The sequence below is a fragment of the Saccoglossus kowalevskii genome, chromosome 1, assembly GCF_978046115.1.
Source record: "Saccoglossus kowalevskii chromosome 1, keSacKowa6.1, whole genome shotgun sequence".
Taxonomy (NCBI): Eukaryota; Metazoa; Hemichordata; class Enteropneusta; family Harrimaniidae; genus Saccoglossus; species Saccoglossus kowalevskii.
In genome coordinates, this window is record NC_140641.1 from 30,782,474 (window position 1) to 30,895,782 (window position 113,309).

At 33.5% G+C, this 113,309-nt stretch overlaps 1 protein-coding gene across 4 annotated transcripts; it reads right to left on the minus strand.

The window, feature by feature from the left end:
* Positions 1 to 10,117: 10,117 nt before the first annotated feature.
* Positions 10,118 to 110,255, minus strand: LOC102803895 (uncharacterized). 4 transcript variants are annotated; one of them, XM_085500754.1, is made up of 23 exons: positions 110,050 to 110,255; positions 103,048 to 103,125; positions 92,555 to 92,705; positions 90,065 to 90,139; positions 85,226 to 85,447; positions 61,276 to 61,459; positions 50,061 to 50,618; positions 45,856 to 46,013; positions 45,090 to 45,518; positions 43,915 to 44,052; positions 41,613 to 42,003; positions 40,362 to 40,385; positions 24,265 to 24,536; positions 23,927 to 24,020; positions 23,243 to 23,346; positions 22,972 to 23,083; positions 22,027 to 22,163; positions 21,022 to 21,162; positions 15,986 to 16,270; positions 14,784 to 14,906; positions 13,052 to 13,210; positions 12,651 to 12,788; positions 10,118 to 11,679 (listed from the first exon to the last, which is right to left on the minus strand). In XM_085500754.1, the coding sequence occupies exons 1-23, from the start codon at positions 110,145 to 110,147 to the stop codon at positions 11,536 to 11,538; spliced, it is 4,215 nt and encodes a 1,404-aa protein (XP_085356880.1). In that variant the 5' UTR covers positions 110,148 to 110,255; the 3' UTR covers positions 10,118 to 11,535. The 4 variants fall into 4 exon arrangements, with proteins under 4 accessions (XP_085356880.1, XP_085356884.1, XP_085356882.1 ...); XM_085500758.1 differs by lacking the exon at positions 43,915 to 44,052; XM_085500756.1 differs by lacking the exon at positions 40,362 to 40,385.
* Between the last annotated feature and the right edge of the window lie 3,054 nt (positions 110,256 to 113,309).

Below are 113,309 nucleotides of genomic sequence, written 5' to 3' on the forward strand. Positions count from 1 at the left end.
TATTTTAAGTATGAATATTTTTAATTCAAACAAAAATGCATTTTGCCTCCTTAATATAATTTTTTACTTTCAAAAGTTCTACCACACCAGTATATGATTGATGATTGAGGGCACCTGCAGTGCAGCGGTTTGAAAAGACAAATTAATTTGTACACACACCGGTTATCATCAGGATGCGCCCTCATCGGCAATATGATAAAGGTGAGTCGCTGGGACCCCCATCTCTTCCCCTTCCCCGTATCCATTGCGAAATGTATACTTGTTATTTCTAAGCATTAATGCATCTCCCACAGAGAACTGTGAGGGCTTCCGATTCATAAAGGTCTGTTTGGCGGCACATTTCCATACACCTAGTCTCCATGGTGCGCTTACCTACACATATGAGCTAACACCACCGCGGGATTGAATCCTCCCCTTTTAATTTTCACGAGGTGTCTAGAAATGTTGTACATAGATGCCTATATACATTTTATATTTGTGTAATTTAAGTGTCTATTATAAATGATATACACCCTTCGTTGGAATAGAATGGCTCAGGTAACAGATCGTCTTGTCAGGGAAATTTGAATACCGAGTATGTGCACCTGGACATTGATACCTGTATTGATCACATGCTCGGGGCTATTCCATCTGACGTAACCACGTTGGACGTCATTGTCTGCTGCTCGTACAGAACTAATGCAGAGAAATTGCACGTCTCAACTGACCTCACGTCGACCTGACTTTACCCATTGCTGGCTGTCAAGATCACAGGCGCTCGGAACGTTTCTTGGCTAATAAAAGATGACCTAAAGTGGGATCGGCATAGTTAGTCAGTCGCCGGTAAATTCCCCCACTACTCATATAATAACACAAGGTAGGAAAGCGTTGACACCATGACATCGAAACTTCCCGAAAATAACACGATTTTCCAAATTATATTTCGATCCGCTTCACACAACTCAAGCATGATATCGGTAGAAACTATCGATCGACTTACATTTCCTTTATTCGAACTAAAACGGGTTAAATCCTGTGAAAATCGAAATATAATTTGGAAAATCGTGTTATTTTCGGGAAGTTTCGATGTCATGGTGTCAACGCTTTCCTACCTTGTGTTATTATATGAGTAGTAGGGGAATGTACCGGCGACTGACTAACTATGCCGATCCCACTTTAGGTTAATTTTTATTAGCCAAGAAACGTTCCGAGCGCCTGTGGTCAAGATTGGTTCAACACATCTACGGAAATGAATGTCTGTGTATCTCAGAGTAAGCCAGTGTGTCATCCTTATCTAGAAAACGTCAATACATGCGGTTGGAACAGCCGTAGGACTTCGTCGGACACGTTTATTAATTCTTCACGTTTGACTGCAAGTTCTGCTTTCAACATATTGACATTCATCGTACGATACTGGTCAGTAACTCCACGTTAGGATTGCACACTTTATGCATATATTCTAAGCCTTTTATTGTGTATATTGTGGAGAGCTCTTAACTTATTTAATTAAAGGGCGGTAGTCGTCGCGCCGCGCATTTGCGACATTTGTGTTGATAAAGAATTTTTTTTCGATAAGCCAACGCGCTCGAGTTTTTCCCTGGGCGCCACTTGCACTAGTTACTGACGGCGACTCATTCTATACCTTCTAAACACCAACAAAAAACGCCCAATTAAAGCTTGCGGTTAGTGTGCGCAACAGTCAAAGTCGCCATCTTGAGACCCAAATCTCGCACAATCGCGGCTCGACGACTACGCCCTTTGATCAAATTATTTTACAACTGCTTAGAGAATAGTTGTAGTTGCGTCTGATATACGTATTATATCTTGGTATAAATAATTGTCTTTGGGGTTGTGTAATTTGTATGAATCATCATGTGTAGTATTGTAACACTAGGCTGTATACCGGAAATAGGTAGGCGATTATCACCAATCGGGAATAAACAATTATTTGTAATTGACTATCATTGCGTCAAGTCTATATTGTTTATGTCGATAGGTAACTGTGCTCGCAATAATTCTTAAATAGACATAAAGAATCTTAATTTTGACATGGTTGATTTGAAATACATGGAAGAATTGACATCATAGTGCAGGTAGAAACCCGGAATAGAGAAATCAAGAGGACAAGTTTACCACACAGTAACAATAACTCAACTGTTTATTTACTTCACTCGATTACAAGCAAGTTACAATTAAACAACAAACAAACTACTAACAGTAACACCGGGATATGATTGGTTGAAAGAATTGTGGGTGTGGCAACAACAGTGGGTGTCTAATTAGGTCAGACTAACAGTCTCCAAACACTCAAGTTGAAAAATAATTCAGTTGACAACATCTCGCTGATCACTTTTGGATCAGATAGACCTACTATAATCCAGTCGCAAAGTATAACTTTAGAGATATTATTGAAACATAGCAACTTTCTTACTGTAACTGTCAATGTGGTACCTAAGATAACTGGAACTCTTCAAAGAATGTCCATTGCTGATGAAATCACTCATGAATGGGAATTCCAAAGGAAGCGAAAACCATTACTATTGAGCTACCTATTGGTAGTGACTACTACTTGGATTTACTTTTACCACAGAAGATATAAATTAATGCATGCCTTTACCTCTTTGGGTCCAGATTAGGTTGGATTATGACTGGTAAATTCAGGACCAACTACTGACCCAAGCATGTTACACTACACTAGGTAACCAACTGAAACCTAATTCTCTACTACTCACTAAACCTGATCCATCCCTCTAGAGCAATACTGGAAACTAGAGACAGGGCATGATGATCGGGCATTTCAAGACTTCAAAAAAACAGAAGAAGAAAGATACCAAGTTAAATGGCCATGGAAAGAGGAAAATCTAGAACTGCCATACAATTACTACTTAACATATGGACGTTTCAGGTCAGCTATCCAGAAACTTTCAAAGAATCCAGAACTATGATTCAATTATTGGTGAGCGACAGAAACAGGGCAATACTTGAACCAGTACAAAAGTAAGATGGTGTATGATGCATCAGCTAGGACCAGAAAGAGTAACAAAATCTTAAATGACTGCCTATAGGCCTGTAATTTTAGAAAATCTGTGGTCTTCTACTATGATTCCACCTTCATAAAGTTACCCTGGTACCAGACATTCAGAAAGCATTTCTTCTATTAGGACCAGATAGAGATGCAACTCTTTTTTTGGCTATAGAACTACAACAAATTTGAAGGGAATGTCCAGGTATATTTTTTCCATTTGGCACAATATCCAGCCCTTTCCAACTGACTGCTCGTATAAAACATCTTATTGCAATTGGAACTCCTACAGCAATGAAATTAGTAAATATGTATATGTATATATATATATATATATATGGATAACGTCATCACTGTATGCCAATCACTCAAAGAAGCCCTCAACCTTTTCATTGATTTAATAGCCATGTTTATTACAGCACCTATGAATCTCCATGACTGGCAAACTTGCAAAAATTCTTGGACCACATTCCTCAACATGATCTTGCGGATAGAAAGGTAATCAAGGTTCTAGGCATATCCTGGGATACTATTAAAGACTCCTTAAGGATTAATGGACTTAACTTGGACAAATATTCTGGTGTTTCAATCAAGAGAGAAGTACTGCAAGCAATAACTTCAATATCTGATCCTCTTGGTCACATTTCTTCAGCAACATTGGAGGCTAAAATTTTCATACAAGACTTGTGAAATGATAAGCTTGAATGGGATGATAAACTATCTCATGTAGCCCAAATAAATTGTATAGAATCTTGACAGAACTAAAAGAAATTCCATTCTGTGAATTGCCAAGATTGTAAAGCAATTAGTTAGCTGCTTATTGTCTTCTGTGATGCATCTGAGAGAGTGTATGCAGTAACAGTTTACACAGTGTTACGGAAGACTCGTGTAACTTAAGGTGAACTTGGTGTTCTCAAAATATTGTCTTGGCACCCCAGAAGGGAATATCTTCACCTAGACTTGAACTACTAGCAGTACTGATTGGAGTAAGAAGCCTAAACTTCAAGAAAACCCAACTTTGACTACCAGTCACAAAGCAGATTATATGGATAGACTTTCAATGTGTCCTTCAAATTTCAATACCTTCAAATCTGTCTGCATACTCCTCAAACTATCACTGGTACATTGTAGAAAGTGAATTTACTATGTGTAGTAGACCAAGCTGTGTTGCTGTGTAATAACCATGTAAATTTCCTGCCGATTCTTTTACAACCTGTAAGCCGACTGTTGGGTTATAGGAGACTTTACATTCACCTTAACTTCACCAAGTATTGGAAGTGGATTCTTAGATCCATATGCATACACATTCTTTGAACATTGTGTAGTTTCTGCAATGTTTTTTCACATTGGTCCCTGCACCAGAATCAATGATACATTTAACTGTTTGACCATCTACGTCAATTTTAGTATCAGGCTGATATGGAGGACACTGTGATGTGATATGCAGATAACTGAACTGATAACTCAACATTGACAGTTAACCAGCAACTATTTGTTATAGTTATAACATATATTTTCAGTAAATCAACAAACTGCATAGCTGTGCTTGCTCTTTTACATCCCATCATTCTACCCTATGGCTGGACATGAAGTATATGCTCTCAGCAATTTGTGACATTGTGCACAACAAGCCATGCATGGCACAGTCCCTGTTAGTTATCGAATTTAAGATATATAGTTTTATTTATAGTAATATAGCTCGAACATAAACATGTCAGGAATATGATTATGATGATTGTTTAACACTAAAATGATTGACATTTGTATCTGATCGTCAAACGAGTATTGAGAGATATTGTTCTGGAACAGCATTAATTAAAACAAAATCAGCCATTTTGAATACATGTATAAGGAATATATAAAGTTTTAACATAATCAGTCAAAGCATGTCAGAGATGACTCTAGAAGCCCATTCATTAAAACAAAATGGCCACCAGTCAGCCATTTTGAATCCGATCTGAAAAATAAAATGAAGTGCATCAGGAACCCGTTATGTTTAATGTATGTTATAAGTTTGAACGAAATCCATAAATGCCAGAAATGCTTGATATTTGGTGATTTTTGTAGCACAAAAATGTAGCACAAAAATGGCCATCATTCGGCCATTCGTCAAACCAATATAACTGTATATCTATGACATGATTTATATTGAATATTTAAAAATTTGAACATAATCAGTCTAAGCAAGTCAGAGATATGGCACTAGAGCCACATTCACTAAAACAAAATGGCTGCCAGTCGACCATTTTGAATCTTGCATGTATCTGAAAAACAAAATGATGTGCATCAAGGTCCAATAATGTTCAACGTATATACAAGGTTTGAACAAAATCCATTTGTAAACAGCCGGGAAATGCTTGATTTTGATGGTTTTTTAGCACAAAAACGGCTGCCATTCGGCCATCTTGAATCAGATCGTGAAACAAATTGACGTGCATATGTATGATGTATGTGTGAAGTTTGATTGTGATTGGTCCAGGCATTTCTAAGATACAGGTCCAGACGCACGCACGCACTCGCGCACGGAAACAGGGACGCACGGAGATCAAAACATAAGTCCTCGTTTTCGGACTGCGTTCGAACGGGGACTAATTAGAAAACTGAAGATAACATCACAAAAAGACAAATTTGACTGAAGTCCACACAAGTTGTCTACATATAAAATATGGAGGCATTGGGATAGGCATTTTCAAGAAGAAATTTCACAAATAAATACAAAAATATTCACTAATAATAAAAACATTGAAGAGATCATAAAATGAACAAATCTGATAGAGAACCACCCAAGGTACTTTAGTGGTGAAATTGCTCAGAGAAATAGTCCTCACAGACGTAGCTGTTTATCTGCAGTCGAATACCAAGAAATGTTTTATTGCGTTTTTACTGTAACAAATTTTACTGTAACTATTCTGTCTAAATGAAAATATCATCTTTTAAAATCTTTACTCACACTAATGATGCGTAAATTTAATCACCTAAATGACCTATCAAACGTATGTTTTTATGAGCCTCTGATTTTTCAGTTATAGCCACAAACTCACAAACACATGAAATGTTTGACAGACTATATCTCCTGAACATGTACAAATTTCAAGATCTGATTTTAAAAAATATTTTTTGAAAAGTAACTGTGAAAAAAATCTAAAACATAGAATGAATAAATAGTGAGAATTGACCAATCTTGTGGAAAAAAATATTTTTAGAGGTTAATGAGAACTTCATGTAACCTAATCTTCTAAAGCAAATATTCACACAAAAAATTACACAATCATATTCTCTTGTATTTCAGCTTGCTTAAAATATATATACTGTCATAGTTCCATGTTTAGTAAATTGTAGAGAATGCCCTAATCACAATTAAACTATTACTTGTTTTCCCCTATTACCACACCTTAAAGACCGACATGGTATAAAAACAAGCATGGACGGAGTCTGTTATTCAAATGAAGTCGCCCTCGCCCAAAGCAACAACGGTGACTAAAAGCTCAACAAAAACACAAGAAACAGTGATTCATTGTATTATATTTTCTATTTGTCAAACGTGAATAATGCCATGAATGGTCAAATTGACAGCTAGACCATTTACTTTTGCCAGGAAAATGGGTTTCAAAACTGTTGAGTTTTGAATTTGCAGGTGATATAAGCTCCAAAGAAAACACAGACAAGCTTCTTTGCAACATGGGGGCATGAGGTTGTCAAAACCAGGGTCTGTCTGAAAACATATGGTTGAAATCAACGATATACGGCATTCATACGCTAATGCCAACAATTTTGCCTGTAGTTATGATATGCGCAGTCGATGTACCTTTTATTCGACAACCTTCGCCCACTGCTGTCATCAAGAGAAGTCTACACGCTGGTGTGTGGTTGATCGGCATTCTCATTCCAATGTATAATCGCTTGAAATGAAATGCGTTGCGCTTGTCATGAAAAACATTCAACGAATTGTATAAGCTTTCCACATGAGGGCTTGGATGTAGTATTCAGCATTTTCCTAAATAACAGAATTCTGAATAAAGGAGTGAAAGAGATTAGCTGCAGCTGTGCTAGTTGGTAAAATGTTTTGTTTCTAGCTCGTAGGGAGTGGAATTCTATCGAAATGCATGTCCCGGTTGCAACAGATTTTCCTAAGTTGCGCCATGGCCTAAGTAAACTGGGTTGTCCGGCAGAAGAGGAACGTTGCAGTTGTCACTGTCAAATTTCGCTACATAAACAAGGAAAGACTATTTCTGTGTCCCCAATTTTTATGAATGAAATAAAAAAAGGACACCGACGCATGATTGTCAATGTTATGACTTAGTAGTTTTGGGTCAAATATTTAATTTCTGGCTTGAAAACACCAATTGGTATATATCTGATAAAAATGCACATTTACACATTCTTTTGTTTGACTAGACCGGCATAGTTTGGAATGCTTTTAAGTTTTGTCAAAAGAAAACGATAACCTATAGCCACAAAAGAAATCTTCAGCAGTTTCACAATTCTCATTTTCTCTGCTACGATGTCTGTGAACAACCCCAATCCAAGTTCAAAGTTGCGGGCAAACGCAAACTCATTGTCACATTGATACATTATATCAAATCCCACTATTAATGTAAACAATGTCAGTGCCAGTATTCTTTCGTTGTTGCGCAGTCTAGTTAAATAAGAAGAAAACAAACATGACCACTGGCAATGGTAGCAATTAACATGTGAATATGTGACGCAAAACTAACAATTTCCTGTACAATAAACAAGTCATTGAAAATGACACAGTCCCCGAAAGTGGCGTATACAACAGATTGTTTATTCACATCAAATTCGAACACTTGTTGCGTGACAACCCCTCCGGTTTAAGACATAGCAAAGAAAAACATAAGTGAAAGCAGGTCCAAGTTATCACATTTTAAACAAACAAGATGGCCGCCAGTTGGCCATTTTTGATCAAATTGCAAATTGAATATCCATTTATGACATGCTAAATATTAATGAAAATGATACATGGGTGACAGAATTATAGTAATATGGCCCAAAATATAGACGTTATTCAGCCATCTTTGATCTGATTATGAAACAAACTGACATGTATGATGTATGTGCCAAATACGAATGAAAATGGTACATAAATCTTGGAAATATAGTAGTAAGGCCAAAAAGTCAGATGGCTGTCGATCGACCATCCTTGATGCGATTTTGAAACAAATTGTCCTGGACATGTATTCTAACATGTATAAATTATGTGCCAAATTTGAATGAAAACTGACAAAGCATGTCCAAGATACCACATATAAAAAACAAAACAAGATGCCTGCCAGTTGGCCATCTTTGATCTAATTGTGAAAGAAATTGTCATGGACATGTATCCAAACATGTATAATCTATGTACCAAGTTTGAATGAAAACTGTCAAAGCATGTTCAAAATACGACATTTTCAAAAAACAAGATGGCTGCCAGTCGGCCATTTTGAATCGAATCGCTAAACCACTGCATGTGCATATGTCCCACATAAAGTACTAGGCACATGCAAAGAATGAATGAATGGAATCGGTCCAAAGGATTCTGAAATATGACGCTGGACGGACGGACGGATGGAGACCGAATTATAAGTCCCTGTTTTCGGACTTCATCCCAACAGGGACTAATAAAAAAAAATAATTACAGAATTTACTTTAAAACTTCTTTATTTCCAAAATCCCCAAATTTTCCCAAAAGCAGTTACACTTGTTATGTACACTAACAATTCCACTGACATTTTTCTCAAAAATAATCAGCAGATTGTTTCGTTTCTAATTTGCATACAATTGATTACATGAAGGCTTTGCATAAACATTAAATTCCACAATTAGAAGTAAAATTCCATCATAAAAAAAACTTAATATCAAGATAAAATCACCCTCTCCCTTAAAGTTTTACCCAAACAATGCTATCAACACAAATGCTAAAGTCCTGCATGAAATTAATAAAAGTATTAACACATACCCAAATAAGTCTCCATAAAACAAAGTGATAAACAATACAAATAATAAACCAAAGTACAAAAGTCTTCGTGTAGTTGAATGTTTTAAAATAAAGGTTGAACCCCCACCACCACCAAAATATAAAGAAATTCTATTATTTTAAATTTTCCAAATAAGAGAAATTGGTTAATAAATTTCGCAAAATAAAAAAAATTTGTTGAAGTTAAGTTTTCATGATTATTTGTGATGTTGTACTAACAAGATTTCAAGTTTTCCTCCATAGTAATGTGTTCAAAAACAGCAATCCACTCTAGTTTACAAAGAGGAATAAGAACAGATCATCATTGAACATCACAGTTGTTGGTAGTCATGGCAACAAAGATTACTAAATACAGGATGACATTCTGTGTCAACTGTTACAATGAGTTACTGCGGCAAGCAATTCATGGGAACAAATAAAATCTAGAATGTCATTTGAAAAAAGATGCAGTATTTTTATGAGATCTTTGTTCATGAAAGGCACAACCCCCAAAACGATTTTATTTTGAGTTTGAATTTCTTTTTTTTTAATAGTTCAATGTTTAAATACTGATTTTTCAATGTTGGTCATCAAATGTGTTTAGCACTTGTGAAGTTTGGAAAATGGTCTATTACTTTGACAAAAACAGCATTTGCACTCTGTGGCTGTCAAACTTGTATTGATACTACAAAAGAACCATGTACATCAGGAAATTTTAATAACTTCATACTAGTAGGACTAGTGCTCAATCATTTTATGCTTGATTTATCAATATATTTGAAAAGAACACTGGTTATAGTAAAATGCTGTTACCAAATAAAACAGCTTGAAAATACAAGTTTGTTGATTTAATTTATTTACACACATTTACAATTAAAAACATTTTTGTTTTATTTCAATTTACTGAATCAATAACAGATAAAAATGACCTGCAAATTTTAAAGCGAAGTATTGTCACTATCATAGTCCTTATTAACAAACACAATTTCATTAGAATTCAAGGATGAAACTAGCATCCAGAGATTTCGTTTCAATGCATGAAACCTTCCAACCATAAACAAGTGTTTTCTTCTTTCATTTCACTGTGAACCTTCATCACAAAATGTTAATATTGATGAAAAACTTTTATACACATGATTGGGAAAAAAATCTTGAAATGATCATTTCAAGTAAAAATATTTGTAATATACAGAATATAATTTGCAACCAATCATAGGAATACATGTATTTTCTAACAAAGTACTGCATAGACCCCCCCCCCCCCCCCATCCCGGTATTAGCTTAAGCGTACAACGTATAACAGTTAAATGTAAATTACATATAATTGGAGTTCATAATTAAAACTAGTTTGGGTAGCCAAAGTTTTTTTGTTGGAGTTGACACAACCAATCACAAAGCATAATTTCAGAAAATCCATGTTCCAAAAAAAAGTGTGCTAGCTGCTACCATCTTAAAGGTTTCAAGAAAGACAAACTTTGTAGATATAACATTTTTCTAATTGAAGAAACTACATTTAAACTCAGTATTTGTGATGAAAAAAGATGAAATTTTTGTTTTCACCTTGGTCATTTATCTGCGGTGCAATGTCTATTTCAGTATGAAAATAATCATTTTCACAATACAAGTACTTTTGGTTCATTAGACATAAGTAAAATTGGTAAGCAGTCATTCTGACAATGACTGTGAAAACTGATATAGTGAGATTTTCAGAAATTCCAAAACAATACAAAGTATTAAAATTTATTGTTTGTATACATTGATAGCTGTAGTGAGGAATACAATTATTACTCAGGTATGATATTCATTATAAACATGTACTGTACCGGTACTATTTATATCCAGTCGATTTATTTTAAGAAATAAGTCTCATGCTAAAAGGTTTTACATAACAGTCTCTGAACAAAAAAAAAAAAAAGAGTATTTTAGTTGAGAAACATCTATAAGGCAAAATATATGGATATTTTTGTAAATTTTGTTTAAAATTTGTTCATAGACTGAACATAGAGTCAATGTTTGTTATTCGTTAACTCCACACACATTTGATTTGGTTCTGCCCAATGGTTATACTGTCTATCAAGTACGACTGAATATTTGTGACTTGATATGGGTTAATATAACTATAAGAACTAGCTGGATTATGCAGTCAAGCTTCCATAATTACAATAATTATTATTTGGTAGTGAAGAATTTAGTTATGAACATTATTTTCGTTCCTCGCATGTTCTTGTTGCTATGCAATAACATGCCGTAACACATGGCATTATAGGCCAAACTTAATGTATATTCATCGAGCCCACTACGATGAACTATCTTCAGGCCAATAAAGTACCCCAATCGATAGATTTTGGCTGTGTGCACATACACCTGATAAAATCAAGTGCATTCTGGTTAACCCAATCTTGATCATGCTGCCTAATTTGCATACACACATTTGGCAAGATTATTTACAGTTAAAAGTTGGAAGAGTTCCTTTTCAACAATTTACAGGAAGATGATTTCTTCTTTGTGCATAGAACATATAAACAAAACTAATCTACATTCAATTGATGCATGAAATGTTCATTTGGCACTCCGGAATTCACATCGTTTGTGGACTATATAACGGATTGATGTCATTAGATTTGTAGAGTGGATTTAAATCTCCAGATTTTTCTTTCATCAACTTCTGATACGCAACTTCAAAACATTGCCCGAGAGTTAAAATCACCTCAGCACCAAGCTCCTGAAGAATAGAAGTGCAGAAATGGTTCAGAGTTTCAGAAAAGTAATATATAAATTAACAACTCATTGAAAATGACACAGTCCCCGCTAAATTTTTGAAAGTTCTCTTTGTGCCGTCATATTAAAGCTAACTCAAGTTTGTCCTTGAAACTTGAGTTCCAAGTTGCGTATACAACAGATTGTTTATTTACATCAAAACACGTGTTCCGTGTAGTAGTAATATGGCCAAAAATAAAAACAGCCGTTATTTGGCCATCTTTGATCTGATTATGAAACACACTGATATGTATGATGTATGTGCCAAATACAAATGAAAATGGTACATAAATTGTGGAAATATAGTAGTAAGGCCAAAAAGTCAGATTGCTGTCAATCGGCCATCCTTGACCAGATTTTGAAACAAATTGTCACTGACATGCATCCTAACATGTATAAAGTAAATGTATGTGCCAAATCTGAATGAAAACTGACAGAGCACTTCCAAGATACCGCATAAAAAAAAAACAAGATGCCTGCCAGTTGACCATCTTTGATCCAATTGCGCAATAAATTGTACTGGACATGTAAAATCTATGTACCAAGTTTGAATGACAACTGACAGAGCACTTCCAAGATACCGCATAAAAAAACAAAAACAAGATGCCTGCCAGTCGACCATCTTTGATCCAATTGCGCAATAAATTGTACTGGACATGTAACCTAACATGTATAATCTATGTACCAAGTTTGAATGACAACTGACAAAGCATGTCCAAAATACAACATTTTCAAAAAACAAGATGGCTGCCAGTTGGCCATTTTGAATCGAATCGCTAAACCACTGCATGTGCAAAGAATGAACGGAATCGGTCCAAGGGATTCTGAGCACGGACGGAGACCGAATTATAAGTCCCCGTTTTCGAACTTCATTCGAACTGGGACTAAAAACAAACTAAACTTGTGAACTTGTCACTAGAGGGCAGCATTACTTACATTACTCTTGACACTGAAGACGTGGCAATATTCCTTCTTTACTCTGTCATCTCTGGTGATGTAAGCAAACACTTTCAAGTCATCAGGATCTTGAGCTGCACAGGATATATTGCGTATAGCATGCTCAGTGATCACCACCTACAAGGCGAGGAGTGAAAAAAACAATTAAAAAAAAAGGAAAAAAAAACAAGAACAGTAGTTGGTAGAGATAAAGCAGCATCTCAAGTGACTGAACTGAAATACCATTTCATTGATATCTGATGTAAACTACCAGGTAAACACATGTGCACAGACAGCATGCTTGAAGGCTCTTATTGTGTACTTGTATATCTTTCTATTTACCCCAAAAATGTGAATTTATGTGATCACTTCCATAATGCACAATAAAATAGTATACATACATTTGTTTGGGCATCAATAAACTTGACACCTTTGTAGTTAATGGAGAGTGTAATAGACGGAATTTTTTCAATATTTCTAGTGGATTTCCTCAGTTTGGCACAGGCTTCTCTGGTTGATTCTGTTCCCTTCAGTTCTTTAATAAGTTGAGAACCAAGATACTACAATATAAAACAAGTCATTGTCAATGACACGTCCCCGTTCCGTTCATATTTGAGTGACATATACATTCAAAGCAGATCATGACCGAAATGCACCTGCATATGTACAACACATTGTGCTAAATCTGAACAAAATCCATCCATGCATGACTGAGATCCGGTTCTGGAATTGTGAAAATACGTGATTTTGATGCATTTTCGGCCTTAAAATGGCCATAATTCTGCTATTGTTAAGCAGATCATGAAACAAAGGCACATATCTATTTGTGACATGATGTACCATGTGTGTGTGAAGTTTGAACTTGATCAATCCAGACATGTCTTGGATACGGATCCAGAACTGAATTCTTTAACAAAATGGCCGCCAGTCGGCCATTTCGAACTTGATCCGAAAAAAAAAAAGACGTGCATCAAGGTCCTATTATGTTTAATGTATGTACCTAATTTGAACAAAATCCATCCATGCATAACTGAGATACGGGTCCGGAATGGTGAAAATGTGCGATTTCAATGCATTTTCGGCCTTAAAGCGGCCCCCATTTGGCTATCGTTAATGAGATCATGAAACAAATGAACATACATATTTGTGACATGATGTACCTTGTGTGTGTGAAGTTTGAACTTGATCAATCAAGACATGTCTCGGATACGGATCTAGAACTGAATTCTTTAAAACAAAATGGCCGCCAGTCGGCTATTTCGAACTTGATCCGAAAAAAAAAAAGACGTGCATCAAGGTCCTATTATGTTTAATGTATGTACCAAATTTGAATGAAATCCGTCCATGCATAACTGAGATCCGGGTCCGGAATGGTGAAAATGTGTGATTTCAATGCATTTTCGGCATTAAAGCGGCCGCCATTTGGCTATCGTTAATGAGATCATGAAACAAATGCACATACATATTTGTGACATGATGTACCTTGTGTGTGTGAAGTTTGAACTCGATCAATCCAAGCATGTCTCAGATGCGGATCCAGAACTGAATTCTTTAAAACAAAATGGCCGCCAGTCGGCCATTTCAAACCCGATTCCAAAACAAAAAATGACGTGCATCAAGGTCCTATTATGTTTAATGTATGTACCAAATTTGAACAAAATCCGTCCATTCATAACTGAGATCCGGGTCCGGAATGGTGAAAATGTGCGATTTTGATGCATTTTCGGCCTTAAAATGGCCGCTATGCATGTGCATATGTCCCATATAATGTGTGATGTATGAGTGAAGTTTGAACTTAATCGGTCCATGCATGTTCGAGATACAGGTGATCACGGACGGACGCACGGACGGACGGACGGACGGACGGACGGACGGACGGACGCACACAGGGCAAAACATAAGTCCCCGTTTTCGGACTGCGTCCGAACGGGGACTAAAAAGGGAAAGACACTGAATTTAACGCCACAATGTTTCAGTAAAACAATAATAAATTTTTTTTTGTTAATTTTGGAGCAAAAGAAGATAATTTCTCATTGGGTATGGATAAAATGTTATCAGAACATGTCACTCAATTAAGGACCATTTAATAATAGTCACCATTTCACTATTCTATAAAATATGAAACAGACTTACCGATGCTTTATAGTCGATACTATTATTAATTAACTTGTTTGAGGAATGTCGCCATGAAGTTTTGCGATCAGAATTAGCTAGCTTGGGGTCACGCATCGGTAGACCATCTTCTGACCAACGTCCCTGTTTAATAAAAAAAAAATACTGATGTCAATAATCCAAGTTGAGGAATACTATTTTGTAGACAATGGCAATGAATGTTATTTTCAAAATTAAAATGTGACACAAGATTCTTGATGGTGACCAGGGTTTTTTCTAGAAAAAAAATGCAAGAGGGAGTACTGCAAATTCAGCAGCGCCACCAAGTGGGGAGTTATTGATAATTCTAAGTTGAAGTGGAGCATTCTATGGCTTCCTTGGGCCAAAATTACTATTAGACAGGTCACAGTTGAAGAATTTTATGGTTGCCACTAGGATCTACTCCCCAGGGTAAGCGCATGGCCATGGCATGAGGGCACTGCACCCGTTCCCTTGTTTAAAAAAATCCCTGGTGACTTTGAAACACAAATGACTAATTTACTTCACTGTGGGCTATCTTTGTATATTCAAATCTTAATATATATACACAGAAATTTTACAGTGTCTAGGAAATGATGTAGGTTGAAATGAACATGATTTTAATGAGGGTCACCTCACGTTACATGTATACCCACAGAACATGCATCAATAGCAGTCAAGTCTATGTGGTCTTTTAGAGTATCACAATCTAACCTGTATATAGTGACCACCCAAGGTAAGAGAAATTGACCTTTGTAGACAGGTGGTCTTTATATGGAGGTTGATTAATTAATCTACGTATGAAAATGATTTCTCAGTTTAATGGTCAATTTGTCAATAGATAAAATGAAAGGCAGATAGAAATACAATTCATTGTTTTGATTAAATTGAATGAGTCAGTGTTGTTATTGTCCACCAATTTGGTTCTTTGGTTTATTTGACCAAACCAGTGTCAGGAGATCTTATACAGGTCACTGCACACTGTAAATTGGGGCAGGTAGTCTTTTTATAGAGAGATGCTCGCTAACGTATGTTTGCCTGTATCACTACTGTATTTTTAGAATCTTAACACCTGAAATTATTTACACGCTACATGTATGTACAATGATATAAAAAGATGTTTTCAAAATCTCCCTTAATACAGAAGCTGCACCCAAGTAGTACACGACAAACCTTCAGAAATACTGTACAATAATTATACTCACAGGGTCCAGCGTAAAAGGTGCATTGGCCAACGGATCCAATTGGACGTTCTCATACGCACTGGGTTTACTTTGCCTGGAAGAATATCTGGAAGGCACTGGTGGTCCTTTGCTAGGACCTTGTGGAGAACTAGACTTGGTTGATAAGTGTTGTGTGTTTGATGGTTTAACCTTGGAATAATCTTTAAATAGATTGATGTTTTCAAGCGAAGAGGATTCCTGGGAACTTTTATCTTCACTGTCATTCCCTGCAGCATTATTTTCTGCCAGCGGACTGAGGTCCCAATCCTGGAAAGAGATTTTGGTCAAAAATTTATTATATATGAAAAACTAAAAAAAGTTTATCTTATCAATAAAGTAGATACAATTTTCAAACAAGCAGCCTGTCGGCTGAGAGAGCACTGCTGTTAACAATGCACATCGCAATTAAAGAACCGAAGATATCATTAGAAAATGAACAATATGTATAGTATCAAAGCAATTGGACTTGCTGTTTTCAACAAGGATTCGATAATATCACTTTTTATCAAAAATTGCAAAAATAGAGAATTTGAGATTTTGACATAAAATTAAAAAATCTGAGAAAGAACCATCCAAGGTACTTGCATATCAAATTTGAAAACATTCTGACTTGCGGTTTCGAAGACGACGACGTAAAATCAGTAATATGAACAGCTCTGCTGTGTCAACCAGCATAGGTTTTATCATACATTTTAAAAACAATTTTGATCAAGATACTTATCCAATTTGCTCCATCAGAAGCATATCTCAATAAAAAAAATTTCTTATTTTTACCATAGAAACATCGTGGTAATTTACATAAGCGCATGTGCTAATAATAGAGCAAACACGGTGTATTTAGATAAATAAACTCACAGAAAACATTGCAATAAAGTTACAGTGTTTACAATGTTAAAATCAACAAGACATGACATGTCATGTCATAGCCCCCGCTCAGAAAAAAAATAAAAAAACTTATATTGAACTTAGTTAGTTGAGCTGTATTAAAATTCCGTTATTAAATGTTCAGAATTGATGTGTTACAATTTTAGGGGCTGGAGTAAAAATTTATTCATTTGGCTTTTCTGAGACAATTTATAACTTGTTAAACATATAATGCAATGTGCACTTGTAAACAATTATTACCTGTCCCTGTACCAACTTTGAACAAAACTGGATGACACATATCTGAGAAAAAGCTGTTAACAGCTAGAAAAGGCTTGTTTTTTTAGATTTTTGAGGGAAAAAATGACCTCTAAGTCGTAAAACTTTATCCAATCAAACAGGTCATGAATGACACTGAAAGTTGCAACATATAATTTGTCCAGTTTTTGGCATGGATGTAAATTGGCAAACATGATTTCTATGGCATTTTCAAGTTTATAGCACTCTCCATCCCAGGGGGGGGATTGGCACGAGAGGGCGCCATCCGATCTGAATGGAACGTTTCGACGTCAGTCGTCCGTAGCCCATCGTCAAAGCAACAACGTCTCGTTTACGAACAGATGAAATAATTTCAGCAATTTCTTTACAGAATAATCCTCAACAAAACTTAGAAACATTTCATAGACAAATACAGGCTCCAAAATTATTGTCTATTGAAAAACAATTCAACCGACAACCAGTTTGACGCCACAATTTCTTGCTGGAGCCCGAGTTCTACGCGTGATTTTATTGCGTTCAAAACTGTTCCATTTCAAACTGCGCATGCACACACACTGGTTTCTCGAAATGCATACTAATTAGGTAACTTGTCACTGATAAAAGTCACCGAAAACATTTTGAGCAATTTTGAGCAAGAGTACTAAAGTGAAATTTAAACGTGCCTCTGCATTCTCCATGAATTTCGTAACTTGCTATGATCATGGTAAAGAGAAAACCTATGCTTATTTTCAACAGCTACCTGGAGTCTGATCGAAAACGTGTCTCAAAAAATACCTTTACATCATTTTTCCGTTTATTTTTTCAGCTCGTAACGATAGAATCAGTCAATTTAGAACTAACATGTATGTTATCGGAAAGCATTTTGGCACAATGTTACTGAAAAAACGAGTTTTTCATTGCTCATGAATATTAATTTATGCAAATGAGGCGATTATTTTAACCAATCGTGTCATGCAACTCCCCCCCTGCTCCATCCTGGTCTCAGCAAGAACACCAGAGAGCAACAAACAAGTACAACAGGTAAAATCACATGCAAGTATGCAAATCAGATCTGCAAAAATGTTGAAGAGTCAGTGTTGTGTCTGTTTGGATAAACTTCCTTGTACAACTGTATTCCTAATACAAGAACACTGTCAATCACAGAACTGTTCCAGCGAAAAACTTATGATATTTCAAATAGTAACAGGGCAAAGATACCGCTTGTCATACAAGTACTAGCACCAGATGAGGAACTAAGAAACTGCAATGATCCTTGGTGTACATTACCTACCGGTATGTCAACAACTTTACTTCCCATTTACTTCATGTACAGATCTACATGTAGTTTGTGGCCCTGAATTAGTTTCAATATCTCTAAATAAGGACAAGAGTACTTCTCATATGACAATAATACAAATAAAGTGCAAGAATCCAGAAAAATAGTATCAAGTTTTTATTATCATACACTAATATTAACAAATCGAACTTTTATGTACAGAGAACCACATATTTATGCTTTGGTTGACAGCACTTCTCAAAAAAAAAAAGACGACCTGCAAAACTTTATACAATTGTCAGACATGCAGCGAATAGTATGCTTTTGTAATATATGCAGTTTCAGTGGCTTTGCTTTCCGAGAAAAAACATTCTGGCTCTGCACCTGAAAAAAACAAAAAAACATTTAGTCAAAAGTAAGCAGAGGTTGTAGCATATATGCTCCCATTAGCTGTTAAATTTAATTAAAAAAGATATTTGTGTACCGTCTTTTCAGTATGAAAACATATTACTTAATATATTTATACCAGCCAGAAAGAAATTGCAAGTTTCACTGAGCAATTAGGAATATACATGGACAACAATTGATGCATGTCTAGCAATATACTGTTTGAAAGGCTGCAAGATGTAATGAAGTAGCAAACCAATCACTACTCGAGTCGGACTGGCTGGGAAACTGCACAATACATACAAAAATGTATGCAGATGATACATGAGCAGCTCCACCAAATATAAAAATATTCTTTCTATAGTTATGACTCTAATGTGAATGTGATTTTCCACTCCTTAGCAATAGTAGTTAGAGTATTGTATTGTACTGTATCGTACAAGTTTATTGTGATTCTTTATGTGTTTGTAATATTATTTAGCTTTATTTAGCATTCTGTTTAGTTGGTTAACTTTACTGTATCCTAATGTAGTTTATTTTATTTTTATACGACCATAGAACAACTCACTGTAGTTTGTTTTAATGTTGAATAAAAATTAAAATCAGTCACTGTATAGTGGTGACGTATTGCGCGAAATTGTTGCAAGGACATTACTTTTCTCGATTTGCGTGTTGTCGTGCATCGATAAAAATGCATGGAATGGTCGGCAGTATCGATCAAGTTCGTCTAGTGTGACATTCGTGGCTGGCGACAAGATGCCGTATAATCGTTTAAATAGGCGTTAAGGAGTGAAAGGCCCTAATTTGGTTCTACAATAGGCGTCATGAAATGTTGGAAAATTACAGTCAATCAAAAAAACTGTTCACATGACAACAAAAAATATTCACTATATTTATTATGCATTATTTTTGTGTTGGTAGCAAATGATCACGGTACGGTAGCTTACTTGTTTTCGAAGTGTTGTAATTGTTGATTAGTACTCAGTAGTGATTATATTTACGTACAAAAAATAAATTCGTTGAATTGTTATGAAATGCAAGTAAAATTCAACTTAGTTTTATCGTAAGCAAATGTTTTCGGTTACATGTTAACGCTCGATAAGACGATATCCGCCATGTTATGCATGCCCACGACGCGTGTTTATTGACCAGATAGGTCAAGTCGCTAATCAACCAATCAAAATGCTGGATGGTGCCCATGTGCTCAAATTACCATAAAGCATTTAAATATGACAGTTCAGCGACCTCATGGTGAAAGCAACACGGAAGACCAGATTTACCATGTTTTAGTGCGATCTTTTGGCTTCGTTTCTCATGGGGAAAAAGGCATAATTTTTTTTAATCGGATTTAGAAAAATAAATAAACGTACCGTCCCAAATAGAAATGTACCGGTTGGAATAGCTGTGGAAATCATAAACAAATGTAAATGTTGCGGAAATCAAGCATGGCGATAATGATTTTGAGCGAGGCAGAGTCTGGCAAGCGTCTCAGAGCAGCATTGCGCCCCCGGATTGCGCCGACACCACCACGACGTTTGAATCCCGGTGAGAGCACTGCAAACTTCTTAAATCACGAGGTAAACTTTCAATTTACACAATACATAATCAGTTCCTACAACCATAATAAAAAGGCAGTTTTTCTGGCAAAACTCTCGCCAGGCACGGTTACTCTTTTTTAGTAACCGTGCGCCAGGTTAGCAATAGTTTCTCACAATCACCAAACCCGAGACACAAACGATAATACAAAGTGTATAAATACCATAACAAGCACAGTTTCTTACCTTTGAAATTGACGAGACACAATTTTGTTCATATAAGCGTTGCGCAAATAAAGATACAATTCCGGGATACAATATCCTCACAAAAATGACTGATTTCCACCGAGACGAGAACTGCGTAAGCGTCATCAAAACTCGGATTAAACTCGGGTAATTTTGGGAAAAGTCGGATTTTGAAGGAAAAATGTTAAAAATCAAGGAAAAACACAGTGAAACTTTGAAGACTCGAAAAAATAACTTGATGTGCACCATAGCACCATCAATTTCTGTCTCTGTACCAACTCTGAACTGAATTGGATCACACATGTGCGAGAAAAAGCTGGTAACATAAAAATGTGCACACACATTTGCACAGACATAACCCAAATTAATACCCCCCACCCGGATCGCAGATCCGGCGGGGGCTAATAAAGGAGTCACAGAAATCCATTATTCCACAATAGAAGACAACTTACTACTTCAAAGTTTTTGGATGATGTAAATGACAATGGTCGGAAAACCTTCTTTGTAGTAATGCTTTCCCGTCGTTTTGATGATATTACGCTGAGTGAGGCAAGAATTCTTTTTCGATGACCCAATGTGTTTATCTGCAGTACCTGTATAAAGAAGCAAGTAGAACATTATTATGATTTGATGAATGAGAACAAATTCAGCGACTTTTAGAGCCAACAGACCGTCATAAAACTGGTTGAAAAATCTCAAAATAACGATGTAACGTAGCGTGTATTAGCCTGGAACAACCTGACAACTATTGCGGCAAGATGGAAGTGGAAGCACATGTTGGTATTAAAAAGTAGAAATAACATTCACCATCTTTGCTCTATCAGAAGCACATCTAGAAAACAAATTCATTTTTTAGTTTCTGGATCATTAAACTATGTCATCTATGTAATTGTGGTGTGTGCTACTAAATAGAGTAAATAAAATAAATCAAAATCTACCTGTGATGTATTTACCAAGGAAAACATAGGATGGCTAGTTGTCATGGTGACCAAGTTTACTGGGAAACCGGCCATACAAAATATAGTACATGCCTAAACTATAGGCAACTATAATAATATAAAGACTATCCAAGAACACAAAGCAATGGACAAATATCAAACACAAAGTCAAATCAGTGGAAGAAAGAAATGCTCATGTCCTTAAATCCTAAACATAGCCAATACAGAAAGAAGGAAGTTAATGAAATATTTCAATACAGAGTTTCCTCATATCAAACTTTAATAATCACAAAATATTTTCACAATGACAACTTGGGAATGCTATCAATGTATATAATTAGTGTTCATACATTGTCCAAATAGTTTAGTTTCCAAACGCATCATGAAGAAAGGTCAAACATGGATGGATGTTTATACATTCTTCTCTAATGTGTATGGTTTAACTCATCAAGACAGATAGTCAATCTTTTTTGGCAAATGAACATGAAACTATTGATTTTTTTTGATGATTGTACTTACATTAGCGAGCTCCACTTCCCATATATGACGAACTCTTTCCATCGTCGAAAATCCCATCTTATGAAATCGATCAGTGTAGTCTGATAAGTGTAAATTATTCAACCATTCATCAACACTAGAGGGCATAGTACTCTCCTCTGTCATATTAAAAAAAAAAGAAATATTACTCTAGCAAATGTCAGAAAATAAACAATTAAAGGTGAAATGATTGTAGTGCAAAGCATGTGTTGATAAAAATGAATTCACGCATAAATGTAATCTGATCGCAATGTGCACTAAATACCGACTTTGACTCTGTAGAGTCATTGTATACGTTCCAGTCATCCCAGATTTACGTAGTTAAACAACGACAGCATGTTTTTTTTTGTATGCACCATCTGTACAACAATTAAAGTCCTGATCTGTTTGTTTTTTTAGTCATTCGCGGAGGCTTTCAGCAGGCGACGTGCTAATCAGAAATCCATATCTCACACGACAACCATCATCCTTTAAATTACCAGTAATTGCTGTAAATAGTTGTAACATGTACAACTCATGTTAGCAGCAATCTTGACATGCTTATATAATGTTTCACTTTGTATTATATATAAGTCATGATGTCTAATCAAGGTCATTTTACTTTATATTAACACATTTCTAATTTTGATTGCAGGATTTGTTGGATTTCTCATGAAATGTACAAATTCTAAAGCCTATACATGATCATAGAAAGTGGGAATGCTATAGTGTACAAGTGTGCACACAATATCATACATGAAACAAAAATTTACAATGTTGACATGGTGGCATAACATCCATATTGCAATAGTCACTGGAGGAGTTTTGGGGTGGGGTGGATAGTGTGTGTAAGGTGGTTCTATCCACCGTCATTAGAAGATTCTAAAGTAAAATGCAACTATCTGGTGGAAGCCTGGAAGCATGCATTGATTCAAACTGAAGTCTCACCAATTGGCTTGAAATTAGGTAAAAGTTTAGCTGTTTCCAGTACGAGTTGTCGATGACTCTTCTCTTGCACTTCCATGTCTATTAGGTCTTGTTCTTCTAGAATAGAACCACTCTGTAACAAACCAGTCCAAACAAGAACAAGTTAGTAAAACCATTTCACAAAATTTCGGAAGTTCAAATTGTAAGAATTTCTAGTGACAAAAACTGAGTGGCTGCAAAATGCACATAGAATGAGAATTAGTATGAGATTCAAATCAGCATAAGTACTCACTAGAAAGTTTAAATCATCAAAACCATTGGCTAGGAATGTATTTTCGTACTGTAGGAGGCCCAACTTGTCCAACCATTGAGCAACGTTTTCTGGTTTCACCGAGGCTGAAAATGGTAAATAATGATGGTAGAAAGAAAAAGGTGGGTAAGTACGAACAGTAGATTGTATTTGGTGTGCAAAGTGAAGAGCTACACCTGTAGTATATGATGGTTTGAGGGTTATTTATTTTGACCACATACAGGCTATGTTTGGACTACATCATGAAGAAGGAAGAGAGAACAAATGGACAGAAAAATATCAGTGTGCAAAGTACATGTCTCATTAGCAAAAATTATAGCTATTTTGCTTTCACTTTCATGCAAATTCAATATTATGAATATCCTGGATATTTTGCAGACTGGTACAGCACATATTGACCGCTCACAATCTCTTGTGTTTTGGCACAAATGCCCATATTTGGCCATGTCCTGTGCTTTGGCACAAATGCCCATATTTGGCCATCTCCTGTGCTTTGGCACAAATGCCCATATTTGGCCATCTCCTATGCTTGAGCACAAATGCCCATATTTGGCCATCTCCTGTGCTTGCACACAAATGCTCATATTTGGTCATCTCCTGTGCTTGCGCACAAATGCCCATATTTGGCCAGTACAAATATATCACAGAGGGTGAAAACTTCCTCACCTGCCATCATTTTCTCAAATTTATCCTCCAAATCTCTGCTATAGACTGATTCTCTGACCATAGCGGCACCAATGGAAGACAGTATATCAGACACCTTGACAGGTTGAAAATGATATTGATATTAGAAAAATAGTACAACTAACTAATGCTCTGTTTAATTTTACATGCAGAGTTGGAAAATAAAGTATGGACAAGTTTAAATTCAGCCGAAAAATAATTGGCATTTTCAATATGAGTGGATGGAGCAAATACAGTGGTCACTACATTGTAATATACGATGGAGTCTATTGCAATGAACTTGAAAACTAATTTACTGTATATCACCATAGTAACCATACCTGTTGCCACTCTTTATTCTCATCAAGAAATGTTGAATCTTCTCGTCCACTTTCAGACGACTTGCCTGTTGTCGTGGTCACTTTAGTTTCTTCAGCTTCTGCAGCTTTTTGTAGTATCTGATCAAAATCAGGTGATTCTAGTGATTCGGTGGACTGCCAATCCTGGCTCAGCTCAACTGGACTTAGAATCTTCTCTGGGGACGCCATGGGTGATAGGTCAAAGTTCACAGGCTGTGGGGAGCTTCGATTGCGGTTGGATCCATAAACCAAACCTGGAAGTATATGAAAAGATGTAATTGGGTTATAAATTGGCGTTTCAATTATAAACATCACAATTCCAGTGGATTATACAATTAATATAGCAATACATTTGATACAAATCAACCTTTTTTTTTATATATTTATAAAGTTTTATTCGGTAACTCCTTAGAAAGGAACAGTAATACAGGTGCACATAACATGCATTATATGAAACAAGTAAATAAAGTTACGAGGTAATAATCTCTGATGGATATTGAAACATATTCTGCGGTGGACTTACAGTTTATACAAATCCACCTTATGTGGATTATCATATTTGTGTTAGGTAGCTAAAGGAAAGTGAAGACAAAAATCCATATTTGCTAATTCTTTTGAAAAAAAAAAATTAAAATGAGTTTTATTATGAGCAGTTTCAGTGCTGATCAACAGGTGTGAGTGAAAAAGCAATGTACACATGATGCAGCCAGAGTATGAAGTATATGGTATGTAATGCGTATAAAACCTGTAGGGCTTCTACTGCTGATGTCATGTTTATAGGCTTCCATATGTTTGCAATAACACTGCAATGTAACAATGCTACATTTAATGAAGGCACCTCAAATTACAGAAACATAATATTACAGTAAGATTTTTGTTATCCTTAGTGTCTATGATTTTTCTCCCTAGTGAAATCATAAATTCAATTCAATATGATTTTGCAACACTGTTCAACTCAACCCCCCCATTATTAAAATGGAACACTCCAACAAGTTGAAAACATCAACATTCACAATTCAGTTATCAAAACTATAATTAGAAAAAATATAAACTATACAAACATAGCTACGTGGGAATCATTTTTCTTACCAAGCTACACATTGAAACTATTTTCCAAAATATTAAATATGTCATGTACACAACAGCACTGCAAAAGTTATTTTTTTATACCAGTGTTGCTCGATAACACACGCATGTAATTTAATACGAACCACAGACAACCGTGGCAATAGGTAAAATATATGTGCATAACGTGAGCACATGGGCTTTCCTGTATTGGAAAATTTATTCTTTCTGTCTATAAGAAGCAAAAATTACATAATTTGTATAATATTTATTGACAGACTATTGCATTATATTGAAATGTTAAAAAAAATATGTCCTACAACATTAATGCATGCAAGTTAATTTTAGAATTGTATACCAGTTTATGTACACACACCTGGGTAAAATAAATATAAATTTCAAAATTGCAATTTATATTTATATGAAGAAATGAATTAGGGACAGTCCAATAAAAACAAGGAAGTAGAAGAAGATATGGTTGTTGTAGCTGATAGTGTCTTTCAGCATAAATCTAACACATGAATTTTGTCAAATATTTTAAAATAATGCAAAAAACTAGAAACTGGCTTGTGTGTTTAGCGGTTACACAGCTGATTTTGCAGTTCAAAGTACTCATGTTAGTTTGTAAATACGCTCTCTGTCGTCGTTTGAAGCAACCACTTCAAATAAATGAGTTCACAGGAATGTTTTCTGATGACATTCCAATACTAACAGACAAAGTAGAATTATGTTGACAAATTTGTTGAAATATCGTGATTACAAACGCGCAAGGTAATACGAGGAAGTAGCTGACAATTCCGTTACCTTGAAAGTCCTGTTCACCTTCAGTACAAAGAAAAAGAACTAACATAGGGGGTCTCTTTAGCACATTTAAGATACTTGTTACCGAGTACAACCGAACATTCAAAGTTAAATATTAATTTAATATCTATATATACACTGTATGTACGACACGTTAGGAAAGATATATTACGGGCAAAGGTTTAAAAAAAAATCCTTGTCACAAATTACAGGCTTGTATGAATGCGTTACTTGTCATTGCCATTTTTTTTTATACACAAGTACGGGTATTTCCATTTGTATTTTAATTCCTATACTTGTTGACTTTGTCAGGAGTTCAGAGTGGGTTAGAATGCCAATGCACAGATTAATGACTAAATGTGAAGGATGGTTTTGCATAAACCAACGTTCTCTGCATTAATGGACAAAATCCTATTATAATTAAATCAACACCTTTGATTAATAATGTTGATAGCCACTTTGTATTGCATTATATATAATAATATACTGTAAAATACTTTATTTTTAGCTGGAATTAATTTTCGCTGTTTTGTATGAAGTTTCTTTTTATATGTAAAATATTGGCAAAAACGTAATTTCACTGGATTTTATTTTCGCTGATTTATCCTTTTATGTTAAAATAAATTCTAAGTGAAAATAAAGTATTTTACAGTACATTATATTAATACAGGTACATGTAACTCCCCAATTCATACTAAACTACGCTACCACACCTCTCTATTATTCAGAGTTCCACAGGCCATTACTAAGCGCAGTTGTGAGTCAATATCAATATACCACACAACAAACGTATGATATTAAAATAAGAAACTAACCAAATACAGCATATAAATTTCACAGCTAGACCACTATGCAAACCTCATTGAAAACTCGTCTCAAGAGACTCGCTAAAACCTATCATGAAACCACAAGTAGGTGTTCTTTGTTTATATTTATTTAACGTTGTTATTGGGTTAATTCAAATCAAGCCACACTAATAGTTATGTAAATATTTACATATGTTGAGCAAACATAAAGCATAAAATGGCAGCAGTATTACAATATTACTGTTTTGACTATCAATTCTGTAGTAACTATTATTAATAAAATATGCATAAAAGATGAACTGTCAAATCACATTGTGAACATAATTTTATTTCTACAGGTTCATTTTCTAGCAAACTTATCAAATTGGACCAAAATAAAAGCATCAAACAAAATGCAAGTCACATTTACTGGTTTTTCACAGTTGCAACAAACAACTATTTGTATGAAATCGATACCTATACAAACATCTCGTAGTAAGCCACTGTTAAATTTTACATTGATTTGATTTTTTTATAAAATTTAAATTGCTTGTCAGAAAAAGAAAACAAAACAAATTTACAGTGACATATAAATTAGTTTTAAAAAATAGTCATGTTGTATATTTTTATTTAACTACCCCTGGTAGAATTCACAGTAGTCAAGTAGTTTTCCCACAATGCACCTGAATATAAAATGTTGCCTTGGAAATCATCAAACCATTCAGGGAGTTCATGTTCAGTATATTTTAATAAGACGCAAAAAAAAAAGTGACTGCTGTGACGGTAGCAATCGAAAATTATCATGGGAACTTGATAGAAATTATTTAGGATATTATCTCAAAAAGTAAAAAAATAAATTCTAACAATAGAATTTTGAAAACTGGCAAGTATTAAAGTTAGTTGATTAATATTTACTGCTAGGGGCAATTATTAAAATCAGTTTTAATGACTTTCACACCTGCAAAAAATCCCATATTAATGAATGGATGAGTGTTAGATTTACTAAATCAGACAATGAATCATGATGGCACTGTGTCAGAGTGTAAACTGATTGACATCTTCAGAATAATAAATTTATAAAAATGAAGCCAACGTCTTTTTCAATCTTGGCTACACTTGTTCTGTCTGCATGCATGCTAATCATATATTCAGTTCAATTTTTTTTTTTAAATTTAAAATTATTTGCTGATGAAAGCTCCCGTTTTGTATTCAAAAAAAAAAAGATCAATGATTTCCAATTAATCAAATAGATGACATTAGTGTTCAGTTTTTTGTTTGCATATCATCACTAATACCGGTAGTAGCTAAAAACAGACAATACATGTCAAAACAAGCAGTCAAAATAGCTCCGTTGTCTTTGTAGAGTATCTTCTTCAAAACAAAGTTGATGATGTTCTATACATTGAGATATTAACTATTTGCTATGGTTATTATCACAACCATGGAGGTTTATTTGGCTGTTGCCATGGCAATTACAATTGTCAGATGCACCTTGTTACAAATCTCATCCAAGTCCATCCAAGCTACCTACAAACCAAATACCAAAGCAATTGATCATGTAGTTTTTAAGAAGAAGTGGAAAAAGGCATTTTTTTATCAAAAATATTCACTACAAATAGAAATAAAATGAACTAAACTGACAGAGGTCCACCCAAGGTACATGTACCTACATACCAAGTATCAACACAATTGAGCTCGTACCAGTAGTTTTCATGAAGAAGTTGAAAAATGTTGATGGACAATAAAAGACAATCACTTATATCAACAGCTCCGCTCTGTAATCTTCAATGACAGTGAAGCTAAAAACAACATGAATAACTGTGAAATATTAGCATGGAAAGATTCCAATCACTATACTTCACGCTACTAACAAATAGAATCTATACAGTTTTTCATTCAACACAAGCCACTCCATAATACCGTAGTTCTAATCACTACACATCACTCCACTCCACTAATGTCTACAACTACATGTTGTTCCATTCACTATACGTCACGCCGCTAACACCGCTAGCTAAACCTTGGTGTACTATTGCCTAGGTACATGTACAAGGTGAATAATTATTAATTGTGACACAGCGTTGAGTGAGATAAAAGTTATGCTGTTCAAAGCGTACAAAGTTACTACTGTTTTCAGATTCCCATATAAATATTTAACATTCATTTTGATCGTTAAATGCCACGCAACTTTCATGAAAGTTACATGATGGAATAATTTATGAACAGTAATTGTCTGAGACTAAATGTGAATGAAACCAAGCATGTCTAAGTGCATGTGTGAATAATTAAGCATCCCAAAAATGAAATCCTGGTTAACCGTGATTATATCATTATTATTAGGTTCACTACACTTTGTTTGCTTTAAATTCCAATCACCACATCTCCTGAAACTGCAACACATCTGGTATGCAAATTGTGCTCAATTAACATAGAATTAGCAACCAATCAAAACATGCGTTACATGCCACTCTCAAGAAAGGTTTGCTCTAATTAGTTGATGAAACCAGTCAGAAGACACCCACAAGAACATGATTTTCACAGTCATTTTAGTTTGTGGCAATGTACATTTCGAACCAATATCAACGCAAACAACATCTCTATGTACAATTGATTTTAATCAGATTGCTCACAAACTTGTTCCATTTTACTGCTGAAAATTGATTTTGTGCACAATCCATAGAGATCGTTGATGTCAATCATATCTAGATTTATGTACATACAAATTTTAATCAAAACGTGTACACATTGCAAATACTATACAGATGGTAAATGACACTTTGATTGCTGCAAATTGTTTTGCCTTTATATTTGCAAAGCAGTAAATTGGAAAAAAATTCCAGGGACAATTATAAATGTTCCCCTGCATTTAATATATACAAATCAATGAATCCAGATAGTGTCAATTTAATGGATTTCTAACACACCATAAAATAAAGCTGTCACAAAAGCACATCTGATATTTTTATGCAGGAGGAGAAAAACATTATTTTGCTTATGTTTGCACAGTGAGTATAGTGATCATATAGCTGCTACATTTCAAAAAGACCTTGTTCCAAAAAGTCTTATTTATTTTCTCTCCAATGACGAAAACTATTTTTTTTAGTGTTTTGAGTGATAATTTATATTTTTAAGCCAGTATTTATAAGATTGAAGATGAATTTTACCTAGACACTCTATCATTTCCAGGCTTGGAGCCCATTTACAGTCTTAGAAATGAAAGACAGCACAACTCAAGAATACACATGTATTGAAATGAAACCACTACACTTTGCGACAAGAACAACTGGATATTTTATGTACACTGAGACGGAAGGCACAGCTTTTCGTCCCCTCTGCTGAGTGTGCAGTTGACAATGGTAGTCAAACTTACAATTTCCCTGATAATGGCCAAACATGCAAACTACTGTGCCACACAAGTTTTCGTTCATCTACATTTTTTTTTATACAAAGTGATACAGATATAACTGAGGTGTATATTCAAGCTTGGATGGTTTCCACTGTACGTCAATTGATCATCTGTCATTCTCAGCAGCTTCAGTACACATCGCTGGATTTGGAAGGGGGGGGGGGTCAGCTGAATGACAGCAACAATTTTACTCTAATTATTAATAAAGTACCAAGATAATTTCAGAAATCAATTTGATCTTTGGTTTTAAAAAGTAATTACTGTATTATCCGTATACTATATTTTAGCTGGAATAAATTTTTGCTGAATAGACTTTTTGGGTGTTTTGTATGGAGTTTATTTTTACTGATTTTTTGAATGTAGAATATAAGGGAGAAAAAGGAATATTCGCTGGATTTTATTTTTACTGAATTATTCCTTCACCGAAAATTAATTCCAAGCGAAAATAAGATATTTTACAGAATTATGTGACTATAGAATCAATTTAATACTTACTGGTAAATGAAAAAAATTCACATTAATTTTGTTGGGAAAACTTTAATACAAACAATTAAATAGCAACAACAAATTTGGCACATCTTCCAATTATATAGAATTATTTTTCCCGCCCAATTTATGCATAGATAATTCTCAAGTACTAATGAGAACTAATAATGAATTTGCTAGAATGCTGTTTTCGATAATTTCATTGAAGTTATATAATACCATGGACAGTTACTTCATGCAAGTCATTCCATTTACATTTAAGTATAAGCTTAGATTATGGAAATAAGTATTCAGTTACAGAAAAAAACTAATCCTGTCTGTCACTACAGTCGGGTTTCTTTGATCGACATCAACAGTCTTATAAATTGTCCCTATGGATTTACATCATCTTTATGAAATAAAAAAAAATCCCATGATGCAAGAGATAAAAATGACATTAAGGAAAATTTACATAACCTTAGCTCAGACCTCTGACCTAACAAGACAAGTTTTACTGAATGTTGAATTATCTATTACCCCTGTGCATTAAGACAGAGCAGTGTCTGAAACTCTTCACCAGATATTAATAGTTTTTTGTCTGGATAAGACTGATAACCAACATACATGTATCTGATTCACAATATTACACTATTATACTGAATACAATAGATTTATTTATGAAAATGTTTTATCATTATGTTATATTTACAAAATATATTTGTACCATATTTACGATTTAATACACAAACTGGTCCAAAAACGTTGTGTAATACTGTATATTTGAGAAAAATTAAGAATCCTATTTTAAGTAGAAAATGACCACATATATTCTCCCGATATCTACAACAGAAAACAAATTATAAACAAGCAGCCTATCGGCTGAGATAGCTCCGCTGTTAGCAATGCACATTTCAATTAAAGAACTGAAGACATCATTAGAAAATGAACAATATGAATAGTATCAAAGCAATCGGACTTACAGTTTTTAACAAGAAGTCGAAAATATCACTTTTTACCAAAAATTACAAAAATATTCACCAAAATAAATTAATTAGAGAATTGAAGACATCATCACAAAACGAACAAATCTGAGAGGTCCACATGTAGTACCTATATATGTAATATCAAAGCAATCGGACTTACAGTTTTCAACAAGAAGTCGAAAATATCACTTTTTACCAAAAATGACAAAAATATTCACCAAAATTAGAGAATTGAAGATATCATCACAAAATGAACAAATCTGAGAGAGGTCCACATGTAGTACCTATATATGTAATATCAAAGCAATCGGACTTGCGGTTTTTAACAAGAAGTCAAAAATATCACTTTTTACCAAAAATGACAAAAATATTCACCAAAATTAGAGAATTGAAGATATCATCACGAAATAAACAAATCTGAGAGAGGTCCACATGTAGTACCTATATATGTAGTATCAAAGCAATTGGACTTGCGGTTTTTAACAAGAAGTCGAAAATATCACTTTTCACCAAAAAATGACAAAAATATTCACCAAAAATAGAGAATTAAAGATATCATTACAAAATAAACAAATCTGAGAGAGGTCCACATTTAGTACCTATATATGTAATATCAAAGCATTTGCACTTGCGGTTTTTTACAAGAAGTCGAAAATATCAGTTTTTACCAAAAATGACAAAAATATTCACCAAAATTAGAGAATTAAAGATATCATTACAAAATGAACAAATCTGAGAGAGGTCCACATGTAGTACCTATATATGTAATATCAAAGCAATTGCACTTGTGGTTTTTAACAAGAAGTCGAAAATATCAGTTTTTACCAAAAATGACAAAAATATTCACCAAAATTAGAGAATTAAAGATATCATTACAAAATGAACAAATCTGAGAGAGGTCCACATGTAGTACCTATATATGTAATATCAAAGCAATTGCACTTGCGGTTTTTAACAAGAAGTCGAAAATATCAGTTTTTACCAAAAATGACAAAAATATTCACCAAAATTAGAGAATTGAAGATATCATCACGAAATGAACAAATCTGAGAGAGGTCCACATGTAGTACCTATATATGTAATATCAAAGCAATTGCACTTGCGGTTTTTAACAAGAAGTCGAAAATATCAGTTTTTACCAAAAATGACAAAAATATTCACCAAAATTAGAGAATTAAAGATATCAACATGAAATGAACAAACCTAAGAGAGGTCTACCCAAGGTACATATACACCAAGTATCAAAGCATTTAGGCTTGTAGTTTTCAAGAAGAAGTCGAAAAAGTAAAACATTGACACGGACGACGACGACGGACGACGGACGACGGACAATCACTCATATGATAAGCTCCGCTCGACAAAGTCGACAGCGGAGCTAATAAATGTGTATAAATTTGTTTATACTAGTGAATTTTCTATGGTGAATCATATGCATGTAATTGCAACAGTAAGCGACTCCATACTAGTAACTCTTTCAATAAAATATTCACATCAAAATTATGGCACAACATTTGTCTGTCTTTTCTTTTAACCAAATACCACAATTTCCTGTGATTTACATTTTTTGAAAAAAATTATGGAAACATTGAGAACGTTTATTTTATGAAAGAAAGCAAAAGTTTGCTTGGACATTCAGAGATTGTTAAGACCAAATAAAAATACGACTTGTGTGGTTCTGCTAACCCTATCCTACCGGTACCTGAAATTTATTTCCTACCATAACCTTTTGAACACTATGATACATTTTATCGCCAACATTTTGCGCAATATCATGTATTTTTTGTGTAATTTCCTACAAAGTGAACATAGTTCTCCATTACATACAGGTTTTGATCACAAAAAGTAACAAAATAATTATGGAGGATTATTTTAGGAAAGGTTACAAAAGTTGACTTTGGTTATACTTATTATTGGCAAGACACTGAAAAAAGGTACAAAAACACACAAAATTTCAAAGAAACTTGAATGAAACTGAATGCATTATACAAAATATTGTTGACCAGATTGGAAAGATTTTTGTGGGGTTAGACACAATCTATTTAGGAACGTCTACGGTCGATTCAGGGATATCACTCAGTCACGAGAATCAGTTAATTATTCGATAGTTTTATTTCGGACACACTAAAAGATAACAAGATGGTGGAGCAACAGCAACGTGACAGATTGTAACACCAACAAAATTTGAGCGGTAAACCATGCAATTGGCTGAATGCTATAACATTGTAGCGAAATGTAACAATGACGTAATCATAAAAGTTCTAACATAAACTAAAACATGTGTGGGTTCCAACGATAATTTTACTGTAAACATCATAAGCTATCACAAAGTAAAATGATGACAAAAAGAAAAGAATATGACTTCAATTTCACAGCCTCTATTTGTTCAATTTAATGATGCCACTCCAGGTGTTGAGAAATTTGGCACCATGAAATTGATTGATTGAATCGAGTTCATACGGTACACGACAATCAATTCGAAAGCCATTTGATCTCACTCGCATAGCCTGTGGCAGGGATCCATTTTCTGATAAGCAAGACAAATTTAAATACAATATTTTTTTTGGTTCAGTTTTAAAGATACACGTACGCTTCAATAGGAAATCAGTATTTTGGGTAGATACATTTTAAACTTTAATTTGTTGATCATCGAATTCTTGGTTATCTTGGTTGGAGCTTTTTTTTTAATTTACATATTTTCATTGAAATAGTTTAATATTCAATGAAAATTTCAGAGAGAATACAAAAAGTGAAGAAAAATACATAATCAAAGAAAGCTTAGAAAGAACTTCCATATGCTGTATTTGAGACATATTAAAATTCATTCAAAATTTAAGAATAGCATTTCAAATAAGAAGCTTGGCAATTAATATTTGAGATACACAATATGAAAACATATGATCCATATTATTGAAATTTGTACTTTATTTTATATTTAATAAGGCAACTGAAATGGGCCTTGAAATTCAGTTCACACAATTCTGCCAATATCAGTACAAGTGAAGGTCAGCCCCTCCCTCTATAGTTGACCTTTAAATAACTGCAGCTCTACAATATATTGCTGCCATTTCTGCTCTATTATTAATGCATTCTCTAAAACAAAAATCAATTGTTATTATTGTTATTTTAAGCACATCTGTCATACTAATAGAGCACATATGGTAATGCAGACAAAATTTGCTAATAGTTCATCTCGATGATTGCAAAGTTATTGCAGAATTAAGTGTTTTCATTGTTGAAAGCAAAAACAAACAACAGTTATCAGTCAAATAAAGTAATGTAGTTAAGATTGAGTGGTGTGCACATATGCAGCCATCATAGAGTTTGTTACGACACATCACTATAATAAAATAGATGACGTAATATTAGAAGTTCACCAACATATGGAACAGGTCAGACAATGTGTACACACGAGAACTGGTCAACTGTGTTACTCAGGAATACCAAATTGGCCACTTTATACTTCGCATTTACTTTTTGTTCGTCAAAATTGAATGAACATCTTCATGAATAATGTGATGTAATGCTTCGTGATGTCGTTAAGAACTAACGCTATTGAAGTAACAATTACCGATCAACCGCGTCAAATCACCACGGAGGAAGAGTACAATAAGGATCCATTACATACACATTAACTTTAGAGGAAAGGCACATCTTTTGAGAGTGGAATGCTCGCCAGGTGAGGCAGCTGCAAAACACAACAATTCTATCACAGTATAAGATGTACTGCTGGCAATCATGGGAGAAATTTAACTTTTTGTAAATCAAAAAATTCAGGTTTGGGGTCGTCGTATATTTTATTGTGTTTGTGCGTGTGTGTCATGTTTCTTTTTATTTGAATGTTTTTCAAAATCACAATGAAGGCACTTATTTATATGACAAAAACACTTACATGTCTGCAACATTTATTGAAATCAAATCGACTAGAATACTATTTTTTTAATTTTGTTTCTGAGACTTGTCCTTTTCTCACTCTGGTCAAAACATATCAGGTGACCGCAAAGTATGCCACTTTGCTGCTTTTGTGGGATTTTGTGTGGCAGCAAAGTACGATTATATACTCAGCTGATCTTCATCGCATCTGGGAATCATTCAAACGAGGTCTCTATAATCTTCGAGGGCCCCAGTAAAGGTAAATATGTTGGAATAATAGCTTGCTTAAGGCAAAGTAAGTATGTTTAAGAGAATGGACGGCCTGCAGGTAGAAATGCAAAATTACATTTTGTTATTGAGTTCCACGGCTATTTTAGTAATTTATATAATAATTATTTAGGTAGACAGACAGACAAGATTTGAGATGCCCTGCTGGTCAGTTTCTTACATAAAATCCACTACTGTTTCAGTGGAAATCCGCAAAAAGTCACCTGCTATCTCTCCAACTATCCACGCCGCCCCTCTACCCTCTCTTCACCTGTTCATGCCAGCCCGAAAAAACATAACATGAATGAATCACAACATGAATCATGACACTTTTTGTGATGAAACAAACGACTGCATAAATTTATCTATATTTCAACAATTCGATCGATTCCTGCAACCTGTGGAAAATTAAGTCTAATTGGCCATAAATAAACTGAGAATTTATAGACAAATACATGAAAATATGTAAAAAGTTGCGCCAAAATGTTGGCAAGAAATTTGATGGCACCCAAAATCAACATCGTAAATTTTAACAAATCAAAACCACATAATTTTTTCCAGATTCTCCCAAAAAGTTTGAACAAGAGATGTGGGCAATGAAAAATTATGTCTGTTAGGTTCAAAATTAATGAATAAATTACAAAATACATTAAAATGTGCAAAAGCACCAACATTTTGGTGTGCTAAAGTGCTCAAAAAGTGAGAATGAATTTTTTTCAATTTTGCATTTAATCACACTCCAAAAGTTCAATCATCCACACAAATTATAACAATAGTGGTTTTTTTTTATCAATAGTGGTGTGAACTGTGAACAAATATTAAGAAATCAGAATAGACTATTTCACTTATCGACCTCAAGAATATTGAGGTCAAATGGAATTTGTCATTTCACAATTTTCAATAGAAGGTTTCAGAATCATAAAAAGAAAGATTCACTTTCAGAGCAATTGTCAGCTGGTGTTAAAAACCACAGATAGATCAAACAATGGTCCTTCTCAGCATGCTACTGTGACTCACTGTTCAACAGACCTCTTTGAAATGTTCACTGTCATCATCTTGAACATTATCATTTATCCAACCAAAGTGTTGGCATCATATTTTCATGTACTTTTCAATCACTTTTTGTTCATTTTTGATCAATTACAAATAATTTCCAATTCTCGGCATGTTTTGATCAAAATCGTTGAAAAAATATGAAAATAATAAATAATGTTGGTTTATTTTGTGAAAGTGACAAAGGTTGAGTATAAATGATTACCTATCAGTATCAGTTGTCTGCTATATAAATAAACAATTTGACCTTATTGATCCAGTCTCTGGAGAATTTTTTTTTAAACGAAATGTGACATTTTTATTCTTCTCCCTTGATTAAGTTTAGCATTGGAAAAAAAAAAATTATCAAAAGGTTTTATTTCTATCCTTATGTTCTATTGTTATAGCAGTGTATCTGACAATGGTTTGTGCAGACAATGGTTAGTGCAGACAATGGAAGTATTACTGATTTCTAGTAAGGTATTATCAACAATACAGCGAAGTAAAAATTTAAACAAACAATTCACGGCCAATTAATGGATAAATGTCAAGTAAAGATGGTGTCTGCAAAATGTTCGTTTTCAGAAAATGATTTGACCTTCTTGTTGTAAATTTGAACAATAATATTGTTTCATGAGGGGGGAAAAAGCAATCATATAGGAAAACAATCGATGTTAATGTCATGGACTATTCCAGGCAAATCAATTTCAGAAACGACTAAATGAAACTAATTTTGTCAAATCATTTTCTAGAAAAATAATTGTTCATGATCTAAGATATTCCCTACTCCATTTTCACCATATGATACATGAATAAAAAATTGTGAAATAATCTAAAAGTTAAACTCAAAAGTTGCATCATTATTTGATTTTAACATTTTTGACTCCCATGTGCGAAACACAAAATGGGAGTCTTTGCAGTTAGTGTGTCTGTATGTGTGTGTGTGTGTCTGTATGTGTATGTGTGTGTATGTGTGTATGTGTGTATGTGTGTATGTGTGTCCGACTGTTCCACTGCTATCTCAAGAACCATACATCGGTTTTTGATGAAACTTGGTGTATAGATGCTCTGGGCCAATGCGCAGATTTGATTAGGTTTTGGTAAAAATCCATGCTCGTTAATTACCTAATTTGCATGATAATTAGCTAATTTTTAGCTGTTCTATGACTGTTCCACTGATATCTAAAGAACCACTCATTGGATTTTGATGGAACTTGGTACATAGATGCTCTGAACATATGCGCAGATTTGATTAGTTTTTGGTAAAAATCCGTGCATATTAATTACCTAATTTGCATGATAATTAGCTATTTTTTAGTGGTTCCATGACTGTTCCACTGATATCTAAACAACCACTCATTGGATTTTGATGAAACTTGGTACATAGTTTTTCTGAACTAATGCTAGGTTTTGATTAGTTTTTGGTAATAATCCGTGGATACTAATTACCTAATTTTCATAATGATTAGTCAATTTTCGGTTTTTCCACTGATATCTCAAGTACTAATCATCACATTTCAATGAAACTTGGTACATAGATGTCATATGACACTGCACAGACCTGATAGTTTTTATGGTAGTATCAGTACATATAATTACCTAATTTGCATAATTAATTAATTTTCAGCTTTTGATATAAGTAGTGAGCATTACATTTCAATGAAACTTGGTACTTACATACTCAAGGACTATGCAGAGATTGATTGTTTCGGATAAATATTTGTGCATATTAATCACCTAATTTGCATAACTAGTTAATTTTCAGCTTTTCCACGGGTATCTCAAGTACTAATCATCGCATTTCAATGAAACTTGGTACATAGATCCTTTAGGACTATGCAGAGACCTGATTAGTTTCAGGGTAAATAATTGTGCATATTAATTACCTAATTTGCATAATTAATTTTCAGCTTTTCTACCGATATCTAAAGTACTAATCATCACATTTCAATGAATCTAAAATTATGCAGAGACCCAATTAGTTTTTGGTAAATATTTGTGCATATTAATCACCTAATTTGCATAATTAACCAATTTCCAACTTCCACACTGATATCTCAGGTACTACGGTAATCATCACATATCAATGAATGTTTATACATGGATGCTGTAGGACAATAGACAGACCTGGATAATTGTGGGTTAAAATCTGTACATATTAATTACCCAATTTGCATAATTAACCAATTTTAAGCTTTCACACTGATATCTAAAGTACTAATTTCCATTTTAATGAAACTTAGTACAAAGATGCTCTAGGACAATGTACAAACCTAATTAGTTTGGGGTAAAACTCTGTTCATATTATTTCCCCAATTAGCATAATAATTCATAATTTTTTGGTTCTAATCACATTTCAATTAAACTTGGTACATAGAGTTTTTGTTACATTGCACAGACCTCATTAGTTTTACAATCAAATCTGTTCATGTTAATTTTCTGATTTGCATAATTAGTTTTCAGCTAAGTAATTTCAAATTATATTTAATGTGTCTCCAATACTCTCAGCACATGGGAGTTCTTTCTAAGCTTTCTTTGATTTTTGCATAAATTCATAATTTTTGAAACAGGAAAAAGCAAATATTTCCTTTCTGGTGCACACAAGTTTAGGATTTGTTGAAATATTTTCACCATGGTACCGTCACCAAATGGTTGCCATTGGTTACAGCCATCATTAAATATTTTCATCTTTGAGAGTAACCAAAGTTTGTCTTTTTCAATTTCAATAATTTCAATTCACTTATTGTACAGATCGTACTTCAACCACATTTTCTTTTTACTCCAAAACACATTGAACACTGCAGGAACACTTCACTCAATTTTTCTCATTACAAGCAAAATAATTAGTCCATTGTGAAAGACGTATTGCTTTGTTAGATTTTTCTATACTTTGATGCTTCGTAGGAAATGAAACGCCCCGACTGATAGTTTTGATACTATAGTATGTTACGTGAACGCATGACGCATACAAAAACACAATGAGAATTGCATATTGTGAACGATCATTGCAGAAATGCTGAGAGGAATACTTGTCAGCCAAAAGAGACTACCTCAGTGTCTCCTTAATGTATCATTCCAGTTCCCTCAGGCACAAAAAAACAGCAAGCGCTGTCAGATAGCATTCGTACACTTTTCAATGTGATGTTAGTCTGGGATCGTGAGTTTGATTAACAAAAATGAAGTAGCAAAGACAATTCATAAGTTTGATTAACAAGAACAATACACATACGGACATTTTTTTTCTTTACATAAAAACAAAAACACCCTACAGACGTCACAATCACAGTACACAAAAATGAAATAAAACAACACATATTGTTACTTGAACATAAAAAGTCATCCAAACAAGCGTGCATTGCTAATACAGAACATGCTATAAAGAGAAGAGAGCAAAGTTGTGATTACCTTCAAGCACTCTATCAAGGAATCCTGCATTTTTTTTTTTTAGAAAGCAGCCATATTGAAGCAAGGATGGAGTTGGTAAAACGTTGTTAGTTTCTTTCATACTCGTACATGATGCATTATATCCAGGTGAAAATTCATGCATTTTTTTTTAATGGAGTCTCGCAGATTAAATTTAATGTTCAAAAAATAAGGAAAGGAAAACTATACAATAATCTATGACCACACTATGGTAATATACCATGCAGTGAGTTAATGATAGAGAATTTTAGTTTGCATGGAATTTATTAATGCACATATTTTAACATTAATTGCATGAAATTGTGCTTTTTACTGATTTGAAATGTAGAAAATCACTGCTGTATTTTTTTTACAAAAATTTCAAAACGATGAGTATTATAATACAAATTTTTTTAAAACAATAGTCCTAATATAAATTCCTATTACCAACTTCACTTATCTGATGTATTTGCTATGTATACGCAATGGTCTGAGTATTAATTTTTTCCAGTGAGAAGTAGCAAACATACATTGCCATAGTGATTATGTTGCGTTGACATGTTTTGACATAGTATGTATTTATGCTTAACATCACAGTACACAGATAAAGCCGTTTGTGTTGAATGCCGAATAATCTTTAACATAAAATGTCTTCTGCAAAATAACCATTCATCATATGCAAAAATAACATACCAGACTTTGACTTAAAACTTTCAACAATTGAATTTGTCTTTATTTGTGAGCAACTTGCTAAGTGACATCAGCGATTTGTGCAGCGACCAATTTGTTGCAAAACCACAAATTTGCAGTAACAATACTCATTTGTCCAGTGATATCACTCATTTGTCTAGAACCATCAATTTCAGCAATGACATCACAAATTTGCAAAGTGACATCACAAATTTGCAAAGTGACATCACAAATTTGCAAAGTGACATCACAAATTTGCAAAGTGACATCACAAATTTGCAATATGACTTCCCAAATTTGCAAGGTGATATCACATACTTGCAAGATGACTTCCCAAATTTGCAATATGACATCACAAATTTGCAAGGTGACATCACAAATTTGCAAGGTGACATCACAAATTTGCAAGGTGACATCACAAATTCAGTCACATCACTAATTTGTGCAGAAAAATTGTATCATCTGAGCAACATTTTTTTAAAATTCTCAAAGTTGCTCAGAGTTACATTTTCATTACAAGGAAATATCTTTTTATTTTGTTTTAGAAAAAGAAAAAGTTTTTACCTGCAAATGGATCAGCACCATCTGGTCTGAGAATCTCTACTTCACTGCTACTATCCGTAGACACAGACATAGCATCACTAGATTTATCAGAAAATCCACTTGATGCTTCAGCGATCACCTCTGCTGACTCAATAATGACCAATTCTTTTTTCTCATCTGATCTACTTGTAACCATGGATACCTCTGTCCCCTCAGAGATTGTGGACAAGTGTGGATTGCTCACTTGCCCATCGTTAGTTGATGAAATTGTTGATGTAACTGTGGAAACAGGATCAAAAATAGCCTCTGCCTCAGAATCTGAGGCAGTTGAAGTTGCGTCTGAAGATTCGGTGATATCTGTAGCAGTTGAGTTCCTGGGTGAATCAGCCTCGGAACTCATTCCAGGAAGCAACTAGAAACAGGAGTGAAAATTAAAATTAGACTGAACATCAGCTATTGTGGCAGAATTGTATTATCATGACGAAGGACAGAACAACTCCATTATTAAATTTACTTGTAATTTCTTTCTCAATTTACTGCTAGAATACAACAGATGTGTCATTCTAAAACACTCTTCATAAGCACAATTTCTGTTGTAGCAAAATATCAATAACTACACAATCAGAACACATGAGGAATGCAACTAGATTATTTATCTTTCAATCAATTTGCAAGACACTGTTTAAATATTAATTATTTGCAAGTTTTAATTTTACTATTTATTGTCGAAAAGTGAAATCCACTATAAATTTATAAATCATATGAACATGTAAAATTAAAATAGAACTTATTGTTTCCTTGCCAAATCTGTGAATTTTAAAACCAAATGAAAATGGTAGCATTTACAGTGTTATAAATGTTATAAATTTCTCAAATGAACAGTTCAACAGTTTTACAAGTAAATCTTATTTTATGCAGGGCCAAGGAATTATTCCTGGCAGTATACAACTAAATAATTTCATTAGAAAATGTAACCTGAAGATGTTTGTATTATAAAGTCTTCTAGTCGCATACATGGTGCAATCATGTCATGGTGACTACGACTACAATTATTTAGAAAAGGTGTGGAGATTCAGTTGTCAATTTATTACATTTTCTTCATTGTTGAACCCATCATATGTTGATTATAGTTAATATTGTGGCAATTCACAATAGTTTATGTCACAAATTGCAAATTTAAAATAATATCAAATACTAGAAATCACTATTAAAATATGTCTTTATTGTTTGAACAATTTATCAAGGCTTGGCATGCGTTAGTATCATGCATGACGTGAACCGATTTTAATTGATCCTACAATTTGAAAACGATAGAAAAGGAGCGTCAATTTTTGATTGTTTGCTGCATTCCTTCAAACGTTTAACAAGCTCCAAAGTTTTTTCTCTCTCTTTTCTCTTTTTTTGTACAGTATGACACCGATTCATCAGTCTGTTTGAAAACATTACATTTCTCACACTTTACAGGAGAATCTAAAGCTATATATCGTTGAAAGACAACCTGGTATAAAGTTGATGACAAATACAAATCAATATGTCTGGTTCGAAAAGCTGATGTATATAGCAGCATATTTGTGAAAAATTGAAAGCAGAGCAATCCCTCTTTGTACATGAAATCAGCAGGTGCATGGTTGCCTAGCAACTAGAGCATGCAAAACTTGTCTAGTACAACAAAGTACAAATAAAAAAAGAAATTAAAAAAAAAAATCATCATAAATTTGTACTTACTGCAAGTTTTTTTTTTTTTTGCCCCCCCCCCAACCGATTATTAAAGTTAAATATACTTAGAAGTCATTTTATTAAGTGAAACAAGACAGAGATAAAAGACACCTTATATTATTAATTTAAGGGATTGACTGTTAAAAGTACTGGTGACAATTACAACAGAAGCAAACAGAAATGAACATGTACAAAAGAGGTGTCACATTAATATTGAGAATATAGAAATGATAAAAACATCAATCCTAACAACCTCATGCACATAATAGGGTTTTATAGCAGAATTCAAAATAGTATTACATTACACACTTGTCCTGTTGATATTCCTCGAATGTATTTAGGTACTGTAAAATACTTTATTTTTGCTTGGAATTAATTTTCGCTATTCATTGAAAAATAAAATCCAGCGAATATATATATTTTTTCTATAATATACATTCAACTCGTCAAAAATCAGTGAAAGTAAATTCCACACAAAACACCCAAAAAGTCTTTTCAGCGAAAATTAATTGCACCTAAAATAAAGTATTCTACAGTATATCAACAGTAATGTGATAAGGAAACACTATCATGATCTCTGTCATGTACACCGCTATATTGCTCTCACCTGTGCATGGAATTTACTATGGATCTCAAGCGAGGCAGCATTCGCTGAAGGCGGTGGGTGATCAGGAGTGGGAGGCTGATCGTATTCTGTTGGACTGCTTGGGGTTATAGCTTTCATTTCCACATACGTACTGACAACCTAGTAGAAGGGAGATTATGTATTCGTAATCTAATACACTCCACTCAAACCAATTTGTAGTGACATCATTCGTTCACTTTGGAAATTAAATCTAACGGTTAAACTGTATTTCCATGGAGAACCCTCCCTCCATGTCTACCCTCCTCACTTTGATTACAGAACACGTCCATCTCTGTAATTCAACCGATGCACTGATCCAATTAAGTCAAACATACCCCATACTTTGATGGATAAGCTTTTCAGATTTCTGTCCCTTCCATGGCGACCACAGCTTACTTTTACCATAGTGATCTATTCTACGCTAGTCAAGTTATCATTCAAACTATCCATCTAATAAAAACACATCCATCCATACTACATAACATATTCAACAGAAATTGATTCATCTTCTTTATCTCAATCAATCCGTTGCTACCATCCTCTAACTGTAACTAGGCAACATCTTGACTTCCTGCTCATCACCATCTTTGCGAAATTTTTCATTTTAATATCTTTGCAATCACTACGACAACTAAAACTTTTAATCAATCTGGTGACTCATACAGAATCTTCTCAAACAACATACTAAACATGCATAGCTCAGAAACGAGACAAGGCTTTCTGAACTCCACCACCAAAGACACCAAAAAACATCAAGAATATTGAAAGATGTTATTATAGAAACAGTTAGTAAATATGGTGATATGAACTCTTTGTTCACCTGGGAAAAATATGAGTGAAAAGAATGTAATTTTACACAATTAGTGGAGTCCAAACCTACATTGATAGAAACACACATGATTATTTACCCATGATGCATTGCAACATTTTCTGACATGTGTACAAACATATGATTAAAAAATAGACAGTTTCAAACTTCGGTATACTGAGAGCAACCTTATTTGAATCAACAGATTTTTTGCATTGTGACGGAAGAACAATCCTGGTCCCCAAGGTATTACGGTAGGGCATCAAAGCAATATGATCTCCATTAATTTGATATTTTGAAATTTTATACAAGTCCCCAGTTTATCAGGAAACCTGTTTTGCCACCATACCTTCATTTTGCCATTCTCAATGTTGTTATTCAACGGATGAGAGTTTCTCTTGTTCTGATCTTTTAACATAACAGGTGGATTTGGTGCTGGATGTAACGGCAAGTCTGTTCTCCCCTTTATTTGAAGGTCAGTTGGCTTGATCGGTTTACCAGGCCTGTTAGGTATGACAGGTTTCTCATGTGTGGATGATGTCAGTGGTAAGTCAGGTGGTCGTTTTGGCACCGGTTTTAATGGAAATGGGGGTTTCCTTCTGTTACCCACACTGGCAAGTGGTGACTCACTCTGTGTTATTGTTTTTTCAGATTGTTTTGTAATTGGACGACTGACTTCCTTTGGTGGGCCACATGGTGACGAATCTCCAGAAGTTGCATCGCTTAGCAACTCATAAATACATTCCACTGGAGACGCAGCAGAATGTGTTGTGGAAACCTACATTTGGAAATCAAATAAAAAAAAAACATTGAGCAGAACTTAAATGCAGATATAATAACCCTTGTTTTAAAAAGAGATCTTTTTCCTGGAATGATGAATCAACAAGTATAAAATGATTAAAAACTCTTAATGCGGAAGATCACTGGTTACGAATTGGGGAAAAAAAAGTCTGCTTAAAATAAAACCATTGTAAAATGTTTTTACAATTTGATAATTCAAGGACAATTATGGAAATAATATTTCGCAAAAGTCATTGTCCTAATGAAACATTCCCTGCTACATAATTTCGCTATTTTTCTGAAACATAAAATTCATGAAAATCTCTATTACTCACCTGCAACTTGCTAGGTCTGACATAGTCTCCTTGGTCTACACTGTTATTTGACTTAGCAGCTTCTGCTTCTTCTCGAAATTTTTTGAGATTAGCATAAGTACCAGCTACTTCTTCATCATAGTAATTTCTATCAGGCAAAAGTGGTGGGGGCGAACCAGCTACGGGTATAATGTAAAAATCAACATCAAATTACTATTTGTTGCGCCTTGTTCTCATGGATTTTATTTTAATAACATAGTTGAACTCTGGTGACCTTGCCTCTTTGTTATATAATATAATTCCCTTTATCATAGTTTGTTTCAATATAAATATGCATTGTCATAATTAATTTTGAATACAAACAAGTTTTGGGGTTGAACCAACAGTGGGGAATCAGTCTACCGAATGTCCTTTAAAGATGTAAATATCTTACAAAAACATTGGTGCCTTATTTGTTTATTTTAAGGGACATAATTTCCAGCTTTATTCAAAGTAATTCAGATATTTTAGTATAAAAACAAATGCCTCATCGCAACACAAAAAAAGTGCTGCATTTAGACGTGAATAGATTCATAAAACATGCAAGATAACAGAAAATCTTAGCTGGCTTTTATCCAAGTATTTTGTACAGGTGTCTGTCAAAAATTAATGATTCACTGAGACAAATATGAACTGCCTCATTGTGTGACTACTGTATTATATGAAAAAACAAAACAAAAAACACCCTTTATGAATAGCTATCATGTTGCAAGCTCTGCTTTTTATGCAAATCAATTTAAATAGTTAGTTGGTGTCCAGTTGAGGGAGAAGTCAACAGTACTGTTGCCTCCTGAAAATCTACATCTTCAAACACTGCAATCTTTGAAGTGCGTTTTTAAACCAGTATTATAAAAACTCTATCATTCTGTTCTAATAACTGAAACATATTCCTGTGAGTTTTCATTTGTCGAATGAACTGTTTGTCAAATACAGAATACATATATTTTAGAACAATTTTCTTTTTAAAATGTGGATGAAATGTTTTGCTTTTTATGTATTTTTTATGTATTGTTTTTGATTTGATAACTTTGAACTAAACAGATTTTCTATTAGCATCAGATCTTGATCAAAGTTTGGCACCCAGTTCATAGGAGTGCTTATATTGATTTTCTGACATCTTGTTTTCTATAAAGATTTTATTGGTAGGTTTGTATCAGACTGTGCAATCTCTCCTTGAGTTGGTTTTGAAACCCAGTATGGGATTCTGAGATACATTACCAAGGATATTATTACAAGATAAATCATTTGCTTCATTGAACACATACAACAATGCATATTTCCACTGAGATCAGTGACCTTTGATGTGTATCACCAGTGATCAGTCAAGTAGAAACAGTCAAAATATTTTATCAGATTTTCTCAATTTTTGCATGATATTTTCGTACAGGACATCTGTTGTTCAAACTCAGGGAAGACTTTATACTGATGAATAAGGTGACCAAGTTTGATGAAGTTTGGAATAGAATTAGTAAAGTTATTATGCACACAATAACAATCATTAACGACGACAACGACAACGACAACAACAACGACAACGCCGGACAAAATTTTTCCCTTAATATACCTTTCCCTTCCATCTTTGATGGTACGGGCAAGGTAAAAAGTGAATAAATATTACCGGTATTATTTTTATTTCATTAGTGACATAATCTGTCCAATCTGGTGAATTTGTCATGTCTGTTCTTAGTCTATCGACTAAAACAGTGTTGTCCCTTGTAAAACACACACTGAAAAATGTTGTAATTTCTTTTTAAAAACCATCTGGAATATTTGAATATAGTTTCCCAGAATTTCAACAAGAAACAAAGAAACTCACTGGAGAAATTTTGTGAAAATAAGCATGTTTAGATTTTGGTTAACACTGTGGTCCAATTTGGAAATATGAAGATATCATCCTCTGAAGTTACTATGAAAATACCACCTCTTATTTTACACCAAAACCAACAGTATTCACCATCTACAAAATGTCGTACAGATGTGTTCAAAAGTGTTCTGGAAGCATTTGAATGTCTTTCTTATTTGTACTGGTCGAGTTCATACTTTGTGGTATTCTTGTATTAACCTTATACCCGGTAGTATGTGGACGCAATCCTGTACTGCCTGAGTTCATACTTTGTGGTATTCTTGTATTAAACTTATAGTATGTGGATGCAAGCCTGTACTGCCTGAGTTCATACTTTGTGGTATTCTTGTATTAAACTTATACAGTGTTCTCCACAAGGGGTTTTAGGTGGCCCATCAAGTTGTACGGCCGCCTGGTAACTCTCAACACCCGCCCACCAACGTACATCCAGCTGAAATTATTTGTAAAAAGCTTGCATTGTTCTTCCCAAGCCTAAACAAAGGAGTAGTTGCCCAACCCTTTATTTTGCTATTGTTCCATGAGTACAAACATAAACAATGACCACTGGAAATCTGCAAGCAGTTATCGAGTGTATTCATGGCAATGTGTCAATCACCTGAATTCATTGCCGCCCGACATTGTTGCCACTTATTGCTCACGATACGCAACTACAGTAGTTTCAATTTACAGCTGTATTTTTAATAATCGTCTTCCGATCACGAAAGAAAGAAGTAAATACGAACGAAATGTATATGCACAGAAAATAAACAAATATATTAGCAGATTGCGTGTAAACTCGAACAAAAATTAAAATTCTAGCCGTATTTACAACGTTCGCTCGATTTTCATCATGAAAACAGCATGGAGAAGGCAAACTGGTGACCTTTTGGCCTACCGCATTCAACGACCGTCGGCCACCCACCGTTGTTGGCGCTGTAACGATTTAGTATCTAAGTTACATAGGGGAACAACGCATTCTGGGTGTTCGTGTACTGAATTCGGAAAGCGGTAATAAACATCAAACATGGCTGCCGTATTAGTTTACCGCGAGTATTTGGAATTGAATAATATTTTAGTTATCTTTTCCACGTACTTTATTCAATTTATCCATTTTTTATGCCTAATCTTTTGAGAACATAGCAGATTCTTTTATTTTGCCGATTGCTAGCATTTTTTCTTGAATTCCAAAAACAACGTGTGAAAACGCAACGTATCGTGACCATACATGAGTAAATGCCGCCTGTCGGCACGGGTGAGTACTGATGCCACAAATAAAAAATGTTATGAGTTTTATTTTGACAAATCGTTCGTTTGGCGTTGGGGACAAATCACCTTGTATATTTTCTACATTAATGTTTTGTACTTGCTCTTGGTTACTCGAATTGCATTTCATGAACGCAGAATAATTTGCGAATGTATAAATCACCGATTTCAAACTGTTTGCATTTCGTAAATATTAATAGTGACCAATCTGTTTGTATTTTAAAAAATTGTAACATGTTTCAATTAAATTAAAGAGAATAGTAAATAACTTAGTGTGTATTGCAGTTCATGACATAAATGCTAGAATGCTGTATATAAATGATATGCAAATTAATATGCAAATTTATGCTAATTAGGCCGCCCACCAGCTATTTTAGATTGTGGAGAACACTGTTATAGTATGTGGATGCAAGCCTATACTGCCTGAGTTCATACTTTGTGGTATTCTTGTATTAAACTTATAGTGTGTGGATGCAAGCCTGTACTGCCTGAGTTCATACTTTGTGGTATTCTGGTATTAAACTTATAGTATGTGGATGCAAGCCTGTACTGCCTGAGTTCATACTTTGTGGTATTCTTGTATTAAACTTGTAGTATGTGGACGCAATCCTGTACTGCCCGAGTTCATACTTTGTGGTATTCTTGTATTAAACTTATAGTATGTGGATGCAAGCATGTACTGCCTGAGTTCATACTTTGTGGTATTCTTGTATTAAACTTATAGTATGTGGATGCAAGCCTGTACTGCCTGAGTTCATACTTTGTGGTATTCTTGTATTAAACTTATAGTATGTGAACAAAATAATTTATGAGACCCATTCAACCAAATCTTTGCACTACCGATGTGCTAAATTGTTGTCATGATTGATGAAATCAAAGGGAACTGTTCAACCGAAACATAAAAGTGATAGAAAATTTCTAAGCGAGGCCCACAATATAATTTAACCTTTTGGGGGGTGTCACATCTCGTAAAATAAACGTGAATAATTTATCCATGTTTTTTCAAAAGACCTGTAGGCAAAAAAAATAATGTCTAAATAAAACACAAAGACTGGAAAAATGTTGGCACTTAAAGGTTTACCTTCAGACAGTATCCTCTCCTGAGGATTCTCAGTAGCACCATACTTAACCCCTGAAGACTTGGACGAGGGAGGCACTTCAGTAAACACCAAAACAGAATCATTCTTCCTATTAACACTTTCTTTCTGCTTGTTAGGCGAAGGAATCTCGTCATACAGGGGTTCCACAATTTCCAATTTGACAAGTGCAGAGTTTGGCTGTGTTCCCGGAGAACCGTTTGTTTTGTTTTTATCAATACGACGTTCAGAATTTGTCTTAATGTTCCTCGCTGAGGCCGGCATCGATGCGGTTCTAGTTCTATCAGGCACATCAGTAAATAGCTTAGCGTTCAAGGCGGTGGAATGCCTGGCGGGTTTCTGTGGCGGCGTTCTCATTGGAGGAAGATTACGATAACCCAATTTCGAACTTGGGCTTTCATCATCAGAGCCACCATGAATGGACTGGTAGTCGGGGCTTGGGAGATTGTCGTATGGAGTTTTAACCAGCTCACTACGATCCATTTCTTGAGCTCCATGTATTGCATCTGCTTCGTCCTGCTCAGGGAATGGCTCTTTCTCACCTACAAAATATCATAATAATAATAATTTATAATATTAACAGTGCCTACGAAAAGCATTACCACATCCTCTTGAATGAAAAAACGACGACCATCCAAACTTTATTTTTAGTATTTTGAAAGACGCTTGTGATGGAAGTGTAATTTCCAAGAGTCCTTGAGGTAGAAGCCTACTCAGAAAGTTGGTCATAAATTGCATGACAATGTTCATTGGTTTATTATGTAAAATTATGGAGATATTTTCCCATGCCACCATAAAATAGCATTTTTTTTGTTTGTGATGTATTTTGTGAAACATCATCTCAGATAGTATTAATTGAGGGAACCAAAATATTTGTTCATTTACTTTCACAAACAAAATGGCCACCAGTTGGCCATCATGTATCCAATTTTACCCTATCCTTTCAGGACTTGCATTACGTTTCACTGCTATATATGGTAGCTACAATTTGCACACTAGATTTTAGGCACTTCGCCATACACTCTGCTGAGATTTCAACTTTTCAACTTACAAGATGACCATATCAACCTCTATTAAGTTAACATTCAGAAGCTTGATCAGTTTTCTATTCAAGTTCAAACCACAGTGGTATTTTCATGAGCATCTGATTGACATTTTACTTATAAATAATTCAACCAATCATCTCACAAAATGCAGCACTGCCGTTTAGTGTACAAGCAGAAGTCTAGTGTAGCCACATACATAGCGGTAACACATAAGCGCAGCTCTTGAGTATTTGTTCCCAGATTCATTCACTTTTCTTGGGATAAAATATTCTACTAACATGAAATAGAGTGAAACAGATCCCCTTAAGAAACTTGTACAAAAGCAGCCTCTCGGCTGAGATAACTCCGCTGTTAGCAATGCACATTTCAATTAAAGAACTGAAGATATCATTAGAAAATGAACAATATGTATAGTATCAAAGCAATTTGACTTGTGGTTTTTAACAAGAGTTTGAAAATACCATTTTTTACCAAAAATGACAAAAATATTCACCAAAATTAGAGAATTGAAGATATCATAATGAAATGAACAAATCTGAGAGAGGTCTACCAAAGGTACATATATAAGTTGAAAAAGTAAAACATTGACACGGACTCCGACTGACAATCACTCATATGATAAGCTCTGCTCGACAAAATCGACAGCGGAGCTAAAAACTTGCTTTTTTTTTTTTTTACAGTATATGGATGCAATCCTGTACTGCCTGAATCCAAACTTTTTGGTGTTCTTGTAATAACCTTATAATATATGGATGCAATCCTGTACTGCCTGAATCCAAACTTTGTGGTGTTCTTGTAATAACCTTATAATATATGGATGCAATCCTGTACTGCCTGAATCCATACTTCGTGGTGTTCTTGTAATAACCTTATAATATATGGATGCAATCCTGTACTGCCTGAATCCAAACTTTGTGGGGTTCTTGTAATAACCTTATAATATATGGATGCAATCCTGTACTGCCTGAATCCAAACTTTGTGGTGTTCTTGTAATAACCTTATAATATATGGATGCATACCTGTATTGTCAACCCTACCTACAAGTATATTATCCAATGATTTCTTTTCCACAAATTGAACGCAGTGAAACTAGTAAATTAAGTGCTATCTAAATTGATAACTCGCACCTGCTGAGTCAATCGTTTTATTAAAATTTTATTATAAATGACGGTAACGATTTTCTCCCCAGAAAATATGTCTGAATTGAAATTGAAATGCCTCTCACTGCTGATATATTTCAATAACCCCTCCAAGCGTTAGCGGTTCATTACGTTTGTTGTGATTGATGATAACTCGCTTCCTACGTAAGACTATGCTATACTACAGAGTAATAAATATATGCAAATTTGCAATGCTCAGCTGCACATGAGAAAAAAGCTCCGTTTATTGATGTGTCAATTTTTTTTTATAAATTATGTATACTTTTTAATAGTCAAACGATGTCAGTGGCATTTTTCACTCATTTTTGACGAACTGTGTTCATTACTATTTACAGATGTACCGGGTAGTCATCATTAACTTTTTGAACGCCAACATTTTGATTCAACATTTTTGTGCACTTTTCTATTATTTCTTAGATAACTTTGTACCAAATGTGCATAATTTCAGATTGACTAAAGATCTTTATCTAAATTTGGGGAAATATGTGAACAAAAATTATGCTGTTCATTTTGTGGAAGGTGACGAAAGTTGACTTAAGGCATTCAAAGGGTTATTTCTGTGGAGATTGTTGTGGAGATTAAATCTCAATTTACTTGAAGGTGTGAAAAGACCATTACGATTTTCAGCTGTTATATTAGACATAGGAGAAATATTTCTGACATTTAAGTTTTAAGTTTAAATTCACTTAAATTATCATAATTATCATTGAATTTGTTTTTAGCACAGATGACAGTGGACACAAAGTACTGCTGTAAAATACTTTATTTTAGCTGTTACATTATTCAAACACAATTCCCAAGTTTTAATACATGTATTTCATCCAATGACTGTTAATTTAATTCTTATTTATTCCAAACTGCTGTAAAATACTTTATTTTAGCTGTTACGTTATTCAAACACAATTCCCAAGTTTTAATACATGTATTTCATCCAATGACTGTTAATTTAATTCTTATTTATTCCAAACTACACTAAAATACTTTATTTTTTGGAATTAATTTTTGCTGAAAAGACTTTTTGGGTGTTTTGTATAGAATTTATTTTCACTGAATGTAAAATATAGGAAAAAAGGTATATTCGCTGGATTTTATTTTTATTGAATCATTCCTTCAGCGAAAATAGTGAAAATTAATTCCAAGCGAAAATAAAGTATTCCACAGTAGTCCAAGTGAAAAAGGTGATCCATAAGACTCCACACGTAGGAAATATTTCATGCAGTTTTCGTGTTTCAATTGTTTTCCTGAACTAGAGCAGTAGAAAGTTTTTGTAATTATATAGCAGTTAATATAAATTGCCAGAAAACAAAAATATACAAGCAGCCTCTCAGGTAAGATTGCTCCGCTGTTAGCAATGTACATTTCAATTTAATAGCGAATTGAAGATATTATCATGAAATTAACAAATCTGAGAGAAGTTCACCTGAGGAACCTACCGGGTATATGTGTAATATCAAAGCAATCAGACTAGCGGTTTTCAAGAAAAAGGCAAAATTATCACTTCTTACCAAAAATAACAAAAATATTCATCAAAATTAAAAAATCAAAGATATTATCATGAAAAGAACAAATCTGAAAGAGGTCTACCCGTAGACGGACTTGCAGTTTTTAAAAAGAAATTGAAAATATCACTTTTTACTAAAAATGACAATAATATTCATTAAAATTAGAGAATCGAAGGTATCATCACGAAATGAACAAATCTGAGAGAAGTCCAAACAAAATGTTGACATGGACACTGGTGGTGATGGACAATCAGTCATATGATTAGCTCTGCTTGACGAAGTTGACAGTAGAGCTCAAAATGTAACATATCAAGCAAGTTGGTAAGTCATCTTTTGTAGTATAGGGTTGAACGAACTTCAGGGTAAACTGTAGAATGACAACACATACTGTAATATACTTTATTTTAGCTGGAATTAATTTTTCGCTGAAAAGACTTTTTGGGTGTTTTGTATGTAATTTATTTTCACTGATATGATTATCTGACCAGTTGAATGTAAAATATAGGAAAAAAGGCATAGTCACTGGATTTCATTTTCTGAATAATTCCTTCAGCGAAAATAGCGAAAATTATTTCCAAGTGAATATAAAGTATTTTACAGTACAAACAATGTACATATATGTATAATAAACATATCATTGCTGTAAACTATGTTTGACAAAAAAATTAACCTATTATTATGTTATAATATCTCACATTATAAAATTCAGAGAATTATTTTAGAGCTTTTCACACTCTCAGAACAACATTTTAATATAATTTCAGAACACTTTAATGCTGTTAGCAAGTACATTTCAGTTAGAGAATTGAAGATACATGTATCATCATGAAATGAACAAATCTGAGAGAAGTCCACCTGAGGTACCAAAAATTAACCTATTATTATGTACATTTTAATTTTAATTTCTGAACACTTTAATATGTAAATGGCAGGTATGTGTATGTAAACAAGTTGTAAAATTCAGTACAGTATATGCAACTGTTTGTGTACATGTGCTTCTATTGGAGATGCACTTCTAATATGGAATGTACCATTGGCACAAGAAACAGGACAATGACATTGAATGTAGGAAACAGTTGCCTGGGACAACGTATAGAGTCAATTTACAATATGCATCATCGTACTGCAATGCAGACATGCTTTAATCTATACACATCATCTGACTGATAACTGATGACAATTTCTGTCATCTCTATTATTGACTAAATTAACTGATCAGTTCAATCAAATAGACCAATTAATTATGTTTATTATTTCCTAGTATTTTATCTCCTTCAGTCCTTTCAGCACCATGTCAGATTATATCAATTGTTGAAACTTGAGTTAATTTTATCATTCTATCTTTTTTCGTTTGTTGATGTTTTCATGAGCGTTGCATTCAAGATCGATGTTTTATTGCTTTTGTGGATATACATCAAAATCAATCTAAACGTTAAAAGTCAAACACATTTTATTGAGAGAAGAAGGCTCTATGTCTGACAAATGTGTTTATGATGGTTGAAAAACATGCAGTCGTTTGAACAGAAATATCAAAATTTGTCACCTTTTCAAAAAATAAACACACATAATTTTTTTGGAATATTTCGTTTTTATTTTTTTTATCAAGACCTATAAAAGCAATAAAAAAATGTTGCTCATTTCTTCAAAAATTTATGAAGAAATCAAAAACGGAACGGAAAAGACAAAGAAGTTTTAAACTCCCATAAATTTTTCATAATTTTTCCAAAATTATGACCATTTGGTCCAAAATATTAAAAAAAGAAAAGAAAAAAAAACATAAAATCGGCAAAATATTGAACCTAAATTTTGCAAAAAAAATTATGGTGTTCAAAGTGTTAAGTGGTAGCGTAGCGTAGGTGAATTTCTTACATACATACATACAATCATAGTGGTCACAGTACAAAGGATGGTTAAACAATTGTAACGACATGAAAGGCAACAAATTATAGTGGAAGTTAACACTTGTGAACTCTTTGAATGAAGCTGTATACTTAGAAGTACATGTTAATTTAAATAAACGACACAAGGAACCTATTATTGTTATGCGAGTACCGATGCATTGTATGTCAATCACGTTGTCATTTAATAGTCATACGAAAAAACAACAACATTACAGTGTACACGTCTGGTTTGCGCGAGTGTATGTAACAGTGTTGGTGCAAGTCTAAGACAAAATAACTCTGGACACGCTACTGTCTCATTATTTGGTCGTAGCTAGAGACAAAAGCAGATAAACATAAACAGAGACCTGTCAGCGTTACGAACATCCATGCGATTGATTCACATGACTGAAAGTGATAAAAATCAGTGAGAATAGTCAACAAAAATTAGTAAATTTGGCCATTAAATATTGCTACAGCATATGCACTATGGTATTCACCTATATTTAAGCTTTCAGAAAATATGTAGTATGCTGAACAACTTTTAGAAAATGTCTGAATCACCTACAGAACAATTTTTAAGATCTGTTTAAATTTAAATATGAAATTAACACTGTGACGTTTGATGTATATTTCTAGTGAGTCAGCTGGAAAAACTGAGACAGATTGCTATTGCTAGAGTTTTCACCTGAACAGTTCATCAACATTTTAATTGCAACCATTTGTTAAGTTTAGCAGACAGTGAGCGCCTGATTGATGTTTTATTTGTTGAGAGTAAACGCGGCATGCATGCTACAACCAGTATCCATTCATCAATGCAAGATAATGAGACTTTACGATAAGACTTACTCATACCTGGGAGGAATGAATGAGAGTAAGGCACATAGACAACAAGACGGATGTATTTACATTGCGCTATACGTAATACCGTGCATATATACATACCCACTACACAATTAGTTTTCATCTCCCAAAGGATGCATAAACAGCAAGTCTGAAAGATGGTTATTTTTTTTTTCCTTTGAGGTGAAAGGTGCCAGGTACATGCCTATATTGAGTGATATTTAGATTTAATAAATGTGTGTGTAGACATTGTTGTTGAGAAAATAAATGAAATCTGCAACATGAATTCAATAAATCTGGCATACACAGCCACGAAGTTAGAGCCCCCCCCCCCAAAAAACCCCACAGAGTTGCAGATAATCTATTTGAATGATTTTAGAGAATAATGGTCTGCATACTAATTAAAATAGATTCTATAAGGCGTTTGAGTCTCAGTTTCTTTTTTAACGATATTATATTGAGTTTATGTAAAAAAATTCTTATGGTTTTGTGCGACTCTGTTTATTTCCTTTAACTCTGTTTTCATACTAAGTGTACTGGTATTCATTATCTTCGCAATTTAAATACTGCTTTTAAGATAACAACGTAAACCTAACTTGGTTCGTTCTCGAATGTTTATGATTCTGGAACAGAGCAGCCACTGTGTAATATTAATTACAATTTTTGAACAACATAAAACCGTATCTTTACACTTCACTAGTTTCGGTTGGCAACAACTGTCTCGTCACATGATTCAGTTTTTCATTCTCACGCTGTCTTAATTAAAACTGCAAATAGTAAGTTTCTTTCTATGGCAGCGAATAACAGGGATTCGGTTGACTGTGTGTCGATGAAAATTCACCATCTAATCACGAATCTGTCAAAGTAGTGTTATATGAGGTTATACCCTGATATCACTTATTTGGTGATACAAGTGACGTCATTGGATAGTAATATCTACGAGGATAGAAGATAGTAAAGTCCATGATGCCACAAGTATCAAACAGACTTATGAACAAGTGTTATCAGGTGATAACCTTTTTATCACATGACTGACTTGAGCGAAAAAACAGAGAAAATCATAATTGTATGTAACCACGCTTACACATCATAACTTATGCAAATAAGTGATGATGTCTACGCACATCAGTGGACATGCATCTGCATTTACGACCGTCTATGGTTAGCAATAATCGGCAAAAACATGACCATTTTATCGATATCTTTTTGACATAAAATTGTTATCGAGTCTATATTTTTATTAGCTGATGCAATTGTTTTTATTCAGGCTGAAATTATAGTATCCCTGCAATAAAAATAATTTTTCTCCATCTACCGTTTGAACATGCACGAAATGACAAAATTTAAAGTGAATACTGTAAAAGGATTAATTATTCATTGGGTTTCAATTTTGCGTATTTCGCTGACTGGAAAATGCGCTAAATTAAAACCTAGTGAATATGTAAAATTGAGCATAGAACACATTGTCTAAATGATAAAACCATGAATTTAAAACCCACTGAATATGCCTGAAATGCTAAATCAGTGAAATTTAAACCCAGTGAAAATTAGTCATATTACAGTATTGAGAATATTGAATATTTAGCATACGTCACACATAGTGGATGATGAGAAGTGTCTATGACAAGATAATGTGTGAATCAAAGCCAACCACATTATCACATCTAGACCCTTCTCTGAATCCAATATGATGCTGTAGGGGATTCATTATTGTTGTTATAAACTATCAGAGTTAAACAAATTTAGGGCTTATTGCTGAAGTGAATTTACTTGCAAATAGAGGTTTTACGTTATCTTGTGATGACACAAAGCTATGACCTCTAATTCTGATAGTGTTGATTTATATTACACAGAATACAGTAAATATATGTTCCTTTCACTACACGTGAACGCAGATAAACTTTATGATAAAATAAACAACGAACATGTTAATTATTATGCAAAAGTATGCACTGATTTTGATTCATTATCAACATGCCAAGTTTTAATTGAAATTTTTTATGAAGAAATGCCATTAATCAATGTACATTTTTTGAAAAGTATGACATTTAGTAATCTGTGTTTGAATGAAAACTGAAAAAAAAATATTAAATCTTTGTGTGCCAATTCTGTTGATACAACTGGAGAGGCCATCAAAATAATTGGATGAGAAACAAGTCCCTTTAAAAAATACTTCCATTGCTGATTCAAGAACAGACAAAATACTTGTTTTAAGGAACAAGGACCAAACACTCCATGGTCACAACCAACTAATAACCCATTTACAACTAAATAAGACATAGAAATTGCTTGTAAATTGGAACCAGTGAAGGAGGAGAAATAAGCAATGAGTGAATTACCCTATAGACTAAATCGTATTTAACTCTTAGCCATCCCAATGATTCAATATTCATTCTTACAGTCTTCCAATCAACATTTCTATAACGATTGTTCAGTTTCATTTCCCTAGTTGCTAGGTTATCCTCAAAGTCCTGACTGATTTGGCAGAATTTAATTATCTGTGGTCTGTCCGAAAAAAAGAAAAGAACTAATCATGTTTGGCAGCACATGAGGTTATGGTGCGTTGGAAAGGTTAAAACAGATATGTTACTTACAACTGTAACTGCGGATTGCGAGGTTAATTTAGTTAAAAAAAGCAGTGCAAGTAACAACATAGCAATTGATTGATACTTTAGACTGACAGATATCCCCGATGACAACACTGACGACATATTAGTTGACTGCTATGTCTGAGATGAATATGACGTAATACAATGATATAATTACTATCAAGGATCGAGAGACATGATTTTTGTCATAGCAAGTTCACTTGTACGTGTGAGTTCTAGTAAAAGTACGCTGTGACAAGAGTTGATTGACATGTTCCTAGGTTGATTTAAATTACTAGTACATCAGGCTAAAAAGATTACAGTAATCTCAAAGAGATATATACATGTATATGCTTATAACAATTTAGCTGAAGGTATTATGCCACATCTTAAATTGTTGACTGGTGACATAGGATAAGAAAACGATATATCATGACTGATGGGGTATTATTTTCTGAAATATTTCAAAAATGTGGGTTTTTAAAAAGTGATTACATTTTTTTATTGCTTTGAAAATTTTTGAATATTTTTTAAAATACAGTAGTCAACAGAATGGTGTTTTTTATGTCACTATTAAACTATAGCTTCATGATTTTACATAATTAACTACCGTAATTAACATTGTCATGCGATTTATGATGAATTTTCTAAAAGTTATGAGTAGGCGGCTTCAATCTGAATACTTTGAACAAGTATTTGAGGAGATAAAAAACATCTAGATTAGAGTGCCGCAAAAGTGAGAAAAATTAAACAATACTGTATTTTTCCAATTAAAAGTCAAGAGAAGGGCATGCACCAAAAGGAATCCTTTTTTCAGCTTTTTGAAAGACTGATGATGATATTGCAAATGTATGTTTGTTTATTACACAGATCTGGAAACCCAAGTACTTTAGAAAAGTGAAATGAGCGATTAGAGCCAAACATCCACCTGTCACTGTTTGTGAATGGGATAACTAGGTTATTTTAACATGCCCCGAGAACAGGTACAGTACATATGATAGTCTTTGACATGCCCCATCCAACAGAACCAAAACTTGTGTGACTGTATACGCACAACATTAGGAGGATTTAAACATTTGTATACTGCATTTTCTTTTAGAAATGCATATAAACCAAAAATTGCATTTATTATACGGTGGATCCAGTGGACCATAGACTCACATCTGTCATGCGTAAACGCATGCACTACTAGTAAAGCAGATACGGTAGTTGTACACTGGCAATAAATAGAGATTTAATGAATTCAAAATTAGCCTCATTGCTTATGTGAAATAAAAGTCCAGTTTTTCATGGTTTACATAAATCAACTCATTTATGTTAGATAAAATTTGAAATAACTATGGCTTTTATTACGTAATATATATAGACTTTATAGTATTTTTAATTGGCACCCGGCAAATGTCAGTTAGCTTTAAATTGTTGGAATCATAAACTTTTACATCTGGCAATATTCAAAAGATTTTTGTTTCGCAAAGGTTTCCAGAATTGAGAACTTTTTTTGCTCTGCAAGTTACTTGGAGATATGACAATAAGACAATGAGGTTGTTACACCAAAAAAGATTACAATAAGGACAACGACAATGATAAAATTGTTTACATTTGTATTTTAGCTCAAAGAAAAATTGTCGTCTCAAATTTTAGATAAACAATGTATTTTACATGCATTGCATATGTCCCATGGGACCTACATTGAACAGGATGCAGGATGATGACTGTTACACTTAAATCTACAATATGAAAATCATGAAATCTGAATTCTCTACTAGGTAATTGTTAAAGAGCATGGTCTAATACTAAATTGTTAACACACACGTACTAACACAATAAATCCGGACCCATTAAATCTGCAAAACACCAATTAACAAACATGTATTGGGTAACAATTCTGTATGCAGTATTGAAATAACAGCCACGGAGTATCACTTTGCAGTGAGGCATCAGTTAGCGATAAGGCACAAAATCATGCAGTCTTACAAACTGGTGAACGCAGAATAACCAAAGGCAAAAGTGCACAATTTACATTTCAATGCGTACCAATCTAAACGAGATACTACGTGACATCTGCAACCGACATGTGTATAAAGAGACGAATACAAAACACAGACGCATCTCCATGGAATGCAGGCAAACAATAATCCAATTAAAGATTCCAAATAATATAAAGATAATTTTTACTCACCTTTAATTAGAGCAGCAATTTCCTGTGAGGTGTGAGAAGCCATGCTGTGTGCTTCAACGATATCCAGTGCGGTTTGTTGGTCATTATTACGACAGGTTGTGTCTATACCATAGCTCATTAGTAATCTCACCACTTCCAGCTTACCAAACAGTGCAGCCTCGTGTAATGCAGTGCCCTTTTCACTCTGAAATCAAATGCAAACCAATTCATGGTGAAACAAATCCTTGCTATGCGTTATGCATTTCAATGTGTGTTTAAATCAAATGTAGATTTTACATGTATCCATTTGGTGAGCAGGAATAAATTAGGCCGGGCGGCATAAGGCAGGACAATTCTTTGCAGAACTCTGTCCACCTGTTGTCACCATTTGAAATTAGAACATGAAAGCTTCTGACGCTATACTTTTAGCTGTGGCTCCATATATGCATATGGTTTTACGGTTCTACAAACCGAAACTAAGTGTTGCCTGTGAGTGCATAATTGATCTGATGGCCTTTGTATCCTGGTGTGAATACTCTGATGATGGTACAAACAATGCCATGAATTATGCATAAAGGTGGTACCCAGAACCATATTGGCTGAATTTATATATAGCAATAATTTCCCTCGACAGTATTTTATTTAAAGTGTAACTTCACATCCAAATTAGCTCTTACCTGGCTTTGCCTTTTCATTAAAGCTTAATTTTATTTCTAAAGCGAGTTCAATTGTCATCAATAATTTTAAAGAAGCAATATTGATGAGAAAATATAATTTTTAGTATTGTTACTTGATAGTTTATAATTATAAATTGGACTAAGATTTATGAAAATTCCATTTTGTAGCACCCATCTGATGCATCTCTAATGCATGTGCACTGGTTGTTTTTGTACTACAACAAGTCATTGCACATGTGTGTTACCTGTTTTTATTTTTTATTTAATGAATACCGATGTGTGTTCTACAAAGGCAATGTTTTTAGTTCATGATAAGTTATAATCCGATTTGGTCTACATACAGTATGGAGTATCGAACAATAATGTTAAAAAAACAAACATATTATTATCCATTTTGTATCTTCAACCTATTTTTGGTAGTAGCTACAACATTTACGTTACTGATACAAGACATATTACTACATGTACGTTACTGATACAAGACATATTACTACATGTACGTTACTGATACAAGACATATTACTACATGTACGTTACTGATACAAGACATATTACAACATGTACGTTACTGATACAAGACATATTACAACATGTACGTTACTGATACAAGACATATTACAACATGTACGTTACTGATACAAGACATATTACAACATATACGTTACTGATACAAGACATATTACTACATGTACGTTACTGATACAAGACATATTACTACATGTACGTTACTGATACAAGACATATTACTACATGTACGTTACTGATACAAGACATATTACTACATGTACGTTACTGATACAAGACATATTACTACATGTACGTTACTGATACAAGACATATTACTACATGTACGTTACTGATACAAGACATATTACAACATGTACGTTACTGATACAAGACATATTACAACATGTACGTTACTGATACAAGACATATTACAACATGTACGTTACTGATACAAGACATATTACTACATGTACGTTACTGATACAAGACATATTACTACATGTACGTTACTGATACAAGACATATTACTACATGTACCAACTAAATGTTAAGTTATGTCTGACTGTACATTATTTGTACTAAAGGTGGAATATTCATTGGGTTTGAATTTAGTGAATTTAATGTTACATATTTATTGACTTGGTTTCAAATTTATAGTTTTGTGTAGAAAACAATAAACGCATGTTATTATCAAATATGCTATTGAATTTGAGTGTATTTAACTATCGGTGAAGTAAGCCAAAAAATGAGGGAATAATCATAATTGGTTTTGTCTCACAAAATACTTATACAATTGAACATATGGAATTATATAATATTATATAATATTAATTTTGCAACTGTAACTAGATTGAATGTTTTATACCACAGTGTTAACTAAAGCTGTTGATACATTGAACATTTTTCTTTTTCGATCAAACTTTAAGTTAAAAACGAACAATGAAAGCTTGCACCAGCAGGATTCTTTTTTCACTGTACACACATAATGATTGTAATTACAGAGTAATTACTTCACACACAATGACAATATGATTAGATTTGTAATAGAAAATCAGCTCAATAAAGTGGAAAAAAAAACAAGACTACTGTAGTCTATTCAGTATGCATGTAAGCAATTGTCAGTGAATCACAATAAATCAACTGACGGTAAATCTTAGTCTACAAAAGTCTGCAAAAAAGGTCACACATGTATGTTCTGCAGTCGGTAATACCTTGAGCAGTATTGAGTTGAAAACTCTCCACAGAAGCTAAATGGCATTTCTTTTATTATATCTACCTCCGTACTGCTTTTTCAATGTTATTATTCACAGGTACTTCTGAGAATGAATGAAATGAGTCATTCACAGAGAAGAAAAGACACATTTCATAGGAGTCTTGGGCAGTAACAGTAATATCATAACGCTAATTTGAATAAGATGACAAGAGTCCTCACTTGGATTCCATCATCATTAACTATTATTGTCATTATGTCAACATTTTAACTAATGTTTTCTTTTGATGTATCACCATAATTCAAAAAGATTATCTGTTACGTTATTCAAACACAATTCCCAAGTTTTAATACATGTATTTCATCCAATGACTGTTAATTTAATTCTTATTTATTCCAAACTACTGTAAAATACTTTTTTGGAATTCAATTTTGCAGAAAAGACTTTTTGAGTGTTTTGTATAGAATTTATTTTCACTGAATGTAAAATATAGGAAAAAAGGTATATTCGCTGGATTTCATTTTCACTGAATCATTCCTTCAGCGAAAATAGCGAAAATTAATTCCAAGTGAAGTATTTTACAGTACTGTTTTTTTTTTTTAATTTCCTGCTAAAAGCAGACATCATTAAACATGTTTACAGCCAGACTCCATAAGTTAACGACAGTGTTCAGGAACATGAAAGACAATATGTTGAACATCAACATCCCTTTATACTTGAACATCATTTGTTTCAAACGATATCTCAATTTGATTAATTATTCACGGAGATGTACAATTTGAACAAACAAATAAAGTAAACTAAAAGTAGAAGAGTGTCAGATGTATGCCTGCAATCACTCACTAGCTACAGCAAAGTATAAACACACTTGTTGTTATTGCTAGCGACCATGGTTTTACATTTCATCTATTTCATGTACTGAATGGCATTCTATGGTCGGTTGTATTATTTTTTAGTAGAATCTTGTAATATTTTTCTAATTTTTGCCCCCCAAAACTTTTGGTACAAATGTACATAATTCCCAACTAGCTACAATTTTTGATCGACATTTTCGAATCAAATATTGTTAAAATTAAAAGATTTCATTTTGTGTAATGTGGCAAAGGGTTAAAGGTCAAGGGTTAACAATAGTACTGAAACAAGTACTTTTCAAAAAGAACATTTTGGTACATTGAATTTTCAAATTTCTGTATTGTCCTGGGTTTTGCGAAGGAAAAATTGCATAAAAAAATTCATTAAACATGCATAACTCTTCAATGGTACCTTGTTGACACAAAATAACACATATAGTGTCAAATTAAATATGGTCAATATTTTATGCATATTAATAATGTACAAATATCAGATCAAAATGACTCAATTTATAGTAATCACAAGTAAATTGCTGAAAAAGCTGATTGACATTTTGTCATCATTTCGCAAAAATCCACTGTTATAACCTTTCACAATATAAATTCAGATCACTTAAAAAAAAAGAAAAATTTGATCAAGATCTGTAGGAAATGAGAAATTAGGTAAAAATACATTGCAACAAATTTTTGGCAGAAAAAAAAATTATGGCCCTCAATGGGTGAGTTAAATGTATCTACACTTGCACTACCTACTTCAGGAAATGCAGCTTAAAATAACAAGCGTATCAGTAATCTCTATTTTGATAATCTCTATATAGGTGATAGCCATAGAGTTCAGCAAGTAACAGCAGACAACGATCAATTCTGAAATTGGCCAGACACAAAACTATATTGTACACATTTACATACATAGAGATAAAATGCAATCTTACCAGAAAACAAGAAAATCCACTATACTGACATATCACTTGTAATGTTACTACCTTGTACACTATATGTATATTAGAATGTACACATAGTAGAGCCTTGAAATACTATGAGCTGTTAACACTATGATGTAACTCGGAATAATCCATTAATTACTGTAGGGGTGGGTGGGATGCTGTCAGAAATTATTTATTTCAGTCCATATTCAGCAAATTGAATTACCATAACCACCAAGAAATGTTTGCATCAACTAAATACATATATTGAGTGGAATGTTTAAGAGCATTTGTAAAATTCAAGAAATTGAGCAAATAAAATGAAAAAGATGACTCACAGTCAGTTTCTGATGCTTAATATTAAAATTTAATAACAATTTCTGCCAGTGTAACATATTTTCTCCACATAAAGATCATAATTTGAATAAAGAAAAGTGAAGATGATGGCGTAATAAAAGAGTTTCTTGAGTTTTTAATTATTCTAGGCTTGAAAATTTACTATCCAGAATTTCCCCTCGATGTTTGGATTCCAATATTAATAAACTGGAAAATACAAGAATTTCATTGGGGGGACTTCACACATTGTTATCCTGGAACTGGTCTTATTAATTTATTCTATTCCATCTCTCACAGGCCGGATGAGATAGAGGGAGTGCTCCCAGAGAAAAAAAGAAAAAAAAAACAATTTTTGGTCAATATCTTCTCCAAAACCGATGTGCGTGTGGACTGTTATTGTAAAATTGTCATTAAATTGTGTTTTTAGTTTAATACTATTTTGAAAATTGATTTTTTGTTTCATTTCTTCAAAATTTTCCAAAAAAAGCTATGACATGCATACATATAAATATTTTTAATAATAATCGAAAGGCAATAATGTGGATAGCTGGATTAAGTTACTGATAAAAAGAAAGATCAATAAGTCTGAAGAAATATTGACAGAAAATTTACAGTGATCAATTCTTGGGCAGGAAACAGTGAAAGTGAGATGGATTGAAGGAAATCTACATTGCTGGTTTCTGGGTATTTACAAATGTAAATCTAAAGCATTGGGTTGTGGAAAAATAATGTTTAGATGAATCTGACCCTCTGTTACCAAACACATTGTGCGTCTCAAGAGTGGAGCAGCATCTCTTGAACAGGAACAAATTTAAACAGATAATCACCGATTGCTGAGAAGAATACAAAAATTATAAGTATGATCAGAAAAGTGGGTGTGGTTCTGTTCAGAGAATTCCATGAACCTATAGAGCAGATCTGGCAAGTCGATAGGTTTGATATGCAAGACATAAATCAACCTAATCCGCTTTACAAATTGAGTGGTCCCAATCCTCTGCTTTTTCCCCTGTACTCTGGGTTAGACCATTAAACATGGGGAGGGACAGGCCACTATAAGATTGTGAGGAGTAGAACATAAAAAGAGGAGAGGAAGAACACAATAACATGGAGAGGAACGGACCATTAACATAGGGGTAGGGATAGAACACAATGACAAGGGGAGTTGGCCCAATGACAGACCTCTTACATGAAAGATTATGTATATTGCAGAACCAGTTTCCATGGTTACATGTTAGACTAAGTTGAATTATTATGTCACAGGTGATGATTAATTTCATAATATATTAATGAAATACTGAATGAATTATTGTTAAATGATTTGTGTAGACAATATTGTATGTGAAAAATTGAGCAGTTGCTATGGTTACCACCTCATCTCTCTAAAGATGTTTCTCCTTTGCAATATATTTGCCTTAGGTTCATCATTGTTAGTAACTAACTCCAAAAGTTGATCTTCATATTTTGGGCAATTCTCCATAATACAAACACTTCATATTGACAGGCTACATTAAGGTTATATGAATAGAAATGAACCGGAAATTCACATCATAATGTAATAGCCAATCTCCAAGGAATTTCATCAGACTCAATAATTCATTGTTTTCTACTTGTTAGAACTGAGAGTAATTTCCAGTGGCTTTATCACCCCTGTAGTAGAATGGATAGACTTTCAAATGCCAGTAACCTTATCACACCCTGTAGTAGAATGGATAGACTTTCAAATGCCAGTAACCTTATCACCCCTGTGGTAGAATGGATAGACCTTAAAATGCCAGTAACTTTACACCCCTGTGGTAAGAATGGATAGACCTTAAAATGCCAGTAACCTTATCACCCCTGTGGTAAGAATGGATAGACCTAAAAATGCCAGTAACCTTATCACCCCTGTGGTAAGAATGGATAGACTTTCAAATGCCAGTAACCTTATCATATCTTGCCAGTAACTTTATCATATCTGCTATGGTAAGAATGAATAGACCACATTTTAGGTAACCATACCACCCCTGTGGTCAGAATGATAAGAACTAATTTCCAGCTACCCGATCACACCTGTAATGAAAATAGTCTTTCCCGTGAGTGGATCAAGGAAATGGGTCTTCAATATAAGTGGTGTTCTCAACTTTGACAAGAAGTTCATTTAGTATGGATAACAATCCATTTAGGGCAGGTAATAACCCATAAAATACAAACAGCCAAAAGTCATTTCCTATTTTCAAATTACCAATCATAAATTATTCAAACCAATCACTACTGGAGTCTTCAAGTTACAGATAGACTTGTTAATTGTTACGAATTATGGATAATTGGATATGAATTATAGGCTTAGTCCCAACTTCATGCATTAAACTGTTACTTCTCTTTAATCTTCTGAATGCCAAAGTCAACTTTTGTCACCTCCGCAAAAAAAAAAAAAACACCTAAATTTTTCCATATTTTTTCAAAAATTTTAATGTGGCCAATTGGAAATTACATACCTTTGATCCAAAAATAACAGTTTGAAAGATAAGAAAAAATATACCGGTACAAAAACAAATTTTAGGCGTGAAAAATGATGGAGCTCATAGTGTGAACTATGGCATCCCTGCGATGACAAATACTTTCATACACAATTAAGTGTTTGTATTTTTAAATGTACATCGTTAATATTTAATTAATCAGAAATCAACCTGGTGGCTAATAATAGTATATGCAATATTGGAGCTATTATGAAGTAACTCCAGAAATGTAGACAGTATTGTTATTACTCTGATGACTCTCAATCAACCATCTACCAGTACTTACATATAAATACTGCCTGAAAATGGTGTTTCAATTTCATGCCTAAGCACATGAAGAATTGAAATTAACATCCTATTTTGCATACAACTTGGAGGTAGCAGTAAAAAGAGACTCTTTACCGTAATGAATGAATCAACTTTAATTTACCCTGAACATGTTTTTTGGAATACACCCTTGAGGTTTCCTAGTTTCTGATTTCAGAAATATTACCAAAGATAAATCATATAATTTGCTCAGCAACACATCCTCCTAATCACATGACACATACTATATAGCGTAGCGTAGCGTAATGTACGTACCTGGAAATACATTTTTTCTTCTATTAAAGTTATGTATAAATTAGTCTGACATGTAGGCGTGAGTCGCGCCTTCGCTGGCCAAACGGCATCAGACCCCACTAACGCCTGACAGAATAGTGTATGTCTTGTCGGCAAGATCGATACTGCGAATTCGTAAAGTTCACGCCTTCTTGCAATGAGTTTCAATAACTATTCTTTTTGGTGGTCATGGTAACACCGTCAATCAAAGCCTCATCGGCAAAAATCACAGACTGTTTTCAAAAAGATGATAAACACTGGGCAGAAATTTGCCAGTACCTTATCACACATTATGTCAACAAACAAATAAACTCTGCCCTGAATGGTTGCTCTCTGATGGCTGTCACTATCTGAGTGTTTCTGCAATTTGATTGGTACCGATAAAAAATCGTTGAGGGAAGTGAAAAACTACATTGTTCTGTCAGGCGTGTGTTGGGTTTGGAGCACCGCAGAGGACGCAACTCGCGCGACCTTGCCAGGCTATGTAAAAATGTACCAAGTAAGCTAAAGTAAAGTAAATACCCCAATTGCGAGAGTTAAACACTACTAGAGAAAGAGCAGGGATGGAAAAATTAAATATCAAGAGATGTGGTGTTACCTTATAACCAATTATATTGCTATCACATGTTACTGCCATGACAACAGCAAATTAGATCTTTATCATAAGTGAACGAGTTATGACCATGCACACTCACAGCTGAGCACTGTATCATCATTTCATTACTGTAACTCTCTCTCTGTATTTCTACATCAATAACACTGGTCATTTAAATCAAATAGCATATGCACGTTTTGGTGAAAGTGCAATTTTGTTGTACCATTTATCTTGAGTCTCTCATTCCCAACCAATTAGTCTGCATTGTCAGTGACATAATTTTACTAACACAAAAAGTCACAAAATTTGAATGAAATTGAGCCAATAAATGTACTGATGCATAATGGCTGCTAGTCAGCCATACATTATGTACACATAATCACAGTGCCAACATAGCGTAATGTAGTATGCCAACAATTACTATAATCACTATAGATAAAAAAAAGTAGTCATGGAAACAATACAAATGCAAAATAGCTGCCAGTCAGCCATATTGGACTAAAACATTTTGCAAAAAATGGCTGTTAGACAACCATAATAACAATCTTTATAAAGATATTGGTACATACAATGTATCGGATTAATGGCCCCGAGCACATATCTATATAGACAGACAGACAGACTATCATTTATGCATGAGGAACTAAAAAATAATCTGCATGACAGAAAGTGAAAGGATACAAAAATTACCGTATACAGAATTCATCATGATAGAAAAAACACACCAAACAAACATTCACTGAAACATGAGCAAAGCAGGTTTTCACGGATTTCTAACTTTACTAAATCTCTGTAAAAAGATGTTGAAGTACTAGTGATTGTTTGTAATCGCATCTTAGTATTACCACTCACGGCAATGTGTAACTAAGATTTACTAATTACGCTGTCAGTTAACATCTCACCATTGAATCGTTAACACCTTTTAAAGCCCCTATACTTACAGAGCTCCCAAGATTAATTACTTCCAGCTACATGACTGCAAGAAAAGCATGATTTTATGGACAGATGACTTTTACGTTTAATGGACGCCGAAAGCAATATAGCTAACATTAAATTACATGTAGGCATCACCTTATGCGTGAACTTTCACGATCTGATAAGGTAAAAAAAATACTTGATATAACAAGCACGTTTTCTTTCTTTCTTTTCTTTTCTTTTTTTTGAGTGCGCACTCATCAGAATAAAGAGAAAAGGTTTCTCTGACTTTCCATTCATCCGAAAGAAATCAGTAAAGCACATATGATTTGTTGCGTTCACAAAGATATTTCAATTTGTTTTGAAAACCAGTAACGCTATTCCTATATAGTACAAAACTATCAGTATCTTGAATTTGAATTGATGTTTTCACCAACAGTTGCATTGCATCAAGGGAAAAACAGTTTGACAGAAGACTTCAGAATTCAACCAAAGCGAAAGAAATGAAAGATATTTATCAAAAATTTAAAGAGCTAGAACACATAATGGCAAACATATCTCGGCATCTATTCCTTGGAAATTTGAAATCACTTTGAAGAACATATAATGTGTCACCACCCCCGCAAGTATGAAAGTCACATGATCATCGCCAAACCAAACTGAACAGACGCAGCTGTACTAGAGATACTGATAATAGCTGAAAAACGGCCGGCAGATGATTATAAACGTGGATTTGGAAGATTTATGAGAATTTACAAACAAATTTGATGCCCCTGGTAATATACTTTTTTTATAATGAATTAGGTTTGCTGAAATGTACATAGCTGGCATCATGTGTAATGCATCTGGAATTACCACGTCTTGTCTTACTATCAAAATATTTGTTTTGTCTCAATAATTTACGAGTATTCAGTAACGCAAAATACATGATTTTAAGGAAGTTTTTAAATTAGGACACTCAATAATATTTGAATAACAAAATAGAAGATGATAAAAAAAATATTTAAACAACTATTTGTTATGTTTCGCAAGTATTCTGTAGACTACATATCTTTGCTGGTTACACTCGATAAAATCACCACCGCTATCCAGACATTCGTACTCGATTAATGGATTTACTGAACAATAAAGTAACTCCACATATTGATTATAGCAAATCATGTGACTGTATATACTGCACCATATCAGGACTCGTCCATTCATTAACTGGTTACCTAAACATACAACTATCATTTTTCTGAACACAATCAACTTAATATCATACATGCATGATTTTGAACAAAAAAAATTGATGATTCTGCGTGGTTATTGGATAGGAGTTTGATACTAAAATACATGCAATTTATCATACTGTCATTACTGTAGTCACTGTGGCTATCTAATCAGACCTAATACGTATGCCTTTTTATCTGCACTGGAAAATCACAATAAATTTTTTTTTACGGTGCAGGTAACAGGTTTGTTTCACAACGACACAGGCATTTTTTGTAAGATAACTGAATTCAGCTGATAGCATTAAAATAATTATATAATTTGGAGAAAAAAAAATACAGTATACTTATTGTACATTTGTATTTGGCTGAAATGACAGGACCGATAACTAGTATTAAGAACTCTCACACATAGCCATAGCAGTGGTATTATTTACACAATCTTTAGGAAGGGTATGTTGTACCGAATATGTGCACCAAAAAAAAACAAGCAGCCTATCGGCTGAGATAGCTCCGCTGTTAGCAATGCACATTTCAATTAAAGAAGTGAAGACATCATTAGAAAATGAACAATATGAATGGTATCAAAGCAATCGGACTTACAGTTTTTAACAAGAAGTCGAAAATATCACTTTTTACCAAAAATTACAAAAATATTCACCAAAATAAATTAATTAGAGAATTGAAGATATCATCACAAAACGAACAAATCTGAGAGAGGTCCACATGTAGTACCTATATATGTAATATCAAAGCAATCGGACTTACAGTTTTCAACAAGAAGTCGAAAATATCACTTTTTACCAAAAATGACAAAAATATTCACCAAAATTAGAGAATTGAAGATATCATCACAAAATGAACAAATCTGAGAGAGGTCCACATGTAGTACCTATATATGTAATATCAAAGCAATGGGACTTGCGGTTTTTAACAAGAAGTCAAAAATATCACTTTTTACCAAAAATGACAAAAATATTCACCAAAATTAGAGAATTAAAGATATCATCACGAAATAAACAAATCTGAGAGAGGTCCACGTGTAGTACCTATATATGTAGTATCAAAGCAATTGGACTTGCGGTTTTTAACAAGAAGTCGAAAATATCACTTTTCACCAAAAAATGCCAAAAATATTCACCAAAATTAGAGAATTAAAGATATCATTACAAAATGAACAAATCTGAGAGAGGTCCACATGTAGTACCTATATATGTAATATCAAAGCAATTGCACTTGCGGTTTTTAACAAGAAGTCGAAAATATCAGTTTTTACCAAAAATGACAAAAATATTCACCAAAATTAGAGAATTAAAGATATCAACATGAAATGAACAAACCTAAGAGAGGTCTACCCAAGGTACATATACACCAAGTATCAAAGCATTTAGGCTTGTAGTTTTCAAGAAGAAGTCGAAAAAGTAAAACATTGACACGGACGACGACGACGGACGACGACGACGGACAATCACTCATATGATAAGCTCCGCTCGACAAAGTCGACAGCGGAGCTAAAAAGATGAAATACTGAATAATGGTTCACTTTATGGTTCACACCCATTGAGGTGTGACAAACCAGAAGATCAGTAGAGTTGGGATGACACGTTTGGTGAGTTTTTTTTTATATATCACAGAATTCCATTATTTTCAGTCTTTTGGGACCAGAAGATTGTAAAATGGTGACAAAATTAACACAACACCCGCTGATGCCGCTATTTTACCCTTCATTTCAGCTATCCAAAAAGACTGCCAAGCAGGTGAGGCATTAATATCAAAATACTGATTCCAATTTTATTTTGACTTATCGTATCAATCTGCATAAACTTTTGTTGCTATAGTAACAACATGAATGCATATTACATAAAACATTTAGATGGCACACTGAGTAAAACCAAGGAATGGTTGAAACTTTGATCAAGGCATATTAGATGCACTGCTGTATATTTAATGCCAAATACGTTCGCAATTTTAAGGTTTTCACAGGACGAAATTTCATAAATGCTACTGCAACAAAATTTACAAAATGCTATTCCCGGACTCACAAAATTAACAAAATATTGGAATTGTGCGTTTTATAGTACACGCCGGGGTTTAAACGTAAAATGAATAAAACATGTAATATTAAATAACAAATTATTAATAATAAGTCATTCTCAGTACACTTTCAGTACAAGTATGTTGCAAGTCATCTAGCTCCAATGAATATAATGAAATTATTCAAATAATCTTTATTTTCCAGCAGCACATATAGGTGGTAAAAGCATATATGATAAAGAGTTTATTACACTACCATCCGCAGATATTGTATAATTTTACTTGTGATGTTTGTGGCTAAAACATTTTTGGTTTTATAAAAAAAAATCATACCAAGATGTTATATCAAATTAAGTTTATTTCATACTCAGATCGCATCTAAAAAGAAAGATGAAATAGTCCATTTTGTAGACACAAGTGTTTAGTGACATTTCAAATTGGCTCAGAATATGTATTATATACACTTTTTGCTTCAGGCTGTTATTTGTGAATCGACTCAGGAATGGCTCATCACTTTATGCAATGCCTCTATGTAGTATCTAACTAGAGGCAATGAATAGAGACAAGTCTTGAATCATCAGACTGTTTGTAATCTCCCATGTATTAAGGACACAGGTCAGTAAATGCCATAGATGTAATACTGTAAACACTATCATTTCTTGAGAGAGAAATTTTTAGTGACATTTTGTAGCGGAGAAAATATTCCAGAGACCTTCTAGTTTGCAAATCATTGTTCTCACGAATTACCTGAAATCATGAAAATGCAAACATTCCTTGCAGTGAAAATTAACTACATTAAAAAGTTAACAATGATTTTAAAAGATTGTTGAACCGATATTGAAAGCTTTTTTTAGGATGACTGAGACTGAGACTTATTAATATCATTAAATCAAGTGTATTATATAAACTGTGAAAACTTACATAATCCACTTATTGTCAAATTGACACTTAAACAAGAAGAAAAATGTCTACTAATTGCTAGTACTTCTCACATATTGTAGTAGTTTTTCACACTCCATGTACTACTTTCAGAGTCATAGGTAAAACACCATAAGCCACATATATTTTGTGGCTTATTCCTCATACTACTCAATCCATGCACCGAATTTAAGTTATATTTTAGGTAAAATGGTCTATTATACTAAACGACATAGAGATCACTGTAAATCATGTTCACATGAGTATGTGAATATATTTATGCCTTGTTTTGTCCCAGGTTTCAACAAAACCGGTCAAAGAGTGTCTGAGAAACTCAAAACTCACCAAACTAATTGATGTACAGACAGTCAGACAGACAGACAGACAGACAGACAGACAGACAGACAGACACAGACAGACAGACAGACGAACAGGCAGATAAATGCATCAACAGCAACAAGGCTTCAAAGTTCTTTATTTTCAGACTAGACCAAATGAGGACTAAAAACATTCAAGATGTCAATCAAGACAGCCCAATGGTTTCATTAATGTCGCATATTAAGATACGAGTAAATGCAAGCGAAAAAAGGAACATGACATTTTTTTTAAAGATCACTTCGCTCGCAATATTTGCAATGAAATTTCTGCTAAGTAATTGAATTTCAAGTGTTTTTTCAATAGCGAAGAAATGAAAGGTAGGATCAAATGTCAAATGCTGACATCATCAATTGTAGCCGCTGAGATGGTAGAGGGCAGAGAGGGTTAATTCTCACGAGATAGGAAAGACAGAATTATTCATTAGTGACTTGCTATCAAGTTGATAATGTTTATTTTTTCATAAAAGCAATTAATTTCTCTATTTACAGACTGCTACAGGATTTATTATCACATTTATATTTCATATATACCCGTAAAATGTTACATTTTCGCTGCAAGATGAAATTCCATTAAAGTCACTGGGCTGGACAATAAAAGGTTCACTACTGAAAAACTTATTAATTGCCCAGACCTTAAAATTCACAAAAAGAAGCATCTTACAAAATAGAACGCTTGCTAAAAACCTCAAAGGATAGCCGGTGGTTTTATACAGAACAATATTTCCATGCTCCAACCGAAGATGGCTGAATTTCTTCATCTACAAATAAACGCAAGCACCTCAAATAACCTGATATATCTCACTGCTGACATTAATTCTGTTCTTAATTATGCAAGAGAGAGAAATTTTCATAAATAAGGGAAAATGTCACAATTGTGGAACATTCCCGTTGTCATCAAATTATCAGATTGTACAAATTATATTTTACAATAAGTCAGTAAGATATCATTTATAAAAAACAAACAACCATATAATGCAGTCAGATAAAAGCGTACATGAAAAGATTACTTGTAAGAAAGAAGAAGACAGACTTCCTTGATTTATTCGTAACATGTTCCTGATATTTTGTAGACCCGATCAAACACACTTTCCTACAAGTTTAGACAACAATCTTTAAATGTTCAGTTCATACTGATATCAAACCAAAATAAGACTATAACTTTTTTCTATAATGTCAAATAGATAATGATTAATTAATAATGATTACCGTATAGGCCAACGCACTGTGACGTTATACGTGTACATTTCGATTTTTGCCAAACAGCACGCAAGTGTTTGATAACAAATGTTGCAATCTGCGGCAACAATATAGCCCATAAGTTGTTTTATTTAAATGAAGAAGAAGCAGAGAAAAACGCCGCTATTTTATCTTCAAGAGCAAACGATCGGTTCTCGCTAACAAGTCACTGCACATGTGCACCCCCATGCAGAATGTAAAGAAGCGGGACAGCAGTACAGATTATGATCAACATTTCGAAAGAATATAGAAAATAATGAAACATTATGCAGGTTTAATGTTGTAAAATTAACAAAAGTTGACTTTGGCATTCAAGGGTTTGATCCAAAAAAAGAAATGTAGAAAAAAACAACTTAAGAAGGTAATGTAGGCAACCCGAGTTGAAAAAAAACAAATTTCATTCAAACCAATCAATGAGCAAGCAGGAAAATATTAATGACTAGTATGGTAATTGGCCTTACCTTCTATAAACAGTGAAACTAATTCACATACATGCAGCAGGATTACATCCGACTAACAGCGGAAAGAAATCAGCTAGGATGATAATATGCATCATCCACTGCTCTGTGCTGCCGTGAGAGATCCCGATGTGTCCATGCGTTAAAAGCCAAAACATGACTATGTTGCAGTCACTAAAGAATTCTAAAGAGTTAAGTACGTCCCTTAGAGCCTCTTTGATAATAACTGGACTGAGACAAGTTATATTCATAGCGTGTTAAATGAGTTTGTTTGCATAAATTCATTAATTTATTACTCTATGCTATCAAAGCATGAAAACTCATCTGGATAATCTCTAGCCTAATAAATATAAGAAATTCAATTTTTTGTTTATGATAATTGCTTATTTAGGGAGAAATAATCATCTAAGTCATCATGGATATTCACCCAAGTGAAGTGAATTTGATACAATAAGTTTTGTGTGTTGGAGGGGGGCCTGAAACATTGTGCAGCACGAGATGAGAGTCCCCAATTTAATAACAAATTTATTCAGTAATAACTGCAAGAAAATACAGACAAAACAATTTTATTACCATATGATATTGTATAATTTTCTCATCAATATTCACAAAATACGACATCATACATTATAAATAAATTAAATTATTATTATTATACATCTGTCAGGTTATCTCTATCTAATATAAACCAATCGTAATTTTTCCTATAATAATAATTTTATTTCAAAGATAAAACAAAGTACGTACTCAAAACAGTATGCGGTCGAATCAACCTCCGCTGCATATCTGTACGTTTTAGACATGTATGCTTTCCGATATCCTTGTGACAATAACATTCTAATTTTACTTGAATCATCACAGTCACAAGTCGCAGTGCGCAGTACACTTTTAAAATTTGTGTAAACAAACAATGTCAAAACTCTGTAATGTAAAAAGTAGAAGCTTTGAGATTGTTATTGCATAGAAAACTCGGTCAGGTGTTCTTCCATGGAGTATTGTCACCAGACAGTCGGATTATAATAAAAGGCGCCGTATAAACGGGAAACTGTCAGACTGATTTCATTCATATCAAGAAGATATCAAGATCACAATCCACAGATTATGAATATTGACTAATCCATTGATTTATGCATCATTTAATTCGCCAAATATAATCTGATAAAACTGCTCCAATATTCTACCTTAGTTTACATGATGCAGGTATGAGTCTATAGGATTAAAAGATACAGAAAAATATAATGAAACTAGCGTAACTCAAACATTTGCAAGTTGCAAGCGATTTGTTCAGTATATCGTTGGCTAATATAATAATAGGGCTGAAAAGAAATGTCCTCACGTGAATGAAAATTGATTATGCCTCTTCTTGTAAACTCAATATACCATTGAAGTAGACATAAGCAGCACAAAACACAAGGGCCCCAAGGTTATGGCGAGTGTTATGCAAATAGGAGCGATTATGAACTGGAAGAATTGGTTATAAATTTGTTAATAACGTGATGAAAATGTTTAAAGAGGAAGCTGTTATTCCAGGGATTGCGCCATGTTGTTGATTACAGTTAAACACATTGTCTACTGAAACAAATTTTTCCCATTCACTTTGACTATCCATCACGGCTTTCAGCAAGCAATTTGCTCATTGTAATTTTAAACTAATTTTGCAAAGAATGACTTTGATATTTGTTCACACCAAAACTGACGTCGTCAGGTTAAAAACATTTTCTGGTCAATTATTTTTTGAGAAAACTATACAGGGGACATTTGTTTTATTTCAAATTATTATAACTTTATATTTTCCACAAAAAAATTACATTTTTTTTTTTTCAATAGAAAAATTCTGAAAATTATGACAAAAACCCTAAAAAACCAGATGGGAAAAAATATGGTCATATCAAGATTGCAAGATTGCCACATTCAAATGCTCTATGCTTCAAAACTAGATCAGCTACGTTAGTTGTTTTATAAAAACTAAGACTTCTGCAATAATATGAATTGGCTTGTCCCTGAGCACAATAAAAAAAATTATTGAGTATTATTGGACATAGTCATAGCAACCAAGCTGCCTACCTGAGCCTTTAAACGAGTCTCTAAACTGAACGTCAAATGGTGGTGACAAGACCCCCACAAAAAAAAAGAAGAAAATTGGATGCGAGTGTCAATCTGTAAAACCTTAACGGAGCAAAGTATGTTCACTTGATTTGATGTAATATGACCCAAAGGAAGGACACGTACAATGCAAGACTTGTGTCTTCCTTCCTTCCCAGAACCTATATTACTACAATATACAAGATAACGTAAATCGCTTTAATTTTTCAAGAAACAAATTTTCATAAATCAGTAAAAATCATGAAATTTTGTAGCAGTTGAAATTTCTCTGGACTTCAACAAGATTTTGTCTTCACAAATAACAAAAAAATCATTAAATCATGAGCATAGAAAAATTAAGCTGTACTCAGGATTATGGCCAATTTGCACTGACATAGCAACCTTGGAAGAAGACAGGAAAAATCACAAAGACTCAAGCTGGGATAAATTTGCTTGATTGATTAGAAAGGAGTCCTCAACAGAAACTTTTCATCTATGGACTAATTAGCAGCGTTCGTCTATTCTGTGAAAATTAAGTACATTTCAACAACGACTGCAGTAGACATCAGTTATGTCAGAATTAAGTCAAATGTTATAATTTTAGCTTTTAATAAAATTGGTAGCACAGCTTACATTTGATTATTAATGTTAATCCAGTAGAAATGAACATAAAGAACTCTTTCGATTACAAACACATGCGACCAGTGTTTTTTTTCCTCAGGCATCTTGAAGCATGGCAGTTTTACCATGATAAATAATAGAAGTTATGATTATAATAATGAAGGATATTGTTTTGAAGTAATCTACTCATTTAAGTAAAATGATTACATTGTTATGCAAATGAAGCAGCAATTAAAAACATAACACCATTTTACACCTAGCTTCAAGCATTTCATCATAGGAAAATGTACACACAGTTGACATTTATGAAAAACAGCCTGTACACGTACCAGTATCAAGATCTAATGAAAGTTGAACGCATTTAGGTAAGTGGTTTCTGAGTTGAAAAAAACAACAACTACTATAACCATTATTATTTTTCGCTGGACCTTTCTAACAAAACAAAGTACAATTCTGACTGTATTGAAAAATAAGTCTGAGAAGTCGGGTGATTGCTGCTAATTGGAACAAACATGCGTTATTAACGATAAAAAGTTCAGAAATTACGTATTCACTGCCAAATTGAATAGATGTGCTTATTTGAAATACAAACACCAGAAGTTGGGCAGTTGCGTGATCGTTACCGAAGTGAATAGGTGTAATCAATCGAGATATTGAGAATTAAACTTACGAAAAAATTTCAATGAGTGTAAATTAAAGTTAACATGCCTTTCGCAAGTTAATTTGCCGCACTGAAATTCAAACATTGATATATAATAATGTTCCATTCTCGGTTAATATTAACTGTATTATTTGGTGCGGGCTTATAGAACAAATTGACATTCACAGGAAACGTTGCTCGTAACCTGCACATGGCAATAAAATGTAATAAATAGCAGGCACGTATTCATCCAATACTAAGTACAGCTTGATGTGAATTTGACGTGAGAAATCATTCATCTGTATTGAAGCCTTGTTTGTTATACTGTAAAATGACTAATTTTCACTGAGTTTAAATTTCACTGATTTGCCATTTCAGGCATATTCAATGGGTTTTAAATTCACGGTTTTATCATTTAGATAATGTGTTCTGTGCTAAATTTTACATATTCACTTGGTTTTAATTTAGCGCATTTTTTATTCAGCGAAATAAACAAAATTAAAACCCAGTGAATAATTAACCCTTTTACAGTATACCTGAAACCATAGAAACAGGAATTCCATGCACATGCAGGGTTTCTGTAATATTCAAAGATAGAATACTAGCCTTGAATCCTGTGGAGAAGAGACTACAGAAATATCTTGATAACAGGAAATATAATCGTACAAACTAGTAATAGAAATCATTTCTGAGAAACCTTAAAGTGAATGTTGTCATGGAAATAATTGGCACCAAAATTAAACTGTTATTTATTTTGACACCCAACCATAGACATATGGTTTTCCCTATGGAGCCATTATATTTTGATCAGAGTATGGAGAAAAAAAGAGCACATAAAAAGTAACCATATCAACTATCAACACTTAAAATAGGAAATGACTTTTTTTAAATAGAGAATTAAATTTTGTTGAAAATAAATTTTAACGATAAATAAAAATAAAGAAGAATTAACATATCCAGAAAAAGAAATTAAAGTTAAGTTCTTAATATGGACAATTTTTTTTTTACCAATTATGATTAAAGCGAGAGGGTTGTCACCTGCGAACGCGAGGGAATTGAGTCCCAAGCGACGAAAACAACATTCGCTAAAAACGCTAAGGCTCATGGATAGACGCTTGTTTGTAAACAATGACACGCTATGGCCATCTGACACATGCGCAGGTGACGACTCCCTCGCTTTAATATTTTTTTCACATTGTATTTTTTTTTCCACATTGAATGCATAGTCCTTAGTAGTCAGTAACATATGTTGTGGAATGTGTTCACTGCATTAATATGCATATTGAGTTAATCATCTTTTCTAAGCAATTAAACTTTCACAACATATCGAAAAAAAGCGTAACAAAGTTACGCTTTCTAATTCAAGTATCCACTAAAAGATAAATAATATGAAATAAAGCAATTCTGTCCTACTGAAAGAAATTTCAAACTGACAGTGCTATTTATTTATTTATTTATTTTTCATTTGATATGAATTTTTTAATTTGTTGAATTATCATTAATATTCATAAACCAATGTCATAACTGGTAGTGTGATTGTGACATCTGCATGTCTACAGGAAACCAATAAATCTACAAAGCACAGTGCTTGTCATGAATTATCCAACAGATTTCCTGCTGTTATTCATAACACTATGCAGTATATCTATTTATTATTTCATATTCCTCTGTTTAATACACTGACATCAATAATTTCAATGGTTAATATTTTTGATCAGCAGTAGAAGAAGCTTTAGATAAGAACAGTATTTAAGTCCGTACCGTATGTTGTAGGAAAATTATTCTATGTGCATACATGAATTGTGTACAATAACCCAATAACAATCCATCTGTTTTACTGTAAAAGGATTAATTATTCACTGGGTTTTAATTTTGCTTATTTCGCTGACTGCAAAATGCGCTAAACTAAAACCCAGTGAATATGTAAAATTTAGCATAGAACACATTATGTGAATGATAAAACCATAAATTTAAAACCCACTAAATATGCCTGAAATGGTAAATCAGTGAAATTTAAACCAAGTGAAAATTAGTCATTTTACAGTATTTGGCAGTGGTGTATTTTACGTGACAATTGACAAATCATGACCCTTACCCCTGCACAATATTGGTGTGATAATTAAAATCTGAAAATTGAACGGCTTCATTTTAATGCTTGTAATAACATACTCCACTTGACAGTGCAGCCAATATCCTATGCACACTGTGTTAAATTAACAAACGATGGTTTCTAGGAAACTACACACAGACAAATTAAAATCATAGACTTTATGTATGTATTAAAATAAGGGATTCAATATGCAAATTGGAAAAACTCAAATGGGGTCATAGTAATATTACATATTACTGACAGTTTTTTTGGAGTAATTTAATTATGGTAATTCAATCAATTGCTCATTAATTATTTGACTTTATATTTTAGAATAATAAAAAAGCAGACAAGGCAGACCTTGAAAATTTAACTAAAGATATAACATGTACGCTCATGTGGTGATGGGTTGAACGGGTGGGGGTTGTTGTGGGTAGGTGGGTGTTTGAGGTTCGGATTTCTGTCACATACGTGAAACACCCAATACAAAATTTTTAAATTATTCCATGCAAATAATTATTAAATTTTAAACACTAAATACTATTTAAGTACATGTATGTACGCATCCTATATGATTCTGAGTCTTAATTAGTTAGACACGTTATTTTACCTCTGACCCTTGGAAACTAAACAACCGATAAAGAACACCCATCCATGACAAGAGCATTAAAACTGTATAAACATATGAAGGTTTGTAAAACTAAAAATGATCAGATTAATGTGTCAATTCCAAATAAAATTGATAATACATAAAAAAATAGCATTGAGACAGGTTGACATAAAAATATGTTTTTCGCTCCTAACTACAATGTGTTAATAATAACACAAGATTGTCGTAAAGTAGACTGGAATATTACCTTATACTATCTTCCTTTTTAAACCATCATTTAGAGGGAATAGAGCAAAGCCTCAGACAATATACGATGTGTATTAAACAGGAATCCTCAGCTGCTCACAGCACACATAATCACCAGTGTGTATGTTAAACGTTGGAATATCCGGCAGCCTCTGACTCACTACAGTGTCAGACACACTGAATTTTACAACTAACCTTGTTATAGTGTGAATAAAAGTGTTACATATTGTGCGTCCAATATCAGTTATCCCATTGGATCAATAGCTTGGAACGTTCCATTCACTCAGCATGAATGGACAAGGGTAGCAATTCTATAACTCATATCCCTGCAACTGTATAGCCAATTAAATTTTATGGAGTACTTGGGTCAAACCATTTGTCATTAATGAATGTGTGAGGTACTGATGATAAAAAATTGAACATTAAATAAATTAATAACCTTGATATTTTTAACTATTTATTTGACAGAAACATGGAAAATTTCTTAATAATTAATTAAGGTACCATGTATATTTTCAATTTTATTTTCAATTTTATTTGGTGAATAACGATGAAACTAAAAAAATTGCAAGTTACAAGTTAACAGTATTCACAATATTATATACCAATATTACTCAAAACCTGGCTATATACTACAATACCAGCTGTACATATAACATATTAACCTTCCTGCTTCAAAATGGAATATCCCAGTACCATTTCTGCCACTTGACTACATTGTTATGGTAATATGGTTAAATTGGCGATTTGAGCAATGAAAAAATTGGATGGGTACATGGAAAAGCCTCGGGCACAATGGATTAATTCCGTCATGGCATGATGTTGGCATGACATCGACAGGAAATGAGAACTCAAAACTGTATTTTATCCGGTCGATAATGTAAAATAATAGTACACCAACTCCACAAAAATTGGTACAGAATTTGCGATTTATTCATATCTTTACAGTAGCACCTGTACATCAATATCAAAACACTCAGAGCAAATGTTTTTTTTAATTTTAGATTAGATAGCAATGTTTTAATTAATTTTAGTGTCGCAGCATTATTCAATTATATAGGCTATCAAAAAGTAGCGTAGATTGTTTGATAACGACATTTGTAACAAAAGACGTAACACCTGGACTCAAACTGATAGAAATATGACAGAGAAGGTAACAACCAGGAAAACCTTAATGTTTTGTTGTTAGTGTGTAGTAGTCACTATTTCCTGCGATCCTATTACAAGAAGTGTCATCGACTTTCACAAAATTTTGTATTCACGAATGCCAATAAACATTTAAACGAGAATTGAGGGTAGTCACTATTTACTACGATCCTATTACACGAAGTGTCATCGACTTTCACAAAATTTTTTATTCACGAATGCCAATAAACTTTTAAACGAGAATTGAGTGGTTTACAGTATGAGAACACATACAAACACGTTTTATAACATTGTTTGCTGAGAATCTCGCCAACACAAGTGAAACAAAAATAAATCCACATGACGTGCATGCTTGGTTGTCATTTTTTAAATGAACAAACCGTGTCTGTGAATTTTTCCACTTTTTTTTCTGTTTTCAAATTAGATGGCTTGAAGTTGAGAGATTACAATCTTGAGTTTTCTATTTCTCTTTCACATGTTTCCATTAAAATCATATGTAGATAATTAGATTTGAAAATGGTCAGTTGCAATATTCAAAACTTATGCGGAAATACTGACTGCTCAAAACTATCAATACCAAAAACTTTTCCATCAAAATTCATTGACTTGTGATGTTTTATTGTTTTTGCCTCATCGCCAAAATGGCAGGTTATGAATGACTGAGTTAGTGATGTAAACAAGTTTTTCGGACAATTTTTTTCAGAGACTAATAATCTCACTGACCTAGCGTGAATACACACCATATACATGCATATAATCTAATAACAAATTCATTCATCTGTTTTCAACCAATCTTTGATCATCTATATGCATATATTTCTGAGTAACAGACATTACAGATCAAATCAATGTCGCTACCTTAAGTTGTACTCTGACACACTATTAAACCCCACTAACTCAAAAATATAAAGAGAAATAACAGACTCATCAAACACAAGTATATAGCGTGAAGAATCTTCTGCAGAGAAAAAAAAAAATATTCTACTGATGACATCATTCCGCATCATACACAACAACCAAATTATCGTAAGTATTCTCCAGTACCTACACCGACAGCTAAACCGTCTTGTTTACAATATTAAAAATACAAACACAAAGATTTAATGCTTTTCAAAAACCTTGTGCACTAGAATTGAGGAAGAGAGGCCACCTATTAAAGGCCACCTATTAAACTTGCAATAGTAATAACTCACCTTGATATTGACATTGATGCCGGCATCTATCAATAGTTTGACTACGTGATAGTGTCCATTTTTTGATGCCAAATGGAGAGGTGTGTGTGCTGGTACAGTGTCCTCTAACAATGCCGGATACTCCTTTATAAAGAGTTGTACAGTCTTGACTCTTCCATAGAGAGCCGCTAAATCTAACGGAGAGTGGTTAGACTTGTTTCTGTTAGCTGGTCTCCCTTGTTTCTATTCAAATAAAATAATGAAAATTAAAAAAGGCATGACAAATTAATATTTTCGTCAACAGTCAATCTTGTTCGTATTAAGGTAGAAACCTACTACCTAACTTTTGAGAAAGTTGGTCATTAAGTGCATGACAATGTTTATTGGTTTATTATGTAAAATTGTGAAGCTATTGTCTCATGGCACCATGAAATAGCATTCTTTTGCGTGTTACTGTGACGTATTTTGAGAAACTTGTCTTAATATTTTTAGGACAATTCTATAAAGTACAACGTTAATGAAATTTGCATTTTTTGCCACCTTTTTAAACCTAGATATTTGAAATAATTGAGAACAATAAATATGTACTCCATCATTCACAATATACAACTTTCTCAGCCTATATGTCACAATTTGCCTACAATTTAAGATAAGACATTATCTCAGCCATAGGAAACTATGGTTAAAGCACTATAATACTGCCAAAATTACCACTATCCACAGAAATACATGTACTACTATCATTTTCTCAAAAATTAAGCTGGTTACCTCAACTTTTTTTAACTCAATATCCTTATATTGTACAATTTATTGGAAAATGAATAAATTCTCGGTATTTAAAATCATGAGTAGGCTTCTACTTTAAATCAAATACACTTGATGTACTTGGTAGTATTTATGCTCAATAAGGCCCAGAAAAAAACAATATTCATGTTTACGGTCAACATATATGTCAGAGTTTTTATTAGAATCGCAACAACCCTAAATCTCCATAAAATGATAATTTTAAAAATAAAATAAATCAAAGAAAGCTTAGAAAGAACTCCCATGTGCTGAGAGTATTGGAGACACATTAAATATAATTCGAAATTACTTAGCTGAAAACTAATTATGCAAATCAGAAAATTAATATGACCAGATTTGAGTGTAAAACTAATGAGGTCTGCGCAATGTAACAGAAAATCTATGTCTCCAAGTTTAATTGAAATGTGATTAGAACCAAAAAATTATGAATTATTATGCTTATTAGGGAATTAATATGAACAGATTTTTACCCCAAACTAATTAGGTTTGTACATTGTCCTAGAGCATCTTTGTACTAAGTTTCATTGAAATGGAATAATTAGCACCGTGAAAACTCCAAAATTTCGACCCCTCTAAAAATTTGACCGCCTATTTATTTGCCGGGTTTCGGTGTTTTATTTACCTCCAAATTTTCGACTCCACTAAAAATTGCCGACTCATTCTTATTCGAAAATTGCGACCAGTTTTAGTTTTCCCCCAAACGAAAAAAAAAACCGATGTGAGCGTTCAAACGGGACCTTTCTCAAAGGCATGAATCCGGGTTTCTGATTGACTGAGAGATTTTTATTTTATTGGTAACGAAAATATATTCTAAATAAACGAAGTTTCAAATAAAAACGAACACAAAAATCTCGGCATGCTGCGTTTCTGAATTGTTGATTATTACTGTACTCAGTAGTGATTATAATAATGTACACAAAATAAATTTGTTGAATGGTTATGAAATACAAATAAAAGTCAACTTAGTTTCATCGTAAGTGAATGATTCCGGTCTCGTATAAACGTTTGATGCTGTAGGATATCCGCCATGTTCTCTTAGGTCAAATAGGTCAAATCGCTAATTAACCAATCAAAAAGCTGGATGTTGCGAAAACGGCATGATTTTTTTTAAATAAAAAAATTAGTTGTTTTTAAAAAATAAACTGGTCATCTGAAGAATAATTTAACATTGTTCACAGTGATAACAGCTCATTCTCGAAAGGAAGCTTACCCGCTCACGCTAGTCACGATAAAAATCATACTCGTGTACTCTTGAATAGACAGACGTCAATGACTACGGTAAAACTTAGACTCTATTTTAGCCGGCAGGATTGATTGAAATGTCCGAAAAATGACGCCAAAATACACCTTAAAAGTCCCATTTTATTTTCTTAAATCCCATTATATTTTTTAATCCAAGGGCGAATTTACGGCAGAATTTGGTCCCTCAAATCACCGGTACGGTGCTCAAATAAGGGACACGTGAGCTTTGATTCTAACCGGATACATTGCACTGGGTCGGGGAGATCGTTTGCTAAACTTCCATGTATCTTTTGTCCAATGGGTACCTGTACTTCGAACATTCGCAAGTTTTCCTAGGTAGTGCGAGACAGCTTTGTCTTTTGACCTATTAGTTTTGTGCTGACCTCTTCTCCGCGTCTTGATGTTTTGTTTTGCTTGTCATAATACTCACTGATTGATGACTTTGTTTAGATTTTGAGTTACAACTTGGCCACGACCTTTGCTTTTACCGTGAAACATGAGGAAGTTTACGTCAATTGACGGACATTGCATTTTTTAAAAACTAATGAAGCACACTGTCTATCATCCCCATTTTTTTTTGCTGATTTCTATTCTGAAAAATTCGACTGTCCGAAAATGCACCTTAATTTTGACTCTAAAAACACGTCACATTTCTAACACAAATTATTTAAAACCAGTCGAAATTTTGGAGTTTTTACGGTACTTTAGATATCAGTGTGAAAGATTAAAATTGGTTAATTATGCAAATTAGGTAATTAATATGTACAGATTTTAACCCACAATTATTCAGGTCTGTCTATTGTCCTACAGCATCCATGTACATTCATTGATATGTGATGTATAGTACCTGAGATATCAGTGTGAAAGTTGGTTAATTATGCAAATTAGGTGATTAATATGCACAAATATTTACCGGAAACTAATTGGGTCTGCATAATTCTAGATTCATTGAAATATGATGATTAGTACTTTAGATATCAGTAGAAAAGCTGAAAATTAATTATGCAAATTAGGTAATTAATATGCACAATTATTTACCCTAAAACTAATCAGGTCTCTGCATAGTCCTAAAGGATCTATGTACCAAGTTTCATTGAAATGCGATGATTAGTACTTGAGATACCCGTGGAAAAGCTGAAAATTAACTAATTATGCAAATTAGGTGATTAATATGCACAAATATTTATCGAAAACAATCAATCTCTGCATAGTCCTTGAGTATGTAAGTACCAAGTTTCATTGAAATGTAATGCTAACTACTTATATCAAATGCTGAAAATTAATTAATTATGCAAATTAGGTAATTAATACGTACTGATATTACCATAAAAACTATCAGGTCTGTGCAGTGTCGTATGACATCTATGTACCAAGTTTCATTGAAATGTGATGATTAGTACTTGAGATATCAGTGGAAAAACCGAAAATTGACTAATCATTATGCAAATTAGGTAATTAGTATCCACGGATTATTACCAAAAACTAATCAAAACCTAGCATTAGTTCAGAGCATCTATGTACAAAGTTTCATCAAAATCCAATGAGTGGTTGTTTAGATATCAGTGGAACAGTCATGGAACCACTAAAAAATAGCTAATTATCATGCAAATTAGGTAATTAATATGCACGGATTTTTACCAAAAATTAATCAAATCTGCGCATATGTTCAGAGCATCTATGTACCAAGTTTCATCAAAATCCAATGAGTGGTTCTTTAGATATCAGTGGAACAGTCATAGAACAGCTAAAAATTAGCTAATTATCATGCAAATTAGGTAATTAACGAGCATGGATTTTTACCAAAACCTAATCAAATCTGCGCATTGGCCCAGAGCATCTATGCACCAAGTTTCATCAAAAACCGATGTATGGTTCTTGAGATAGCAGTGGAACAGTCGGACACACATACACACATACACACACACATACACACATACACACATACACACATACACACATACACACATACACACATACACACATACACACATACACACATACAGACACACTAACTGCAAAGACTCCCATTTTGTGCTTCGCACATGGGAGTCAAAAATCTGCACATTGTATATCAATTTTGACCCCAAAACTTGTTCTTTTTCTGGGTCTAAGATATTTTTTTTTTAAATGTAGAGCTAATGGAAAATTACATCTGTTTGATTTAAAATTAACAAAGAAAATAAAAATTCATGCCATAATACTTGCAGAAAATAATGGTATCCAAGGTACAATAACGCTCTGAATTGTGGTACAGAAAACTGAAAAGACATGCGCTCATTAAGGTTGCAATGGGAGAGAATTCATAAAGCTTTATTTTAATAAGGTCTTAGAACTATTATGTGAAATAGTTGAAGGTCTGAATTTAAGCACACTACGAGAAAAAAAATGTAGATTAACTATTAAAGATACTACATTGATTCGAGTTGATATATGATACATCTCATCAAAAACCAGTGAGAATAAACTTTATGCAAAACTTCAGCGAAAATTAATCCCAGCTTAAATAAATTATTTCACAGCATTGCAACCTGTAGTAATTTGGAATAGAAATAAATGTTTGTGAATCCAAGTATATTGGTACACCATTCAAAGACCTTAGAGTGAAGGAAATTTACACACAACCAATTGGAAAATGACTGTCCAACAAAGTTGCGGACATAGGCTACCTATATGTAATAGTTGGCAGAAGGAATAAAATTTGGATAAGCAGGTTTGATCAGAACATATTTTTAAGCATTTTACATACAACCTGTTCATACAGCGTTAAACGCAGTGTAATGGATGGATGAGCATATGTAATAAATTTTTATTTACCTGTAAGAGTTGTTCCACAACTTCAGTATGACCATACTGAGCAGAGAAATGCAACGCCGTATCGCCATCAGAATTCTGTAAAAAAATGTTGATGTTTATCACAAATGTAAAAATGTTTATCAGAAATAACATAATGCAGACATATAATTATCCATGTCCCACACCCACAAACATAACAATACACAATCTGGCCACTAGTCGGCCATTTAAAATTAAACTATCAGTGTGAGTAAACCCACCATTGGTATTTACAAGACTGAATGAAGTCAAATTTGAGTGAATACCAAAAATAACAAGCCATGCATGGCATAATCCCTGCTAGTTATCAAATTTTATTTAGATATATAGTTTTTTTTATGGTAATATAGTTGGAGCCTAAACATGTCAGACATAAGGATCCAGAAACTCGATCAAGACCCATAGGCAATGGGAAATAATAATATTAAACAAGCAGCCTATCGGCTGAGATAGCTCCGCTGTTAGCAAGGCACATTTCAATTAAAGAACTGAAGACATCATTAGAAAATGAACAATATGAATAGTATCAAAGCAATCGAACTGACAGTTTTTAACAAGAAGTCGAAAATATCACTTTTTACCAAAAATTACAAAAATATTCACCAAAATAAATTAATTAGAGAATTGAAGATATCATCACAAAACGAACAAATCTGAGAGAGGTCCACATGTAGTACCTATATATGTAATATCAAAGCAATCGGACTTACAGTTTTCAACAAGAAGTCGAAAATATCACTTTTACCAAAAATGACAAAAATATTCACCAAAATTAGAGAATTGAAGATATCATCACGAAATAAACAAATCTGAGAGGTCCACATGTAGTACCTATATATGTAGTATCAAAGCAATTGGACTTGCGGTTTTTAACAAGAAGTCGAAAATATCACTTTTCACCAAAAAATGACAAAAATATTCACCAAAATTAGAGAATTAAAGATATCATTACAAAATGAACAAATCTGAGAGAGGTCCACATGTAGTACCTATATATGTAATATCAAAGCATTTGCACTTGCGGTTTTTAACAAGAAGTCGAAAATATCACTTTTACCAAAAATGACAAAAATATTCACCAAAATTAGAGAATTGAAGATATCATCACGAAATAAACAAATCTGAGAGAGGTCCACATGTAGTACCTATATATGTAGTATCAAAGCAATTGGACTTGCGGTTTTTAACAAGAAGTCGAAAATATCACTTTTCACCAAAAAATGACAAAAATATTCACCAAAATTAGAGAATTAAAGATATCATTACAAAATGAACAAATCTGAGAGAGGTCCACATGTAGTACCTATATATGTAATATCAAAGCATTTGCACTTGCGGTTTTTAACAAGAAGTCGAAAATATCAGTTTTTACCGAAAATGACAAAAATATTCACCAAAATTAGAGAATTAAAGATATCATTACAAAATGAACAAATCTGAGAGAGGTCCACATGTAGTACCTATATATGTAATATCAAAGCATTTGCACTTGCGGTTTTTTAACAAGAAGTCGAAAATATCAGTTTTTACCAAAAATGACAAAAATATTCACCAAAATTAGAGAATTGAAGATATCATCACGAAATAAACAAATCTGAGAGAGGTCCACATGTAGTACCTATATATGTAGTATCAAAGCAATTGGACTTGCGGTTTTTAACAAGAAGTCGAAAATATCAGTTTTTACCAAAAATGACAAAAATATTCACCAAAATTAGAGAATTAAAGATATCATTACAAAATGAACAAATCTGAGAGAGGTCCACATGTAGTACCTATATATGTAATATCAAAGCATTTGCACTTGCGGTTTTTAACAAGAAGTCGAAAATATCAGTTTTTACCAAAAATGACAAAAATATTCACCAAAATTAGAGAATTGAAGATATCATCACGAAATGAACAAATCTGAGAGAGGTCCACATGTAGTACCTATATATGTAGTATCAAAGCAATTGGACTTGCGGTTTTTAACAGGAAGTCGAAAATATCAGTTTTTACCAAAAATGACAAAAATATTCACCAAAATTAAAGAATTAAAGATATCATTACAAAATTAACAAATCTGAGAGAGGTCCACATGTAGTACCTATAGATGTAATATCAAAGCAATTGCACTTGCGGTTTTTAACAAGAAGTCGAAAATATCAGTTTTTACCAAAAATGACAAAAATATTCACCAAAATTAGAGAATTAAAGATATCAACATGAAATGAACAAACCTAAGAGAGGTCTACCCAAGGTACATATACACCAAGTATCAAAGCATTTAGGCTTGTAGTTTTCAAGAAGAAGTCGAAAAAGTAAAACATTGACACGGACGACGACGACGGACAATCACTCATATGATAAGCTCCGCTCGACAAAGTCGACAGCGGAGCTAAAAAGTAATGATAGAAGAATACATAAAAATGTACAAAACTTGGCACCATCATTCAAAGGATTAATATTAATTAAATCATACAGGCCTACCTGTTCATTTACTTTAATATTTTGAGTAGATAATAGGATATTCACAATGTCTGCATTGCCTGTCCATGATGCAAGGTGCAAGGGATAACTTCCTTTAGAATCAGCAACATTTGGATTGGCCTCATACTTCACTAGATACTCAGCAACTTCTCTAAGAAAAGGAAATTTGTATAAGTATACTGGTGAGAATCACAAATATATGAAGAAATAATGGAAATTCAAAAGAAAAAACTATTACATCAGTGTTCTTTGTACATTTTTTGAGCAAGTGACCAAACTGCCAATTTCTTATAATCTCGCCTTTCTACATATGCAAATAACAATCAATTATGCTAAATATATGCAAATTAGGTCATCTATCTTAGAGTTGTAGTTTGTGGAGAGCCATAATGAATGGCATAAACAAATATCTGTCTATATGTACCAGAGAGGGCGCTATATAACCACACAAGGCATCTACATGTACAGACAGACTACATTCTTTTTGGAAACTAATATTAATCTTTTAGGATAGAAAGACTACTCATAATTTTTAGGAAAGTTGGTCATAAATAACATGAAAATGTTCATTGGTCATTATGTACAATTATGGAGCTAAAGTTCCATGGTAACATGAAACAACTATCTTTTGTGTGTTTGAGAAAATTCAAAATTTGCAATTCTTAGAAAATTACTCAGAACACTATTTTGAAGCAGAAACATTTTTTTTTCATTTTCTAAAACACAGAATTTTGAAAATAATTCAGGATAATAAAATTACCTATGTCTAGCCTACAATTTGAGATATGACATACTATATATTTTTAATCACTTCACCTATGGGAGGGGAGTTGGTGGGACTAAATTACTAGTACTTTATTTAGATCAGTTTCTGTTTTAATTGTATTCATTCTAGTAATTGTTTTTAACATTTATTTTTTTTAACTCTTTATTTTATTCTTATTTTCTATTATTGTATTTTCTACTTTTGTATTGTATTGTATTGTATTTAGAATTGTCCTAGTTTTGTAATACTTTTTATTTACCATACTGAACCCGCTGATGGTTCGATAGTGTAATAAAGTTACTACTATATACACCATGACGGTCTAATATAGAAAAATAGCCACCATTAACAGAAATACAAAAATCATGAATGAAATGAAATAAAAATAATAATAATTAAACATATCATGTAGACAATACACACACACCACATAGTATGATACTTGGCACCAATACAACAGACAAAGACTCAACATTTGACTGACTAAATTTGGAAAATATCATACTAACCACTGATATGACTTTGTTTCAATGCATGTTTAGACATGTTTTATAGCTAGTCATGATTGTTTGGGTGCAAAAATATTTAAATATGTTTATTGGTTAAATAAACAGATTAGACCCTGACGACTAAATTTATGACGCTATATTTACAAACAAGTCTGGTTGGGAATAACAATACACCGTGAGAAAATTATCCCTTTTGTTGCGCAATTATGACATTTTCAATGCCCCCAAAACATTTACTAATATGTAAAAGTTAAGAAGTTTTGCATGTCAAGTTCAGTATCATTAAAAACACTCTAAACCAAAGTGAAAGGACAAATGCTTAACAGCAATATACTATAAAATACTTTATTTTCACTGGAATTAATATTCGATGAAAATACATTTAGCTGTTTTGTATGAAATTTATTTTCACTGATTATTGAATGTAAAAAGTAAAAAAAAAAAAAAAAGTATTTTCACTGATTTGTCCATTCAGTTAAAATAGCAAAAATAAATTCCTAGTGAAAAGAAAGTATTTTACAGTAAAGCCAGGAAAAAAAAGTCTCTGTTTCTCGTTTCATGGAAATTTTAAGAGGCAATTTTTTTTTTTTAATACTGAGCTAAAATTTGAGACAAGTGTGAGTACAAGCGCATTTTGGAATGCTGTAGAAGGAGAAAATAACGTCTTGAGGCGCATACTAGTAGTTCAAAACAATGCGCGCGGAAACGAGAAACAGAGATATTCTTTTTCTCAGCCTAAACACATGTACATGTAATGGAGAAAATTTTAAATGTGACATTGGTTGATTGTATGTACAGACTAGACATCAGTACTATTTTTTTACATTGTCAGGGACAATCAAGTCTTGAACTTTCACCTTTTAAAATTGTATTTGTTCTATTAAAAAGGGTCTTGCATGCATTTACATCGGGTGAAAAGTTCAGTCACGTTAGAGACAACCATCTAGAGCAGTTATGAGAAGGACTATAAATAAATCAAATATGGTATCTTTTGAGATTTTCTAAATTCAGTCATAATGAGATATCAACATGCTTATCTTCGCAAAATCATTGTACATAACATTAATATTAAGAACTACTTATATTATTTATACATGTAAGAACATGAGAAATTAATATAAAAAACCCAAAGTGAACTGAATTTGTTTCTTCTACACTGAGCCAAATTGACATGGTGCAGGTACCCATGGTGCATGTGTCAACACATGATATTATGATAGTATAAAAGCAATATTTAGATTAATTTCTGTTAATTATTAATTTTTGTTAATAATAAATTTTCAGCAGATTAGCCAAAAGATGTAAATCCTAAAATTTCAGCCTAAGTATTTCAGCTTACCCAGTAATACCATAAAGGTCATTGTAGCTCAATAGTACAGTAAAAAAATAACAAATAACACATCTCCTGACCCATTTTTAAGCATTCATGTATAATTACAATACATGCAACTTATGTGACTCAATTTTTTTTTTTTAAAGTTTATATTCAATCAATCATTTCATTCAACCTGCCATATGTATGGCAATCAATGCAGAGGCATATGAAAAAAAACACACATTGTTTAATTCTGAACATAATTGAATCCTTCTACCAGAGAGATTTAAGGTCATGGGGTAGTGATTTTTTTTGAACTAACTTCACATGGTATGGAAAAGACATTCTAAAATGATGAAAAATGCAAAATATCAGATACACGAATTGTCAACTTCAATTGTTTTTTTTTGGCCAAATTAAAGCAAAGCGTCCAATGTATATGTACAGTGTGATATGATACTCAACTATGGGGTAAGTACATACATGTGCACACACTTGCAGAGAATTGAGTGCTGATTGTCAAACTATTGTTGTCACAGCTTTAATGAAACTGATAACTAGTATTAACAACACTCCTTTCAGATAATAATGATGCTAGTAAGTCTTCATATTAAGTGGTGAGGGGTGGACCATTAGAAACTTGAGAGGGGTGGGGGGGGGGAGGTGAAACAGTAGTACTGTAAAATATTTTATTTTCAATTGAAATAATTTTCGCTGAAGGAATGATTCAATGAGAATAAAATCCAGCGAACATACCCTTTTTCCTGTATTTTACATTCATCTTGTCAAAAATCAGTGAAAATTAATTCCATATAAAACACCAAAAAAATGTTTACAGGAAAATTAATTCCATCTAAAATAAAGTATTCTACCGTACATATGAATAAATCCCACACACATTTGACAGACACCCCTAAAAATGACAGTTTCTAACTCAAAACCAATAATATACACAGTAGTTTAACCCCCCCCCCCCCCAAGTTCCTTGATGTCATTTCCCTTACTAAAGATTTAGCACAGAAAGGATCCATTGTTGTTGCTGATGAAAAAAAGTACCCAAGATACAAATATTTATTTGTAAAGTATAATTTAACAATCTGTAGATGTATTCCCTTTCAGTTTTTAGATACTATTTATTTTGACAGTGAGATTGTGGGTGTCTGGTACCAGGCTAACCAAGCAACAACTGTTCTCAAGATTTAAGTTTCCATGTGTAGCAAGTATTTAGCAACAGTAGATTTCATTTCATTTCATTAATGCTGGCATGCAATGCATTTATGCCGTGGAGCCCCGGCATTTATATTCCAGCATGAGTTCTAAAATGTGTGGCAATAACTTCATTGGCAATGTCACCGTCTCGGTTGTAATGTACATGTATGTATATAATCAGTAAAATTCTAAACATATTGTAATCACTCAAAATTAGTAGAGACTGGATGAATTAAATGACAAAATCAGGCTCCAAATAAGTAAAAAACAAGCAGTCTGTCGGCTGGGATAGCTCCGCTGTTAGCAATGCACACTGAAGATATCATTAGAAAATGAACAATATGTATAGTATCAAAGCAATCGAACTTGCTGTTTTCAAAAAGAATTCAAAAATATCACTTTTTACCAAAAATGACAAAAATAATCATTAAAATTAAAGAATTGAAGATATCATCATGGAATTAACAAATCTAAGAGAGGTCTACCCAAGGTACATATGCACCAAGTATCAAAGCATTCAGGCTTGTAGTTTTCAAGAAAAAGTCAAAAGAGTAAAACATTGACATGGACGACGACAGACAATCACTCATATGATACCCGGTAAGCTCCGCTCGACAAAGTCGACAGCGGGGCTAAAAAACATGGCTCAAAATAAAATAGCTACCGGTACTGGAAAAAATAGCACTGTAGAGGGAAAACACAATCTGCATCAAAAGTTCAACCTAGCTTCTGCTACTAGTAGAAATAATGCCTGACACAACACTATCTAATGTTTATACAACAATAACCACAGTGATACTAATTCTAAGTAAACATAATACATGTGTCTTACCTCAGGGTATATCCTTGAGAAGCATATGGTACATACTTGTCAATAAATACAAACTTAAAAGTTGGCAAAAAAAATAAGCACTTTTCCAGAGGTCTGTGAGGTTTATCCTGGTACCCTTGTTTTATGATCTTTGGATAATAAACTGAACTACCAGTAATAGACACATGGCTATCTATTTACATCACTCGCTTTAATTTGAATAAAAATTCAAAGTGCATTGTGAGAGAGATTGTCATTGATTATAATGCACAAATATTATCATAGTGGAAACTTTTTAAATTAAATGAATTGCCTGAGCGATATTAACAGTAGTATTCATACGAACAATAATTTCAAATAATATATTATTGAAAGATATTGATGTAAAAAAATTATATTTTATTATTTTAATTATTTTCATAGGAAAAAATTGAAATACAGAATTTAGCAAATTAAGGTCATTGTGTTCCACACATAATTTGTTAGCTTTTTTTTTTCTTTCTTTCACATCTGCATTACATGAAATTTTAATAAGGATACAAAAGTTTAGTATATGAATCACATTAATTTTCAGTTAATTGTTAGGGAACTTCTTGGCTAAATCAAGATGAGAAATTATTTCCCAGAAAGTGTCACTCCTACAGGGGTATCAGTGCATGATGAAACAACTCATTATGCCATGGGAAATTAGAAAATTTGACACGGGCACAGCTCAGCAATGAAAACATTGAGAGCGAAAACCCAAACTACCACATGTACCCGATATCACATTAAATCCAAACCAACGAGGTCAACAACGCTGATGCACATCACAGACAGATAGTCAATAATATTAGCTGTCAGACACGTTAGTTGACAATTTATAATATTACAGTAATTCAATATCATAAATGCTAATAAAGGCAATCATCAATCAATAGAACAAATACATTACAATGGCTTTCATCTGTATATCCATCTTCCTGTATAAAAGATGATCACTTTATTGAGTGAGGTATGAACAGTAAATATCAGGAAACTGTTTCTAACTAAGACTGTCTATGATATCTAGCTACTACACCAAGGATGAATCATAAATAATATGAATGGCACAGATATTTTTAGTCATTACTGATAATAATTTGCAATAATTTGTTTTTGTTTGACAATGGCATAAGTACTGTAAATTACTTTATTTTCGCTTGTAATTTATTTCCGCTGATGGGATAATTCAGTGAAAATAAAATCCAGCGAATATACATTTTTTCCTATATTTTACACTTAAATCACCAAGAATCAGTGAAAACAAGTCATTGTCAATGACACGTCCCCGTTCCGTTCATATTTGAGTGACATATACATTCAAAGCAGATCATGACCGAAATGCACCTGCATATGTACAACACATTGTACTAAATCTGAGCAAAATCCATCCATGCATGACTGAGATCTGGTTCCGGAATTGTGAAAATACGTGATTTTAATGCATTTTCGGTCTTAAAATGGCCATCATTCAGCTATTGTTAAGCGGATCATGAAACAAATGCACATATCTATTTGTGACATGATGCACCATGTGTGTGTGAAGTTTGAACTTGATCAATCCAGACATGTCTTGGATACGGATCCAGAACTGAATTCTTTAAGAAAATGGCCGCCAGTCGGCCATTTCGAACTTGATCCGGAAAAAAAATGACGTGCATCAAGGTCCTATTATGTTTAATGTAAGTACCAAATTTGAACGAAATCCGTCCATGCATAACTGAGATCCGGGTTCGGAATGGTGAAAATGTGCGATTTCAATGCATTTTCGGCCTTAAAGCGGTCGCCATTTGGCTATCGTTAATGGGATCATGAAACAAATGCACATACATATTTGTGACATGATGTACCTTGTGTGTGTGAAGTTTGAACTTGATCAATCCAGACATGTCTCGGATACGGATCCAGAACTGAATTCTTTAAAACAAAATGGCCGCCAGTCGGCCATTTTGAACTTGATCTGAAAAAAAAATGACGTGCATCAAGGTCCTATTATGTTTAATGTATGTACCAAATTTGAATGAAATCCGTCCATGCATAACTGAGATCTGGGTCCGGAATGGTGAAAATGTGCGATTTCAATGCATTTTCGGCCTTAAAGCGGCCGCCATTTGGATATCGTTAATGGGATCATGAAACAAATGCACATACATATTTGTGACATGATGTACCTTGTGTGTGTGAAGTTTGAACTTGATCAATCCAGACATGTCTCGGATACGGATCCAGAACTGAACTCTTTAAAACAAAATGGCCGCCAGTCGGCCATTTCGAACTTGATCCGAAAAAAAAAATGACGTGCATCAAGGTCCTATTATGTTTAATGTATGTACCAAATTTGAACGAAATCCGTCCATGCATAACTGAGATCCGGGTCCGGAATGGTGAAAATGTGCGATTTTGATGCATTTTCGGCCTTAAAATGGCCGCTATTCGGCTATCGTTAATCGGATCATGAAAAAACGGACGGACGGACGCACACAGGGCAAAACATAAGTCCCCGTTTTCGGACTCCGTCCGAACGGGGACTAATAAATTCCATACAAAACACTCAAAAAGTCTTTTCAGCGAAAAATTTATTCCAGCTAAAATAAAGTATTTTACAGTAATAACTATATTGCCTTCCTTCTTTTAGGTTTCATTTTAGGGGGAATGTTACAATTTATATAGTCAATGAATTGTAAATACTGTATTTGTTCTAAGCATATGTGTTCTTATGTGAACGGCAGAGGCAAGTCTACTATATGTTTAAAATAACTCATGATTTTAGTTATCCAGTACAACAATGGGATTGTTTACGTGACCTTTTTTTAATGCTTCTAAGAGAGCAAATACAGTATCATATTAATAATAACCATCTCATTAATTATGAAGCAGTAGTCTTTTTAATATTTCTGTGGAAAAGTCACTGAGCTCTAGATCTGAGAGCATTATATTTTGGACAAGCAAATACGAAAAGTTTCTCATCTTTGAATTAATTTTCATCATAGTTTTCACATACCGTAATCTATCAATTTCTGTGTTTCTGGATAATGCATATCTACATCTTCATGGGAACACACATTAATTAATTTAACAAAACTCTTCACTGTCTATTAAAAAAAAAATAATTTCATTGTTAAAACAGCCTCCTGTCCAAATGACAGCTAACTTTAATTTCACAAGCAAAAATTACCATGAGTCAAGAAAAAATGGAAAGTCGATAGCGGAGCTAAAAATGGAAAATTTTGAAGCAGTGTGGCAGTGGATATTTTACGTCCCTTCTCTTATAAATATGTCATACCCCAAACTGTAAACACCGATGAGTGAATTTATGGTAGACACAATGAGTAGGATTAAAAAATAAATTTCGGAACAATCAATCAATTAATCAATTCTATTGTTATGCTAATGAGGTTTTTCATTTTTTTGGGCTAAATGGAAGAAATTTTTGTACCATAATAATGCAAGCTGAAAATAAACATAACACAGGTGTACTCTCATGAATGGAGCGACAGCTCATTATTCTTTGAGAATGACATGACATCACAAAAACTGATAATGATAAGTTATTGTTTAGAACAAAACATTGATGATGAGAATAACTAATGCTACAGGAAATGATAACAGGATATTAAGACTTAACACGTCCTGAAATGTGAGCCACATTTAACAGGGATCATTAACAGATATTCTATTATGTGCTATGATACCAGAAAAATAATACAGCGTTTTGATTGATAGAGACACAATATAACACCTACATGTACAATTACCTCGAGCACACAATAAAGGAATATGAAGTTCTCTAGTTGCCAATGATCATGTTTTTTTTTTATGTTTTTTTTTATATTTAGGTATTCTCCCAACTAGCGACACTGTGAGACAAAGAAACTAACAAAATTTTTTTTTTTTTTTTTACTGCTAAGTGGGCAGCTGATCACATGACTCAAACCTACAAACTCTCTGATGCCAGGCAGACGTGCACAACTATAGACAACTACGGAGCATGTATATGTGCCACACACCACATTGAATTATGTCAATTGCATGATGGGTAGGGAGGGATTTCATGACCAGTTTTTCTGAAGACTACTACATGTAGCTGTCTTTGTAAGCTTAAAAGGGAACCAATACTATAAATAGGGGCAAGATGGCCACCGCAATTAGTATGCTAATTCGAACCAAACCACTCACATCATGGCGGGAGCTTCGGGAAATGTGCCATTTACAATGTTTAGAGATCAAGCTGTGATTCCAAATACATTTCTATGGGGGCATGAATATGTACTCTAGCGTTTACACTCATCTGGTTGGGCTTTTGATGTATAAATGTTGTTTTTTTTCGGTTGAAACATGCCTGAGTTTAAAATGGCGGCTAATGTATGCAAAATGCCTGTCAATCACAGTTGGAGTAAGCGAGCATAATAAGCATTCATTTACTTAGTGGACAGAGGCAGAGTCAATTACCCATGAGCATGTGGTGCAATCAATCCCCTTCAACATACTTCCTGCAGGAAGTTTTTTTATTCTGTTCAGTACCAAATTGGCACGTAGGAAAAAATACATTGGTACTAATTTGTTAAAGCAACACGCTCTGTTACTGTATCTAAAGCAAATTGTTTGTTTACATGAAGTCTATGCATGGGTTCAGGCTCCATGCACAATGGGTGTGGCACCTTTCGTAACTATTTAGTTTGTTAGTGAATGGAATAAAGGCAAAATAAAGATGCTTCAACAATACAAGAAGACGTCGGAACAAAGTAACTCGTAATTCAACAATATATCCTGTGTAGCACTGTAATTCCAAAACCATTCATGAGATGATACATTGACGAGGAAAACAGAGTGCCTACCTGACGCAAATTTTTATTTTTGTTAAATGGTTTTGTTTTGTTCATTAAATATCCCACAATTAAGTTTTATTTTATTCTACATCTGTCAGTGTTTCTTAACAAGTTACAGTGAGCCGTAATTTATGCAGATCAAAAATTTAACATCCTACTATACTCAATACGTGGTCGAACCAACCTCCACTACGTGACGGGCACTATTTAATTTCTACTGTCTTTATGCATAATTTGCATCATCCCCTCGTAAAAATTGTATATTTATATGCCATGATGATGTCTTCACTACAAACAAGCAAGATCTGCGATCTCAGTGTATAGTCAGTGTGCTATAAAGATAAGAGTGGCATGTTCGTCCACTCACCGATGTACAATGATATTGCCTACAGGTGGGTTTACAGATTGGTGCGGTAACTAGTTCACCAACACAGTGCTTTTGCCATAATTTTGTTATAGCAAAATCCTTCCAGATGAAAATCAAGGAGATAATTCCATAACAAAAATGTCACTTCTTAAAGAGCGCTGCACATGTGCGACATCTGTGTTGATAAACAATGATTATTCCCACAATTCAATGCGCTCATCTAATGGAAATCACAAGTATGAGGTTTGACTTGGGCGTGACATGCACTAATTACCGCAGTGGACTGACTCCTTCAATATCTTCCATTAACCAAAAAAATACCTAATTAAAGTTTGGTAACGTCTCAGTTTGTACTCTTTGATCTGCGTAACAGTCAAAGTCGCCATCTTTGTTTATATGTGAGACCTATATATCTCGCAACGGCTGCTGCCTTTTAAAGACATTTATGTGTTCATAGCTACAGTTAGAGTGACACATCACTAAACCCTCCTTCTAGAGTAATTGATAATGGCAAATAAGTCATTAACTTTGTTAATCCTACAAGGTCTAAATACAGCATAATACATTCATTTACACTTACCTTGGCCGCTGTGTAGGATTTATAAAATGTCAACGATTACCACATGGTCAAAGGCCTGAAGAAATGAACATCTGAAGTATGTTACTTACTTATGACCGTTGAGCACTGCATGATGCAGGGGGGTATATCCAGAACTATCCTGACAATTTGGATTGGTTCTTCTAAGGCTGAAAATGAATAGACATCAACAAGATTTAGTAAATGATAAACAAGTAAGGAATGACAGAACAAACATTGTTGACCACTAACAGGAAGTAAAACTAAGTAAATAAGATATTTGGCATTGTAAACATCTTAGGGGTTATTAAAACCTAATAAATGTAACAGGTATGTATTATAATTCAAGGATCAGAGATCAAAGGTCATCTCCATGGATATTACGCACATCTGTATTGAGATATAATACTAATAGGTCTCAAACTACACACTTGAAAAGTTATACAGATAAAGCAAATGATTCCAATGATGCCCAACATTATAAAAGATTTAAAAAGTTGTTTACCTACTAAAGCTGATTAAACTACAGTTAATATTGGAATAGTTTACTTGGCCTAGAAATAGTTTTCAGTTAAATATAACCCTCATAAATCAAATAGGTGGTCATTTTAGTGTTTATTATATGGACCCTAAACTAAGGATTTAATTCTAATCAGATTTGAGAAAAGTACAGTATAACTTGGTCAACTTTTCAAATATTGCAAATACGGATTTGGTTTAGACAACTTAATTTTTGTGACTTTCAGCTTCTGTGATGATACTGTTATTTTATTTTATTTTAAAAATTTACATTATTGTCATTAATTGTCAGTTTTGTGTAAATTTATTTTTGCAATGTCACCAATAGAGATTTTAATTGTAGCATGAAAACTTAATAAGAGTTTTAATTGTGAAGTAAAACATATAGAATTCTAAGTATGGTCATCTCGTACAAAGAGCCAGGGTATTGCCTGTTATCAATTTTGGTATGAAATGATTATAAAACAGACAGCCTGTTAGCTATCACTCACTGGAAAATAAACCACAATCAAGTAACTAGATAACTATGTTTGCATTTTTAACGTAGAGGATTACCTAACATATGCGTTTTAAAAATTTAGCCCAAGGGGGATAAAACCACAGTGAAATGCCAGTAAGACTAGATTTGACAATGTATACCCAATGGTGTATGAATTAAGAACACAAAGTATTTACATTTTTTTTACACTTAAACTCACCCACTTCAAGCTACGGCAAAACCAATACTTTTTATTAATTTTATAGAAGATTTTTTTTGAATGAATGAATGATGAAGATCATTAAAAATACCCAGGGTTTGGGACACAGTCCCTATATCACTGTGGTTTCGAAGACATGTCTGGCTGTAATTTGATTTAAGTATAATATTATAAAATGCCAAATATCCATGCTATGAGAATCAATAGATCTCCTGACTCAATACCACACTGCAAAAATATTTCTTCAATTCATATCAAGGGCATATAATTACAAGGTACAGGAAGTTCACCTTGTTGTATATATCAAGCAAGAGTCTCCTTGGTATCAAAATTTCATAGGAACATGTGCTTACAGACAAATATATGGAAGATGCATTACAATATACCGATTGTCGCCATATCAATGGCAAGTCAAATTGGCTTAGTGGACACACACTGGGGACAATTACATAAACCACTCTCAATATAACAGGGCCTTGTTGTATGTGATTTAAATTAAACCTTCTCCTAATTGCCTAAGATGCCCCTTGTCATTCAACCATGGTATATTACATGTGCAATGTGTTAGAGGTTAGAAACCTCAGATGGGATTTATTACATCCACAGGATTTACTTCATTCACCACATCCATGTATACAACACAATGTACTATAAAATACTTTATTTTAGCTGGAATTAATTTTCACTGAAAAGAAATTCATTTTTACTGAGTTTTGACGAGTTGAATGTAAAATATAGGAAAAAAGGTATATTCGCTGGATTTTATTTTCACTGAATCATACACTCAGTGTAAATAGCGAAAATTAATTCCAAGCGAAAATAAAGTATTTTACAGTATGTGAAGAAGTGGGACTCACATTTAGTGAGCAAGTGTTTGTTGATGTCAATATATCAAATCATTTCAGGTTACACTCAAGCAGAATCAGAACTTGAGAACTTTTAGCCGAGTGCATGAAGGAATGCTAGCAAAAATGGAAGCTTTGATCTCCTTTCATTCCAAGGCAGCAAAAATGTAGAAACTATTATAATCACTTTGTCTAAATTACAAGTCATAGGAGGGATAAAGACAGCTACAAGCAAAGCCCATGAAGTGTCCAGTCCGCTTGACATGTTGTGATAATAAGGTCTTTAATTCTTATCAAAACAACATGTGGTGGCCTGTAATGACTGCATTTGGTACAGTTGGTGGTCTATATATATCGGCATCAACATGATAGTTCTATCTAAGCAAATTTACAGCACAACAACTTTGCAATTTTCTTTAAATTTGCTTTAAATATCTATATTTTTTGCATATAGTTGCACAGATGATGAAATTTCACCACATTACACATCTTGTTGAGGTCACTGATGCGTACTAATGAAGCTTAGGAAAATACTAATGAGGAAACACCAACTTGCTGCACAAAGTATAGTTTTGTTGTATTTATTAAATTGGCTCCAGACTTACAAAAATACACACATCTTCTTCATTCATTCAATATTGAGGTAACCTTTTTTGATCTTTTATAATGTTAACCTACCTAATTTTTTCTATATTTGTTTTAAAAAAAATTATGAAGACGCTGTGAAATTATTTCCATTTAGTACAAATATTAACAAGCAGCCTATCGGCTGAGATAGCTCCGCTGTTAGAAATGCACATTTCAATTAAAGAACTGAAGACATCATCAGAAAATGAACAATATGTATAGTATCAAAGCAATCGGACTTACAGTTTTTAACAAGAAGTCGAAAATATCACTTTCTACCAAAAATGACTAAAATATTCACCAAAATTAGAGAATTGAAGATATCATCACGAAATGAACAAATCTGAGAAAGGTCTACATGTAGTATCTATATATGTAATATCAAAGCAATTGAACTTTTGGTTTTTAACAAGAAGTCGAAAATATCACTTTTTACCAAATATGACAAAAATATTCACCAAAATTATAGAATCCAAGATATCATCACGAAATGAACAAATCTGAGAAAGGTCTACATGTAGTATCTATATACGTAATATCAAAGCAATTGAACTATTGGTTTTTAACAAGAAGTCGAAAATATCACTTTTTACCAAAAATTACAAAAATATTCACCAAAATTAGAGAATTGAAGACATCATCACAAAATGAACAAATCTGAGAGAGGTCCACATGTAGTACCTATATATGTAATATCAAAGCAATCGGACTTGTGGTTTTTAACAAGAAGTCGAAAATATCACTTTTTACCAAAAATGATAAAAATATTCACCAAAATTAGAGAATTAAAGATATCATTACAAAATGAACAATTCTGAGAGAGGTCCACATGTAGTACCTATATATGTAATATCAAAGCAATTGCACTTGCGGTTTTTAACAAGAAGTCGAAAATATCACTTTTTACCAAAAATGACAAAAATATTCACCAAAATTAGAGAATTAAAGATATCATTACAAAATGAACAAATCTGAGAGAGGTCCATATGTAGTACCTATATATGTAATATCAAAGCAATTGCACTTGCGGTTTTTAACAAGAAGTCGAAAATATCACTTTTTACCAAAAATGACAAAAATATTCACCAAAATTAGAGAATTAAAGATATCATTACAAAATGAACAAATCTGAGAGAGGTCCACATGTAGTACCTATATATGTAATATCAAAGCAATCGGACTTACAGTTTTTAACAAGTCGAAAATATCACTTTTTACCAAAAATGACAAAAATATTCACCAAAATTAGAGAATTGAAGATATCAACATGAAATGAACAAACCTAAGAGAGGTCTACCCAAGGTACATATACACCAAGTATCAAAGCATTCAGGCTTGTAGTTTTCAAGAAGAAGTCGAAAAAGTAAAACACTGACACGGACGACGGACGAAGACGACGGACAATCACTCATATGATAAGCTCCGCTCGACAAAGTCGACAGCGGAGCTAACAAAAAAATTATAAACAAGCAGCCTATCGGCTGAGATAGCTCCGCTGTTAGCAATGCACATTTCAATTAAAGAACTGAAGACATCATTAGAAAATGAACAATATGAATAGTATCAAAGCAATCGGACTTACGGTTTTTAACAAAAATTCGAAAATATCACTTTTTACCGAAAATTACAAAAATATTCACCAAAATAAATTAATTAGAGAATTGAAGATATCATCACAAAATGAACAAATCTGAGAGGTCCACATGTAGTACCTATATATGTAATATCAAAGCAATCGGACTTACAGTTTTCAACAAGAAGTCGAAAATATCACTTTTTACCAAAAATGACAAAAATATTCACCAAAATTAGAGAATTAAAGATATCATTAAAAAATGAACAAATCTGAGAGAGGTCCACATGTAGTACCTATATATGTAATATCAAAGCAATTGGACTTGCGGTTTTTAACAAGAAGTCGAAAATATCACTTTTTACCAAAAATGACAAAAATATTCACCAAAATTAGAGAATTGAAGATATCATCACGAAATGAACAAATCTGAGAGAGGTCCACATGTAGTACCTATATATGTAGTATCAAAGCGATTGGACTTGCGGTTTTTAACAAGAAGTCGAAAATATCACTTTTCACCAAAAATGACAAAAATATTCACCAAAATTAGAGAATTAAAGATATCATTACAAAATCAACAAATCTGAGAGAGGTCCACATGTAGTACCTATATATGTAATATCAAAGCAATTGCACTTGCGGTTTTTAACAAGAAGTCGAAAATATCACTTTTTACCAAAAATGACAAAAATATTCACCAAAATTAGAGAATTAAAGATATCATTACAAAATGAACAAATCTGAGAGAGGTTCACATGTAGTACCTATATATGTAATATCAAAGCAATTGCACTTGCGGTTTTTAACAAGAAGTCGAAAATATCACTTTTTACCAAAAATGACAAAAATATTCACCAAAATTAGAGAATTGAAGATATCAACATGAAATGAACAAACCTAAGAGAGGTCTACCCAAGGTACATATACACCAAGTATCAAAGCATTCAGGCTTGTAGTTTTCAAGAAGAAGTCGAAAAAGTAAAACATTGACACGGACGACGACGACGGACGACACCGGACGACGACGGACAATCACTCGTATGATAAGCTCCGCTCGACAAAGTCGACAGCGGAGCTAAAAATACATATAACTATTGTACCAAATGTGTGGCTGTAAAAATACTAGTTTTGGAAGAGATAGTGTACAATTAATTGTACAACTAATTAATGAATTTTCGCTGAAAAAGCTTTTTGGGTTTTTTTGTATGGAATTTTCTTTTCACTGATTTTTGATGAGTTGAATGTGAGACACAGGAAAAACAAGTATATTTGCTGGATTTTGTATTCCCTGAAGCATCCCTTCAGTGAAAATAGTGAAAATAAATTCCAAGCGGAAATAAAGTATTTTACAGTAGTAATGACATGTTTATGTCTACATATGACCATCACTAAATGTAAAATAAAATAACTAAATTCTGCTTTACCACCAGAGTAATATGTTAAAACCAGGGCTGCTGATATAAGGAAGTACATGTAGTATAAGTTGGAGAGGAGGGATGTTGGTTACACAGGGCTGCTGATATAAGGAAGTACATGTACTATAAGTTGGAGATGAGGAATGTTGGTTACACAGGGCTGCTGATATAAGGAAGTACATGTACTATAAGTTGGAGACGAGGAATGTTGGTTACACAGGGCTGCTGATATAAGGAAGTACATGTACTATAAGTTGGAGAGGAGGGATGTTGGTTACACAGGTCTGCTGATATAAGGAAGTACATGTACTATAAGTTGGAGAGGAAGGATGTTGGTTTACACAGGGGATGCTGATATAAGGAAGTACATGTACTATAAGTTGGAGACGAGGGATGTTGGTTAAAAATGTTAACCTGAGTGCAAAAACAGGCACAAACGCTTGACACTGGCTAAGAACAGTTAATAAATCTGCTCCATTTTTATAACCTAGTCCACCTTAGCACAGAAATGAACAAATTTATTGACATTTTAAAAAATCACGACAAAATTAAGAAAAAATGATAAATTTTGTTTATCTAAATCAGAGAATCATTTCAAAGCGAATGAGAAAAATATGTTTTGAAGACAAAAAATAGAATTAAGACAATACATTTTTTTTAAAAAGTATGACTAAAATAAGAAAAACAGAAAAGCCCAATAAGATGTTATTTTAATCAGATTGATTCTTTATATAATTATTGCCATGTGCTTTCTCTGGTAAATAAAGAATGCGAACACTACCACAAGTGAGTTGGTCAGAATATTACAAATATATAGGCCTTTAAATTTGTCAGTTGTGGATTATACCAGCAATGTTCAAATTTTAATGCGTTTACATTGGTTCGGCGGTCACACGGGCAATGGCAGTCAGATTGCAAGTCCAAGAAGAAGGATATAAACATCCTGCAGGAAATGTGGCGGTGAACTTAGCGCTATTATTTGTAAACGACGGCTACAGTCCCCTACCCCTATTACAGCTCCCTGCCCTATTTAAATTAAAAGCCGAGACGTACTCCGTCACGGACGAATGACAATGTCTGAGACCCCGGACAACATATAGTGAAAGTGTGTTGCGTGCTGATATTAATTGTACGTGAAAAAACCAAAACAAAACGATACTTCCTCGTGATGATTCATGACGCCCCCATTCTCGATATTCCCTCATTTGTAAATAAACTTTATTGCCAATTCAGTACACGAATGCCCACGAATACAACGTTTGTGTCAGGGATTGTGATGAGAGTTTTCAAGGCGTGGGGATACTTGCTGTCAGCGAAAACTATTTATTCGTATTGACAGAAACGTGCGAAGCATGTAAACAAAGTTTAACAAGGTAACTAGTGATCAGACTTTCGCCATCACTCGATCGCTCACCTCTCTAAAAGTCCAGACTTCTTCGGTGTCAAAATCTTCTCAACGACAGCTAAGTTTCCTTTTCGGGCAGCTTCCAGGAGATCGTGTTCTTTCCCCATACCTAAAGTGTCATGTCGAAAATAGGCCGGGGATATTGAAGAATATATAAAACGTCAAACGTGTACGCGGAAGCTAAATCGAAGTAGACAAGGCGGCCATGTTGATTCCACTATGCTGCATTGGGACGGCCTTCAAAAGGTCCGGATGGCCCGGATGAGGGTCGCCTCCTTGATTTCTAGACAAAAGAACAACAACCAGTGTGACCCACGTCCTGTGTTGTATACAAATATGTTTACAACTATTTAAAAATACCGACCGATTTATGAGACACACGGCCACAAGGCAATTAATTGTGGGAAACTTCTTGAACTAAGTTTGGTACAAAACGAAGTTTGTTGTCGCAGTCCGGCGAAGTGGCCACAGAAATTCTGCGCACCGAATGCCTCGAATTTATTTGTTTGAAATCGCCCACATTATAAAAAGCTGATCGGTTATCTTTATTCATAAACGGAGTAGTAACATGAGTTTTATTGATTTTAATTACATGATTGTTCATAATAATAATAGTTTGAATTATTTCATATTTTATTTGACTAGTATATATTACACAATGGAACCGTTGAGGGAAGTGATATGAAGAGACTTTCAATACGACAAACCTTCCAGTCATGCAAGGTTTAACACATTTCATGAAATAAAGTTAAAATCGCGATGGCTATATACGTCCATGAAACTTTTGGTGCAACAAACTTTATAAACACCGGTGAGGGCGCCCTTCATTGAGATGCGCGACAGTGCTGTGGCCATCCAGAAAGACTGGTCAAACTAGCGACAATACTCAAAACTCTGCGTTAAAGACAAGTATAGATGCTATGTTTAGAAAACTATTTAACACGACTGATCCGCGGTGTAGAATGTACAATGAAGTCAGAAAACAGCGCTTACTGTGCAATCTATGGGGTCGCATTAATAAACAGATTTTTGGTTTATTACATAAAATAACCGGAACTTTGGTATGTACATTTTTGTATTAATCATTGTAATCTTTGATCTGAAAATAATAAATTCATTTCAATTCATTAATACACAGAAATGTAATCCAACAATACGTTCGATAATCTGACCTAGTCTTAGTAACGGACAATATGTCCTGTATATTGCGTTTTTGCATATATTTATAGTATACATGTACACCAATCTGATTAAAACAAGATTCAAGTTTGTATGTTATTAATTCTTATTTTTTCATATATTTAGTTTTAATTATTTATATTAATTTGATAGCACTTTTATGTTAATAATTTCGGAAATGTCTGGAAGAGAGATCCAATTTCACGTGTTCTCCTACAAGTTTTCTGCTCTGTTTTTCATTCAGATGTTTCCTATGTTGAATGGTATTGTATAATATGAAGATGTAAAACTCCAATTCAAAGTACTTATTAAATTCGGTTGGTTATTCAGCTTGTACGTTTCATTGACTGGAGCCAGCATCGCATTGTCTGTGTGTTAGATCCGAAACACGGACCCAATTACGAAGGGGGTTGCTGATTTAGGTGAGAGGAGTTGGGCGGTAATGTTATTTAAATGTACATGTAAATGTACAAAAATATTTTGCTACTACATGTACCACAAATATCTACCACCAAGATTATTTTCTTTGATGTATAAGTTCCAGAATCATTCCCCGCTGTGTAGCATTGAAAGCTAGGACATATTTAAATCTTATACAGCCCTCGATATTTTCGCAGTTATCATCACCAGTGTTATGTTTTAATTTTTTTTTATAAGATCCCAATATGTGTTTGGGCTAGAGTACATCTTTTTTATTGGCGGCTTTAAAAGTATCGTTAGACTTCGTAGTTTCGTTTCGGACTACAGCCTGTTATGGTCGTCGTGATGAATTACAGCGGATTCGCCATGCCACCTGGTTAAAGCAATTAGGTCCAAACAATTCATGGATTTCGTCTTTGGTATTTCATTCCGTTTTTTTTATTTTGATAATTGTTTTCAAGTATTCGTTTCTGTTTTATAAAGACCGCCTAAGTGTGAAATACGGACTGTGTCGATCATTTACGTTTATTTGTATGAGCCCAGCATCAGAAAAGTATGATGGTGTTAGCGAACACCCAGGCTTTGAAACATGAACAACCTATGCCCGCCAGTTTTCGGGACGGGTGGAGTGGGAAGTCAGTAGTACCAGTATACCCGTCGCAAAGATGAAATAAAACAAAAAGATGCTATATATAATATAATATTTTATTGAAAAAACACAAGCAAACAAGAGACTGTATGCAAAGCTGGGCAAGTAAGACTGGTCTTACTTAGGAATACGTTTTATTTGGCGGAACGAAGCGGAAACCACAATTATTACGGAGACCAGTGTTATTGAACTCTAAATTGTCGATTGTCGTGTCGATTGCGGTCAGAATCACAGTAATTTGCAGATTTTCATCTTTGACGTCACCAATGAATTGTAGCGAATTTCTTATTTTTGTTTTTCATTTGCATCAAAATAATGGAACTTAAATGTGAACCATAATTCAAGTTAATTACAACCACTCAATCGAATAATTATAACAAAAACCAATGTTAAATGCTATACTGGGATCAGTGCTTGACTCTGTCTCTGAATTCTTTAAGTTTGCGTTTCTTTGCATTCTGTCTGCTTTCTTTCTCTTTCTCTTTTTTTCTAGCACCTACATCCCTCCCACTAAATATTTGATTTAGCTTGGCATGTTTTCTCAAGTAAATCTTGTGCGGATATTTCAAAACCACTGCAAATACTTACGATAGGTAGCATCGTGTGAATGAACAATGCAAATAAACAGAGGGGGCGAATTGTGATTCACTATAGCGCTAAACCCTATGCCATAGTGGCAATTTTTACTTGAAAATTGCTTCGAATGCTTATAACTAAGGCTACAATTCACCCCAGAGAGCAGCGAGACAAGGATGTAATCTCAGTCCACAGATTTTTAATTTATCAGTTGACGGTAACAGTGACAGTGCAAAAATATCTGTTTATCTATATTGTAATGAAAATTATAACAAATGAGTAGCACGACCGATCGAAACATTATTAATGTTATTAACATTCAGAAAAGAACACTAATAGCGCCCTCTTGGATTGTTTTATCGAATCAGGTGTTGAACAATGTTGTGAATTATCAGCAAGCTTCTTAAATTGTTGTATTTGCTAACAATTTGCCAGTTCTGACATA

Excerpts from the sequence above, each read along its gene's own strand:
- LOC102803895 (XM_085500754.1), bottom strand. The coding sequence starts at position 110,147 with ATGGGGAAAGAACACGATCTCCTGGAAGCTGCCCGAAAAGGAAACTTA. Across the intron at positions 46,014-50,060 it reads GGAGAGGATACTGTCTGAAG|CTGGTTCGCCCCCACCACTT; the intron begins GTAAACCTTTAA and ends TTATACCCGTAG. Across the intron at positions 23,347-23,926 it reads ATTTGAGAAAATGATGGCAG|CCTCGGTGAAACCAGAAAAC; the intron begins GTGAGGAAGTTT and ends TACCATTTTCAG.